Consider the following 107702-nt stretch of genomic DNA (forward strand, 5'->3'; position numbering starts at 1 on the left):
CCTACATATTTACATGCAGGAGTCACTGCGGGTAAACGTTTGGACAGTGATGGGCACGTGATCACACATCACGTGCAGTCACGTGTGGGCGAGACTTTCTGCAGTTTGGACCCGTGCTGGCGATGGTCCCACGTGCGCTAAGCCCCGCCCCAGCCTGCGCACCTGTTTACTCGTGGTGACTGGTGACCGAACGCACTTACTGGACCTACTCCATAAATTTAAAACCACAGGGACACAGAGGAAACTATTCTGTGGAATTAGACCTTTCATACTTAACTTAACCTTAATTACCCAAATGCGTCTACACAAGTGAAAACAGGTAAACTAGTTTGTCAATTTTTTAACAGAAGCATTCGGAAAACTTCACCATATAGAGGACTTTTGGCTCTAACGGGCACCCCCTTGCCCCAATTCAGCCGGTATGTGGAGATTTTGCCGTACAAGTCATTGTGAGCCGCTCACTAGTCTTTAACGAGCCCCAGTGACGGACGCAGCTGGTCGGCACGTGCAGTGGGCTGAGTAGTGTCTCCCCAAGTTCATGTTCCCCTGGAACCTATGAAGGTGACCTTACTTGCAGACGAGAGCTCTGCAGCTGTCATCAAGTTGAGACGAGGCCATACTAGGCCCTGACCCAACGTGACTGCTGTCCTTAGAAAAAGGCGGAACTTTGGACGCAGACATTTGCATCGAGGGAAGGGGGCCAGCGACAGCGTTGGCAGAGGCTGGAGCTGTGCTGCCACGAGCCACGAGCCACGAGCAAACCTCCAAGGGCTGCTGCCAACCACGGGAGCTAGAGGCAAAGAAAGGCTCCTCCACAGGCTCCAGAGGGAGACTGGCCCTGCCGACACCTTGAGTTTGGACTTCTGGCCTCCGGAACCGTGAGACTGCACTTCCGTTGCAAACAGCAGTTTACAGTGTTTTGTTAGAGCAGCCCCCCCGGGAAGCAGATACACTGAGCCAGCACCCACTCCCCCAGCAGACCTGGGCTTCGCTCCGGTAACTACGCCCCCTCCAGTGACCGCTGCCCGAGGAGGCTGACCTTGCCCGGGTGGGACGGCCAACCCCAAGGCAATCCTACCTGAGGCCAGCGATGGCTCTGGAATGAGTGCGTGACCCAGAGCTGGCCGGGAGGAGGGGAGGGGAGGAGTGTGGACGCCTGCCCCCATCACTCATCACTCCTGACACCTGTCCCCTCGGACGCTGCCTGCGGGGCCCGGGGGCAGGTGGAGGGCACCTGGGCTCGCGACTGTGAGCTGCCCAGTCGACCAGCCGGGGCTTCGAGGACGCGGGTTTCGAGCAACGCGAGGTGACCGAGTCAAGCATTGTCCCTCCTCGGTCCACATGGCTTATCGAGCTACAAACCCACTGACAGCTCGCGAGAACCACCGTCCCCGCCTGGATTTTCCAAGTGGTGGTTTACTGTCCCGAGCAACTCCCAGCTGGCCCCGTTTGAATGAAGACAGTGCGTAAAAGCATTTTACTAAACAGTCGGTTACGAAAACGCGTGAACCAAACAGGGCTCCCCGTCCAGCCATCCACACCACAGGGATGCTTCCTTCAGCTCTTGGGAGGCTGGAGCAGGGGTGGTGTCTTAGTCTGCCGGGGCCGAACCGGGGGGCTTACAAACAAGAAACGTTTATTACTCACAGTTCTGGAGGCCGGGAGGTCAGGATCACGGTGCCACGGGACTCGGTGACCGGGGAGGACCTGGTTCCTCACTCAGGTCTTCTCCCCGAGACTTCAGGTGGCCGAAGGGCGGGCGGGGAGCTCTTGGGGTGCCTTCTGTAAGAGCACTAATCCCACTCACCCTACCTCCTAACGCTATCACCTTGTCCAAAGATTTCAACACAGGCATCTGGGGGACACAAACCTTCGGTCCACAGCAGATGAAAATGTTCTTTCTCTACGCGTCAGGTAACCCCACAAAGCGGTTCCCGTTCCAGGCTTCTCCCCCGACCCGGCTTCCCCCATTCCGAGAAGGAAAGGACGCCCTCACAACTCGCCTGGCTCTCAGCCCCGGGCTGCCTGGCTCCGTTGGGTATATAAACGTCGCCGACCCACTCCCCTCCTTTCCCCCCGTGAGCAGCTGGGCCCTCCTCCGGCCGCAATGTGCTCAGCACCCTGCGAGCTCAGGGCTCAGCTGCGGGTCCCCCTCCAGCTCACTGCCTGGCGTGTCCTGCGGGCCCCTCAGGTGTATGTTGCTTCTCTGGGGCCAGGACCGCCGGGGCCTTGCCTTGGAGTGTCCCCCTTGCTCCCCTCTCACCCCCAGGCAGCGTCGCTGGGCATTTCCAGGCTCTTGCCCGTTTCCCGAGGTTGCCTCTTTGCTTGTTACTTTGGTTCCTTGACCCCACACGTGACAGCCAGTGTCGGACTGTCCTTGGCTCCAGGCCGCATCTCATCCTTCCCTCGCTGAGCACAATGCTGGGCTCCTTTCCTGGGCTAACCTTCACCCCTAACCGAAGGCTGTCGACCACCTGCTTTCAGGGAAAGCTGGACGGGAAAGGGGGCGCAGCCTCCGCCTCCTCTCGGGTCCTGAACCTCAGGGCTGAGGCAGAGCTTGGCTCTCTGCTGTGGACGCCACGAGCCTTCTTCCTATTTAGCATTAACTTTAATTTGCATTTTTCTATGAACATACATTCTACTTTGTGCACTTTGAATAAGGTTACTTTTTTGAGATCCGCTGGGTCACCATGAGTATGTATGAGATCATAATACAAATAGAAAGTACGAAAGTAGAGGCTAGGAAACAAAAAAAGCTACAGAGAACAAGGAATGGAAAATCTTCAGAGAGGTGGCCCGCTTAAAATTTTAAAACTCCGTAATAATAAAGTGAGCACAAACAGGGCATTGCACAGTCTTTATTTAATGGAAATTTAATTACCGACAGAACAATGAAAATCTATACGGAAACCAGTCTCATCAAATCCACAACACGAGGAGGCCGAGATCCCTGCAATTTCACCCTCTTTATTAAAAATGTAATTACTGATCTAAACAATAGGACCGCAGCGGGGCTGCACTCGCAGGGGGCCTCCGGAGGCGTGCGCGGAGACTCCGAGAGTCGGGGGTTCTCCGTGACACGGGGCACGCGGCGGTCACCCTGGGTCTCCGAGGGAAACCCACAGGCAGAGGCAGTAAAAACAGTGGGGGGACTAGGGGCCAAAAAATGTAAGAAGTTAAGGGCGGAGGACACGATCAGAAGAGTACAAGGGAAATAAGTGAGCGTTGAAACAGCAGGAGGGCTCACGACCAGCCGGCGGCCGCCCAGCCCCGAGCGCCAGCCGGGCTGGAGGAAGGGGGAGTTTCTCCCAAGAGCTGTCCCCTCAGACGCCTGGCGCTAGCCTGGCTTTTGCGTGACCGTGTGCAAGTCTCTCCCCCAGGGTCAGTGGCGAAAGCCTCGGCGCTGGCCTCGGGCTCAGGTTTTGGCATCTCTGTCGTTACTCAGAGGTGATGAAGTTAACTGGCTTTGAAACTGTCCTTCTGGAGACTGCCCCCGACTGCGGAGACCCGCTAGCAATTTCAGACCAAAAACTCAGCTGGAACGAGGCAAACATCTGCATACGTTTTGGGTCGATGGGGTGAGGAGCGTGTTCAGCCCGAGGAAGCGCAGGACCCCTGCTCTCCTTTCCGCAGGACTGTGGGCTCGGCCTCAACTTTCTGGGGCTGTTTTTTTGTTTTTTGTTTTTTAAAAGGTGTTTTTAGCTTTACGTAGCTAGGATTTAAATTTTCCTTTTGTCCCATCTTAACATCTTTTATTTTTAATAGGTGATTTTAAACTTATACCTGTAACCACTACTACGTGTGGCTATATTTCTACCTTATTTTGTTTTCAACTTTTTCTTTTTCAAAAACAATTTTTTTTTTACATGTGTCTTTATTGTTTTCAGAGAGAGGAAGGGAGAGGGAGAGAGAGAGAAACAGCAATGATGGGTCACTGCTCGGCGGCCTCCTGCGCGCCCCTGATGGGGATCGAGTGGCAACCCGGGCACGTGCCCTGACCAGGAACCGAACCGCGACCTCCTGGATCCTAGGTCGGTGCTCAACCATTGAGACACGCCGGCCGGGCTCAACTTATTCTTAAAAAAACAACAACAAAAAACGACTTTGGAAGTGACTTCTTCCTGTAGCTGCAGCTGCCCCCACAGACGGGGGCGCCAGGCCCCGCAGCCACGGCCCAGGCTTCGGCCACGCGGCGGGGCAGGAGGCCCGGTCGGGAGATGGAAGCCGTCACCCCGACCTGCCCACGCCCCTCTGCGGGAACTCGGGACACAGGCCCTCGGGGTCTCTCCCGACTGCGAATCCCGATCTGAAGGAGTGGCACCAGCTACGTGTTTTCTGACCTCCGCCCTTTCTGTCGTTGGTAAAGCAGTGCGCTTACTTCTGCTTTCCAAGACATGGAGTTGTCTTTTATATTATTTTTTTACATTACTGAACGTGCCTTTTCAAACTCTACAGCCCCCGTCCCTCATTCCCGATGCGGTGCGGACACAGTTCCTCGTGGGGCCCGGACACCTTCCCCTTGAGAGGCACTGAGCCGAGGGAACACGAGTCCTGAAGAACCGCCCGTGACGAAGCCGGTAACCAAGCCCGAGGAGACGGTGCCCCGTTTAACGGAGACACCGCTGGAACGGGCACGGCGGGCGACTCTGACAACACCGGGCGCCTTCTGCTCGCTAAACCACCAGGCAAGCTCCTCGCCCGAGGACGAACGCGGACGCGTCGCCACACACCAGTCGTCGTGACAGAGCCCACGGCTTTATTCTGTGGAAGTGATTCCTCACCGACGGGACCGAGAGTCACACCCTCATCTCCCACCAGTCTCAGTATCTACAGCTACAGCTTCCAGAGTTTCCTAAAGAACATCTTTGTCAGTTTCCACCTACTTCAGCAGCTTGGAACTGAATGTCTGCCTGTTACTAATACTCCAGATGTGGACAGAGGGAAACTTCTGTGTTCCCTGAAGGCAGAATTATACCGAAAGAACTTAAAAACGTTTTCGAGAAGATATGAGTAGACTCCTTCCCAAATTTAAAAATGATTTCCTGAGCCTAAGCTGAGCAGGCCTGAGAGATAAAATAGAAAAGGTCCGCCCAAGATCCACGACCGAGGACCCACATAAATCGCCCCGACGCTGCGGAGGGCTACTCCCCACAGAGGCACGCGAGCTCAGGGTTTCACGCCAGCCGGCGAGCGGCAGCGGGCCCTCCCGCGCGGTCAGTACGCCCCATCGATGTGCTTCGCGATGGTGTTCAGCTGGATGTTTGAGGTGCCTTCGTATATCGTACCTTAAACGAGAGGGAGGGCGAGTGAGGCGTGGACACAGGGCAGCTGTGCAAACATACCCTGCGTTTGCTAGAGATCGTTACTGCCGACGTCACCCAGTGTCCTCTGGACGTGCTACCTGGGGTGGCTGCCTGAGCGATGCCAACTTTCCACTTGGAAATCAGATTCTGACCCAGAATCAGCACTAAACAGGTGGAGGTTTTCGTTCCTGAACTATCAACACAGAGGCCTTGAGTGTGACTCGGGGACGCCCAGCTTTCAGTGCCGCGGATTCTGTCCTCCCGGCTGGTACAGAGCCTCGGGACGCTCAGGCTTGAAGGCACTTAGCCTCTGAATTAGAACTGAAGCTTCAAAGAACAGCACTAAACAAACCCAAAACACTACCTTTTTATTAAAAGAAAAACTAAGACATATTTTTTTAAACCTCGCCCGAGGATGTGTTTTTTTCATTGGTCTTTAGAGAGAGGAAGGGGGAGAGGCAGGGGCATGGAGGTGAAGAACACCGATCTGCCGCCTCCCGCAGGGGCCTCGACCGGGACTGAACCTGCAGCCTTTTGGTGCAAAGGCTCCGTCACCTGAGCCACCCGGCCACGGCAAGGCAGGTTTTGTTGTGGTTTTACTAAAAAGTCTTTTGCGGCATTTAAAAAGGCAATCTGATGTTTTTAAAAATATAAATCCATTTTTTTTGAAGGAAGAGGTGGGAAAAAGCCCAGCCACAGAAAAGGAGCCAAAGCCCATAATACCGAGGAGATGAAAACTGCCCCAGCCTGGGCACCAAGCACATAACACCAACCACACATAGCAGCCTGGACGCCTGCAGAGTCAAACAAAACAAAGCGGAACAAAACGGAGAAATCTACTTACCGATCTTTGCATCTCGGAAGAACTTCTCCACGGGGTAGTCCTTGGTGTAGCCCACACCTCCCATCCACTCGATACACTTGCTGGTCGTCAGTCCTGCCATCTGCCAAAAACAGGCAGCAAATCACCTGCTGAGCCCACAGCTTAAGCGTTACAAACACTCGTGTGCTGCGGTGGGGTGGGTAGATAAAGCTGAAATTGGGTCCAGAAGCCTGGCGCTCAAAGGGGACGCTGAAGCAGATTAATTTTGGGGGTGAAGGAGTTAAATGAATGTGTGAAAAACTAAGGAATGCTCAACCGATGTCCTAAGGGAAAAGGTTAGTAAGTGCACTGGGGGGAAAGGGCTGCACTGTTGCTGGTGTTATTACTACTGCTATTCACCTCCGACGCGTAGTACTTGGCCATGGCAGCTTCTTTTATGAACGGCTTCCCCGCGTCCACGAGCCTGGCCGCGTTGTACGTCAGCAGCCTCGCGGCTTCCAGCTGGGTGGCCACCTGGGCCACTTGGTGCTGCAGCCCCTGTGTCGTTTAGGCTCAGGTTAGAGAATTATGGTTTCTGAAGTGACAGCCCATCCTAGAAGTCCTGCCTGGACGTGGAAAACTAGGAGACTCAGGACATACCCAAGAGGAAATTCACACTCATTTTGTAAAAATATTTAAAATCTGCAATCTAAACTGAAATATGATACTACATGTATTATTTAAGAATTTTTCAAAGTTCATGTAATTCTGTATAACTGTCAAGATTGAAAAAATAAATGATCACAAAGTTAAGTTTAAAAATGTAACATTTAATTATTATTTTCAATGCTCTTTATGATTCAAATTCCCGTTAAACAAAATTCCAGCAAAGGAAAAATTTGAATATATTTTTTATTTGTTTGAATTAACAAAATTTCGGTTCTGCATATAGTCCCTGCCCTCAAGGAGCTTGTAGTCTAGAGGACAGGAGATATGGTCATGAGCAGAGCAGAAAACAAGGCATTCTTGTGAGATTAAAGCAGTTAGAAAAAACCTCTAACTTTACTCAAAGCTTCACAGAGATATATAAAACCAACAATGTTGCTTTTCATGGTCATATTTCTAAGTTTTCTTTCAATCACCCACCCCAGGCATCCCTAGAAATGTCCCGATTATACCTATTAGCACCCCTGGCCCCTGCTCCCCACTCGACGGGCGCCCTGCTTCTGTGCGCTAAGGAGGCCAGAGCCTCCCGACACGGTCGTCACGCTCTGGACCCTGCTGCCGTCTGCGTGGTGCTGGCTTGGAGCAAGTACTCGAGTATAAAAGGTGAAAGCCTGACCAGAAGCCACGACACTGCCCCTGCCCCTGACGCCGTGCCCGCTGCATGAGCTGGGCCCTCAGGCTCCGCGGCAGGACGGGGGCGTGGGCTGCGGCCGGCCCTGGGCGGGCCTGCGTGCTCACGCCTCCCAGGCCCTCAGCTGCCTGTCACGCCCACGGCCTAGCGTCCTGCACACCCGCAGCTGTGGCGCTGGCGCTGCTGAGTCGTTACCATGCCAAGCCGGCGGCGTAGCAGTGTGCCTGGAGCCAGAGCTGCAAAGGGACCCCCTGCTTCCCTCGGTGATCAGCTGCCCCGTCTCCCCCCCAAGACTTGCTGAGGATGGAACGTGGGTGGAGAGGAAGCCCGCGTAGGGCCACCAGCCAACCCCGCCTGCCGGGGAGCTGCGAGAAGCCAGTCACTGGGCCAGGCCAGCGCCACCCAACACCCGGCCGGAGCCGCTCACAGGCACTCTCTCAGCCCCGCGCCTCCTGCAGCGAGCGTCGGGCAGCAGGGCCCTCTGCGGGTTTCTGCGCAGACCTGGCCCGACGGTCCCGGCTACGAACACTGCCAGGCTCGGGCGACGTGCTAGCACTTCACATCTACCTGATGGGAACCACTCTAGAGGACGGGCGGGATCATCTTTATTTTACAGATGAGGCAGGTGCAGCTCAGAGGGGAGGTAACTTGTCCAGGGCCTAAAGCTAGTGAAACAGAGGATTCGAACACCGGATGTCTGAGTGCAGACCCCACGTCCTGGAACCTCCGAAGCTGTGAGGAGACAGCTCTAGAGCTCTCCCAAGGGACCCCGAATCAAGAGCCAGCCGGGCCGCGAGGACTCCGCTCTGCCCTTGGAGAAGGTCAGGCACTCACAAGCACCCCGAGATCCTTCCTCCCCACTCTCTCCCATGAACATCCCGAGGGGACCCCTCTGCCTGTGACACCCCTCCCTCTTCATTACCAGGACGACAGGGAGTCCAGTGCAGTAGAAAATGCTAATAATTACAAACCTGAAAATCAAACAATCTTTTGCCGAACTGCATCCTTTCTTTAATATATGGAACCGTGTAGTCAAAACATCCTTGAGCTACTCCCAGCATCTGTTTAAAAAAAAAGGTCAGAATTTCTTATTTTGTTATAACGATCTTAATTATTCAAGCTACAAATTTCTTTCACAGGCAGACTGAAGACTTGGGGGAAGGAAGAACTAGGGATCCCAAGGTGCTGGGGGGCACGTGAGTGACCGTCACCCCTGAAATGCAGGACCGGACTCAGTGACTTCAAGAAAAAGAGCGATTTCCTACAAAAACACGTGTTTAACTTTCGGCATGGAGGTGAATCTCCCGCACGGCTGTGCTCACACCGCCAGGTTATGTTTTGGGAAACGCCTCCTCCTAGCTCCAATTCTCCAGGCATAACGTGAGCCCCAGAAACTCTGCTCAGAACTGTGTTCAGAGACGGGAGCAGCCCCTGCAGCCCTTCCAGAGGTCAAACGCGGAGGTCACTTAACCTCCTACCTTCACGTCCCGACCGGGATGAGCAAGGCTCCGGTGGAAGGAGCATTAGAACGTGAACCCGCTGCCACCAGGACCACTGGGACCTTCATTAAAAACCCCGACGTGGGGGTCTCACAACTGAGCCCAGGCCTTGGGTGGAGGGGCCAGGGTGGCCCGAGCCCGGGCATTCAGGAAACTCCGCCGGTGACAACGCGGACCTGGGGTGAACGCTCAGGCGCGACGGGGAGCCGTTAGCTCACGCCCTCGAAGAGCAAACCAGGGCGTGTGGCGACGTTAGCTGCCTCCTCTCACTGCCGACCCACCTCCACATCTACTGGACGGCTCACGCTCGGGAGTGGTTCCTAAACCTCAACGTTACGTCGTCATTAAATCACTATCTAATTATGTCAGACTATGGAGGCTTCAGAAAGAGGAAAAGAGAATCGATAGCTAAAGCTTTTGGGGGAAGTGCCCGAAAACATCAATATTTCATTAGCATTCATCACATTTTCCTTAAGCTTTTTATTTTAAACTCTCTGGAGAACAGAATATCATGCGAACAACTAAAGGACACGAACAAACAAATCTCCACAGGAGCCACGTGAAGCGGGGCAGACCCGCCGCGCTCCTGGCTGGGGGCTAAGATGTCGTCTTACCCCTAGAACTAGAGCTATGGTCTGTCAATACCACCCTACTGACGTGAAAACAGGAATGGCCGGATGCCAGTCCAAACGGGCCCTGCCACCTCTGTGAGACGTTTCCACCGTCAGTGCTGGAAACCTACCTGTCCTCGGCTACAGAGGCCGGAGGATGGACGCTCAGTCCGCTGCTACACGCGCCTCTTTCTCTAACAGGCGCCCGCAGTGTAACCAGGAACTAACCACTCCCTGACCTTAACTCTTAACCAGGTTATAAGTTAACTTGGAGAAATCAGGCTCAAGCCCTGCTGGGCATTTTACTACCAGAACATCTGCACTATTTCTGTGTCTGGGAACAAGAGATCCAGGACTGTAGTTTTAATGCCCCATCTGGTGAAGCGCAATCCCAGGAAAACTTTAAAAAGAACAGACGCGCCAGTTCTCTTTAGTAATACAGTATCCAGTTTTGTGCGGAATCCAAGAATATGCTGCTAGCAAATTAACAGCAGCAAAAAAATCTTGAGTAATTTTACATTTAACTAATCGAGCAGCTAACCTATATGTAGCATCTTCAAAATCTAAAAGCGCTTCAGTTTTTAAATTCTGGATACTCACTGATGAAAGTAAATAAATATATTCTACAAAAATGACATAACTTATAATAAAACTGAAGACTTTATTCATTTTCTTAATCTAGAAAATAACTGATATCACTTAATAGAAGCATGTGATATGCATCACACAGGGCAGATGCGGTAAAAAAAAATGGAACAGCGCTCATCTTACGTATCTGCTTAACTGTGGCTATTTTATTTCCAGTGTCACACACACAAAAATCGCCTGAATTTCACATGCAGAACACTAAGAACAAGCATTTCATTATCTATAGATTAGAGACTTTTACAACATAGTACAATATTATTCTTAATTTTAAAATTTCTTCCAGAATGATTTTCATGCTTTGAAAAGTTGATTAAATAAAAAAAATACCACATTTATGATACGTTTTAGAAGTTACGGATCTGGGTATTGGGTAATACTTTCACATCCTCAAAGCAGAAAGACGGTCACCACTAAGTTGCTGTTTGGTTTCCAGGATATTATGTAATTGAACAAAGAGGAATTTTAAGGAAAGCCAGGAGCCCGTCTCCTGGAGGGAGAGGGTGCCACCCTGTGTCCACAGGCTTCCAGCACTCACTAGTTTCACGGCATTTTCCCTCCCTGTATTTTCTTTCTCTGCCCACATCGTCACGGGCCAGCGTGGAAGGTGCACTGTGTGCTAAGCTGTAGGGTCCGACTGACCTGCGCGGCGATTCCTATCCTCCCCTCGTTGAGGCTCCCGATGGCGTACTTATAGCCGTGGCCCAGTTGCCCCAGGATACTGGCTTCTGGAACCTGGAAAAAAATGCAGTTATTTCTCAATTTAATTTGACATAATTCATTTTGATCTTATATTTGTAAATGCACCATCTACTCCAAGGAAGCCGTCGGCCACATCTCTGTGTCTCACAGTAAACACACAGTCCCTACACTGCGCTGGGAGAGGGGGCACCACCGGGGCCCCCAGAGCCCAGCCGGCATTTGCTGAGTGATGGATGAATCTAGAAGAAAGGAGAGAGCTGGGGAAGCATGAAGCTCACATGACATCTGTGAACAGCCCATGAGCACGGTCAGCCGTGAGCACTCAGCCCTGAGGGAAAGGTCGGGTTTTGGCTCACGTGGCAGAGGACCCGTCACAGCTGCTCTGTCTTGGTCAATCTCGGTCAAGTCCTAGAGCCCCAGCATCCAGCAACTGTCTCTTACTCATTTTCAACAGACTCTGCTCAAAACTGGGGTGTTCTCAGCTGCCTGGTGGTGGTCACCTCTCCCTGAGCAACACCCCCATCTTGTGGCCTTCAGTGTACCCAACGCCAGGCTTCCTTCTCTGAAGCCGGCTTGGTTCACATGTATAAACAAGGTTAATTCTCCACATTGGCTCTTGAGGCCGGCAGCTGGGCAACGAGGCTTCCACTTGTGGCCTGAACTCTCGGGAAAGGGCACTTAATCGTGACCGAACCTCAGCACTTGGCCTAGAGTCTCACGGACCCCTCCCTGTGGTGGGGACACCTGTCCTGCACATCAGGGCTCCATGCAGACAGAGTTCACATCAGTCTCAATGCTACTGGACACCCTCAGACACCCACCTTGACGTCCTCGAATGTCAGCGAGCAGGTGGAAGAGGCCCTGATCCCCAGTTTGTCTTCCCTCTTCCCTACATGAAGGCCCTCTGTGTCCCGGTCGACCACGAAGCAGGTGATTCCTCTGTAGCCCTAGGAGATCGACAACGTGATCACTCGGGCTGACAAGATCCGTGTTTCCAAAGAGTTCAAAGGAAACAGAAAACTGAAAATGAACTTTAGCAATAAATACGAAGGGACTCGGACGCAACATTACATTACAAAACGAGGGTTAGAGGGCATTAGGTTGAAACTAAAAAACGTCGCCACTCTCCCTTTTTCAGAAACCACCAGGGCTGTCAAAGAAGTTACTCTACAGTGTTAGAGGATCATGAGAACTCCATGTTTTACATTTAATTTTATTAAACACTTCAAAGGTTTAAAATTTAATTCAACTAAATGTTACATTAGAGAAAAGACAAAGGTTAAAATGCATTTATTTTGCTATATATATGTCTATTTCCCAATTGAATAAAATACCCTTAAAACTGAATGTACTAAATAGGTACTTAAATTTTTCATTATTAAATAGGAAATTTGAAATTCTACACAATTAAAGGGTTATCTGGGTACAATAACTGCACCAAAACTATTTAGGTGGTCAGTGAACAGGAGGGTGACAGGTGTCGGTTGTCTCCCTTCCAGCCTGAGAAGAATGAAGAACCCAAGACAAGTCCTAACGGGACACGGGAGCAGGAGAGAGATAAAGAGAAGGGGGGGATGTTGTTGGGGACTGACCATGGCAGGGTCCACGTTGGCCATCACCAGGAAGATCTCGGCTTCCCTAGCGTTGCTGATCCACATCTTTGACCCATTGATGACGTAATAGTTTCCCTTCTTATCAGCTCTTGTCTTCAAAGCAAATGAATCACTACCTGCTCCAGCCTCTGAGAGGCAGAAACTTCCTACCTGCACGGAAGGAAAAGTCCCTGGTTAATACCTGTATTATCCTGTGTAACCAACACTCATGGAAAACAAACAGCTTTGAGTCAACTGTGCTGCTGCTTTTAAAACTTGTACTTATCAAAACAGTAATGGTATTCTGACAGGAGTATTTCCCCAAATACCCTATTTGTCTAAGACAGGTTTAAGACCTAAGTACACATATTGGATGTTAGGTTTAATTAAATCGGTTCTAATAATTACAGTAGAAAGACATCTCGATGTAAATGAAGCCACCCATGAGGGTGTTACAGAACATAACTGAGCAAAAAATAATCATTCTGTTGTCCCTCGATTATTCTCTAAGTTTCCCAGTGGCGACGGGAGGCAGAGTGTGTTTCTGGCAGCGCTCATTTGCTGAGTGGGACCCTCAGTCAGCGACGCTCCCTGCGGATGCGACAGTCACCTCAGCGCCACGCCTACCTTTCTCCCAAAACACTGAGACCCGCCCCGCCGGCGCCCCACCTTCTCCGTAGCCAGCTGGGTCAGGTAGGTCGCCTTCTGCTCTTCCGTCCCGTGCTTCCTGATCAGCCCGTTGACCACCGTGTTCTGGACGTCACATATCAGGGCCACAGAGGCATCCACCTTGGACAGCTCCTCCACCGCCAGGACGAGGGAAAAGAAGGACGCCCCGGTCCCGCCGTACTTGGTGTCGACGTCCACAGCCATCAACTGCGGGACAAACAAGGAAGCACCGGGCACATTTCTCACAAGAGCAAGTGAAGAGATACATTGTAACCATGTGGGTCCCATTTACTTTGCTTGTACTATGACAGAAACCACACACAGTGAAGAGACACATTGTAACCACGTAAGTTCCATCTTACTTTGCTTGTTCTATGACACAGGAGCCACACACAGTGAAGAGAATGAAACAACCAAATGCTGCAACTACTTGTTTCCATCTGAGGCCTCCGAGGACAACTACGGGGTGGGTGCTGGGAAAGGGGGGGGGGGGGGGACCGGGGAACAGCCCCTGTGAGGGCGTCCCGACCTTCAAGGCTGAGGGCGCTTGCTGCTGCTAAAAACTGCCCCTGGTGTTTTCCCTGGTTTTCAACATGACCCCCTTCTCCTGGGTTCAATGTAATGAGGTTTCTGGCATAATCTTCGAGCAGGTGCTCCCACCTGACTCTTCAACAATCAAATGACCACTCCTTTTGGGCCACTGTAGCAAATCCATCTGGCTAGCAGATGGGACCTGGTGGCGTCCCTAGAACCACAGGGGATGAGGCCCAGGTGCCTGCTCGACACGACCAACCTCGGCCAAGGCTGCCGCGTAACAGCGGCTGCTCAGTAACTGCTCCTAAGTCAGGACCGTGCACAGTCCCCAGCACCCCCTCATTCAGGAAGAAACTGGGTGCATGTAATTCAAGACCCAAAGCTGCTAGCAGATGACAGGATAACACTTCTATTCTCTCCAGGCACCGTGGACTCCTGCATGCTGCCGTCTGGTGGTGGCTCTTAGGCTTTAAGTGGGGGACTCTTAGCTGGTGTGAAGGGACAGCCACACGGGGAGAGGCCCCAGTGGTCAGAGAACTGAAAAGATGTCTGTGAGGAAGGACTGAAGCGCCTGGGGACTGAGGAGAGCAGGGTAACTATCCTATTACACCCCAAATGGCGGTCAGAGACCCTTCTCCACAAAAGTCAGCAGTTCCTCCCACGCTGGAAACACTGTCACATCGCTACCACGGCAAGTGGCCGTGGCAACACGAGACTGAGGACGCGGTGAGGCTGGGGGAGGCTGTGCGGCCGGGCAGACCCTCCCGAGGACGGGGACCCCGTGTCTGGCAAGAGCAGGCGGGGGCGCGCTGCGTGGCGAGGGGAGCTCCCGGGAGGGCGGCGCTGGAGCTGGAGCCCGGCGGCTCAGCGAAGCCGGAGCTCCTCAGCCGGCGAGGGTGCAGCGGGCCTGGAAACGGGCGGAGGGCTCCGTCTCCCCGGGAGTCTCACTGCTGCAAAAGGAGGTTGGAAAAACCACGACTGTTCACGGGATAAAAAGCTCTCTTTAAAACAAGAATAAATAAAACGATTTAGTTAAGTGGAAAAGGCTCTTTTCCAAACAGGGTAACAGACAGAGACTTAGGCCAGGGGCTGTGAGTGGAGCCGAGCTCCGGGACAGTCTGCACGTTCGAGGTACGAACAGGGTCGCCCACAGCTGCTTCTGGCGGCGGCGAGGAGCGCCAGGGCTCTCGAAATGCTCTCCCCACGCCGGCCGCCTCTCCCGCACCCACAGCAGAGGCGCCCTGTCCGGGGCAGCGCGCTCCTCGCGGCGGCTGCGACTCAGGCAGGCGGAGGTCGGCTGCCCGGGTGACGGGAGATCGGACGCAGCCTCCGCCTCCCAGCTCCCCACACACGGCCGGGGAGAACCTCTGCTGCGCTGGGAGGTTTTACCGAGGGAGGCGCCTGAGCCCGGCGTGGCTGAGCGGAATGATTCTGTGGGGGGGGTGCATCCTATGGGGCGCTCGCAGCATCCCTGCCTCCACCCCTGTGTCAGCAGCACCCACTCCCCGTGTGACGACCCAAAATGCCTCCAGACCCCACCAGACGTCTCCTGGGGACGAAGTGGCTCCTGGACAAGGACCAGCCGTCTAGGGGATCCCTCTCCTGCTGCCAATCTGCTTATAAGCCAAGTTTTTCTAATTTGTTTTAGTTCAATTAAAAAATCTTTAGGATCTCCACCTGACAGAGAACACCGACAGTTCTCACTGGGAAATGCAGAGCTCATGATGCTGTTTCCTAAATTTAGAACTGTGCACACATTTTAACCCCGGAAAGCATTTACAGAAGCTTGAAACTGGAGGAATTATGAATCACATACCCCTTGTTGAAACAATCCTTGTATTACTGATTTCTCCATCTTTGCATTTTTATCCATTGTTGAAACCAAAGGAGCAATTTGTTCCTGGGCAAATTTTTTAACTGTAGGGGGGAAAATACTGGTAAGTATTTATCCTATCAGCACGGCATACTTTTTAAAAAAACACTTTTTAAATTAATGTCAAAAACTTCCATTTACGAACACAGACCAACGGATTGGCCAGTCGTGCCATGTGCCACCTATTTCACATCACAGACCCGACCCCTGGCCAGAGGGGCAACGAGATGGGGCTGAGAGGTGGCTCACCTGAGGTCTTTATCAGCATCTCCTCGGCGGTGAGCGTCTGCAGGGGGGCGCAGGGCAGCCCATTGTTTGTTGGACTGAGCAGAGCTTCCGACTGGGAGGACTGTAGGGCACGAGGAGGAGTCTTCCAAGAAGACAGGCAAGTTGGGAAGTTTCTTCTTAGCTGTAAAAACAGTCACCACTGAGCAGGGGGCGAGCACACGCTAAGAGGAGCTAAGAGGAGGGGCAGAACATCAGCTTCTTGGGGAATAACTCTGTAACCCATTCTCACGCAACGCGTCACCACTCAAGGGAGCTTAACCCGGCACACTATTTACTTATTAAGATTTTTTATTGACTTTCAGAGAGAGAGGAAGAGAGAGGGAGAGAAATATCGATGTGAGAGTGAAACATCGACCGGTTCCTCCTGCGCGTCCCCTACCTGGGACGGCGCCTGAGACCCAGGCATGTGTCCCAACCAGGAATTGGCCCGGTAACCTTTCCGTGTGCGGGACACCAACCAACCAAGCCACACCGGCCAGGGCAACCTGGCTCATTTTAAAATTCACTGTCATGGGAGCACAAACAGAAATTGGCTTGCTGACATATAACCCCTCTATCCAGCAACGAGCTGTCCCAAATTAACACACTTCCCAGATGTTAACTTTTACCTTCAAGGAAACAGAACCCTCTAGATAGAACTGACTCCTAAGGCCACAGTTCATTTCGTTTCTTCAGCTTCTCATTAGGAAGACACAGCACAACAAGGGCTAGGAACGTAGGCTCTGGCGTCTGAAAGAACTGGCTTCGAGCACTAGTGTCTGACAGTAAATTACTCTGTTTGTGGACAAGTGATTTTTAACCCCAGTTAGAATCCCTCAGTCTGGTAAAGAGCGGAGAATATCTTCTCGGAGTTTTGTGAGGCTTAACAAGAGAAGCCACATAAAGTAAAAGAAGCCGCCACAAAAGAGCATGTGTCATATGAGTCTATTTACATGAAAACCCAGAACAGAAAAGCAGAGAGACAGCGGGAGAGCGGCCGCCCGAGGCGGGAGAACGGGCACTCTGGGCGGGAGGCGGGCCGTCCGGGCAGGCGAGTGGCTGCGGCCGGGCGGTGCTCTCCGGGCGACAGGAATGTGTCCAGAGTGGCCGACGGTGACGGCTGCACAAGTCTCTACATTTACTGAAAATCATTGTATTAATACCCTTAGAAAGACTGAATTTTATGGCGTGTAAATTATTCCTCAATAAAGCTGTTTAGAAGAAAATCAGTGCTTCCTGTTATCCACCAAGAGAGGCTGCGCGCGGCGTCGGGCACGGGGCGTGCCCACGGGAGGGCGTGTGCAGCTTCCGCGAGAGGCTGAGGATCCGGGTGCGACAGCCAGACACGTGTCAGGAGGGGGCCGCGGGGTGGGGGCTGAACGGCAGATGTCTTAGTCAAAGCCACGTATCTTCTCACGGGTTCTGGTTACACGCAGGAAGTTTATGGAGACTCAGAGAGACAAGGAACAAGTCACCCTGTCTGAAACCACGGGCCGTCTTCCCTCGGCCCCGCCAACCTTTGCAGCTCCGCGCCTGGGAGCACCTGTGCTCTGCTACGGATTTAGCTGGGCCACAGCACGGGCCAGACAGAAGGAAAGCGTCTCAGCTCTTCCGCTCCATTTCGTTCTGTTTTGTTTTGAGAGCTGGGACAGGGACACTCTGGGCTGGAAAGGAGGAGGGTACACGAGGCACACGGGGGAGGAACTAAGATGACGGTGAGTAGAGGGGGAAGAACTGGAAGGTGAGGGGCTCAGGAAAGGGAGGGGTGGCAGGGGGTGCCCCAGGGCAGCAGGCACGGGAGGAGTGGGATTGTGAAGGGAGAGAGCAGGGTGCAGTTTTGCCCAGTGGGCTCTGGGAAGGGCCCTCCGCACGCATTTGAATGAATGAATGAGCCAGCTGTCTTCTCCACAAAACGCTCAGGAAAATGGCCTATAACATTTAAAAACCTGCAATCCACTGCCCACACTTCTTACTTCTAGGGGAGATCTTTACTTCGCTAAACCCACTACAGCTTCTTCGGGCCTCTCAGTCAATGCATCATCTTCCCACCTAAGTTTATCTTTAACAGAAAGTCCACCACTGAGAAACTTAAGAAGCCAGTGGGTCTTAATACCCATTTTTTCTCCTGACACAGCTGTGACCCCCTTAACCTCAATGTTGCTAGTGAGAAAGTATATGGCTGTTTAACACACAGCAATTATTTTAGATTCACAAGAGACAAGAGGCAAATGTGCTTTAAAAAGTATGAAGTGCTATACAAATGTAGGCTGGGTTACTGAGAGTGCTCTCCAGCCCGGCCGGCGTGGCTTGGTGGTTGAGTGTCCATCCCCTGCACCAAGAGGTGGCGGGTTCGATTCTGGTCAGGGCCCAGGCCTGGGTTTCGGGCCCCATCTCCAGTAGGGGGTGTGCAGGAGGCAGCCGGTCGATGTTCTCTCGTGGATGTTTTTCTCTCTCCCTCCCTCTCCCTTTTTCTCTAAAATCAATAAAAACATATTTTTTTTAAAAATGCTCACCAGAAAATATAGTAGCTGTGTGCTGAGTGAATGGAATCCATTTTTAACCAAAGCACTGACCTGTACCTATTCCCTATACTTTTGGGCAGGAAAAAATATTCCCTTTAACACGACAGTCTTTGATCAGGGAAACGTTTCCTTTCCCGCCTCTAACTGAAATATAGCATTTTCTTCCATTATGAATGTAGGCAAGTGACTCTGTCGCCAAAAGGAATGAGGTATTTTAATGTTACGCAACAGTTGACCCGAATACCTTGAAACGCTGTCGGTGCTCTTTACTACTTCGAAACTATAGCAGTTACTCAAACTGCTGCCAGATTGTATTTAAGAAGCACCCATTACTATATTACAGTTAAAAATATTTTGTAACTTTTATCAGTTTATTTCCTTTGTAATCCCAAACTACATTTCTGCATTTTAAAACATTTTGAGAAATGGTCTATAAACTTTCCCGTGTTGCTGTACCTTTCACCCCGGCACAAAAACGGTTAAGGTCCCGGCTGCCGAACGTTCTGGCAAAGCCTCTGCTGAGCTCGTTAAGCTGAGCCCTCACGTGAGCCACGACCTTCCTCCTTGGCATCCGCAGGATGAAATGGGCGCCAAAGACCCTTAAAGTGCTTCAAAGATCGAAGCGTTTCCAGCGTACGGAAGTCCGAGGAAAGGGGTGCTAACCCACAAAGACGGGCCACCTAGACTTTCCAAAGGAAATGTCCCGGTAAGACACGAGGATGCTTCACCTAAAGTCCTGTTTTCATTGCGTCTCACCAAAGGCCCCCCCCTCTTTTTCCCGCAGGCAGGTGTGTGTGGGGGGTGGGGTTGGGGGGTGGGGGGTGTGTGTGGGGGGTGTGCATGAGGGTTTGTGTGGGGTGCGGGGGTGGGAGGGGTTCTGGGGGTGGTGCGTGGGGGGTGTGCACGTGTGTGCACGCCTGACTTTGATGCCACTCCGGCAGCACGGAGCCTGACGGTTTGCTCTGCCCTCCCTCCCTCCCCTCTTCTTACTGGTCACTTAGGACAGTGAGAAACCCAACGCTCTGCAGGATGAATTTCTTACACCCTAGGACATGGTGCTGCTGACACATGCCTGTTCTGTTTACTGTTACTTCATGTCTTTGGCCCGTTTTCCTATTCAGTTTCTTTTTATTTCCAGCTCTATATAAATTAAGGAAATCAGCTCTTTGGTGACAGTAGTTTGTCATGTCTTTTGACCTTGCTTATAGTGCTGTTTGTTTTATAATGCAGAAGTTTTTGATTTTTCTGTTGTCAAGTCAACCCTTAGTGATGGCATCAGCTTTTAATCAGAACGACTCCCCTCACTCTGAGATGATAAAGAGACTTGCACAGGCAAGTTTTTATATTTAATGTGCTTTTTCGTACTGGCTAGAGATAACAGGTGCTCAACAAACCTCATTTTTTCTAAGTCCCTTTTGACTTACTAGTCCACGAAGATCACATGATTCTAAGCTGGGTGATCAGCGCGCTCGCCCTTGGGAAGCACATTTTGACTTTTTCCCTCCTCACCAGAGGATATTTTTTCCACCGCTTTTCAGAGAGTGGAAGGGGGAGAGAGATGGAGAGAAACATCCATGTGAGAGACACATTGATGGGCTGTCTCCTGTAAGTGCCCCAACTGGGGCCGGGGACCGGGCCTGCAGCCCAGGTGCGTGCCCTTGACTGGAATCGAACGCGGGACCCTTCGCTCCATGGGCTGAGGGGCCAACTACTGAGCCACACCGGCCAGGGCTTGATGGTATTTCTAATGCCCTCTTTGGCTGATTCCACTTTAAGGACCAAGGAAAAGTAAAACAATATTATTTTATAATATAATTACATGTGTATAATACATAAAAGGGTCTTTTAACTCAAATAGCCAGGATATCCCATTCTCCAATCTTGCTGGAAGTATCTTAAAAGTAAATTAACAGTGAGGTGTAACTGCACGTGTATCAGCAAGGTGGCTAAAATAAAAAAAATAATGCGGATTCCAACTGCCGGCAAGGCTGAGGAGAAGCTGCAGCCCACACATTGCTGGTAGGGCTGTAACTGGCAGGAGCAGCCTGGAAACCAGTTCAGCGGTTTCTTATACACCGGCAAGCACCACATGACCCAGCAACTTTACTCCTGAGTATTTATCCTAGAGATATGAAAACTTAAATTCAAACAAAACCAACAACAGAAATGTTCACAGCAGCTTTATTCATAATAGTAAAAAACTGGAAGCAACCATGGCGTCTTTCGCCGTGTGAAAGGGTAGGTCCCCAGGACCTCCCGGCTGTGGCGTGGGGACCCACAAGGAACCCAGCGTTGGCATACAGGTTACTTGAAGCTGAACACACGAGATTAAACAGATGCAGAAAGATCTTCTAGGGGCTTCCCTCCCTGATTAAAAGCAGCAACTTCTGGGAAACGAGGCTGCCACAGCTCCCCTCTCGGGCAGTTTTATGGACAGGCCACTCACACCTGCACAAACATTACCACGTACGTGGCAGCTGGAACTGATGTGCTACGTTCATTGCCCCCTGCTTTGCTTTTCTCCAGCATTCACTCAGGAGGCTCTGGCTATCACCTGCAGTGGCCCAATAAAAAAAAAAAAAGGCTTTCAGCTGGGGGAGTTAAACAACCCTGAGAGAAAGGGGAAAGAATCTTATGGCAGCCAGAGGAGGTCTTATGGTTACTTAGTCTTCCAGGAACCAGAAAGAAGGGTGGGAAACAAAAATTTGCATTTGCAAAGAAATGCTGACATTTCTGTACAGAGGAGTAATACGTTATAAATCCTAGTGTCTTGGTAAACAAAGGGCTGCATTTCAGGACTGGGCAACATTCACTCGCTGCTATAGGGACAAGTACAGGCCTAACCCCTTAAAATGACAGTGGGGGCCACCTGAATCAATTCCATCCCCTGAAACCTTACCACACCAGCTCTCCTGGCAAGTTGGTTTCTCCATGCATTCCTCTCTCCACGTTTGCTGACATGTGTCCTTGGCCTGGAATCTCCACCCCACTGCTGACTTACCTAACCCTAAGCACCCCCTTCTTTTGTGGTTCAGCACAAGCCCAGCTCCTCTAAGCACATCTGTCCATACCGTTTATTTAGCAGTGGCAAGTCGCTGTCTCCTACTGTCCTGATACGCATTTCTTAACATACATGCCCCGTCTCCCAAATTAAAACTAATTTCCTGGAGATCAAGGACCCTGCTGTAAACTTAAGATCCTTCAGACTGATCAGAATACTCTGCAGTGAGCAAAGACACCCCAGCCCTGGAGCTAGTGGTGACGGGCTCTGCCTGTATTAACAGCTAGTGTTTACTGCGTATTTACAGTGTGCCAAACCCTGTTCTAAGCACGTAACACCTACCGTCTCACTGAATACTGCTGCTCTCCCCGCTACGGAACAGTACAGAGTGGCGCAGTGACTTGTCTCAAGTCGTCCAGCCAGGAGGTGGCAGAGGCAGAGGGTGCAAACTCGAGCGGCCCGGCGCCAGACTGTGCTGAATCACACACCAACAGATTCTGTTTGGCTACCAAGCTCTGCCAGAGGCCAAATATATATGCAAACGAGTCCTGATGACCTTGCACAGCAGAAAGCTGAGCACGATTTGCACGGTCTGGCAGCAGAGGAACTTTGCCACAAAAATTGCTACAAGGCCTGGGAACCAGGCTTAGGAGGAGGTCAGCTCCCCACACACTGGGCCCTAAACCAACAGCAGGTGAGTGCCGACCTTCAACTGGCGCGTGACACCAGGACACCGAGTGAGCTCCTTCTCTGGAAAACGGTCCGACACCTGCTTCATCGCAGTCAGAGTCAACAGGGCAGTGGATGTAAATTGCTGACGCTAGTCCACAGTAAATGCCCTCAAAATACTGACTCTCCGTTTCTTTGGCCAGGGACCAAAATTAGCCTTGCCTTGCATTTCTCTACCCTCCAAGCCTCTTGCTAGGAGAGCAATTTAACTGTCATAGCTATGATTGGGCATCTCCAAGGCTCAACACCTTCCATGGCTCTCCGCAACCCAAAGGATAAAGTCCAAAATTCCTTAAAATGACCCCATTCCCTTTTCGATTCAGTGTTCTCCCCAATCCTTTCCCTCCTAAAATCTAAGCCCAGTTTCCAAAGAGCCTGCCTCTCTCCCAAAGGTCCAGGTCATCTCTCCTTCCTCCAAACCCACAGGCAGACTGTGGACCTCTTAGGATCTGTACCACATCTAAATGATATGAAGTTGGTTGGATGCAGTTCCAATCTCTCCACTAGGAGATAAACTTAAAGATGTTTAGTCTTTATTGTATCTGCCTTAGCGCCCAATGCTCATGCGTGGCAATAACAAGGGCTAATATTCTAAGGACAGACACCTCTATGCTGGGCACTATTTTAAGTGCCTCCCATGCACATATAAATTCATTAATCTTCACAACAACCCTACGGGCATAGCCACTATTACTTTCATCATTTTACAGATCGGGAAACGAAGACCCAGAGGTTAAGTAATGTGCCCAAGACTATACCATGAGGAAGTGACAGCTGGGTTGAAACCCAAGCAGTCAGGAGCAGTCAACAGGGCAGTGGATGTCAACTGCTGGCCCTGGTGCTACAACCAAGGCCCCGTCAGCTGTGTCGCCTAACCTGTCAGAGTGCTGATGGAGGAGATAAGCCACCACAAAACCAACACGGGGAATGAAACCAGTGTGTGTTCTCTAAGGAAGGGGGGAGCCATTCTTGCCAGAAGGTTAAGTTCAGAATCAGACCTGGTTCGTTGACTTTGAGCAAGTTACTTAATGTCACTCAGCTTCAGGCTTGGCATCTGAAAAATTAAACTACTTTTGAGAATGGTTGTGAGAATTAAATGATGCCGGTAGAGCACCAAAAAAAAAAAAAAAAAAAAGCGTGCCAAACAGGATATACTCAATACATGCTGGCTCTGGAACAAACAGAGTCCAACGGTCAGACCAGGCAATTTTGCTGAACTATTAAACGACAATTATAAAAGAGTATTAAATAGTAACCATAAAAACGTATTTCTTTCTTTGTGACAATATGCTAACATTACCTGACTAATTTCCTTAATACCCCTAAATACCAAATAACTGTAATTATCCCTAATGCTACAGAATCCTGCCTCCGGGCAGAGTTGAAGAAGAGCTTTTAACTCATCAAAGCAAATAAAAAGAACCACAGAAAGTAAACCGCCAGCAGCGAGGAAGGTCCCAATGAGTGTACCGGCCAAAGGGAATGGACCCCAGGTGTGGGGTTCGGGGCAGCAGGCCGTGGGGGGGGGGGGGCGCGAATGTCTAATATAAAAGGAGCCAGGCCCTGGCCGGTTCGGCTCCGCGGCTGAGCTCCGGCCGGTCCCGGTTCCGCGCGGTCAGGGGCACGCGCCCCGGCTGCAGGCTGCACGGGCCGGGCTCCCGCGGGGCGACCAGTCCCGTGGCGCGCCGACGGTTCTCCCCCCTCGGGAAGGCAGCGGGAACATCCTCGGCTGAGGACCGAGAATCAGAGAGACCGCGGCGGGGCGGCCCGGGCAGGCTGTCCCGCGGGCGGGCGCGGGTTCAGGCCCCGCGGCGGGAAGCGGGGCGAGGGGAGCCCCCCACGCAGGGGGCGGGGTCAGGCCCGGGGACAGGGCCGGCGGGCGTTCGTCCCCAAACGCGGTCCCTCCCGGTCCTGGAGCGGGGCTGCGCGGGGAGGCCGTGCCCGCCATTTAACGGCCTCGGCCGGGAGGAGCAGAGCCCTTGTGGGGGGCATCGGGGGCCCCCCCTGCACGGGGTCTCCAAAGGCCGAGGCTCGGAGGCCGCGGGCCGGCAGCCCGCACGCACCCCGCGCAGCCCACCCCACGCGAGGCGCCCGCTGCGCCCCGCAGCCCCTAGGCGAGCCCAGCCCCGCCGCCCGGCCGCCACCCCGACCCGCCCGGCAGCAGCGGGGCCCGCGGGCCCAGGCCTGGGGCGAGGGCGGCCCCGTTAGAAGACTCCGCCGCCCGGGCCAAGGTCGCCCCGACTCCCAGCGCGCGCCCCCCGCCGCCGCACTCACCAGCCCGCCGCCGCGCAGCAGCCGCACCGCCGCGACCTCCATGGGCCCCGCAGGCTGGTGGCGTCGCACGGCCGCGGAAACACTCCCGGTCCCTGGCCCCGCGCCGGCGCCCGAGGCGGGAGGCGCCAGGCCCCGCCCCTCCGCAGGCCGCCCCGCCCCCTCCGCAGGCCAGCTCCGCCCCCTCCGCACGGCCCGTCACGCCCCCTCCGCACGGCCAGCCCCGCCCCTCAGTGCTCACACACCCCCTAGACCACACCCCCTCCTGCCTACGGAACCCCGGGAGGGACATAAGCCTCCTTTCCGCTTTTGCGCCGCTTCCTGATCGCGCGAGACTCGAGGAAGGCGGCGGGGCGGGAAGGTGGCGGAGACGCAGCAAACATGGCGGCGGCGGCGATGGGGACGGCGGCGGCGGCGGCGGCAGCGGCGACGGCAGCGGCGTTGTACCGGGCGGCGGGGGTGCCTCGGGGCAGCTGTCAGGCGGTGAGTGGCCGGCTGCGGTCCGAGGCGGCGGTCACGCGACCGAGCAGGACGGCTCGGGAGAGGCGGCGGGACGGGAGAGCCGGGCTCGCGGCTGACCCGCGGACCCCACCCGGGACTCGGCCCCGCGGAGGGCGGGTCGGGCGTGGCCGCTGGGTCGGCGGGGTGGCGACCCGGGGCCTCCCTCGGCCCGGGGCGGAGGCGCGGCGCCCGCGGTCCCGGCGGCCCCGAGGGAGCGGCCGTCGGCGGGGCTGAGCCCCGGGCGGGGCGCCCGCGCGGGTCGGGGGCCCGGCGTCCGGCGGGACAGGCCCCAGGGGTCTGGTGTCGGGGGGACGGCGCCCCGACGCCGGCCCCGGCGACTGTCGGGAAGGACTTTAAGGCTCCCGCCGGCCGGGGTCCCTGCGGGCGCCTGGCCGGGGAGACGGGGGCTCGCGGCGGCCGAGCCCTGGGCGGGCCGGGGCCTGGGCGGCTAAGCCGCGGGGACGCGGGGGCCGGGCCAGCCCGTGAGCGCGTGGACGGCGCCGCCCGGCCGGTGTCCCCGCGCCGTCTGCGGGCTCAGGGCCCCGGCGGCCGGCGGGGGCGAGACGCTGGGACAGCCCGGGGGGGGCAGCTGGGGCCGGCTTCCGGCGCGCCCGGGCCGCGGCTTTCACATCCCGCTTGGCTCTGTACGTCGTGCCATCGCCCCGGCTACGGGCCGTACAGGGTGTCCCCCCAAGTGTATGCAACACACGCTTTGAATGCGGTGCTTATTGAAATCGCCTCGTTCTCAAGATGCAGTAGAGGCTGCAGCAGTCAGCTGTTAAAGTGTGTGTGCATTTTTTTGGGGGGGACACCCTGTATATTCTTGGGAATTGATTGCGGCGGTGTTTTCTGCCCCTGGGGGAGCCCGAGTGTTCCCCTGAAACCCTAAGTGTCTTGGTTGCCGTGGAGAGGTGGGAACCAGATGTGCCCTTGTTGGCCTTGCCTGGTCGGTTTTTTGTGTGTTTTTTCTAAAACCCCTTTCCCACTAATGTTTCCCCCAGCGCGGTGCTGTTTTTAATGCAACTCTAGGTGGTCCGCTGGGACTAAGCCTGGCCCTTTTAGACGTGTCCTGTGAACAGGTGAAATTGGTAACTTGAATTTAGGAAGATGTGAAAAGTTTTGCCAAAAATGAAACCCACCAGTTGCAACAAACAAAAAACAGCAGTCCCTGTGCGGCCTGCTGTTCTTTGGTGATGCTTTGGAGCTTTCGTTGAAGTGAGTCTGCTGCTTTGTTTTTTTGTTGATCTGTTAGCCTAGTCTTCTTTTTCTGGTAGTGGTAGAATTGGCACAAGTTGTTCTGTGAGCTTAGTAAACTTGCAGATGCTAATGAAACTTTTATCGTAAAGGTTTTGATTTGTGGTGTGTTTTTCTTTGCAGAACTCTGTGTGGCTTTTCAATTTTAGTTGAAATTCCCTGCATGGCCTTTTGGAGTCCTTTGGTGTGTCTCCAGAGTAAATTTCGATTACTCTACATTTCATCAATGTTGAAGTGGCAAGAAAAAGGAGGAACTGATTTGGGGTGAGAAGGTTAGATTGTGTAACTCTGCTTTTGGATTTCTTCTAACTTGTATTCATTTATGTTTTATGTTTTCTGACCTCCTAAAGCCTCATAATGTCCCCTTTTGCCTTCAAGAATTTGTGTATTTTTTGACAGTTCTGTAATCAGAGAAAACATATTCTAATTCTCTTTGAAGGTCCATGCTATCCCCTCCACAAACCAAACCTAATTTGTCAGGCTCCTCCGTTGATATGTGTTCTATGGCAGAGTAAATCTTTCAGTGACCATAATTATTTGTCTGAAAGTAAGCATGTCAATTGAACTGCAGTCATTTTACGTATGTAGTCCTACCTAACCCCCACATTAAGTTACTGTATAAGTCAGTTGCTAAGTATTCTATTTTATGATTTTAGCCCTTCTCAGAAATGTCAGATGAATAAAACAGATTCTGCTATTCCCTAATCATGTGTTCTCAAAATTCTCCTATAGCTTAGAAAAGAGACTTGGAAGGAAGGTGGTTAAAGAGCGTCTTCTGGTTCTTATATTACCTCTGTTTCATGGTGGTTGTCTTCTAATTTGCATCATGCCCACCCTGTATTGCCAGCTACTGGTTAAGGGGGGTGTGTGTGTGTGTGTGTGTGTGTGTGTGTGTGTGTGTGTGTTGATCAAAAACTTCCCGTTTGTAATACAAGACTGAAGAAGAAAGATCAGAGGATATCATGCAAATAAATCCTTCATCAGAAACCAAAGAAAGGTCAGAATAGTTAGTTACCTGCTTAAGGAAAAGAGGTCTTCTTCATGTTCTTGGGATATCAAAGCTTATTTCAGAAATGTCTTTTTTTTTCACTGGCGTGAGTGTCCTCTGATTGTTTTGAGAGAACCTTATTTTTGAGCCTTGAATGGAAAATTTGGGAGAAGCTATTGACATAAAAATAATTGAATTTTATTCTAGTCAGTTTCTATGTACATATATACCTACACACCACGGAGTACCCGATTTAACTTTAATCAGAGTAACCACAGAGAAAACTCAGAAATTTTGCTGTATCGTAAGGAATGTTATCATAAAGTATAGGGGAAATTCTTCCCTTTGGTTGATATAATTAGATATCAGTTACAGAAAGAGTAGATAAGGCTTGGAATATATCACCCAAATCTATCCTATACGTGGAGAACTCTTAACTATGCTGCTTTTTCTGATGGCATAATTTTACACATTGAAATGTATAATTTTTTTGGCTAACAAGCTCCAAGGTGTTGAATTCATGGCTTGTAGGAAAGATACTTTCAATAAAAACATTATCGTTTGCTGATTTCCAAAGCAGTTTTTTATGTTATTTTGCACAGGTTTTAAAATTCATCAGTGTTTTAGAGGCATTTCCAGATATCAGTTAATTATGGATTTCTTAGATTAAACTCTCAGTGCTGAGACTGTTGAGTACTTTATTGAAGACAGATGGTTTGGGTATAAAGTCTGTATTTTCTTTCAATGTCAAGAAGCTTTCTATTGCTTCAGAATTAGTGTTTGTTTTCTATTTATCGTGCTTGGATATACTGACTTGAGCTGGAGAAACCTGGGTCTTGAACCAAAGACTCCATTCACATTTCGGCATCTTTCATTCACAGCCTCCAGGGACTAGAGCTGTGCAAGGGCCTGTCATATTGTGCACGTGCGTGTGTGTATGTCTGTGTCTGCGTATGTTTGTTACAAAGAGAGAGGTCTGAGGTTATAAACCATATCAATATATTTAAAACTCTAAAAATTGTTTTCCTTCACGTTTACAATGTTATTTTCCTTTTTTCCCATTGGCATCCCTGGGTCTCGGATTTGTTTTTTTTTAAGTCCACCATGCATTATGATTGAAAATTAGCACGCAATTATGGCAGGGAAAACAGTGAAATTTATAATGTGACAGTGTGATAATAGCCAAGACTGTCAAAATGAGCCAGTTACCCTCTGTGATTAGGTTCATTTATGTTCTTAAAACTTGAGATGCATGTGTAAAATTACCATTTTCTTCTGCGTGCCTGCTGGCAGTCTCCTGCATTTTCTGTCTTGTCACTCGTATCCGAGCAGTGTTACGCTTTTTATTCAGGATTTGGTAAGGCTTATCTTGCTTATTGAAGCCGGCCAAAGCACATTTAGATATTTTCCAGTGGAAACATCAGTTTTGTTGTAAACTGATTGGCTAGGAGTGATGCTAAGTTGCAAGGTAAATACCAGGATTTCTTCATTATAACTTACAAGTAGAACACAGACAAGCTATAGGACCTTACAGCTTTTACAGTTTATAAGACAATTTCCCAGATTAACATCATCATCGTGGTTTTTAATCTCCCAATCCTCATACCTTGTCTTTCTTTCTTTCTCCTTGATTTCTTTCTTCCCTTTTTTTTATTGTGGGGGCCTCTGCCTCCAGTACTATGTTAAATAGCAGCAGCCCAGTACAATATACAGGTGATGTATATAGAATTGTATCCCTGAAACCTACATAATTTTATTAACCAGTCACCCCAATAAATTCAATTAAAAAAATAGCAATAGCAAGTATTCTTGTCTTTTTTTTTTTTAAATATGTTTTTATTGATTTTAGAGAGAGGAAGGGAGAGGGGGAGAGAGAGAGAGAGAAACATCAATGATGAGAGGATCATTGATCGGCTGCCTCCTGCATGCCCCGTACCGGGGATCAACCCTGCAGCCCGGGCATGTGCCCTGACAGGATGTGAACCATGATCTCCTGGTTCATAGGTCGATGCTCAATGACTGAGCCACGCTGACCCGACTCTTGTCTTGTTCTTGATTCTAAAGGCAATGTGTCTGAATTTTCTCCATTGATTGTGACAGAGTTTTGGAAGACATCCTTTATCAACTTGAAGCTAAAACGTTCTAAATTTGAATAAATGGTTTTGCTGCTGTTGTCTTTCCCCTAAGGTTGCAGTTGGTGCCCCGTGTCAGGCTGACTTTTTCTTAGGTGGGTGGACTATCTTTTCTCTCTAGACAGTGTTGTGTAATCTGTGTTTCTGAGGTCTTCACATTTCACAGTAATGTGTCTGTCGTCATATGTCCTGTTTTATACTTCAGGTCCCATTCCTTCTGAGAGAGATCTCTAATTCTGGAAATTTATTGATCATTATATTTTATTTATTTATTTGTTTGTTTTTTAATATATTTTTATTGATTTCAGAGAGAGGAAGGGAGAGGGGGAGCGAGAGATAGAAACATCAACGATGAGAGAGAGTCATTGATCGGCTGCCTCCTCACGTCCCTGACTGGGCATGGAGCCCGCAACCCGGGCCTGCGCCCTGACCGGGAATCGAACCCAATCTCCTGGATCCTTGGCCGACGCTCAGCTGCTCAGCCCTGCTTGTCCGGGCATGATCATTATTTTTTAAAAACCATTTCTCTTGTTTAGTTTTCTCTTTCTGGAACTCATTCGACACTTCTGTCTGCTAGATTTCTTCGCCTTTTCATGCATATTTTCACAGTTCTCCCCACTGCCCTGTGTTTTGAGTTGTGTCCCCCTCAGTTTTACTGAGATATAACATGATTACCTGTTGTTCTTGGTTTCATTCTTAATGATCTTTTTCACTGGAGTGGACTGGCTCACATTTTTTTTCTTTAACCAAGGGGCAAATTTTAAAGGACAAATAATCAGTAGAATCAACTGTAGTCACAAAACAAATAGTAATACAGTGATACAGTGATGAGGAAACAGAACCAGTTCAAGGAAACATGGGAAGATGGGAAAAAGCGACTGAAACAGACCTGGTGGTTCTTCCCTGGTTCCCAAGGCCAGCGCTGCACGATGTAGTCCACTGATCTATAGCAGTAACGTGATCAAGTTAACCAATTAAAACAGGAGTTTTGGTTCTTAAAATGTCGGTCAAGCTTTTGCGAATTGGAAAATACTTGAATGGAACCCTCTCATTTCACAACGTTTTGCTTTTGCATAAAAATATTTTTATTGGAAGAAAAGACTTTTTGCCTTTTAGGTGCTGGACTTCCTAATTTTGTTCTTTCTAGAAAACTGTTTGGAGATTTGATTTGTGAATTTGGCCATAAACCGATGTGAAGACCCGTTTAGTTTGTGATTACAAAATCCGACATGGGACTTGTCCACTCTGTCAGCATCAGGGATTTTTTCTTTTCTTTCTTAATTTCCTCCCACTCTCATAGTGAGCAGGGGGTGAGTGGTGGTGCAGGTGGTTCTGGATTTCTAGGGCAGGGGTGGGGAATGTGGCCTGTAGGCCAAACCGGCTCAGTGCTTGTTTTTATAGTTTTATTGAAACATGGGCCTACTCATTCATTCACATACTGTGTGTGGCTGCTTTTAGCGACAGTGACAAAATTGAGTAGTTTTGACAGAGACTGCGTGACCTGCAAAGCCTAAAATATTTACTGTTTGGCCTCTTACAGAAAGGTCTGCCACCCCCTGTTCTAGATCACCGATTTCTGGGGCACTCATTCACGTGAACCCTGTGAACTTAGGGCCTTTGCTGTCCATAATGATATTCCTTAGCCATGTGGAGCTATTTCAGTGTTGTTGTTTTTTTAATAGATTTGAGAGAGAGGAGGGGGAGGGGGGAAACATTGATGTGAAACTTCAGTCGGTTGCCTCCCCGATGTGCCCTGACTGGGGACTGAACCTGCAACTGGGTATGTGCCCTGACTGGGAATCGAACCCGCCACCTTTTTGTGTATGAGACGATGCTCCAACCAACTGAGCAGGGCCAGCAACTTAAATTTAATTAAATAAAATTTAAAACTCACATCATCTGCAGTAGCCACATTTGAAGTGCTCAGTAGCTATATGCAGCTGGCAGCAACTGTATTGGCTAATGTGGATGGGCCACATGCCATCATCCAGCAGCTGCTGACACCCCTGGTGGGCCACTTGGTTTCCTTACTCGCTGTTGATAATCCCGGCTGACGTGCCTGTTTCTTTCACCTGGGCTTATTTTCTCCTTACCCTAGAGTCTTTGTAATTTCCTTCCAGCCTCTAAGACTTAAGTTCGAATCCCAGTTAATTTCATTGTTAAATACATTAATTTTTCACCATTTTGTGTGTCTTCTCTGGTTCTGCAGGAAGATTATACAGTATTTAAAGCAGGGACTGTGTTCTCTGTTGCTCCGCATGGCGCCTTGCGGTGGTGCTTTGTCGCTGTTGTTGTTTTAATAGGTACTGGATCTCCCCAAGTAGTGTAACATTCTTTCGGTTGTTTCCCCCAGGTATAACGAACTGTAAACTTAAAAAGAAAAAAAAAGGCAAAGATGGGTGAGAAGAAGCCAGAGCCTCTGGACTTCGTAAAGGATTTCCAGGAGTACCTGACACAGCAGACGCACCATGTGAACATGATCTCCGGGTCCGTGAGTGGGGACAAGGAAGCAGAGGCTCTTCAGGGAGGTAGACTCATCTTAATACTATTGATAACTCACTTTTATAAACCTAGGAGTGTTTGTGTGCAGCTGTCCATACTATGAAACCGTTATTCCCTGATGGGAACCGCTCCATTTCCCCTAAAAAGATACAGGGCAAATTTTTCTTTTTTTGGACATGTCAGATTTTTGCTTAGGGAGAGGGAGACCCCCAGGGCTTCACTCATGGCCGAGAACTGCTTTATGGTCTTGTTGGAAGAGCAGGGGTTCTGGTAACAAGAGACACAGGTACCCAAAGGGGTCGAGCATCAGCTTAGCACACAAAGGGCACATTAGGAAATCTGGGTTAGACCTGAGACAAATGGGGGTTTCCTTTTCTTCTCTCTTAAAATGAAGAAAGGGCAGGCCATGTTTACCCGTCTAGGAGGAGAAACGGTTGGAGAAAGCCAAGATCCACTGCAGGTAGACTGTGTCTGTCTAGTCTGCTTTCCACGCCCAATGGCATTTGAGTCTGACCCTCACCCAGGGGTCCGTGCACTGTAGCCATGAGCCCCCTCAGCACCGCTAACCATCTCTTTGTCACCTGCAGGCTAAGTGGTTTCTATATTTAAAGATAGTTGGGAAAAAATCTGAAAAATAATGTCATAACGTGAAAATTATATGAAACTCATACTTCAGCACCCATAAGTAAAGGTTTATTGAAATCTAGGCACACGTGCTTATTTACCTGTTTTCTGTAGCTGTTTTTGTACTACAGCTGCAGAGTTGAGTAGCTGTGATAGAGACCATGTGGCCCCCACAGCCTGAAGTATGTGCTGTCTGACCCTTGCAGGAAAAGTTGCCTGGCCCTTGACCTAGATGGTCTGTGGACTTGTAGTTCAGAGACCAGCCAGCTTGTTAGACATCTAAACCGTAAGGCCCCACCTCAAGTCCACTGAATCAGAGTCTGCATCTTAGTGAGCTGTCCAGGTGATTCATACACACTTAGGTGTTGAGTGTCTTGGGCTTGGGCAGCAGCGGGAGGGAGGGGCACTGAGCCTCATGCGTCCAGTGCAGTGGCGTTGCAGCGGCTGGAGGTGCACCAGCCAGCAAGCTTGTGTCTCCCCCGGGAGGGTGCCGCCTGAATTCTTCACGCCAGCGCTGCTGCCTCCGGGGAGTGCAATAGAAGTGCTTTTCCCTCAAAGCTGCAGGCGTGAAAATTTCCCTGTAGACACTAGTGTTCAGATTGCCGGATGGGGAGTCAGGAGACCACAGTCATCCCCACTGTTTGCTCTTTCCCCATCGTGAGCACTGGCCCCTTCAGGCCCTTCTACAAAGAAGCAGTCGGATTAGGTAAAGAGCAGAGCGCTCTCAAATTCTTAACAGTTCTAACATTTGAAGGAATCAAATGCAGTCTTTTCCTTTATGTGCTTAATTAGAATTTTAAGATTCTAAATGCAACCCAGACTCTAGGACACATACAAATGAGTGGAACGGAGCAAAACTCCACATTAATTGGTTTAGGCTATAAAGTAAGTAGAGTTAGGATTTTGGGAGACTTTCATTACTTCCAGTTATATTTATAGAAGAGGGTAGAGCCTTACACGTGTGTTTAGCTGCCACCACTGGTCACTCCTGTTTCCTCACCTGTCTCAAGGGCAGTGCCCTCTTCTCTTCTGCAAAAGCATGTAGAAACTGATAAAAATTTGTAAGTAAGCTAAGTAAACTACCATTTTATAAAAGATTTTCTGCCAGTTAAGACTAAAATGCTATATTGAGTTGATTCTGAGATGCGTAATTTCTTTTGCTATGCTTTGTTTATAGCTGGAACAGACGGTGATCAGAATGGACTTGATCACCCTTCTGTTGAAGTTTCCCTGGATGAAAACTCAGGAATGTTAGTAGATGGGTTCGAAAGGACCTTTGATGGGAAGCTCAAGTGTCGGTATTGCAATTATGCCAGCAAAGGGACGGCCCGGCTGATTGAGCACATCAGAATCCACACAGGTAAGGAGAGGGCTGGGAGGGGCCAGGAGGGCAGGCTGATCGTCATATAAGTAGTTCTAGTGGTTTAAAGGTGAAGGTTGGCAGAAGATTTGAATAAATGGGGAAGTTGCTCCATTTTTACAAAGCAATAGCATGACATACAGACGGGAAGTGAGGCCCTCGCAGAGCTTCCCCCTTCTTGAGTCACCTTTCTCCTTGATCCACACAGTCTCTCAACACCTGCCTGCTTCTCAGGCCAGACACGTTCATGCTGAAGGCAACAGGAAGTGATAATCACATTTCTATCTTTATCTTCACTAAGGATGTTTCTGTTCAGACCAGGGAGAGGGTCTCTTTATGGTTGCAGACTACACTGTTCATCCTCATGTCTCACCTTAGCTCTCCCTTCTGCTGTGCAACCTTCCTGACTACACCTTGTCCTGGCCCAGACCCGGTCAGGGGGTCCCTCTGTGCCCCAGTGGCTCCCCACGCCGTGTGGTGGCCTGAAAACCTTGATGACAGGGACTGTGTCATCGCCATCTTTGGGCCCCCAGAGCCCAGCAGAGCACCTGACACATAGTAGGTACTCTGTGCTTGTTGTTAAATGAATGACCCCAAATCTCATATTTCAGATATTTATTTTACATGTTTGGTCATCTTCAACTAACAGCACTAACTAAAATGTCCCTTCTGGCCACGGAAGTGGCGGGGGAAGGTAGAGGTGAGGCTGGCAGTTTCGAAGAGACACTTTGCATAGCTCACACTTGGACTAGCGAACCTGTTTCAGTTTTCAACTTTCCATTTGATAAGAGGACATTTATGTAGCTCTGGCCGGTTTGGCTCAGTGGTTAGAGCGTTGGCCCGTGGACCAAAGGGTCTGGAGTTCGAGTCTGGTCGAGGGCACATACCTCGGTTGCAGGCTCAATCCCCGGCCCTGTGTTTGGGGTGAATGGCGGAGGCAACCAATTGATGTGTGTGTCTCTCTCTTTCTCTCCCTTCCACTCTCTGTAAAGCAATGGAAAAAATATCCTCAGTGAGGATTAAAAAAAAAAAAGGTTTATGTATTTTTTTCCTGAGGAAGGGGTATTTGTGTGTGTGTGTAAATATGTGTGAATAGGGGTCATGTATACATGAACATGTAACTCTGGGGCATCCTTTTGGTAAAGTTGTCATCATGTGGGAAATGTTATGGTCAGTTGTGCTATTTCTTCTTTCCTCAAATGCCAGTGGAAGCTGTAAAATGTTCACACTATATTGCCTAATAGAACATACCTGTGTATCTCAAATTGTTGCTGATGAGTCCTGAAGCTTTGTTTGCAGGTTTCTTTACAAATTCTAATGACATATTGTGCAAATGTGAATTTCTGAAAAGCATTTTTTTTAAAAAAACATTTTATATTCACCCTAGGAGTGAGAATATTTTTTCCATTGATTTTCAGAGAGAGTGGAAGGGGGAGAGAGAGAAACATCGGCGTGATAGAGACACATCAATTGGTTTCCTCCTGCACGCGCCCCATCCGGGGGTGGGGATCAGACCTGCAACTCAGGTACGTGCCCTTGACTGGAATCGAATCCGAGACCCTTCGGTGCACAGGCTGACACTCTAACCACTGAGCCACGCCAGCCAGGGCAAGCATTTTATTTTTGATCAATTTCAAATCTAATGAATGGACAAAACATGAAACTAGACATAAATGAGCTCCTCTTGCAATGTCTCCTCCACTTTTCTTTTTCAACAGGTGAAAAACCTCATAGATGTCACTTATGTCCATTTGCATCTGCTTATGAGCGTCATCTGGAAGCCCATATGCGTTCCCATACAGGAGAAAAACCATACAAATGTGAATTATGTTCCTTCCGCTGCAGTGATCGAAGTAACCTGTCCCATCATCGAAGGCGCAAGCATAAAATGGTACCAATTAAAGGTGCTAGGTCTTCCTTAAGCAGCAAGAAAATGTGGGGGGTTTTACAGAAGAAAACAAGCAATCTGGGCTATAGCCGAAGAGCACTCATCAACTTAAGCCCACCCTCCATGGTGGTTCAGAAGCCAGACTACCTTAACGACTTCACCCACGAAATCCCCAGCATCCAGACTGACTCCTATGAAAGTATGGCGAAGACCACATCTGCTGGAGGCTTACCAAGGGACCCCCAAGAACTCCTGGTCGACAACCCTTTAAATCAGCTCTCCACTCTCGCAGGACAGCTGTCCAGTTTGCCACCTGAAAACCCGAACCCCGCGTCCCCCGATGTAGTGCCCTGCCCGGATGAGAAGCCTTTCCTGATGCAGCAGCCCTCCGCCCAGGCGGTGGTCGCGGCTGTGTCCGTGAGCCTCCCTCAGAGTACCTCCCCCACCAGCCCTGAGCCTCGGCCGTCACAGAGCCAGAGGAACTACAGTCCCGTGGCTGGGCCGAGCAGCGAGCCGAGTGCGCACACGAGCACACCCAGCCTGGGAAACAGCCAGCCGAGCACGCCTGCTCCAGCTCTGCCGGCCCAGGACCCGCAGCTCCTGCACCACTGCCAGCACTGTGACATGTACTTTGCTGACAACATCCTTTACACCATTCACATGGGGTGCCACGGGTATGAAAACCCTTTCCAGTGTAACATCTGTGGGTGCAAGTGTAAGAACAAGTACGATTTTGCCTGTCATTTTGCAAGAGGGCAACACAACCAACACTGATGGGAAACTCCCGTTACTCTTTACTTGGTTTTGACTTTTTGTGTTTTGTAGTTTTATCGTTGTTTTTTTTTGGCGGGGGGGGGGGGGGGAGGGCCCATCCCTAATAAGGTGTATGCTAATTTAAAGTTTATACATTATATTTATAGAAAAAAATTTGACAGTGGAAAGAGATGTTTTCCCTTTTTTTCATAAAAGCCTGGTCAGGGTCGTTTATATATTAGAACAATTAGACACATCGGTGTCTGTTTTCCCCTTTCGTTTAGACATTTGAGGATTGAAGTGCAATCTTAATCTCCCAGGTGTGCATTTAAATTTCCCACATTTATGGTCCAGATAAACTTCAAAGCTTGATACTAGATGTTTCAACATACACGTTGCAGCTATATGTCATTTCTGCCATGTTTCAGAATGGTAGAATAAATTACTTTCTCACAAAATTTGTTAAAACTTATTTCAATGTTTAGCAGAGAAATTGCCTTTAAAATTGCTCTTAGTTGGAATACTATTTAGTTCACATAGTTTAAGTTGAATTAGTAGCTTAGACTGGTAGTAAAGCTATTTCAGAGTATAGTAAACCTTTCTTTTTTCAAACATAAGGGAAAATATAAAACAGTTCATTCTTTTTATAAAAATTTGGGAGAAATGTTCTGAAAAGAAATGCAGCTTAAGGCTTTACATTGAAAATGGAGTTTAATTTTTAAAAACCTGTTTGTTCAATTTCTGGTTTAAAAACACATTTTTTTTATTGGACTTTTTATTACACTTCTACTTTATTTTAAAAACCACATATAAATACATGAGGACGCTGGAAATATCAGAGGATTGATGATCCATGAGATGCCTTTTTTCTTTTAGTTTGAACCTTACATTTAAATCCTTCCTTCTGACGTGTTACTGTTGGGTGAGACTAATACTAAGAATCTGTTCTTCCCCTGTTCCTTTGATGACCAAAGAGGTGAGTGGAGGTCCCATCTGGTTCCAGGAAATAATCCTTAACAAAATCTCTGAACTTCCTTTTTCCTGCCTTGTATCCATTTGTTGTCCATAATTTCCCAAAAAAGGTGTGTATAGGAACACCCGGGAAAATGTGATGGTGAAGTAGTATTTTTTAAAAAGAACACACATCTCAAATGAACTCTGGTCTCCTCTTCAGAACTGGCCGTCTAAAACATCTGTGTGAATTCAAGCTGGAGTGCTTCCCTGCGGTGTGCCATCCTCCCTGTGCAGGGACAAACTGGAAACTGATTCAGCCGTCACCTTAGTGGGAAAAGACTTAAAAATGTGAAAATAGATATAAAATGCATTTAAACATATTTGTTTACAGAAATAAGACTTGCTAAATAAATCTAGAGTAATTTTGAATGGGAGGCTGTTGCTTATATATTGTGTAATAACTAGCTTACCCTGAACAGAGCTTGGTCAAACAATAAACTATATTGTTACTAACTGTTGGTTTCTGTGTAATTTGCAAAAATTTTATTTTTAATTTGGTTCAAAGCTTCAAAGTGTTACTAAGTGGCTTTGTAAAGAGAATGTCCTAACGATGGAGCATTTATTAACCCAAAAGGACCACTGTTTTTGTTGGAGTAAATGAAAGGGAAACACTGATGGTATATTTATGTCCACAAAACTCCTGACTGCCATTAGCGGATCTTCTGCCCTCCCAAGTGCTGGAAAGCCTTTAAAGTGGGTGCTCGTGGTCTAATGTCCAACCTGAACTAGTCTCAGTCGCACTGTTCAAAGCGGCAGCATCTCAGTTTCTCCACCCAACCACACCCCTCTTCCCTGTCCAAGCTGAGGCTTCTGCATCTAAATTCTCCAGCCTCTTGCGCTGTTGCTCAGGCTGCTGGCCACTCAGATCAGTGTCAGTGCAGCCATTTCCAAATGTTACTTGGCCCCAGGATTTATTCCCAGAAAGAAACAGGTTGCTGTTGTTTGGAAGCTTTTATTTTTTTCCCTTTTATTTTATTCTTCAAATAAAAGCAATATGCAAAATAGAAAATGCAAGTTTTCATTAAACAAAAGGAAGAACCCTCTTGTTAAACCAGTTTATTATTCTGGGCCAGGTAGTGACAAATACATGCTTTTCTTACAACTAAAGAGATGTTTTGAATGTATGTTTTAATTTAAACTTAGAAATTTTGTTCATAATTACAAACTAGAATATATAATTCTAATTTTCCTATGACTTAAAGAGCACAGTTGGTATTCCAAAGGTGTTGATGCTTGAAAGCTACGATTACTTCTAAATGCACTAAGGTTTTTGAAGCAAATCTACCTTAGACACTTTTTTAGTATTGTATTTTTAAAAAGATTTAGGATTTTACTTAAATCTCTTGTGAGTTCAATGTATTTTCCATTAAATATTGAATATATTTATCCCATTTATTTTTAATCAACTATTTTATAGAGGTGAGTTGTCAGGAAATGTTTAATGTGCACTATTTATAGTACTTTGCTGTAAGAGGCAATGTTCTGAAACTAAATTTATTTTTATTCAGTGAACGTAAGTTTAGATTTTTAAAGTTGGTAGATAATTTATCTCCACTAATATTTTTTTAAGCAACTGTGAAGAAATGAATGGGGAGTGGCTGTTGCAGGTTTTACTAATGTCGTGTGTAGCTACAGCTTCCTACAGTTCTAGTCAAGGCTCGACTTTTATTTGGAACAATTCCTTTGGCCCTTTCCAGTGCTGTTTCACTTTAGAAGTAAGAATTGTTTGACAAAGGGAATATTGCTAAAAAAATGTTAAGAGATAAACCTCATTTTAAATTCTACAAAAATATTTATCAAATGGACGTGTTACTTTTTAAAAATTCCCTGCTAAGGACTTTTTTTGGTTAATTAGTCTTAGAGGGTATATGATTTCTAGAGCTTGTTTTTGTTAATGTGGACTGTGATGTAAAGGACATATTTTGTATGCAAAACATAAAATAAGTATGGCTGCAAAAACTGTATTGTTTAGGGGCCCCAGAAAGAGATTTCATGCAACCATGCCCAGTATGTCGTTCACGCGGTCACAGCTTTGCTTTTGTAATACATGAATAAAAAATAACACTTTCTAATGCTTTCGATTTTTCTTTTTTGAGAATTAGGGTCCAATTAGTTTTGTAGTCATTTTCCAGCATGTAAAATGTTAATCGAAATAAAAAGGGTTTATGGCTACATTAGTTTGACTTTGTAGAGTGCCTAACCCAGGAGTAGATGTCACCTGAGTTAAAAACAAAAACAGCTCCACACAACCACCTGTTGTCTCCGCTGCCCCCCAGCCCCGAGGGTTCTGGCATGTAAATGAAGGCTGCCTCTGAGGCTCAGTTATCCGTGTCACACCTGACAAGCGAATGACTGCAGTAATTCTGTTATGACAAATGGATCTTTCAGAATGACTGATTTTTGTGAAAAATGAGTCTGGCAATTCACGTCATTGGCCTAGAAAGCACCCAGTGATACAAAACTGTTGTGATTGGTTTGCAAAATCTTAACCAAAATCAGACATTCGACTGGAAATTCAGAAGCTTTAATCCTGCTTTGAAAAATACTTCTGCACAATGCTGTCTTTTTCGTAATGAAAAAAAGAAGCCACATCTGCTATGTCCGGGGTCTGTTGGAAGCACAGGTATTTTTTGTTTCCTTGTCTTAGGTCTTCCAGAAACTCGGCTTTGAGCTTGTTAAGGTCTCCGGCCAGAAGCTTCAGGTCGTGAGGCGGCAGTTGCTCATCTGCAATCAAGACAGTCTCAGGTTATCTGTCAATTCAATGAAGCTGGGCTGTCTGGTCACATCAGGAAATTAGTTTACTTCAGACAAACCAACAGCTTCTTCTGTAAACAATCACAACTGAGTTGGTATAATATTTGGACAAAAGGCCACATCAATGTGACACAACAATCATTTAAATAAGTCGGTATGAAACTGCCAAGCAAAAAAGACAAGCCTGGGTTTTTTTTGTTGTTTGAGACCTGACTTCACGTATGTCTTGAACTAACAGGTAGACAGACACAAAAGCAGAGCTAGAAAATGACAATCTGGTTTTGAACCTGGTGTTACCACAGCCGTCCTGTAACTTTCTACAGTGACGGAAATGTTCTGTGTCTGCCCCATTCAGCCCAGCGGCCACCAGCCGAATGGGTAGTGTGACTGGAACTGGATTTTTTGTTAGTTTTACTGAGAGATAATTCACATACCATACAATTTATCCACTTAACTACAGTTCAGTGGTTTTAGTCTTCAGACATGTGCACCCATCACGGTTTTAGACTATTCCATCATCTTCTGCTGTGGCCTTCCTACTCCATCCCCCCCCCCCCCCCCCAAGCCCTAGGCAACCACTAATGCAGTGGCTGTCTGTCTAGATTTCCCCATTCTGACATTTCACAGGACTGGACCCATCATATGTGGCCGTTCTGATGGGCCGCTTTGATTCTGCACACTCTTTCAAGGCTCACCATGTTGTAACAGGTACCTGTGCTTTGTTCCTTTCTATGGCTGAACAGTCCATTTTGTGTGTGTGCCACATTTTGTTGAATCATTGTCAGCTGATGGGCGTCTGGGTTGCTTCCACCTTTTGGCTATTATGAATAATGCTGCTATAAACGTGTACACATTTTTGTATGAACATGTTTCACTTCTCTTGAGCATGTTCCTAGAGGGGCACTGCCGGGTCTCATGGTAATGCTACACCGATGGGCTGTCGGCCGGAGCAGCTGCACCGTCTCCATTCCCAGCAGCAGTGACGGGCTCGGCCTCGCCACATCCTCAGCAGCACTTACACTAGGTGTCCTGATGGGCGGCAGCGGCATCTCGTTGTGGTTCTGACTTGCACTCCCCTGATGACTCATGATACCAAGCGTGTTTTCACAGAATGAAACCACCCAACATACCTTTTGCCTCCTTCATGGTCTGAGAGACGATTCTTCGCAGGGTCTGATCCACCTGATGAAGGACGTTAGTTGAACAAATAATTCTGTCTGTTTCCTAGTAACACAGACAAGGTTATTAGAGCGGTTACGTAGTTAATCAAAGACATGGCTAGAGTGGAGGAGCATTATGCGAAAAGGTTATTAGAACAGTTACACAGTTGTAAACTGGGCTCTATCTGGGTGGTGGGTGCTGGTAAATATCCAGTAAGGGGCTCTCCAAAAAACAAGACCTGTCTGCAGTGTCTGTCAGTCTCTGGTATACACAGCCCCTTCCCTGCCCTCAGCTACCAGCACACAGGCTCAGCATTTCTGGAAATGTAACAGCTGAGCAGCCAGTGGGCCGCCACCAGGGCACCACTGCATCTGGCGGCCAGAGCCCAGTGCTGGCCTGATGGGCGGCGGTGCCCGAGCATCTTCCACGTGGCGCTCATGCTTTACGCTCAGCTCAAAAAACCTTCCAACAAAAAGTGCTTCCTTCTCACACTGAACCTGAACTGGAGACTTACCTTCTGTTCCACATTGTCCTCAACATATTTCACTGGATTTTCCAGAGCAGTAAGCAATAGATCCGTCAACTCCAGCCTGTGAGAGAAGGTGGGATAAAATTATTAGAGCAAACATCTGTTTTTAAGGAACTTGTGTTGCTGAACACCAAGCTGAATTCTGAAGGAACAGAGGAGCTACAATCCAAACTCCTAAACAAACGGGGAAACGAGAAATGATTTAAAAGCTACCGTCCACTTGAAGAATCCAAATGTAGAAGTTTAAATCATGAGCAAAAAAACCCCCCTCATTTAAAAAAAATACTGATTTCTAAAGCTTATCAGTAAGCTCTGGAAGGACATTCTCTCTTTTCCCTCACTGACCACCGAGCTTCCGGCCACCAGGACTCAATCTTACCCCTAAGGAAACGCTCAGTCTTCACTTCCTGGCTCCTGCTCACTTGCAGGATGTGGGTCGTCAATGCTCCTCACTTACCCGGGGCCATGGAAGGCTGAGGTATAGTTCATTCATTCAACAAGTATGTATTGAGCACGTTATATGAAGAACACTGTACAACCAAGTGCGTGAAACTGTGCTAAGCTGGGGGTAAAGCAAGATCCCTACCCTCTCCAAGGGGTAATGTAATGGAGAGAGGCAATAAATTAAGCAAAATAATGATTTCAGACAGTGACAAGTGGTGAGGTAAGATACACGCAGCGGTGACAGTGACTGGGTCATCTAACCGACATTCTTCATGGTTGGTTAGGATGGTCAGGGAAGCCAGTTAAGCATAAATATGTGGAAGGGCAGATTGAACAGCAAGTACAAAGGCCCTGAGGCAAGAACAAACTTGTGTTTGTGTAGAAAAGGCTGGTTTGGTTGAAAAGTAGCAAAGGGAGAGGCAGGATACGAGGTTGGGGAGTTCACCAGGGTTAGATTACGTTAAGTTACGGTAAGGAGTTTGGGTTTGACTGGGAGCACAAAGGGTAGCACTGAAAAAATTCAAAGCAGTGAATTCGCTGAGTTAAATCTTAATCTCAAGATGATTTTTCTCATTGAAAAGAACCTAGGCTCTAGAGGGAGTGAGGCACTGGATCCAACCTTGGCTCTGCCACTTACTACATGGTTGCTGGCTTGATCCCCAGTAGGCGGCGTGCAGGAGGCAGCCGACGTTTCTCTCTCTCTACTCCTCTCACATATCAAATATATATATATATATATGGCCTGTGTGAGGCCCCTGCAAGGATTAACCAAGTGGATACAAGTAAAGCGGTTAGCACAGTGCCCGCCTCCGGGAGACACGGGAACGGAGAGCTTGGGCAGGATACCTGGCCTCAGAGGAGCACGCAGAGCTCTGAATCCTGAGGCTGTTGCGTTCCCACGCATTTTTCTCAGGGTTGGGCTCTTCCATCTTTCTCCCCATCCTGTGGATGGTCTCAGGAGGCAGTGGCCGTGGTCTCTGGCTGTTCCTCTGTAAACAGGTCTCGAGAGAACAATCTAAAAAGAGCTGGCAAAAGCCTAATGAATCTGAAAACAATTTGAAACCACACAATTACTGGTATATTATTTTCCAAAATGTGAAATAAACATATGAGACAAATTATCCCAGCTGCAGCAGGAAAACCGTTTGCAATACTGAGCGTGTAGTTTTGAAAATTAAGTCAATTCACAGAAGCCTCCTAATCAATTAAATTCTCCCCAGAGACAGGGATGATTTTGATATGCAAATAAATGTGTGAGTAAGAAAACGTTTTAATTACATTTCCGGGCCAGTTGGTAGACTTCGTATCTCATACTTTGGTAATAAAAGTTGTCATCTAAAATCAAAATCAAAGGTCTGGAAACGGCAGCCTTGGTCAGGAGACAGGGAGCCTGGCCCCCCAGCGCCGCGGCAGACAGCAGGTCCTGACCCCTCAGGCAGGTGACGAAACCGTCCCACAGGGCGGGGGTCCGGCCGGGCGGCGGGGACACCTGACTCCCGCCGGTGACGGCCAGCAGGAAGCACTCCAGGTACTTGAGCAGCTCCTGCCGCAGCGACTTCCACTGCGACGCCTGCAAAACACGAAGAATTGCGATTTCTGTTGGGCGCCGGCGCGGTCACCGTATTTACTGCGCTCTCTGCGCTCGGCACGCGAGCCCCGGCACTGCAGCAGAGGGTCCGCGGGGCGCCCCCCGCGCCCGGCGACCGGAGCGCTCCGAAGACGAGGCGGCCCCTGCGCGCCCGCCGCGCCCCCTCCCGGCGCCCGGCCGAGGACGGCCAACCTCTCCCCGGGCGCCGCTCCCTCGCCGCCCGCCTTCTCCCCCTTAGAGCCGCTCCCGGCCCCGCGGAGCCGGCTCGGGCCCCGGCCGGGTGTGAAGCCGGCTGCGCTGGGGCTTTTGAGCGAGCCCTTCCCGGGGGCCCCGGCTCCGGCGGCGGGGACGCCCCCCGCACCCCGCGCGCGGCCCGGGGAGACGCGCTGGGGAGACGCGTGGGGAGAAGGCGCAGCGCATCGAGGGCGCCGAGCACGGACGCTCCAGGGGCCCAGCTCCGCGGGAGCCGCGCCGGTGCCCGCCCCCGGCCCCGCCTCCCCGCCGGAGTCCCGCCCCGCCCCCCGCGAGGCTCCCGCTCCACCGCCCCCTGCGCCCCGCCCCCCTCCCTGACTGACCAATGGCAGCGCGCGCACCGGCTCCACGGCCGCGTCCGGCATGACGTCATCGTAGGCGACGACGCCCACGGCCCAGCCCCGCTCCCGCCGCAGCGTCCGGCTGAGCGCCCGCGCGAGGCTCGACTTGCCCGCGGCGGGCAGGCCGCACAGCACGCAGAGCGCCAGCCCCCGCGGGCCCTCGCCGCTCGCTGCTCCGGCGCCCGCGCCGGTCTCCATGCCGCCCGGGGACGCCCTGCCCCGCGCCTGCGCAGTCTCCCGCCGCGCTCCTGCGCCCCCTGGTGCCGCGGGGAGGAAGCGGCGCGTCAGGAGCCGGGGGACCCGGGTGCTCGCCGTGTCCGTGGAGTCCCCGCGGCCACCTGCGGCGCTGGCGCGAGCGCTTTAGGCGACGCGGCCCCCCGCTGCAGGACGCCGCCTGGGGGGTCAGGCTCATCCTCCCTGCGGGGCACCCGCAGGCGTCAGGCCCGGGGCCTCGGCTCTCACGCTGACGCCCCTCCCCGGGACACCGCAGGAGACTCGGAGCCTCTCCCCAGAGCTCCTCGGAGGCCCAGGGACTGGGAATCACGGCACAGGAGGGGAGGCTGGCCGCGCACGCCCCGGGCTCGGCCGCCGCTCACTGGGGGGCTTCGCGGGTGGCCGGGCGCCGTGACTGTCAGGGGCGCCCTCACGCGGGGCGCGGCCGCCGGAACGCGCATGCGCCGCCGCGGCGCTGGAGCCTCACGCGGCCCGAGCCGGAAGCAGCTGCTGCTGGGTGTGAAGCCGGACGAGCCGGAACTTGCTCGGTTGCACGCCCACTTCCTCGGTACCCGGGCGGAAACTCAACCTCCGGAAGAGAGGTTCCGGGCTGGCGCGGTCTGCAGGCGGCCGAATGGAGACCGAGACTGAGGACGCGCGTTGGGGCCGCCGCCCGACGCTGGCTTCTTCCTGGGATGCGGCGTGCGGGGCCCTGGACCGGAGCCTCCGCGTCCTCGGAGACGGTGTCGGCGCCCGGGACTCCGACTGGGACGAGCTGCTGGCACCGCCTCCCCCGGGGTGCGCTTGGCCGGCGGGGACGGGCTGCTGCTCGGTGACAGCCGGCTCCGGGCGGGTTGCGAGGGGACTCGGGGGCCGCGAGGGGACGGGTCTGGGCCCGGCAGCCGGGGGCGGAGCCCGGACCGGCCTGCGCGGGGAGCCCGGCGCGGGGGGCGGGGCGGGGCGGGTGACCTGGACGCGGGGCGCCCCGGCTCCCGCCTCCTGCCCTCGGGTCGGCCCCGAAGGCCCCGGTCAGAACCGGGCCCGCCGCTGTCCCGGTGGACAGACGCGTGTCCGCCACGAGGCGTGAAGGCCCAGCCGCGGGGACCGTCCTGTCCCCTCGGGCGGAGGGCGCGCTCTTTCCCCGCCGGTGGCGGGCCCGGGGCCCCGAGCCTCACCCGGCCGAGACGGTCCCGGGGCCGAGGCGCCCATTCCCGGGTCAGTTTTTTTTTTTTTTAATTTTTTAAAAATATTTTTATTGATTTCAGAGAGAGGAAGGGAGAAGGAGAGAGAGAGAAACATCAATGATGAGAGTCACTGATCGGCTGCCTCCTGCGCGCCCCCGACTGGGGACCGAGCCCGCAGCCCGGGCCTGTGCCCCGACCGGGAATCGAGCCCCGATCGCCGGGGTCCCAGGTCCACGCGCAGCCGCCGAGCCGCCCGGCCGGGCTGGGGCCGTTTCTGTGGCCGCGCGTGGACCGGAGGCAGACGGCAGGGAATCGGCAGCAAGGCCGCGCTCCGCGGGCGGTCAGAGGAGCGTGTGGTCTGACACCCGTGCCTCTCCCCTCAGCCAGGACCTGGTGACTCTGAGGAGGAGCCCGCGGGGCCAGGACGACAGCCCCTGCTTCCTGCACCTGCGCTGCGACCCCCGCGGCGGGGCAGAGATGGTCTCCGTGGGCCTGCTGAGCTCGGCCAGGAACATGGAGGTCTACCTGCGCGGGGAGTACTGCGGCACCGGGAGGGGCCGCGCGGGCGGCGAGCGCGGCGGGTGCGTGCCCCGCCCCCCCCCCCCCCCCCCCCCCCCGCCGGATCGGTCCCTGGCGTCGGTGTCGGGGGAGGAGCGAGATCCCCCGGGGCCGCCCCGTCGGCCTGGTTGGTAGGAGGGTGGAAACTGAGCCACCAGAGGCAGGGAAGCTGGGAGAAGCGCAGCCCGTCGGTGCAGGTTTCTTCTGTTTCCTGCAACTCCCGGGGGTCTGTTTTCCAGAAAGTAATTTGTCCCTCAGGCTGGAACTTTGAACATAGCTTCCCCTGGGAGGCCCTTTGCAGACAGCGCAGGAGCCCAGCGCTGGGCTGTACCAGCCTGTGAACCCGTCAGTACACTTTTTGGGGTGGTTTTTTTTTCTGATTTTTTACAAAGGTTCTGTCCTAATCTTTCTCTTGTACCATGCATGTTGGAAATAGTAAATACGTTTATTGAGCTTTAAAGTATGCTCTGTGCTCCATGATTCTACCTTTGTTATCAAATTTAATTCTTTCATGTACTAGTAAGTGGCAGATGTAGGCTCAGTGCAGTGTAGTAGGAGGCCAGCACCTTCATGCCTCCCCGGACAAGCTGAATCTCAGGGAAGGTGTTGTCCTGGAAACCTTTATTTTTAAATGTGTCTATTAAAACTGATAATGTCTGAAAGTAAAAAAGTCAATTTTTATTTTTTATTTTTAGTGAACATGAAAAGATTATTTTGTACAAAAAATACCTAAAATTGGAGTCCTCCACACAAGCTTGTAAAATAAAGGTAAGTCATCACTAAATCTGAACTAACTTGAGACTGCAGTTGTTCTTGTATGATGCATATGTACTTTATGTTGGGTTAGTAATGCAGCTAGGCCAACTTAGTCTCTGGTTTTAGTTCAGAAATACTTAGTAAACATTAAAAGAAAGTTATTTTCTAAAAACGTTTTTCAACGTTCTCCTTTTAAAATTTGACCATTTACTAGCTGTCGCAATATCATGCCATGTACCATTGTTAATACAGTTAATACTTTTATACTCTTAAGCCTTGGAAAACTAAGTTAAAAAAATATTTTTATATAAAACTTAGGTGCCAAGAAAGCCACAAGCAGATTTGGTCCCAAAATACTGAGAAAAAACACAATTAGAGACGTTTCAGACAAGGGCACCACATGATGATTGTGTTTAATATCATTATTTATTTAACTGAACTTTTGTTTTATAATAGTTGCTCTCCTTTGGTGAAAAGCAGTGTGTGTTCATCAGTAAAGTTGTGGTGCACATGAGGCCTGTTTCAGCAAATTCTTCAGCAAGCTCTCCTGCGCTGGGATCAAGGGTGGACCTCGAGAGGGTCCAAACCATTGTGGAGGCCATTGGGTCCACGCTCTCCCCTGGGGCTCAGCAGCTGATGAATATGGTTAGGTTCCAGCAGCAGGTACGTAGAAAGCGATTTCTTTCCAGATACCATTAAAGTGCCTTAAATGATGGCTTTTTATTAAGGACATGTAGTGACTTAATTGTTTTCATTGAACTTTTATTGTTGCTTTGTATAAGATAGCATTTTGTATATCTGCCCTCTTGCAAAAGAATGTTTTTGTTACAGAGTTCACAATTTTCCATGAATTCACTCAAGCATGTAGCTTTGATGAATGAGTGTTTATTGAGCAAATTCTCAGTGAAGAAGCCACTGTTTGGGTCACTGTAGGAGGTTCAGAGATCGGTTCTCTGTAGCCTATCTTCAGGGGTCTTCACAGTCTCATTAGGGCAGTTAGGACGCCTGAGTGAGAGATGACGAGGGTGGTCAGGATGGTTTGCCGAGGCCTTCGAGGAGGAGGCTCGGAGTCCGCAGGTGCATTTGGAGGGATGCACTTTCATGGGTAGAAGTGTGGGTTAGATCTTCAAAGAGAGAAGGGGCAGGATATAGCTAGGAATGGATAGTAGGGTTTTTTGGTCATGTTTTTAAGGTTTGGGGTTTTTTTGGTTTAATTCCAAATACCTTATGGCTTCTCTGCCATGAATTTCTGTCAGTTCAGAAGGGCAGTAAGTAAGTGTTCTAATTCTTTCCTCATGGGCACTCTATTCCCCACCTTGATGTGATTCCTTCTGGAGTTTTCTTTCCTGGTAGAAACACACACAAGTCCCCCCACCCAACACATGGGCGGTAACCTGCTTTCCCCACACACCTGAGAAATCATTACCTATGGGGACACTTGGGGAGCCCTCCGGGGGGAAAAAGACAGTGGTCCCGTTAAATCTTCTTTTAAATATGCTAATGAAAGACTTCCTGCAGGTGGGCAGGCCGTGCTTATGGAGTGACTCTGCCGGACACGCCTGGTCCTCTAGGATTGCTTAGTGTTACCAACCAGCAGGCTGTGGACAGTCTCCCTGGACAGTGTCGTGTAGGCCGTGTGACTCTTTATTGAGAATAAAGTAGGGTGTTGCATGACCCAGACTCCTGCCTCTGCGGAAGTGGTGTCGCCACACACACTGTTCAAACCTGCACCTGTTAACTTGGGCAGGGCCTGTCGTGAGGGACCTGGGAGCCGGGTTAGAAGTCCTAGACCTCTCCTGGCACTGCCTGTGCCTGGGAGCACTTGGGTTTTTGAAAGTCTTATTAATTTCTTGTACTTGAAGTTCAAATTTGTAGGCTTTGTCTTTGCTTCAGCAGTTCCGGATAATTGGAGGGGAATCTGTATCAAAGTGCCTGGCATGTAGCTGTCTCTCGGTGTAACTGTGAGAGGATGTATCCCATTTTCTCAAAGAAAATATATTCAGTTGAGTTGAGGCCCTAAAACATAATTTGTTATCCTACAAATTACTATTATTATATATTTTTTTAAAACAGGTTTTTGGGGTTTTTTTAGTCTTTACCCAAGGATATTTCCCCCCCGCATTGCTTTTCAGAGAGAGTGGAAGGGGGAAAGACAAAAACATCGATGTGAAAGATCCTACAAATTATTAAAGCAGACATAGCCCTAAGGTAGCTCGTGTTAGTCATTGAGGACATCACGCTCTAACTACGTAACTCTCTGGTGCATCTTCCAGGAGAGCAGTTGCTAAAGATGTCCGTAGGTGGGCTTCCCAGATGTGCAGGTTCACAGGTACTATTTAATTCTCTGAAAATTACCAATTCCTGTGACTCAGTTGAGAGCACTGCATTGTATTACCATAAATGAAGAAGGCCACTGTAGTGGAAATGATTAAAATCTCAGACTCGAGTTTGGTGGCCTGGTTGATGTCCTGGCTCTGCCTCTTACTAGCCGTGTGACCTTGGCCAAGTTACCTTAACCTTGGTCTCCTCAACTTCACACTGGACAGCAGTGGTAGCTTCATAGGGAGGCTGTGAGGGTCCAGTGAAAGAATGCACGTTGCCTGATTCTAAGTTGCTCCGAAGTTAGCTGTCATTGTCATTAATGTTTACCTGTTTGCCTTGCTTAGAATTGTATTCCCATTGGAGAGCAGCTGCAGTCGATTTTGGGAAACGCAGCCTACAAGCGAATGATTGGCCTGCAGTCATCTCCTGCCTCAGGAGCCCTTGACGGGTCGCCCTCCACACCTGTTTCTTTTAGAACCCGACTGACTTCGGGAAACGGGACTGAGGACTTGAAAGCTTACATTGAAAAAAGTTCACAGCCGTCCGGTGGAGGAAATATTTCACACCTGGGAGAATGTAAAGTTGTGCCACAGAACCATTCTCTTCTCGAGAGTGACCTTAAGCATGCAGTGTCTTCCTTCCTACCAAAGAGGGCAAGTGACAGCTCAGGCACAGCTCACTCCGAGCTGCTGCCCTTTCTCCAGAGCCTGTGTGGGCAGGTGAACCGCCTCCGAGGGGGACAGAACACCGAGTGGCCGGGACATACCCCCAGACCCAGCGAAGGGGTCGTCGGTGTTGGGTGAGTATTTAAATAACTGCTGGCTGAAAGTGTTTCCACAGATCGTTTCAGGAGCTTTTACACTTTCCCACTAACACACTTACAGGAAATAAATATTCTGAGCAGAGTGGATCGTTTTCAAAGAAGTGCCTGAACCTGGAGGTGTTGAGGCTTCTCAGGTGTAAGGGAGGGGGGAGGGTGCAGGCGCCAGGGAGGGGTTGGAGTAGAGAGCTGCCTGTTGAGTGGAGAGGAGCTGTGGGAACCGTACTGGACATGTTTTGCCTCTTTGCTGAACCATGGTTACAGGCTATTTTTTCTGTATCATGTTAACCTAAGTTAATTTTGGAACCATCAAATCATTTCTAAGCTTATAATTACTTACAGCGCCCAGGCTCTCATCCCCTGATCTCATGCTTCCAGTTTTTGGCAGCCCTGGTTTGATGGAGGTGGCTCTTCAGTGTGGGCCTGTCCTTTACAGAATTGCAGTGTGTCCCAATATTGCCCTGGACTCAGTTCTGCGCCCCAGTCACAGTCCTGGCTTAACTGTTTTGCTTTAACTGTTTCAATCTTTTGGCTTAGATTTTTCACATATAAAATGAGGTAGTTATATTGTTTGAAATTTTCCTAAGGTCTTCAATAGTGTTGAACTTTGAGGAGTTACTTTAAAAACGTGGTTCTTAGTAAGGGTAGAGAAAGATAACATTAGTCTTTAATTGTTGATAGTCTAGGACGGTAACTGGCCAGCATGTGATATGGCAAAAATAAAACCCCCAAAAAACAGAAATGCAAAGAAACAAACAAAAAACTGAACAGATTTCGAAGCTGCTTCTGGCCCAGCTGAGATGGGATGCCCCCCTTGCCCTCAGAGCCTCCCCTCGCAGACAGACACCCTGCGTGTCATACAGCAAACATCCAAAGGCTAGAAGGTGGAACGGGCGGACTGCGTGGGGACTGTGAGGCAGCACCCCTTCATTTTCAGTTACCTGAGCGTTTGCTTTGCCAGAGATTGTGCTGCATTTTGTCAGATATTTTGTGGGGTCAATTGACATGATCATATGAATTCCCTACAGTCTGTTGATGTGGGGAATTACTAACTTTGAAAAACTGAGCCAGCCTTGCACACCTAAGGTAAGTCATGGCACGGCAGGGGTGTAATTCTTTTTTACACGTTGCTGGATTTGATTTGCTGATATTTTGTTGAGTAGTCTTGAATCTAGCTCAGGAGAGATACTGGTCCGTATTTTTCTTTATACAGCTTGGTCTTTGTCTGGCTTTATATCAGGGGAACACTGGCCTCATAAAACCAGTTCTGTGTTTTAGAAGAAATTGCATAAAATTAGTGTTATCTCTTCTTAAAATGTTCAGTAGAATTCTCCAGTGAAACCAGGCGGCCTGGATATTTCTTTCTTGGAAACTTTTCAATTATAAATTCAGTTTCTAAGGCAGGTAAAGTTATCAGTTCTCCCCATTAATGTAGAGGTTAATGAACATCATGTGTATTAAAACCCCACTACGATGTTCTGTGGACATAGACATGATTCTTTTTAAAATTAAGAGACTGCAGAAGAGGTAGCAACTAAAACAACTTTGAAAGGTGTTAAATTGGGAGGGGTCACTCTTCCTAATGTCGTCTCACATGGTGAGAGTGTTGAGACTGGAGTAAGTCCTGCCAGAGGGGGAGGAGCACAGGTCAGTGGAACGTTCGAGGGCCCAGAAATAGACCCACACAAATATGCTTGACCGATTTTGACACGGGGGCCTCAGCAATTCAATGGGGCAAGAATAGTCTTTTTAACATAGGGTCCAGGAGCCGTTGGCTCTCCAGGTGGCAAAGTGAGCCCTGACCCAATCCTCACACCTTGTACAAAAATGACTCTGGGTGGATGATGGACTTTCATGTAAAACAAAGCTGTCTGCCGGCTGCTTGTTGTAGAGTTGGGTGGTTTTGTTACCACATTAGAGATAATGTTACTGTTTTTAAATTTGTGTTTAGGATGGGAGAGCAACCTGTTTGCTCCTACCTGGAAAAGATTCTTTCTAAAAAGATGGAACTGATGGAGAAGAAGCTGATGGACCACATCGATCAGCGCATCTGTCAGCTCCAGGAGCACATCGACGGCAAGATCGCTGTGTTGGTGGACTTGCTGCAAAGTCCCAGCTCCCCGCCCGCTGGGCTGCGTCTCACACACGACGACTCCGGGGAAGGGCTTTCAAATGGGGAAAGATGAGGGCTCCACGCGCAATGAACTGCAGATATTTATTACCTATTTATTTCAAAGCAAACCCCAAAGAGTCCCGAGCAGGCGTGTTAGTGTCGTTTGGGAATTGTCATCTTCCTCGCACAGGGTGACCTCGGCCTTCGTTCAGCTGTGCCTGAGGTGGGACCCGTCCTGCACCCGAGAGGGAGCGCGGTCGGTCAGGGGCCGTGTTTGCAGTGCTGTGCGCGCTGCGGAAGTTTACACGCACTTCTGTGCTTAAGTGTCTAAAACGTTTAAGGGTTTCCGGTGCAGCTCCTTAGTGTGATGTGTATGTGTTTGAGCTGCGTATTTTTTAGTTTATACACAGACTATGTTTTAGGGACATGGGAAAAGTGCTCAGAGTATTTGATTGATTTCTTCTCATTGTCCTTGGAAAACCAGGTACTTGGGACACGCAGCCTTTGATTTCAGGTCACCAGGTCACATTCTGTATTGTTTATCTCCGATAACAAGGTGCGGCGTTGGCACCTCGGTATCGCGACTGTTACTGGTGTGGTGTTCGTGCCAGTCGCGTGCTGCAGTAACTGGGACAGGAAGTCAGAACAGCTCCTTCCCTGCTGGCGTAATTACTGTTGATTTAGTGTATTGGACCTGAGCCCTTTCCTGGGTGTGGGTGTGGGACGTGCCGAGGCTGCGGGGGGGAGTAAGGCAGTGACAAGGAGACGGCAGTTCTCGGGGACGGGCTTGATTTTCAGAAACTTTAACTCTTGTCTGTGTGCTGAAGGGTGATGCATTTGCATCTAAGAAATAAGAGTGTTCGTTTTGGACAGGCCTTGTCTTAAGTAAATAGAAACGCTTCCTTGCCAGTGAGTCTCTGCTCATTCATAGTGTGTTCACTCCTACACTGCTCAGGTGACAGTGTGTGGGCCTCACTGCGGCCACAGCCACGGAGAACCTGCGTGTCACTGTTCTGGTCTCTAATTTATGAGGCGTTCACAGCGCGTGTAGCTATAAGGTAGCCTTTCCTTTCCACTCATGAGAACTCGGCCTCACCTCAAGGGGAACCCTCAGTTCAGGTTACAGCTTCTGGTGCTTGTAGTCTCTTCACTGATTTACAAAAATGCCGCCATGTGGTTGTAGCCACAGTCACTACCCTCAGAGCCAGGACCGTGGATAAAAACAGGTGGAAGGGGTTGAAAAACTGATGATAGAGTCTCCTGCATGTATATGATGAGAAAATATAATTGGGGAGCAATATCACGATCATTTTAAAAAATAATGTTTGTCAATGTGAAATTTCATGTGTGAATGGTTTCCCTGCCTGTTCGTGAACTTGACGCACGTTGTGACTTTGGTAAGTGGAGCACGGGGGCCGGCAGTGTCCCGGTTTAACGGGACCGGGCGAGAGAGGAAGCAGCGTCTCTCCCACGGGCCTGGCTGGGTGCAGGCAGAGGGGCGGGGCCTGCGCGGCTCTTCCTGGGCCCTCACCCGGCCACCTCCACACCCAGTACATGGCTGGCGCTGTGTTCGCCGTGCAATCAAATTGGCATCCTTGCTTTTCCCTACTGCTTGCTAAGATTATAGACGAGTTGGCGTCATTGAATATTTAAACCCTCTCTGCTGTTCCCCAAGAATGCAAAATCTAGAGATGAAAAGACCGGCCTGGATGAAAGTGGACAGCACGGCGCCGTCGGGAACACACGGGAGAAGGTGAAGCCTGGCCCGTCCTGCTGGCAGACATGCAGCCGCCCACTTCCAGAGCCACACGGTTATGACTTACACACACGGGGAGGGAGATGAGCCAGAGGTGCCAGAAGCTTGTCCCACACCCCAGAAGGGATGATGCCAGAACAGAAGGGGCCGGGTGACTGCAGAGCACATTGTGGGGTGTTTTGATGCTGAGAAGGAAGTTCTAGTCTGAAGCCAAGTGGTTTCCTATTCTGAGGTTCTGCCAGGGCGGGGGGTGCAGGCAGAAAGCCTCAGACCTCATCAGAACCAGGGGCGATAAGAAGCTGTTTCATGATAGTCCCCCAGAGGAGAGAGGGAGGCAAGCGCGAGCTCTCTCTGAAGCAGTTTGTTATAAGCCTCTCACCCTCTCTTGACCCAAGAGGATCACAGAAAAAATTGCACCCCCCCAGCAGAGAGTGAACGGAGAGCCTGGACTTCCGCGCTCACTGGGCTGTAGAGAGGTGTCCCAGGGTCGTGTCCCAGGAGGCCGAATGGGGAACTGAGGCTTATCTCCGAGTTGTAACACCCCTGCCCATCCATTGTGGTGTCGGGGAGACCTTGGGAGTCGACCTCCTCACTGACCCAGTGGCACTGAGGCACCATTCCACCTACCTCCTGGGGTGGCATCAGAGGAGGCCTTGTTGAGATCCAGGACTTTCTCCTGCACCCGGGGGTAACAAGGCCACTTCTGTGGTGCCAGTGGAGAAAGCATGAGGTTTTTTCCTGCAGTATTAACCGTAAGGACTTCATTGAGCTCCTAGAGGTAAAACTCATGAAAGCGTGCCCTCCTCCGGCTCCCCCCCCCCCAAAAAAAAACCTGGGTCCACAGTTTTTTTAAACTCTCAAGCTGATCCTCATTCGGCCTCTGGCAATTCATTAATTATCGTTTACTTGCTCCCTCCAGCTGCTGCTTGAGCAGTGGCCTGCTCCTGCTAAGCTGATTCTCTTCTCTGCAGTCAGTTGTCTCTTCACTTTTTGGGGTGGCTCTTTGCCCTGTGACTCCAATTCTCTGGTTGGCCTAAGAAGACTGGTTGACTTTCAGTTTAGTTTTTTCAGCTTTTTTCTTGTTTTGAGAATGACAACTCACAAGCTCTTTACATGGTGCAGTGAAAACTGGAAGTTCTGTGTTCATTTCTATTCACTTTGTTATTTCTGTTCTTAGACTAGATAATCTTGGCTGACCTATCCTCAAGCTCACTGGCTCTTTCTTCTGCTCACTAAAGTCAGATGTTAAGCTTCTAGTGAGTTTTTTTCAGTTATTTTACTTTCCAACTCCAGAATTTCCATTTGGTTCTTTTTTAAAAAATGACTTTCTATCTCTTTGTTGATGTTCTATATTAGAGACATCACTATCATACTTTGCTCTTTTAGACATGGTTCCTTTGAACGTATTTAAAATAGATGATTTAAAGTCTTTGTCTAGTAAGGCCAATGTCTGGGGTTCTTTGGACCAGCAATTAATTTTATTAATTGCTTCCCTCCGCCTATTTTTATGGGCCGTACTTTCTTGTTTCTTTGCAAGTCCTATAGTCTGTTGTTGAAAACTGGACATTTAAAATAATATAACATGGCAACTCTGAAAATAAGCTTCTCCCCACTCTCCAAGGATTTTTATTGTTACTGCTTGTTATAGTTGTTACAATAAACCCTCGATTTTGGGGACCTTGATTTAACAGACTTCAGATTTAATGGATACAATTTCCAGTCCATGTCATGTGAAAATTAACACCCTGTTAATTTTAAAATGCTTTTAACCAAGATTTACTTATAATTAACAGGTTATTTTTTTGTCACTAATTCACTATTATTTTTAACAAATTTTCGTGATTAGGCCATATATTGGAAAAAACACTGTAGTAATTTCGTCGACATAAATAAGTATCTACAGCTATAGTCTACATATTTAAATCCAAGAGTCACCGCCCATAAACAATATTTGGTGAATGATTAGCACGTGATCACACTGCGTCAAGCACAGTAATTGGCTCTGTTGTCACTGGCTGACTTTCTGCAGCACTTTTAACTCAAGCAGGCTGATGTTCTCAGGCACTAAGCCCCGCTCCAGCCTGTGCATCTGTTTACTCATGGTGACTGGTGACTGGATGCATTTACTAGACCTACTCAGTATAAATTTAAAATTACAGTGATACATACAGAAAACTTTTTTGTGAAATAAACTTTTCATACTTAATTACACAAGTGTGTCCACATAAGTAAAAACAGGTCAACTAATTTGTCAAATTTTTGACATACGCATTTGGAAAACCTACTTTATTATATAACGGACTTTTGGCCTTAACGGACACTCCCTCACCTAGATTAGCTCGTTATATTGAGGTTTTACTGGGTGGTTTTTTTAGCGACTTTTCTTAACAAATTCGGTAAAGTCTGTATTCCTTGCTGTGTGTGGACGCTGAAGCCTCTCTTGATTACTTAGTGGTCAGCTCCTGGGTTGCACAGAGATTATCTTAAATGTCTGGAGCAGTATGTTTAGATATTGGTCCCTCCACATTACATTTTATTTTGTTACAAACCCAAATTTGCTAAGAGTCAAACTTTAAAAGGTTCTCTGAGGGACACAAAGCCTCAAAAGGTGAGACTGAGATCAAATGATTTAAAATAGTATTCGGGCAACCAGATTTCCATTGGGGCTGAAATGTGTCTGAATGCAGCGGAACTCGGAACTTCGAGAAGGAGAGGGGGTGTCCACAGTGCTGATGTCACACAGCCTGCGGCCTGGTGAGCACAGAAGGTGGAGCCGGCCGGGTGCCGTCCATTCTGCTGGCTCTGGTGCAGACTGTGCCCCTAACAGCGAGCTCTTCAAGCTTATATCTTAACTGCTCGGAACGAGGACAGCTAGGATCTTCTTTCTCACGTTAAGATGTACTGTCCCCTAAAGCTTGTTTTCATTGTATTTTTTCTTTACTGTCGGCACTCGTCCAGCCTTAATGTCTTAGACAGTAAGTATGCTTGGGCGGAGGGTCGTTTATTCTTTCCTGGCTCACCGTTCCCTGGTTTCAGGAAGTCAGATTCAGCAAATTGCTCGTTCGAGACAAATTGGACTTCCTGGGAGGGTTTAGGATTCAGGAGGGGAAAAGGCAGTTGTGAGTGGGAGAATGGAAACCCTGTTTCCTAGAACAAGGACCCCAGACGGATTTGTGTCTTCTCAGTATGTTTGATCATGACATTTTGAAAAAGCTATTCTCACAGTCGTTCCCATAGGGGATTTTTAAGCCTGATGTACAGTGAGGGGTTAGTTCTTACTCTGAAAGTGAACATATTTTAGGGGCCCAGGTGCTTGGGAGTAAAACCACTTGCTCACTGCAGGCCTGTTTGTTACGTGGCTGCACATTACTGCCTGTGACAGGGAGAGGGAGGTTCTCCCCTCCCCCCCGCTTCCTCCGGATTTTCATTTCAGTCCATCTCATTCATAAATAAGCCATCATCGCTTGGCCAGGTTAGTCTCCTAGGCCTCCCTGGGAAGACTCGTTTGTGTTTGTTTTTTTAAATGCTTTTATTGATTTCAGAGAGAGGAAGGGAGAGGGCGGGAGAGAGAGAAACATCAATGATGAGAGAACCATTGATCAGCTGCCTCCTGCTCGCCCCCCACTGAGGGTCGAGCTGGCAGCCTGCAAATGTGCCCTGACTGGGAATCGATCCTGGTTCTTAGGCTGATGCTCAGCCGCTGAGCCACGCGGGTGGGTAGGCTGGTTTGTGTTTTACACGCACAAGACTTTGTGCTTTGGGCTCCTTCTCCCTTCCCCGGAAGAAGCCTATAGAGCTTGCTGCCTGGCTGTGTGGGGAGGGGAGCCATGTTCATTGCCCACCCACCCTCCTCTGCCAGATGAAACGTCTTCTAAGATCAACTCGATAATCTCCTTCAGCATCGGTGGCGGTATCCTGGCAGCTATGCTCCTGCTGATAGGTATCGTCACCTGTATTTACTTCAAAGTGGCCAAGGCACTGAAGTAAGTCACGTAAGAGTGGATGACACCCCTCACGTGGGACACCCGGGCTCTGCTTGAGCAGGGCCCCTCCTTGCCTGGGGGTGACACCCTGGGTGAGGCCGGATCAGCGGGCAGGTGTGAAAAGGCAAAGGCAGGTGAGGGTAGAATCCTGGCTTCCCCCCTCTGGCTGGGGTTGTGAGCTCATAGTGCGTGTTCTCAGCCAGGCGCTGTGTGTCAGCTCCGTCTGCTGTCCTGAGGCCTCCTGGAGTTGACCTCAGCTGGCAGGCGCGGGGCACTGGCCGGGCCCTCCCTGTGTCCCAGGCCCTGCACACTGGAGACTGGGGCTGGCCGTGTGAATGAGCCTCTGCCTCAGTTCACCCAGAGGCCGGGCTGAGGTGACCTCCCGGTGCCTGAGCGGGGAGCTCTCAGGATGTTCTCTCGTTCACCGTCCATGGCCTTGGGGACAGGGAGGCGGCCTGTAGCCTGCAGGGGTGTGGGGAAGCCGAGCTGTGCATGGAGGAGTGTAGCTCAGACAGGTAATTACATTTGGGGGCGAGGACCCTTCAAATATGGGAGATTGATTGTCAGGAGCCGTGCTGTTCCCACACTAGGAAGGGAGCCCGTGAACCTGAAGGTAACTGCAGAACCTGGGGCGGCCGGTCGTGGCGCCTCCCCCCCCCGCCCCGTGCTCTGCATTTAGGGGCCCACAGCGATCAGCTGGGCCATCCACACGCACAGTCCCCTCCCCCTTACGGGCTGTAACCTGACTGTGCGTCTCTAGTGATCAGGAGACGAAGGAGTTGGACGAGCGGGGGCCGGGGCAGGAAGCGCCCACCTGAGGCCGGTGTCCCGTGTTTGGCTCCAGCCCTCAGCTTCCCAGAAACCCCTGACGGTTGTGACCAGTGGACTAAGAAGGAAGTTCTCATCCCACATGTGTGTCTGTCTTTTCTTAAGCTCTCCAAATCCACCTACTTGTTTGGCTGTAAAAAATCATCCTTCCATGGTCACCCAGGACAAGATCACGGCGGCCACAGCCATAACCGCTGGCTACTACCCCAACCTCCGGTACTGTGACGATTGCCAGTTTTATGCTGACTTTGATTCCCTGCCTCCATGCTTCTGTGATGTAAACGAGGGTCTCTGACTCGGGCGGGCATAAACATCTTCACGAGCAGTATTTCTTTCTTAGCAGAGTGTTTTATATTCAAGGCAAGTTTTATAGTGTTTGTAGTGTGTGCTGTGTAACGTGTTTGTGTACTTTTGAATAAACGCAGTATTGAAAACAACCCTCGCCGCCTCGCGTATGTTTGTTGTTAGTTACAGATGTTCTTAAATTGGTGTATTGCCCGCGCTGGGACTTGGCAACCAGCCTGTGATGTCCTCTTGCAGTCTAAGGAGAGTGAGGTAGGAAATAAAACCTCTCCAGCCCCCGAAGGATTCACACTGATCTTAGGGCGTTTCCTGTCTCGGCCCCAGCTAATCTTCCGAAGCTGGCGGCCTTCGTTCAGGCTCCTCTCCTTCCCGGGAGTCATCCGCTCCCTTCCAGCTACTCCACGGCGGACGGTCCTGCTTGACTGTCCCGAAGGTGAACCCCGTAAACCTGCCCCAGGTCAGCGTAGGCCTGCGCCCTCTGCAACCCCAACACTCCAGAGCCCAGCGAGGGGTCTGGGCGTCAGGATTCCTTCCTCTCACCTGTAAAACAGTGTCTGAGGGTTTTAATTCACCTGCCTCAGGCTCTCTGGACATAACCAGCTAGAAGTTCCCAGAACTGAACCTGGCCCTGGCCCAGACTTCTTCCACCCTGTGTCTCCTGCCTCACTGCCAGCAGCCTGGCAACATCAGAGTGACCACCTCCCAGGGGCCACCTCCCAGCTTGATTCTTTGGACCCCACAGGCTTCAGTGTTTAGAGAAGGGCAGTGATGTTCTCCCCTCAGTGATCTGAACATGTCACAGGCAAAGGCCCGATTCCTATCCGTGCCAGGAGGAATTCCTCAGTGCCCACCCCGTGCCAGGTGTTGGAGGCTCCCCATGAATAGCTTTAGCTGGGGTTACCCACGGGGCCTCCGGGAACCAGGGGAGGGGAGCAAACACTCCGTGGAGGATGCCGATAGTGAGCGGGTCACAAATCTACCCCTTAGGTGCTCACACGGACACGCTGCCCTGAAGGTCACTGGGAGGCCTGTGGAACCAGGCAGGTGAAACGGGGTGTAAAAGCCACTGGCCCTCAGGCTTCCCTCCCCTTGCAAGGATGGAAGCCACAGGCAGGCTCATCCCTTTGGCCTTTTTAATGCCGTCAAGTCAGAAGGTAAGGCAATCAAAATAGGGGAGACCTTGTGAGAGGCCTCCGCCCAAACTTTTTAAACGTCTAATGCCTTTTGTTAGCCCTAATACAGAGAATATTTACACATAGGCTCTTTTTTACACATAGGATATTTTTCCATTGATTTTTAGAGGAGGCAGACGGGAGGAAGAGAGGGGGAGAGAGAGAAACATCGATGTGAGAGACACATCTATCGATTGCCTCTTGCATGCACCCCAGTCAGGGCCGGGGATTGAACCTGCACCTGAAGTGCATGCCCTTGACCGGAAATCAAACCCGAGACCATTTGGTGCTCAGGCCAACACTCCAACCACTGAGCCACACTGCGTGGTCCACTACGCCTGATTCTCACGGTCACGTGTCGGGTTCCTGGGAAACACCTCGGACTCAGAGGTTTGTGTGCAGAGGATCCCTGGGGCCTGTGCTCGGGATCAGCCCCAGGAGGGGGGGAGGACTGGGCCGGGCAGGGGTGGACTCCCTTCAGCCACGGTGCTCAGGCCTCTATGACCCATAGCTGGTCGAAGGCTGTGAGCTTGGACGCGGCAGCTGCCTTGAGCTGCGGGAAGGTCCTGAGAGCCGTGGAGCTGGGCCACCGGCACGCTGCTCGGAGTGAACAGTGAGTGACTCATCCGAGGGGGCCTGGGTGTCACCAGAGTGGGCACAACATCCCTCCTTAAAGGACAGGATCTTCAGACCTTCTCACAAAGTCAAGCCTGGCTCTGCTGTATTCAAGAGACAAGCTTGACAAAGTGTCTCGGGAAGGCTGGGAGAAAGGACCGGCGACCGGTGAGTAGCAGCAGGTGCAAACGGGAAGCGGAGGCCGTCTCCTCACCACCAGCAGCGAGGAGCCAGGCTGCCCACGTGCCTTGCTGCCCCCTCCTGTCAGCAAGGTGGGGTACCCATGGGTGGGGCAGGGAGTCCTGGCTCTCTTCTGGGCCTCTGCCAGCACCCCAGAGCTGTCTCAAAGGGGTGCCTCGTACCTGCTGGGTGGGCTGCAAGCCCAGGCTCCCTGCCTGGTCTCCACCTGACGTAGGGGATGCAGGGGAGGCCCTGGTTACTGCCCGGAGGTGATAAAAGTTGAAGCTCCCCACCCTGCCCCTCCGACACCACCCTGGGGGGAGAGGTGAGGGGCGCTGGGGGCAAGCCGAAGCCTCGGCTCCCCACTTCCCCTTTGCGGGCTGGGATGGGGGCAGGAGTGGTTCTGGTGATTTGTTTCAGAATCTAACTTGCAAATGATAACCAGAACCGAACAAAGCTGGGGGCCAATTTGTTCCCTTTGAAATAAACTGACGAAGCTTGTTTTGAGTCAATGATGAAGAATAAAGGATGTGTTTGATTCGACAGACCAGTTATTAGAGTTTCTTAAAAGAGAGCAGGGCCTTCCCCACAGACAGTTTATTTTTTTTAAGACTCTTGGCCAGATCTGAAAATAAATTCTCACAGTACCAGAGGGATGGAAACGAAAAGATCCACCCACCAGCGCATCTCAACATTAAGGAGCCAATAAAAAATAAATAAAAAACCTTCCCCGCCCAGTGTGGCTCAGTGGTTGAGCTTTGACCTATGAACCTGGAGGTCACTGCTTGATTCCCGGTCAGGGCACAGGCCCGGGTTGTGGGCTCGATCCCCAGTTGGGGGCGAGCAGGAGGCCGCCGATCCATGACTCTCGTCATTGATGTTTCTCTCTCTCTCCCTCTCCCTTCCTCGCTCTGAAATTGATAAAAACATAATAAATAAGAAACCCTTCAGGTTGGCAACATGTTATAGAGAGAACTGTTCTTTGTGACACTTTGCTCAGTTTGAGACACTGATCGAGTCCTGATAGTAAGGAAGCAACACAGCCCTTCCCGTCACGGAGAGCGACTGCCGAGAAGTTCAGTCATCAGAAAACATTTATTTAGCAACACACCTCGGACGGAACCTCCGTAGCCGTTTCCTGACCCGTCTCCATGCGGACAACCCCTGATTGACCAGACCGATTACTTTATTGAAGAGAAAGAAACGTTGCTTCTAATTTCTAACAGATTCGTGGGGAAGTGGAGAAATCACCCAACGTTCTTGCTCTGATCAGTTCTCCTGTGGATCTCCAGCGGCCCCACCACCTGCAGGTGCTGGGCCTGCTCTTCCGCGGCGCCCGCACCCCTCCAGCCCCGCCCTGCGCAGCCCCGGGAGCAGCGGGAGGAGGGGTCCCCCGCTTTGCACACGGTGACCTCGCACTGCAGGTAGATCACGCTGTAGCTGCTGAGGAAGCCGAAGGCGTTGAACCTGAACTGGGCCGTGCTGTCCCGGGGCGGGTGCAGGTTGACGAAGGTGTCGTCTTTGATGCACCTGGAGGAAGAAGAACCCAGAGCAGGAGGAGTAACTGGCAGCACAGCAGAATCACCGACCCCAACGTCAGGCCTGGGCCCAGGCCTCTGAACTCCAGGTGGAGTTGTCCCCACTACCACTCTTTGTTTTACATAAAAAAATTTATAACACTGCCTGTTGGGGGGCAAGGGAGCTATAAGGTGAAATGACACCCGAGTTCTAACTTGACAAGTCCTTTGTTTAACTGGAGGAGCCGGAATAAACGGTGCTGAGCCTGGGCTAACCCGCCACAGCCCGGTGCCCCGAGGGGTGGGGAGTGTAAACAGTCATAAAACTCAGAGAGAAGGGAGTGGGCACGAGGGGGGGATGGGACAGCAAGGGCTCTGCCAGGACTCGGAAAGTCAAGGGAAGTGGTCCACATGTCCCGTAACTACTTGCCCCTGCTGGGGTCAGAGGTCAGGTGAGGGCCTTGACACTGCCTCTGCGGCAGGATGGGGACCCGTTCGCACAATCTCATGATTTAGGACCAGTTGAGAAGCCAAAGGTTCCCCCAAAGGAATGCCACGGGATGCCACAGTCCACCCAGGAGGGCCGTCCCCTCCCTTACCCTCGCCGGATCAAGTCGTACTTGACAGTCGTAAAATCACGGGGGTCTGGAGAAGCCACGCAGGTGTCCACAGAGACCTTCAGGCTGCGATCGGGGCTGTGGACTGTGACCTGGAGGACAACCTCCTCTCTCTGGCTGGCGTAGTGGGGCCCCAGGCTCCCCACCGGCGAGGCCAGGGGCAGCTCGAGGAACGATATGGACACGTCGTAGCGGGCGCCCGGCCTCTGGACGTCTGCCCCAGGAACAATTTCAATTGCTGACGGGCCACTCATGGTGCAGGTGAACTTCAGCTGGGGCACCCGGTGCCGCACGACCACTTGGCCGGGGTGGCCCCACACCCGGCCTCGGATGGAGTTGGAGTAGCTGAGGAAGCCGAGGCTTTCCTGGGGGACGAGAGGAGAGTCGGTGGCCAGCGCTCCTGGCTCCAGACAGGCACCTTCCTCCGTGAGCAGGGACCTCTGCTGCTCGGGGCCAGCTTGCTGACGGGCGTCCCGGGAGGCCTCGGGCCTGAGCTCTGTGCCACCTAAGGCCCTGACCGGTGACCTTGCTCCTGGGAGCTCAGGGTGTGTGCAGGGTGCCTCCGGTGGGTGAGCCTGACTCCCTCCTCCCTCCTGCGAGGGCCGGGCTGTGGTGGTGTGAGAGGGGGCCGTGGGTCCACTACGCTGGCTACTCAGTTCCCACCTTCCGCCCCCGGTGCTCAGACAAGCACAGCCCCCCCCCCCAACATCGGGGCTCTAACCCTTTGCTCTGGTTCCTCCCTGTTCTCGAGCCCAGACCAGTCCTGGCCCATGAGCTGTGACCTGCAGGCTGGCCCTGCCGGCCTTTGACCTCCGACCTTCGCTCTCAGCCCTGCTCCTTGCCCTCCAGCCGGACTCCAAGGGGCCGAGAGGGGGGACGGAGGCTGACGCCCTGGGGCAGCCTCCTTCCCACTGCCCTGGGTCTCACGGGGGTGCAGCCTGCACAGGGACATCCGTCCAAGGGGTCCTGGGGTCCTGTGACGTTCTGCCCTGGAGCCCTCGGGGCTGCTCAGACCAGTCTCTCACCTGCTGCCTTTCTGGGACTTTTCTTTCCCGCCCCCCCTCCCCCCGTTACGAAATGTTAGTACAAGACATTGTGTATATTCTGAATGTGTACCTGCTTTACCCACAAGGGAGGGTGTTTTTTTTCTTTTTTTGCCCTTAAGAACCAAGCTCTCTCCTCCCCCTTGAGGGTGGCATCGCATTGCGAACGCAGTTTAAAAGGAAAGTGAACCCCCAGGCCCCCAGGCCCCGCCCTTCCCAACCTGACCCCTGACCCGGGGCCTTCCAGTGCTCCCGGGCCTCCGGAGCCCTCCCAGCCCTCCCAGCTCGCTGGGTCGGGGGACCTCCAGCTGCTGTGCCCGGGGCCGTCCCGCTCGCCTGGCTCCATCTTCTCAACCAGGTCCCGGCCCTCGGCCACCCCATTCAACGCGACCCGCCCTCCACCCCGAGCCACTTTCCCTTCCCTTCCTGTTTCATCAGCCACTGTTTTAAAATATATATATATTTTTAATCCTCACTTGAGGATATTTTCCCATTGCTTTCAGAGAGAGTGGGTGGGGGGGAGAAACATCGATGTGAGAGAGACATCGATGGGTTGGCTCGAGCCTGCAGCCGTGATACGTGCCCTTGGCCGAAATCGAACCCGGGGCCCTTCAGCCCACAGGCCAACGCTCCAGCCACTGAGCGTCCGGCAGGGCTGTCTGTTCCTCTCAACCCTTTTCAGTGTAAAGGACGCCCGTCGGTGCGTTGGTTCCGTGCCCGTCTCCCTCTCTCGAGCGTGTAGGAGCCGGGGCGCCGGCCCCGCCGGTCTGGTTGGCCCTGTGTCCTCAGCGCCCGGAGGGCTCTTCATTGGCTGACTCTGACGTCAGACGGGCATTTCCCTGTGGGTAGCCTGGGACTGGCCACCACCCCGGGGGTTCCCGACCTGCGGTGTCCTCTGGTCCCCGCACTGTGGCCGGCACACAAGGTTTGCTGGGGAAGCTGGGCCAGCCAGGGCCAGGGAGGACAGCTGGTGGCCCTCCGAGGCCCGGGAGTTCCTGGGGCTGCCCTCCTCCCAGACACTGGGGCTTCACCGCTCCTGGGGCAGAAACTTCTGGGGCGAAAACTGGAGTTTCCAGAGCACAAAGGGTAAGAATGACCGTGTTCTGCCCAACCAGAGACAAGATGTCAAGTGTGGAATTAATGCAATGATTTGGCACTGTGCAGACCATCAGAATGGATGTGACTCCAACAACACCGTGTTTTCCATGTGTGTGTGTGAGTGTGTGCACGTGAGTGTGCGTGCGAGTGTGCGTGAGTGTGTGCAAGTGTGTGTGCATGTGTGTGCGAGTGTGTGCGAGCATGTGTGTGTGTGCGAGTGTGTGTGTGAATGTGTGCAAGTGTGAACACAGGTGCAGAAGGATGGAGGGAGCACACGGGGATCTCGCTTTGGAACATGTTACACTGCTGTGTGTACTGAGGAAAACCGTTCTGTGATTACACACTCTCCCTGCCTTTGGTGGTCTTGTCTCCTTGACTCCAGTGACGCTGTTTTGTGAAATAAGCGGGTGGTTAAGGAACATGAAATAAGCATGCATTTCTTTACACAGAAATGTCCTGGATATTTAGTTCCTGGACTGGGAGACACAGCTGGCGCCCTGGTCAGACACACAGCCGTCAGACGGACCCTCTGTCCTACCCCACACCCAGCGCCACGCTTCACGTGGCAGGTGTGCACTGATGCTGACGAAGCCTGTTGTGAAATGTGGCTTTGGAGCTAAGGGAATAGCTCCCACCCATCCACCGTCCACCCCCATCCACCCCACCCCTCCCTCCATCAGCACTCAGCGCTGTTACTGTGTGTTCTAAACTCAGCACATTCCCAAATGGGAGGAAAGTTTCAGACAAACTGGGGGGCTGTTCCAGGCCTCCCTGAACTCAGAAATAAAGTCACGGCTTGTGTCTCTCCCCAAGGTTTTTAAATAGGTGGCTGGCTTTTCCAAGCCTCTCTCCTGGGCCTCCATCCACAGAAGGGCACCACCACCTTGACAGTTTCTCACCTGCTGGACGGTGCCACAGTGGCCGTAAGGAACGTTGAAGACCAGGTAGCGCCCCATGACCTGGGGGCGACACAGCTCATCGTTTAAGTGGACGTCCCAGGAGGAGTAACCCAGCCTCCAGAGGTAGCCCCGGTCAATGGTGACTTGGAAGAAGTGAGGCAGGCAGGTCAGCTGGGCTGCGGGAAGACAGGGGGACACTCACACGAGAACCTGATCCACTGGGCGTGTGGGTCAGGGGGTGGGCTGTGGGTGTTTGTTTACTTTATAGAAGTACCGACTGCCCTGGGTGGGGGGCTCAGCTCTCATCGCCCCCCACTTTCGACTTCACTTTCACTGACTTAATTTATAACCCCCTTTTCCAAAAGTCACACAGCAGCCTCGGGGAACCCTACCCACCACGTGCACCCCACGGGCCCGGGGTCAGAGCCTCATCTAAGGAGGTAAAGGACAGCTCATTTCACATGCTGTCCGGTTGGAAAAAGAGTGGGAGCAAAGGGGGGTTCAAAGGGGTTTCTTCCCCAACCTCCAGAAGCCCAGTGAGTGGATGGAGATGTCTCCTCCCCAGACAACGGCTCTCCCAGCTCCCCCTCTGCAGCCTCAGACCCCAGGAGAGCAGACCTTACCGTGGTCCTTGGGCACGACAGGGTCGGCTCCATCTGGGGGGGGGGAGAAGGGGGGGAGCAATGTCAGCTGTGCAGAGACACCGGAGGAGGTGTAGCCAGCAGTAGATGAAATGTAGGGACGCCGCTCACTTGGTTTAGCTACAAAGCTAGCACTAGGGCAGGAGAGTGCTCCAGGGCAACGCAAAGGAAAGGAGAGCCCCACGCCCCTGATGGAGCCACAGGGAGGGATGCTGAGCGTGTGGAGTAGTGTTGAGAACACGGTGTCGTCTACAGGAAGGTTTGTGGAAGCAAGAGACCAGCAAACACAGGGCTGTGCAGGTTACAAACGCTGTCACATCTCTGAACGCTGGCTGGTGCCCCTTCCCAGGCACCTGGCACACCTGGAAACTCGGGCTGGAAACAGGAAGCCTGTGGCTAGCAAAGGCCTCCCCAGCCCAGACGCAAGCGGGACAGTGACCTAGGGCCAGGGCCCAGGCCAGGGCGTGTGGCTGGCCGGACTCGCTCAGCCCCCTCAGGCACTGTCGGCCCCAGACTGTGAACAGACACAATAAAAGTGAGGATCTGGAGGACAGAGACCCCACGGCCTCAGGCAAACTGAGACGCTCAGGCTCCCTCGGGATTCACGTTTGTCTCAAGGGATCTCTGAACCCTTTTCTATTTGGGCCCCATTTCTGTGCAAAACAAAGGCAATTCCTACATCAAGGTAAAACGAATGGCAGAGATTCCTTTACCTTGTTTACCTATAAAAAACCAAGAATGGGGCAGACAAGGTGAGCGCAGACGTGGTCACCAAATCTAAGAATCCCACTTACGTGGGTAAGCCTAGGAGAGCTAAAGGAAGTACCACTCCCCACGGGGGGGGGGGGTCAACTGTGGAGGTCAGGGTGACAACTGTGGCGGTCAGGGTGACAACTGTGGAGGTCAGGGTGACAAGACAGATACTGGGAGATGATCAGAGTACTTAAGGAAAGGTATGGGCCAAGTCTTGGATGAAAGGGGCACAAGGGGAGCTCAGAACATTGTGGGGTCTGACTTCTGAGGGCCAGGGCAAGATGAAGAAGGGCCTCAGCCCAGGATGTGTCCTCGATGACCTTGAGACTGAGAAAGGCACTTGGATACATTGTAACTCCTATGACCTCAATCACTTATGACACTGTCGCTTCTTCCCTTGGCCTCATGATCTTGCAGCTATATTTCGGAACAAACATTGCTCTGAATTGTAATTGGACAAAACTGATTCATAAAATCACGGAAACATTTACCAAAATGGTTGGGTAACAGACATGCTCTGGTTACCCTAGACCCTGCCGCCTTGGCCGCCTGACAGCCCTCGGGGGCCGAGCTCTGACCTCGGGGATGCTCGGGGAGGGGAGAAGGGGCAGCGCCCCGGGGGGCCCCGCGCCCCTGGTACCTGCGCAGACCACGCCCGCGTCCTCGCGGTGCCGGCAGTCGTGCCGGGCCCAGCCTCGGTGCGCGCAGCGCTCCAGCGCGTCCTCGGTGCCCGCGCAGCGCACCCGGTCCAGCAGGATGGGCCCCTCGCCCGGGCCGAAGCGCGAGCGCCCCGGGGCGCCGAGCGCGCGGCCGCAGCGCAGGGCGCGGCACACGACGCGGGCGTTCCTGAGGCTCCACAGGTCGTCGCACACGGTGCCCCACTGGCCCCGGTGCCAGACCTCCACCCGGCCCTCGCAGCGGCTGCGCCCGCCGGCCAGGCGCAGGGGCGGGGCTGCGGGCAGAGAGCCAGTCAGGGCGGGGACCTGGGGCCCCTCGTCCTTCAAGACGGAAACAAGTAGCACGGGGCGCGTTCCGCCTGTTGTATTGTTTCATTGTTTCTCTCTCTCTCTCTCTCTTTGTCTCTGTCTCTCTGTTTCTCTCCGTGTGTCTCTCTGTCTCTGTCTCTTTCTGTCTCTCTCTGTCTCTGTGTCTCTGTCTCTCTGTCCCTCTCTCTCTCTCTCTTTGTCTCTGTCTCTTTGTTTCTCTCCGCGTGTCTCTCTGTCTCTGTCTCTCTGTCTCTCTCTGTCTCTCTGTGTCTCTGTCTCTGTCTCTCTGTCTCTCTCTCTGTGTCTCTGTCTCTCTCTGTCTCTCTGTCTCTGTCTCTGTCTCTCTCTGTCTCTGTCTCTCTCTGTGTCTCTGTCTCTCTCTGTCTCTCTCGCCCTCACCAGACATCGATCCTCCTTTCACCTTGACCTTGGACTCCTAGTCTTCAGAACGAGAGAGCATCAATTCCTGCCCTGTACGCCCTGCGGTTTGTGGTTCTCAGTCGCAGCAGCCCTGGCTGACTAAGACAGTGGCCTCAGGCAAATCTCTTCCTCCTTTGGGCCTCACTTCCCTTCTGAACAGGGTGGCTGCTCAGCATCCTAACTCCCCCAGCGGGCGCCACCTGGCAGCCTGTGAGGACTGTAGAGCCCAGGCTCCACCTGGAGCCCCTGGATCCGAACCTGCATCTTAACAAGTCTCCAGGCCGCTCCCGTGCACATTGATGCTTTACACTTGCTGTGTAGCTCATCTCCGAGTCTCCTCCAGGGCTGACACCTGACGTTACTTTAGCCTATGCACCCTGCCCCCCAATCTGCTTTACTCAGAATAGTAACCAGTGGTGGGGTGTGGCCTGGAACCTGCCCCACCTCCCCTCCCCTCTGACCCCTCCCGGGAAACAGGAAGGGTTTGCTCTGGGGTGTGAACTTGCGGGGCTGGGGTTTCTCAGACAGTCACCCACCGGGGCCACTGTGGGGGCGCAGAGGGTGTACCTGGTGAGGAAGGCTCTTTGCTTGGAGTGGGAGTTGTATCTGCAAACAAACAAGAGCCAAACTCAACTGTCAGTTTAAAAAAAAAAGGAATTTTTTTTTTAACAACAGTTGGTAGAAAACAGAAGAGCGATGGGTAGAATCAATGCTGTCACAACACAGTTCTCTGGTGTGTGTGTTTGGGTGGGCTGGATGGGTCAAGCATCGCCCGGCAAGCAGGTGGAGGTGTGGAGCCCCCGCCCTCCCCGCCTCCCTGGGCACGTCTGGTCAAGACCAGTGCAGCAAGCGGAAGGCGGTCCCTGGTGCAGGGACCAGTCCCGTGTCTCTGGACGAGTAGGGAGAACACTGAGCTTATTTTCCGTGGAAAGGATGCTGGGACTTCAGCTCACATTGGGATTTATACTGTAGACAAAATATTCGGTACATATGGCCACTTGTTAACCAGAAAGAGGGAGAGTTGATCATGTTTAACTTAAGAGAAGTGACCACAGGAAACATTACCAGGCGGGGCGTCCACTTCTGCCGAGGTGGAAGACACACCTGTGTGTTAAAAACGAGAGAAAGGACATTTCTGTGTCTTTTCACTGAGGTTGGCTTTGTGGTGAAAAATGGTCATTAAGCGGCTCATTTTCTAACTAGAACATGACAAGTTTGAAGCTGGTCTCGCTGATTTAAACATCACAGTGAGCGAGCCCTTACCCCACGGTCCTGCCGAGCTTGAAGAGGTATCTGTGGAAAAAGAAGAGAGAACTTACACACCGTTGCAGAGGGGGCCGGGTTTCTGTTTTTACTGAGTCCGTGCTGGGGACAGTGCTTCCATGAAGAGCCCGGTCTGATAAGCGGGGCTCCAAGGAGAGGCACTTAAGGGACAGGAGACAGTGTTTTACCTGGCGCGGAGGTCGGAGCCATTGAGATCGAAGCTGTAAATGAACAAAAACAACAAGACAGCAATAAGAGAACAGGAAGGACGCTCCCTCCGCTGTGTGCTGATCTGAGAGACCTGCTGCTGCAGGAGGCGGGAGGGGGCGGACCGGACACACTGCGTCCTGCGCACGAAAGGTGCACAGTCGCTACCGGCCCACCTTCCCGTTTCATTCAGTGAATATACGAGCACCTTGTGCTAGTCTGATATGAGCTTGATACTTAGTTTCATATAAACTCCAACCCAAACCATATGCCATTTGGAAAAGCAAGCAAGAAAACAAAGTTACCCGCTGAGGCGGTGGTTACCGTGGCTGATGCTGAAACTGTGAAACAAAACAAACTAAAGACAAGCTCCAAACAAAAATCCCACCCACCAACAGGAAAGTTAGAAGATACTTTTTATTTTAAAAAAAAATGTATACCTCAGAGATACAAAAATTAGATAAATATGACTTCTGAATGTGAAATTAAAGATAAGAAAGGGCCTGGCCGGCGTGGCCCCGTGGTTGAGCCCCTTGCGCTGAGAGGTCGCCAGGTTGATTCCCGGCCAAAGCGCATGCCAGCAGGGGGCGTGCAGGAGGCAGCCCATCGATGTCTCTGTCTCATCAGTGATGTTTCTCTCTCTCCCTCTCTTCCTCTCTCTCTCAAATCAATAAAAACATATATATATATTTTTTTTTTTTTAAAAAAAAAGACGTCTTGGGTGAGACTGCAGTAGAGCTAAGGATGCAGGGAGTAACTGAACCTCCCTGGCAGACTCAGGAGGGACCAGGAGTGGGTACCTGAGCAGACGACCCCGGCGTCCTCGTGGTGGCCGCAGTTGTGGACGGACAGGCCCAGGTGCTGGCACTGGCCCAGGGTGGCCTCGTCGCCCCGACACTGCACGTTGTCCAGGAGGATGGTCCCCGTGCCCTCCCCAAAGTGGCCGTTCCCCGGGGCCCCGGTGCCGGTCCCGCAGCCCAGCTGCCGGCACACCACGTGGGCAGCGCCGATGCCCCAGAGGTCGTCGCACACCGTCCCCCACGCTCCGGCGTGGTAGAGCTCCACGCGCCCTTCGCAGCGGCTCCGCCCGCCCACCAGCCTGACGATGGGCAAGTCTGGGGGACCCAGGGATGTTACTGGGATGGGATCGGCAGCCGGGCCGGGAATTCCTAGTGGGGCTTTTCTTTGACTCTAACAGCCGCCCCTGGCCTCGGGCCCTGTGGAGTCTCTCCCTTCCTTTCTCTAGGCCCCACAGGAATAAGCGAAACACGTGCTCGCAAACGCAGCCCCTGGCTTCTCCAGGCTATTCCTTATTTCATGCATTTTGTCCCATCCTAGAGACAGTTTCACTAGGTTGCTAACCAAAAGCCTCCGAATATATCGTTATTTCCTTTAGGTCAAACTTGTCTGTTGGCCCAGATTCGATGTTAAAAAATTTGGGGAGCACCGGAGACTAGACAGGCCGCTACGCGTGGTGGTCACGCCGCGGGCACACCGGCCCTGCGTGTTCTCGGTGCTGGGGGCCGGGAATCCAGGCGGGCACTGGCCACGCTGGCTACGCCCCCAGGGAGCCCACTAGAAGGGCTCAGCAACCAGGGGGCGGGGACGAGACGGTGAGAGGGTTACCAGCTGTGGGGGCTGTTGATCCCGATTCTGTTGAATCCGGGGTGACTTTGGGAGCTGGAAGAGAAAGCCCAAGGCACCCACGTTAGCGATTTACAGAACACTCGCGGGCAGGAGCAGAGTGGGCACAGGACCCACGCTTGTGCCAGGGTGGCTCTCAGGACGTTCTGGCCAAGGAGGCACCATCCTGGGCCGGTCGGCATTTCTGAAGCCCGAGTCCAAGCCGGGGGCCGTCTCTGAACCACCTTCCCTCACCTGGGTGGGACCCTGGGTTTTGGACATGAATGGGAAGCACCTGAGCTTTTTTCAGGGCCATGCCCCTCAGGAGACCTGAGGCTACAAAATAAACAGCTGGGCGCTCGGTGCCATTTTAACTCTTGAGTTTCCATCAGGAGACACCAGGGCCTGTTTGAAACACTCGCTCTTCCGGTTTAAAAAACTACAGAGCAATAAAGTGCGAGAGAAAGACCCCTGCCCTTGACTTTGCTGTCATCCAGTCAGAGCCCCACCTCCACCTGCCTCGAGGGGGAGGGCGGCCTGGCTGCGGAGAGTCACAGATGCAGGCGTTATTCAGTAAGAAAAGGACAACACCTCGACCTGCGAACACCCAGAGCAGAAGGAGCAGGGCCCCCGGAGAATCGGAAACAACGCTGGGTCTTCACCGTCTGGAAGGGTGGACGTGCTCCAGAGGACATGTGTAACCTTATGCTAACCAGCAACCAACAAACTAAACTCGATCGAGCGACATGTAATGAACAACGCTCCTTCGTCTAAAAAAAGTTCACTATTTTCCTTTTTGTCCCTGCTGTTCTAGCTCACTGCCTCGCCCCCCTTAGAAAGTCCATGAGTGCCGTTAACATGACCCCGACGGGCCGCGGAGAGACAGGCTCCCACTGGGAGGCGCTGTAACCTGCTCAGAGTTTGAAGACTTTGAAAGGCTCTGAAAAGATGGACTTTGCTCACCCTGGGGTGCTAGAGCCCAAAGCTGCCAATGGTTTTGAACGGCCCTGAGAAGCTTGGGTAGGGTCAACGGGTCCGTTCGCCGTTGGCCCAGCCTCTGCCCGCGGAGCGGGTAGGAACGCGGGCACGAGACGGAAAGGACGCCTGGTAACGACGGGCGCATCCCGGGCCTTACCTGGTCTCGCTGTCACCGCTTCGGGCGTCGCTGTTGGGGTGGCTGTGGGTACAAGAAAACCTTCTTAGATAAAAGGGAGAACTTGGACCAGAGGAGACGGCAGAGTCCCCGCTCAGCGGGTGGCAGGTCCCTTCTCCTGCCAACTATCAGATGTGACCTCTGAAGTCAGGCTTTCTCTGCGTGGGTCTCGATGGATCCAATGGAAACAGCGCCCCCTCTCTGCCGGTGGCCGGAGGGGCGGCAGTCGGACCGCGCCCCTCTGCGTGGAAACGCGCTCGTGGCTGGGCCTTTCGGGGAGCAGCCTGTCCTCTGCGGGCTCCCGCTTCATTTCGTTGTTGTCGACCTTCCCCGAACGTGGCCTATTGCGTGCGTGTCATTGTTTTTGACAGGAAATCAAATCGACAGGGATCCATGCACAGTGGCCCGGTTGTTGACATGGGTAACGTTCCACTGTGAGCGACCATCGTCCTTGTGCGAAAGTGTGCGGACAGACTCCCCCAGCTAAGGTGGGCACCTGGGAACCGCGTATGGGACAGCAAACATGGCCGGAAAGGCCCTGGGGTGGGGACAGAGGGAGGCTCGGGACCTGGGAATGGAGGTTAAGGCACAACCGTCCGTGTGACTTACCGATCAGATGCGGCGTCGGGGTGACCGGCTCTGCAAATACAAGGAAACCGCGGTCAGTGACTGCCTAACGTCGCCCTGGCCGGGTAGCTCGGTTGGTTAGGGTGCTGTCCCAATACCACGAGGTTGCGGGTTCGATCCCCGGTTGGGGCACATACGAGAATCGACCGATGATGCACAGATGAGTGGAACAGCAAGTCGGCGTTTCTCTCTCTCTCTCAAAAAATCAGTCAACCAACAACTGTTTAATGTCAATGACGGCGACGTCCCTGATCCACTGTGTGACGCGGGGCCTCTGCTGGGTCTACAGCGCGTCTCCCACGCCCGCTCAGCGAGTCGCCCTGGCGCTTGCTCAAGGGAGGCTGTTCCGAACAGCGTGTGGGCCGAGGTGGGAGCTCGAAGAGCCGCCTGTGTGCGCAGCCCCTCGGAGGCAAGTGGGGCAGGACCCACCGCTGGGCGACCCCGGGATAAAGGCTGCGCCCCTCAAGCCTCAGTTTCCTCGTCTGTAGAAGGGGAGGAACCGTGGGTTTGGTGAAGATGAAAGGAGGCTGCACATGTAAGGTGCTTAAAATGTTGCCCGGCTCAAAATAGTTATGTCGACCGCTCCGTTGTCATGGCCTAACCCCAGCACGCGGCCCCTCCCGGAACCCTCGGCCCAGCTCCTGCGCGCCTCCTCGCCGCACGCCTTTTCCACCCCATCTGCGCTCTCACGGCTCTCACCTGCTGTGCCCCCGCCTGCCTCTCTGCTCACGGCCAGTCAGGTTTGGAGACGGATCTGAGGCTGGGTCCTCTATTTTCCTTAACACTTTTCTGTAGCCTACATTAGCCTCTCTCTCTTTTTCCTAATGTCTTGCTGAGATGCAGGCGCACATTAATTTACTATATTCTGTTTGTCCTTTATGAGTCACCTGACTCGGTCCTGAACCCCCTCTGCATGTGCACAGCCCCTCCTAGGCTGGGACCACACCTTCCTCTGCAGGTCCCAACACACCCGCCCGGAGCTAATTCAGAGTAACTTCAGAAAAGGCTTCCTACTGAGCCGACTGTAAGGAGGTGCTTGTGTGAAGCTAAATAGCCCATGCCCGGCCGGCGTGGCTTAGGGGTTGAGTGTCGACCCCTGGTCACAGTTCGATTCCCGGTCAGGGCACAGGCCCAGGTGGCTCGATCCCCGGGGGGAGCGTGCAGGAGGCAGCCGACCAACGTTTCTCTCATCACTGATGTTTCTCTCTCTACCCATCTCCCTTCCTCTCTCTGAAATCAGTAAAAACGTATTTTAAAAACAAAAAACTAAATAGCCCACGATGCAGCTGCCAACTACCGAGCACCTGTGATGTCCCATAATAAGTGCTCTCCTGGTGCCTTCAGTCGCCCACGCGGCAGACCTGGGACTCGGGTGATCACGTCCTTCCCGCCCTACCGGGAAGGGGCTGAGGCGCGGAGAGGTCAAGTCTCTTGCCCGAGGTCCCAGGGTAGCGATGGGACTGTAACTGGCCCCCAGGCAGGCCGCCCAGCTCCAGGCTCTGGCTCTGAGCCCCCATTCTTACCTTTGGCTTCAGAATAGTAATAAGCGATGAAGATCTTCCCTATGCTGTTGAATCTCCGGAAGTACTTGAGGGTCATGGAGCTGGAGGAAGACTCGTAGGTGAGGTGGAAGCCAGAGCAGACCTTCCCCAGGGACTTGGCCAGTGACGGAGGCCCGTCCAGGATTTCGAAATATTCGTTGGTGCAGTCCAGGCTGGGGGAGACAGACGGTGCCTCTCAGTGCCTCACCGGCAGACCTCAGAGACGTGCTGCGGGCCAGCCCTGTGTGCGTGACTACAAAGAGGCGGCACCCGGGTGAAGGGCTTGTCAGTCATTCAGACGGAGGGTGGATTCCTTTGATTTCACTTTCTCTCCAAGAAGAAGTGGAATTTTAACTGGAACAGGCAAGGGGAGGCTGAAGTTCTAGGTGGACCCCTGCTGAGACCCGAGGCCGCAGGGTACCTCAAAGCCTAGGCCAAGGGCAGGGCCCGCGTAGGACTCGGCTACCGGTTCCCACCAGGCCATTTGTAAGCTTTTCGCGGCCGACCTGCCCAGAGGGAAGTTCGATTCCACGTGCGCCCCACTGGCCTTGTGGAAGCCACCCGGTTAGTTAGCTGTTTTCTCCATTGTCAGGTTCTGTCCAGATGCCACTAGTGCTCCAATCAGAAACCCATTTCCAGGCCTCGGCCCCACGGGCCCTCTGTTCCCAGTCAGATTTTAATTAAGCAAAGTTCAAGAGTAATAAATAATTTAAGTTGTTCCTGGGGGGTAGTTTCCATAAGACATTTATCTATAAGGATGTCAACCTTGACTACGGCATTAAAATCTAACATGTTCTGATTTGTTAGGTCTGGGCTTCCCCGGAATCTGTACCTTTAATCAGCAGGCTGAGCTACAGACACACACTGCGCGTTGACCCCGTCCCTGTCACACACACACGTACATGTGGAAAATGGTGGAAACTGCCCAGCCGGTGTGGCTCAGTGACTTGAGCACTGACTCCTGCACCAAGAGGTCGCTGGTTCGATTCCCGGTCAGGGCACATGCCCGGGGTGCGGGCTCGATCCCCAGGAGGGGGCGTGCAGGAGGCGGCCGATAAATGTTTCTCTCGCATCGATGTTTCTCTCTCTCTCTCTCTCCTTTCCTCTCTCTGAAATCAATAAAAACATATTTTTTAAAAAATGGTGACAACTGAATAAGAGGCCTGTAGTCGCGCTCACAGTATTGTACTAATGTCAAGTTCCTGCTTTCGATGTTGTTCTACGGTTATATTAAGATGCCACCAATGGGGGGGGGCAGGAGGAAGGGTACGTGGGACTCTTATTATTTTTGTAGCTTCTTGCAGGTTTATAATTATTTCAAGATAAAACTGAAAGACACGAAGGACTCTGTTAGTTGTGAGAACCAACCAAGGAAATAAAGGCCTGGAATTTTAAACGACACCGTGTGCTTAGGTAACGTCCTCACGACCTACCGGAGATACGGAAAGGCCAGCAGCACGTGGTGGGAGGCGCTGGCCCTGATCTCCCAGACGCAGGCCGTGTTGTTGTGCATTTCCCTCTGCGGGGGGCTCCGAATGGCTCCGGACACGTTCGTAATTATGCCGCCGCATGGAGCTCTCACTGAAGGCAGAAAGGTATTTTAGAATTTCCATTTTTTCATCACTCAGTTCACTAATTTTGTAGTTGACACATTGTTTCTTTTATTTTTTCAAAATCCAGACAGTTTGCCCTGTCCGTGTGGCTCAGCGGTTGAGCGTCGACCCAGGAACCAAGAGGTCGCTGGTTCGGTTCCTGGTCAGGGCGCGTGCCCAGGTTGCGGGCTCGATGCCCAGCAGGGGGCATGCAGGAGGCAGCCGATCGACGATGTTTCTCTCTCGTCAGTGTTTCTATCTCTCTCTCCATCTCCCTTCCTCTCCCTAAAAAAACACACACACACAAAAATTCAGACACTTTCAGTCTCACCTTCGGTGACCGTCCCTGCCGTGGCAGCCAGAGGGTGACCTGTTAGACATACAAAGGACACCGAATTGTCAGCTGGCACTGAGGCCCACAGCCCTGTTGGCACGTGAGACCTGAGGGGCACGTGTGCTGTCTGGGCCCCGCCCAGAACTACGGAGCCAGCCTCGGGATGAGCCAGGGTGTGGAGGGATGTCACGATGTGCGACTGGCAAGAGGCACCGATTTGCTGCCTCCTTCGACCTGCTGCCCAGGGTGGTGGGTAGGACCTAAGGATGCTCTGCGGTCCTCCTTCATGCCCCAACATCTCTCCGACCAGTGGCAGCTGGCCCTGGACTTCCCATGGGAGATTCTCTCCCAGGACCAATCCATCCCCACCTGCTAGAGCTGACAACCCAGGAGGGGGGGTGACTGAAGAGCCACTAGACCCAGTCCCCTCGGCCTGATTCACGACTCCCTCTCTGGCCCAGAGCTGGCTAAAGGCAGGGCGTCGGGGACCTGGGGGGTTGAGGAAAGAGAGATGGCACTTGGCATGAAAACACCTGGGCGTGGGCGTTGAGGGCACACGGGAAAACCAACCGCAAGGGCAGCTCTGTGGGGCCAGGGCTGTGTCAAGAACAAGGCAGAGGCAAGGAGAGGGTGGGAATGGAACTGGGTCACCTTGACGTTGGCCAGGTCTGGCCCACCAGCCACCTGCCCCTGGCCAGGAAGTGTCCTTAGCTGCCTCTCGGATCTTAACCGGCCCCTGCCCGTATCTCATTGCCACCCCCTCGCAACCCTCGGAAGCGAGGAGCTGAAAGTGCTGCACAGAATCCGAGGCGTTTAGAGCCTGTGTGCTGTGTGTAGAATGCACAGTGGAGAGGAGGAGAGAGGCAGGAGGTGAGTCAGGACGGGGCGGCTTCTGGGGTACCTGCCACCCCTCCACGGGGCCATCGGGGGATTCCACGGCCCTGCCCACCGGCCAGAGAACAAGGAACACCTGAGTCCCGGCAGGACCCCTTCCCCCAGTTCTGAGTAGCCGCCCCTGCAGGCGGCGCCTCCCCTACCTGGTGACGTGCCCGCCGGGTCTGCAGCATCTGCAAGTGAGAGACGAAAGCGTCTGCTGTGAGCTCCATTGTCCACCGTTATTTTCACGCCGTCTTTTGAAAAGCACTGTCTTGGGCGAGCCAGGGCCGGCCCCCACCCGGGAAGGGGGCCAGTTTACCTGAGCAGATCACACTGGCGTCCTCCCCGTGCCCGCAGTTGTGGGAGAACCAGCCCGAGTGGGGGCACTCCTCCAGGTGCCTCTCGTCGCCCCTGCAGCGCAGGTCGTCCAGCATGATCTTTCCGGAGCCCGTCCCAAAGTGGGCCTCGGCCGGCGCTGAAACGGCCCAGCCACACCCCAGCTGCCTGCAAACGACGCTGGCGTCCCGCAGGTCCCAGAGGTCATCACACACGGTGCCCCAGGTCCCCTGGTGGAAAAGTTCCACGCGGCCTGCGCAGCTCCTCTGGCTCCCCGCCAGCCTCATGGGGGCCCCGTCTCCTGGGAACAGTAGGGGACACGGGGTGAGAGCAGCGTCCCGCCCGCTGAGGGCTGGACTGGCTTCTACCCAGCCTGGCTCCCCTTGCTTCCCCTTGGCTGTGCTGCTCACACCCTCCCGCTGCCATGGAGGTCCCATGCCAGTCCCCAGATGTGCCCCCAGATGTGTGTGTTCCGAGGGGCCTCTAACGCCCTCCTCTTTCACACCCTATTTTAAAGCAGTTGCCTGTGGCCGGCTGTTCACATGAACGGCCCAAGTTTGTCTCCTCCCTGTGGCCTGCTCCCCACAGTGGGGCATTGCAGCCCCCTCTCAGGAGGCCGGGCTCACTTCCCTCCGCCTTCATTCTGGGCTGGTGGCCTGTGACTCGCTTTGGCCAATAGAATGTAGCAGAAATAATGGTGCATATAACCTGTCCCACCCAGAGCCATGTGGAGCCGAGGCCCCGGAGAGGTGTGGCAGGCTCCCGTGTGCTCCATGGACACTCTGGGACAATCATGTGAATAAACTTCAGCTAGGGGGCTGGGTGATGAAGGACCTGTCACCTCTGTCACCTCAGATAACAGCTATGGAAATGTAAGGCATGTGAGGGAGGCTGCCCTAGGCCAGGCAGTCTTCAACTGACCTTAATGCACAAGGAAGCCCAGCAGAGACCAGCCAAGACCAGGCGAGACCAGCCAAGACCAGGCGAGACCAGCCAAGCCTGCCTCAGATCTGCAGGGCTGCCCTGCTGACCCACAGACTCCCGGGCAATTCTAATGGTGGTTGTTCTAAGCCACTGTGTTTGGGGTGGTTTTACACAGCAATAGATAACTCGTACATGTCTTCTTCACCCATGCCCCCTTCCTAGATGACCTGTCCTACCCGGAGCCAGGCGGGGGCATGAGGCCGATGCCAATGTACCCATGACTGAGGCTGCCCAGTCCGATTGAGGATACGTCTGACTGCAGGGGAACCGAGCCCTAAGCGGAATTGGGCCAAATTCTCTGCCGGCGATTTGCAATTCGAAGAGGAACAATGGTCATGGGGACCCAGGAACTGCTTTCCGTACCTGCAGGTGGCGGTGTCCGGGCCTCAGGGGCTGAGAAGCCATGTGCTAGAAGGAACAACAAAGCGAGGTCACCGTCAGTCAGCAGTGGGGAAAGAATAACATAGACATTACCCATATCCAGGATACGTGAAGAACTGCCTCACATATCCCACTTTTTAAAAAAGGAGACAAGCCCAGCCAGCATGGCTCAGTGGTTGAGCATCAGCCTAGGATCCAGGGTATCGGGGTTCGATTCCCAGTCAGAGAGCACAGGCCCCGGCTGTGGGCTCGATCCCTAGTCGGGGGCCTGCAGGAGGCAGCCTGTCAGTGACTGTCTCTCATCATTGATGTTTCTCTCTCTCTCCCTCTCCCTTCTTCTCTCTGAAATCAGTAATATATATATATATATATATCAATAAAACCACACAGAGATATCACCATCTCGTTGTAGTAGAGAGGCTATCATGGCTAAACAAAAACCCAGAAAATCCAAATTGTGGGTACCGATGTAGAGCAACTCTAACTCTCATCTTTTGCTGGTGGGAACGCAAAATGGTACAGCCACCTTGGAAAATAGTCTCACTTGTATGTGAGTGTTTTTAGCAGCTTTATTCATAATAGTCAAAATCGAAAATAAGCTGAATGTCCATCCAGTAGTGAGTGGATAAATGAGTTTTGGTACATCCACACACTGAATACCATTCAGATTAAAAAAAAGAGTATCTGATACATGGAACTGCATGGAAGAGTCTCAAAAGCATTATGCTAAGTAAAGAAGCTCAACACAAAATGCTGCATATTGTCTGATTATGTTATATATTCTGGAAAAGGCAAACCTACAGGGACAGAAATCATATTGGTGGTTGCCATGATCTGGGGGATTAGGAGAGGGAATTGACCATAAAGGGGCACAAAGAACTTTTTAAGATAATGGAAATGTTCTATATCAGGATAGTGGTGGTTACACAACTGTAATCATTTATCAAAATTCTTTAAACTACACAGTGATTTTTACTGAAGGTAAATTATATCTCAATTAAACCTGACTTTAAACAAGGTAACTCTGAGTGCATGCAAACAATGGATTACAATGTCCGGAGCTGTAGGCAGGGAAGTCAATTAGGAAAAGCCTGTGGTTGTCCAGGCAGGAGGAAGTGATGAGGATTTGGATCAGGATAAAAGCTGTCAGATGAAGAGAAGGCCATGAATACCACCTCAGCCTCTTAGCTGTAAATGGAAAATTAATTCATCCACAAAGACCTGTCTGTTTGCATAATACCAGATATCTTAATAATTTACTAAATATTCTTGCTTGAATGCTTAGCTCTCTATATACATAACCATAAAAACACACAAACTAAAAAGAGCCAGGGTAGTGATTCAGAAATACAAAGTTGAACTTACCAGGTAGACTCTTTTCTGCTAATAATGGTGTTGCTTCTGGTAACAATAATGCTGATAATGATGGCACTGATGATGATGACAATGGTGATGTTGATGATGGTGATGATGATGAAGATGACAATGTTGATACCGATGACAATGATGATGGTGTTGATGATGACAATGGTGATGGTGATGAAGATGACAGTGGTGATGATGACAATGATGATGAAGATGACAATGAAGATGATGATGATAGTGGTGGTGATGATGATGATGGTGATGATGATGACAATGGTGATGACGATGACAATGAAGATGATGATGATAGTGGTGGTGATGATGATAATGGTGATGATGATGAAGATGAAAGTGGTGATGATGGTGATGATAATAATGGTGATGATGACATTAATGACCATGGTGATACTGATGATGATAATGCTGCTGCTGATGACAATGGTGATGATGATAATGGTGATGATGATGACAGTGGTGATGATGATGATGACAGTGGTGATGATGATGAAGGCAACAATGGTGATGATGAAGATGACAGTGGTGGTGATGATGATAATGATGATGATGAAGATGACAGTGGTGATGGTGATGATAATAATGGTGATGATGATAATAATGATGATGACAATAGTGATGATGATAATGATGACAATGGTGGTGATGATGATGATGAAGATGACAATGATGATGAAGATGATGATGACAGTGGTGGTGGTGATGATGATGATAATGATGATGAAGATGACAATGGTGATGATGAAGATGACAGTGGTGGTGATGATGATGACAATGGTGTTGATGATGATGACAGTGGTGATGACAGTGATGATAATAATGGTGATGATGATAATGATATTAATGACCATGGTGCTACTGATGATGACAATGGTGATGATGATGGTGACAATGGTGATGATGAAGATGACAGTGGCGATGAAGATGACAGTGGTGATGATGATAATGATGATGATGAAGATGACAATGATGAAGATGATGATGACAGTGGTGGTGATGATGAAGATGACAATGGTGATGATGATGAAGATGACAGTGGTGATGATGGTGATGATAATAATGGTGATGATGATAATAATGATGATGGTATTAATGACCATGGTGATACTGATGATGATAATGCTGATGATGATGACAAAGGTGATGATGATGAAGGTGACAATGGTGATGATGAAGATGACAGTGGTGATGATGATGATAATGATGATGATGATGACAGTGGTGGTGATGATGATGACAATGGTGATGATGAAGATGACAGTGGTAATGATGATGATGATGACAGTGGTGATAATAATGTTGCTGATGATAATAATGATGATGGCATTAATGACCGTGGTGATACTGATGATGATAATGCTGATGATGACAATAGTGATGATGATGATGATGACAGTGGTGATGATGATGACACTGGTGATGATGATGATAATAATGATGGTGAAGATGACAATGATGATGATGAAGATGATGACAGTGGTGATGATGGTGATGATGACATTGATGATGATGATGATAATGATGATGGTGAAGATGACAATGATGATGATGAAGATGATGACAGTGGTGATGATGGTGATGATGACAATGGTGATGATGATGAAGATGACAATGGTGATGATGATGACATTGGTGATGATGATGACAGTGGTGGTGATGATGACAATGGTGATGATGATGATGACGGTGGTGGTGATGATGATGACAGTGGTGGTGATGATGACAGTGATGATGATGAAGATGACAGTGGTGATGATGAAGATGACAATGGTGATGATGATGAAGATGACAATGGTGATGATGATGACATTGGTGATGATGATGACATTGGTGATGATGAAGATGACAGTGGTGATGATGAAGATGACAATGGTGATGATGACGACAATGGTGATGATGAAGATGACAGTGGTGATGATGATGACAATGGTGATGATGAAGATGACAATGATGATGAAGATGATGACAGTGGTGGTGATAATGATGGTGACAATGGTGATGAAGATGACAATGGTGATGATGATGACACTGGTGATGATGATGATGACAATGGTGATGATGATAATAATGATGAAGATGACATTAATGACTGTGGTGATACTGATGATAATAATGCTGCTGCTGATGACAGTCGTGATGATGACGACGATGATGACAACAATGGTGATGATGATGATGGTGGTGATGATGATGACGGTGGTGGTAATGATGATGATGACAGTGGTGTTGATGATGACAATGGTGATGATGGTGGTGATGATGGTGATGATGATGACAGTGGTGGTGATGATGACAATGGTGATGATGGTGGTGATGATGGTGATGATGATGACAGTGGCAGTGATGATGACAATGGTGATGAAGATGATGGTGACAATGATGAGGATGATAATGATGATGAAGACGATGATAATTCTGTTTCTGCTTATTAGGATAAAAATCAAAAGATTTCTTCTTTAAGGCAGCAGTTCTCAAAGTGTGGTCCCCTACCACTGTGTAAGCATCCTGGACTTGCAGAAAATGCAAATTCTTACACCGCACTCTAGGCCTACTGAATCAGAAACTCTGGGTGGGGCCCAGCAGTATGTGTTTTTAATAAATCCTCAGGGGTAATTCTGATGAAAAGTAACGTCTAAAACCACTGCTTTAGGATAAAAAAAGAAAGGATTGAAATAGCCCCATGGGTTTTTCTAGTGACAAAGTTACTTTAATATCACATAACTATAATTTTTCAACTGATGTCATTTCATTGCCTGTTAAAAATAATCAGGCTGCACAGACTCCAGACAGATCATTTTCTGACCTAATCTCTCTGGAAAGTGAATGGCAATTTTCTCTCAAATAAGTGATTTGTGATGATTGATGGGCATAGTCATGAAACACTCTATCCTAAAGTCCATGACTATCAATTACAGTCCTTCAGTGGCCCCAAAAGAGTCCAGAAGTTGCCTGGAGCTGCCGTGTAATTTGGTTCTGATTTGGGAAGGTTCCTGCACTTGGATGTTGTGTACTGTTAGCTAATTTCCAAAGTCTCTTTTGCTGATGTTACTCTTCAACGTTGACCTGTCCTCTAAGACATACCCTAAGGGGTGCCTGTGCTCTACCCTCGGGCACCTGCCCAGAAGAGGGGCCATTCAGGCCAGGATTAGCAGGTTTCTTGGAGCAGGAAAGCCTGAGTGCAAGAGACCAAGGTCAACACCAGACCTGAGTTCTGAGCTCTATCTGTTATGGTTGGTTGGCATACAGACTGGGAAAGACTTTCAGGTTTCAAGTGAAATGGACCAATCAAACCAGGCTCTGTAAACTGCTTAAAGCTCGATTTAACAAGGTCATTTTCATTCCATGTCTACCACAGAAAATGAATATTAGCCAGACAGAAGTAAGTAGAATGGGACATAGAAACTGCCCAAATCAGTCTTACCTGGAGGGGAGTAGGCAGCCACTAGAGAACCTGCGAGTGTGGAGAGAGAAAACCATCAGTCCTCACTGGAGGAGGCCCCTGGCTCACTTCCCATTTTCTGTAATAGCCCCTTCTGTCCATGAGGTACTTAGAGTGCAAAAGTCCCCTCACCTGAGCAGATGGCTCCGGTGTCCTCTTCGTGGCCACAGCTGTGAGTGAACCAGGTGTCGTGGGCACACAGGGCCAGGTGGCTCTCCTCACCGCTGCAGTGCACGTTGTCCAGGAGGATTTTCCCAAAGCCGGGGCCGAAGTGGGAACCCAGTGGGGCAGACACCGCCCAGCCACACCCAAGTTGCCTGCATACCACCTGCGCCTCCTCCAGACCCCAGCCGTCACCACACACCGATCCCCAGGTGCCCTGGTAGAAAACTTCCACCCGTCCAGAGCACCTTCCGGTCCCGTTCACGAGCCTCATCGTGGGCCAGTCTTCTGTTTAAATGAAAATAAAGGGACGTTTTTGACACTCAGTTATGCATGCATCTTATTGGCCCAGCTCACAAATTAGGGGGGATCTTTTCATTACTCCACATCCATAAGCGCATCCTAGAAAAACACTGTTGGGTAGCTCCACCACTGCGTGAGGCGGCCCCTGTTAGTCACTCGATAGATCAGGTCAGATGATGGAACACGTGTCTCTCGTGTGCTGGTGAGTCAGGACCTGACATCAGCCAGGTGGACATGAAACATTAAGGAAATGTATTTCCACCAGTGGGGGAACGCGTAAATTAAGGGATTCATTAAAAAATTCAACACTTCCCTGCCAGTTTGGCTCAGTGGTTAGAGTGTTGGCCCTCGGACTGAAGGGTCCCGGGTTCAATTCCAGCCAAGGGCATGTACCTTGGTTGCAGGCTCTGCCCCAGTTGGGCCATGTGTAGGAGACAGCTAATCGATGTCTCTCTCACATCGATGTTTCTCTCTCTCTCTCTCCCTCCCACCCTTCCACTCTCTCTGAAAAACAATGGAAAAAATATCTTCGGGTGAAGATTTAAAAAAAAAAAATTCAACACTATAGTCATTAAGAGCAGTAAAAATCTATCTGTCTCTATATGTATCAACATGGATAAATCTCAAAAATGTGACATTGAGTAAAGAATAAAAAGTACTGAATGATATACAGGGACTGATACCATTTGCGTGAACAAAAACCACAAAATAACATACATGGAGCTGGTATAATTCATATTTGTAAAAATATTAAAAATGAACTCTAAAGATATACACAAAATTCAAGAGAGCTTTTGTCTCTGAGGGAGGAGGAGAGACCAGCGAGTGGGGGTGGGAATTGGGGGAACTTCACCTGTGTCTATAATGTTCTATTTCTTGATAAGACTGGAAAACCAATATAACAAAATGTGAGCCGCAATCCTTGCAGGCAAAGGGGACAGGATCATTTTCTTTCTTATTCTCTGTATTGTCTGAACTTTAAAATGCGTCTGTGCCTGGCCGGGCGTGGCTCAGCGGTTGAGCGTCGACCTAGGATCCAGGCGATCGGGGTTCAATTCCCGGTCAGGGCACATGCCCGGGTTGCGGGCTCGATCCCCAGCCGGGGGCGTGCAGGAGGCAGCCGATCAATGACTCTCATCATTGATGTTTCTATCTCTCTCTCCCTCTCCTTTCCTCTCTCTGAAATCAATAAAGATATATTTAAAAATAATAAAATAAAATAAAATATAAAATAAAATAAAATAAAATGCATGCGTGGAATAGCAGGAAAGTGGGATGTTCAGGTGCCAGCGGCGTGGGTGGCCCAGGTGCTCGGCCGCGTCCTGGGGGCCGTGGTCCTCTCACTACGGTCCCCGTGCACCACCGAGGCCTCTGGCTGTGCCGCCCCCAGGTTCCTTCCCCGGCTGTGATGATCTCCCCTGGGGCCCGCGAGCGTAGTGCTGTGTCCTGGCAGGAGCTGGCTCACCTGACGGGCCGGGCCAAGGAACATCGGCTCTACGGCTCAGCGGTGGCGAGTCAGCCACAGGTAGCACTAGAACGGCACGAAAAAGGTGGTTAGGGCTGAAACCTCTCGTCCTGAGCCAGACAAGACCACGTTAGAGAAAGACTCAGCCGGGAGCGGCCGAGGAGCTACCTGCCGCGCCGCACGTTACCAAAACCTCGGGACCGGCCACCGGCTCGTAAAGAACAACCGCTTTCTAACGAGGTCGGAGCCGAGTCCAGGCGGCTGGTAGAAAGCTCCTAAGTGTCACCCTGCTGCCCCCAGATGCCCGCCCCCTTCACCCGCACGAACTCCAGGTTCTGCCAGGGGTGCTCAGCAGGAGCAGAACAAGCCCTTGACGAGCTGGGCAATAGTTTTAAAAATCATCATATTCGCAATGCCGGCTATTGAGGATTATTCAGGATGCTGACTACCTCTGACGGCCCCCCAGACGACACGTGTGACCGAGGGCCACAGTCCCTCTGCTTGCGCCCCCCCGGGTGGCGAGCCATGAGCCTGCAGACCCAGCGGTGGAAGCGCCGTCCTACCTGGTGGGATGGTTGGTATCATTTCAGTATCTGCTGAGGCTGAAAAATAAAAATGTTTGTTGGAGGGACCGGCTGCGCTAGTTTGCTCACCGGGGTGCTTCTGCTTCTTTCCGAGCGGGGAGATTAGGGCACAGGGGGAGGGGGAGGGGGACGGTGCGTTTCCCAGAGCAATGCCCGCGCCTCTGAGCAGAGGTTCAGCCCTCACTGTGCGCCGCCCAGCGGGCCTGCCCTTCGCCAGGACCGAAGTGACCCACACGCACCCCCCCGCACGCCCATCTACTTTGATGGGGTGCCGAGCCCGTGCCACCTACTGGTGCTGGCCCTCCGGGTGCTGGAGGTGCCCTGACGAGCAAGGCACAGAAACCCCCCTCCCCGTGGAGCTTAAGCTCGGCGCTGAAGGCGACGCCGGGCACCAGCTGTCCCCAGAGCCCTGGTCGGGGATGTTCCCCGGCCCTGAGCTTCTGCGCATCCTCACTATGGGCTTCAAAGGCTGGAAGCGGCACGAACAACGCGTCACGTCCCTTTTGCTGCTGTTTTAACCCATCGCTGGCTGACCCACCTGACGACGGCGTTGGGTGGCCCGTGTCCCCCGGGGCGGAGGAAGCCGAGAGCGCGGCTGGGAAAAGACAATTCAAGGAAAATGACCCCCGACGTTTACTCCTGAACGAAAGGGAGGGCTTTTCACCCGCCTCAGGTTCCCAGGAGGACCGGCACCGTGATGAGAGGCAGGGCCCGCGTGGGTGCCCCTGCCCGCCACGGCCGGGGAGCCGCGTCCCGTCTGCGGGACACCGACAGGGGACTACGGTGACGTCCTCCCAGCCGGACACTCCCAGAGGCCAGGCCGCTGCTCTCACTGATGTCCTAAGTTCAAGGCTGCCAGGTGGCCCTCACGGCCCCTCTCTCCTGACGCCCGCGCCCGCCTCCCCGTCCCGTTTCTCCCTGCGACAGGGCCAGACGAGGAGCCTCCTGCCACCAGGCTCTCTGACGCTAAAACCACAGCCGGTCAAACATCAAGTGGAGCCGGACGGCGTGAATCCGGACACCCGGGGTCCCCCTGTCCGTTCCTCCTCCGGTCGCGCGACCTCACGTGGGACGTTCGCGTCCCCGAGCGACGGGCAGAACCACGGGCTGTGGGGCAGGGGCTCAGCAGCCGCCAGGCGCGGTCAGGGCGGGCGGGGCCTACCTGGGGAGGCCGGGGGCTGCGCCGTCACCGTCACGGGAGGGAGCCGGGCTGCGAGGGCGGCCGGCAGCACTGAAACGGAGAGACACTCGCTGACGCCGAGCGACGTGAGCCGGGCGCAGCCAGCAGGCGTCACCCCATCTCAGCCTTGCGTGGAATCTAACGAGCAAAATACACCGACGAACAAAAGCGGCCCAAAGACGAGGGAGCATGGAGCAGACGGAGGGGTCTGGGGGGGGCTGGAAGAGACTGACCAGGGACCCCGTGTGGGTGGACGCAGGACGCCGGGCACAGACAATGGGGCGGCGATGCCTGCGGAGGGGCTGGCAGGGGCGGTCAGTGGGGGCAAGGGAGGCATCTGTAGTACCTCCGACAATAAATTAAAAACCACTCGTGAACAGCGGTGCTCGCAGTGATTACGAGGGGTGTGGCCGCCAGGGCTCCCCATGATTCACAAGAGGCCGTTTTGCCTCCGCTCTGAAGTGACCACTGCGCAGGTGGCGGCCGTGCTGACTGGCCTCAGCCGCGGACGCTGGGTCCGTCCAGCTCCCTCACCCCCCCTCGCTCCCGGACGCTGTGTCCTGCTGAGCGCAGGTGCTGGGTGTTCGGATGAGGGCGACGTGTTCGGGGCCTTCATTTGCCCCCTAATGGTTGATGGTCTGGACCGTCGGGCCCCTGGTGCTTTTACTCACTTCTGCTCTTTTCATTCCTCAGCTGAGTAACTGCCGACGTGCATCTGTGTCGTAGGTGTTGCCCCGCGTGAAACCGCCCCGTGATCCCTAACGCCCCACGTCCCTCCTGTCTCCAGACCCGACCCCACGCCACACCTGACCATGGGAATTATTTAAAATATCCTTAAGCCTGGCCGGTGTGGCTCAGGGGTACGTCAGCCTGCACCCTGAAGGGCCCGGGGTTCGATTCCCGGTCAAGGGCACGTATCTAGGTGGCAGGTTCGATCCCGGCGTGGTTGGGGTCCGTGCGGGAGGCAACCGATCCGTGTGTCTCTCTCACATCGATGTTTCTCTCTCTCTCTCCCCCCCTTTCTCCTTCCCTCCCTTCCACTCTCTAAAAAGCCATGGAAAAACTATCCTCGGTGAGAATTAAAAAGTAAAATATCCATGAGGAACCCTGGCCGAAGGAAGGACAGCCGGCCGGCGGCCTCTGTTGATCTCCGTTGGCCTGGGGGATGCTGCGGTCCCCAGGCCCCTCCTCTCTGCTCGCTGCTGAGTCACCATAGCTCAGCCTCCGTCCTGAGTGCCACCCTCCTGACGAATAAGAGTGGGAGGCAGGACACTGCCCCCCACGGTGACCCAACCCAACCCCTAGAACCTGCGAATGTGTTAGTCACCCGGCAAAGGGAATTAAGGCCGCAGGTGGGGTTAAGGCTGCCGATCGGCTGGTTGATTAGCCTGGATTATCCAGGTGGGCCCGGTGTGGTCACACGCGGTCTCAGGTGGCCGTGGAAGGCAGGAGAAGAGTCAGAGGGAGATTCGAAGACACCACGCGGTCGGCTTTGAAGACGGGGAAGGAGGCCATGAGCCAAGGCCGGAGGCAGAGCCCTGGGCCAAAAGGATGCAGAGACACCCAGGAAACCACCAAGGGGCAAAGGGTCTCCAGTATTTATCAGAACAGCGGCAGTGTCATTTTTTTTTTTTAAGAATTTAGAGACGCTATTGGGGGCCACACCCTGAAAATAGGCTCCACACAAACTCAACCATCAGGAGCAGGTTAGGAGTCACTGAGGAAAACACCTCAACGGCGACTGTCTTATTTACGGCTTTTCTGTCCTTGATGGGCCGCTGGAAACAGCCCGGGGGAAACAGCAAAAACGTTCTCTTACCTGATAATATGGTGGCGGAGCTCCCGTCATCTGTGGGGACGAGAGGATTAGTTCAGAGCCTCGCAGGGAAAGGCGTGACCCAGCGCCTGGAGCATCACTGGCGCGCAGCGGAAGCCGCCTCCTGTGATTTCGTGCCCGTGATCTCATTTAACCGGGCGGAGCTCTGTGAGCTGCGGGGCGGCGCTTCCAGCCCCTCCTCAGAAAACGGCGCCCGCGGCCCGGCCCAGGTCCCGCTGGGTGAGCGGTGGAGACAGGCCTGAGGCTCGGGCCTCCCGCTGCCAGCCCCTTGGTCTCTCCTTTGCCTCCCAGCCGCCCTGGGCCTGGGCACGCGCCCGTCTCGAACACACGCCCGGGGGGCTCGCCAGCTGCGGGACTCGCCAGGCTCCCAGGCCACGGATAAATGAACAGCTCACGGAGGATACACGTGGAAGGCTCTCCCCTCCCCGCGTGGCTCCCCAAGGCCAACAGGAAAAGTTGTGGTTTTAAACTCAAGGGAAAATGTTGTCCAAAAACGGGCGAATTCAACAGGAAAAATTCAGCGTGGAGACCCCTCCCGCCTGGGCCTTCCCTTCGGCGGAGGGGGCGAGGCTCCCGTGGCTGCCGGGGTGGGAGAGTTTGCACTCCCTTCGCCGGCCACACCGGGCCACCCGGCGGGAAAGCACGTGCGTGGAACAGCTGCAGGAGCTGCGCAAATAGTTTACGGAGACTTTTCCTTGGCACGGTGGTGGGAATAGCGCTCGTAACAGCTATTCCACCAGAAAAATGAAAATACCGGTACTAGAGAGTAACTTTACACCCTCGTGACTGACGGTCAGGGGAGCTCTTGCGGAAGGAAGCGGCCCAGCAGCACCTCCCCCGGCGTCGGGCGCGTCCTAACGCCCAGGAACGTGGGAATGGCAAGCGGTGGTGGAAACAGGGCCACCGGGGCCTCCAGGGCCTAGTCCATGTCTCGCTTTACGACCTGCCTGTGGCCTGCCCAGGTGGCTCGGAGAACGGAAAATGTCAGGCGGGTAAAACGAAAGCAGGGACTTACCCAGCGCCGGCTGCGAAGGCTCGGTCTCCGCTGACATGTGGGAAAGAAAAGCTGGCTTTAGGGAAGGGCCGTTGTTTTCCCGGGAAAACGTCCGTTCAAATGCGTCTTAACACGAAGCACTGTGACGCCCGGGCATGAACGTGCCGCCCCTCCTGCCCTCGTTCAGGGGACTGTTAATTAACCGCCAGGCTTAAATGTTTATCGCTGCGGCGTGTCTGGCGACGCGAGCGCCCTTCATTCCGCGGTGGCCGCGCCCGCTCACCCCGCGGGCCCCGTGACACCCCAACCGGGAGGCCACGCTCGCTGCACACACGGGCGGGGCAGCCCAGGCCGAGCGGCTGCTTTCACAGGGCCCTGAACCCCAACCCCCGGCACAAAGCCAGACCAGAGGGGAAAAGAGAAAAGAAACTGCGTGTGAACAAACCAACGCACAGAACCCGCCCCCCCAGTATTTGAGCCGTTCGATTGACTTTTAAAACTTATTAATTATATCAGTGTCTCTCTGGTGCTTTCAACGGGAATTTTGAGCACGTGCCGAGTTCGCTGCTCAGCACTAAACCGTTTCCGTCATTTCCCGTCACTTCCTCGTGGGGAGTGTGTGGAATATTCATCACGTGTTTGGTGGTGGAGATTCATTTGTGTATCTAGACCAGGGATTCTCAATAGGGGTCAGTTTGCCCCCCATCCCTCCCCCACCCGAGGACATTTGACGATGTCAGGAGACATTTTTGGTCACTAAGCAGTGGCTGGAGGTCAGGATAATGCTGAACAGCCTACAACGCGCGGGACGGCCCCGCCGCAAAGAGTTCCGGGGCCTCGGACGTCAACAGCGCTGAGGCTGCGACACCCGGGCCCACAGTGACCGTGGTGATTGCTAACGGGTCAAAGGCTTGTGATTACGACTCGTGGCCTGGACTCGCAATCAACAGGACAAGAAAAGGTCAGGGCTGTTTCAGTTTATCAAGCCCCGTTCCTCCTCTGTCAGTGGGGAAGCGGCACCTCTGAGCTCCCCGGTGTCCTTAAGGGCCCTGGATCGCCCTCCGAGCGCCACTAACACCAGCGTTGGTTTCTGCTGTGAAACCTCGTCCTCATGGCGGCTCCGCCAGTCTCTCCCGCTGTTTTTCTCTGTACAAAATCCATTTCAACAGCTTGCGGCTGGAAAATCCCTGAGCTCGCCCGGGCCAGTGTGGCTCAGCACTTAGAGCACCGGCCTGAGCACCGAAGGGTCGCAGGGTCCATTCCCGGCTGAGGGCACATATGCAGGTTGTGGGTTCGCTCCCTGCCCATGGTGGGGCGTGTGGGGGAAGCAACCCGTGGATGTGCCTCTCACATCGATGTCTCTCTCTCTCCCCCTTCCGCTCTCTCCGAAAAGCAATAGGAAAAATATCCTCGGGTGAAGATCAACGAAAAAACAAAAGAGAGGAAAATAAAAGTTCCCGAGCTCACGTCGAAGCTCTCAAGTGACCAGTGCCTCAGGACCCGGGCTCACCAGGGTGGCCAGAGGTGGTCTGTGATGACGCAGGTGCAGGGCCCGCTAATGAGAGCGGTCGAGACGCCGCTGGGGAGTGAGACGCGCACCCGGCGGGAGAGGCGGCCGTTACCTGAGCAGATGACGCTGGCGTCTCCTCCAGGATCACAGCGGTGGGCGGCCCAGCCCGCGTGAAGACAGTGTCCCAGGAAGCTCTCTCGTCCTGTACAGTCCACACCGCTGGCCAGAAAGTCGCCCCGGCCTCCATCGAACTGGGCCCTGACGGAGGCGGCAAGGGCTCGCCCGCAGCCCAGCAGCCAGCAGACCAGGTGGGCGTCGTCCGTGTCCCACTGGTCACTGCAGACCCTGGCCCACCGGCCGCCGTAGAGCACCTCCACGTGGCCGGAACACCTGCTCGGCCCGCTCGCCAGCTGCAGTTGTGGCCATTCTACCAAAGAAACAAAACACTGCATGTCAGGAGGGGGGCCCCCTGGGCTTGGCCGTCAGGGTCTGGGGTCTCGTTTAAGGAAACTGGAGGAGACAGTCACATTAACCCAAAACCAAGTTTAAATTTACAGCTACGCTAAGGAGCAAAGGGGGCGATGTTCTTAATGGCTTCGGGTGCATCAAGGGGGGGTGGGGGCCCAGGATACCTCTTCTAAGAAGCGACGATGGACCCGGGACCCGAGACTTAGAAGAGCAGGAAGAAGTTAAGCAGACGGGGGGTGGGGGGTGGACGGGGGGAGCAGAGGGGTAGGAGTGAGGTCAGCGCGTAGGGGCCCCAGGTGAGACAGCCTGCTTGCTGGTATTTGCAGGGTTGGAGACCTGCCTGCATTTAGAAGCAAAACATTTTTGTTTTTATAATAGATTTTTTCCTTTGGGAGGTTGGTTCTGAGTGTATGTGTGTGTGTGTGTGTGTGTGTGCATATGTGTGTACATGCATGTGCACATGTGTGTGCGCGAGGGGGAGATTGGCCCTCAGGGCTGTGAGCCGTGCAAGCTGCATGGGATGGTGTGACACCTGAACGCCTGAGGAGAGGCGAATGCGGGCAGGCGGCCGTGTGGGCCCAGCTGAGGCCGGACACCATGGACTCTCATCCCGCCCAAGGCGCCAGGGGCGGGAGCCCGGGCTGAGCACACCGGGCAGGTCTGTGGGCGTGAGGGGTGGACCGGGGGCTGTGGTCAGAGTGCAGGACTTGGAGGCCGAGCAGGTGCAGGACCACAGCCCGACAGATTATAACTTGATCGCACTGTGGTTTTTAGGGGCTATTTTAACTGTTTAACTTGGATTGTGTTGATCAGATAATCCGACACCCGGGAACAACCACATTTCCAGAAATAGCCCTCCCTTTTCCGGTAGTCAACAAGCGGCCCTTTGTCCTTACATTTTCTATGTGGGCCACACTAATGTCAGCAGAGCCGCAGTGGTCTGCAGGGCCCCAAATCCCTCTGGCATGGACGAGACCTGCACTGAGCCGGGGTCATGTTTCTGGCGGTTGTTCCCGGCAGGTCTCACTGGCCCCATTGTCCGTGAGACACGTGCAGCCAGCGTGAGGAGCTACCCGCGCCTATCAGGCCGTATCGCCTCACTAATCCCCAGGCTCCCCCAGGCTCGAGAACATGTCTGTAAACCCCAGACAGGAGTGCACACCTCGGGGAGACGGGAGGGAGAGCGGGGGTGTGGACAGAAGCAGTGTAGAGGGAGCAAAGATAAAGGAGGAGCCTGGCCAGTGTGGCTCAGCCGTTGAGCATTGACCTAGGATCCAGGAGATGGTGGTTCGATGCCCGGTCAGGGCACATGCCCGGGTTGCGGGCTCGATCCCCAGTTGGGGGCGTGCAGGGGGCCGCCGATCAATGACTCTCATCACTGACGTTTCTCTCTCTCCCTTTCCCTTCCTCTCTCTGAAATCAATAAAATATATTTAAAATAAATAAATAAGGGAGCCAGGCTGTCCTCAAGCAAACAGCCCCAGTGACAGCTGATACTCGCCTATAGTGTCTGGACAATAAGACCTACTGTGCCTCTCAAATACCCTGAGATTTAAGCAACTCGGGGGAAACAGCCCCGTAATCCTGATGTGTTTATTTTGGGGGATCCGGGAAGCGGACCCCCGCGGAGGGAGCACCTTGGTCATTGTTTTTCATTCATTTATTCAGACCACGAATGGAGAGGCTCTGCTGCGCCCACAACTGTGCAGGAAATGGGCCCACAGTGTGCCAGCGGGAGCCCGCCCGCGGCGTGGCCAGGACTGGTGGTGCGTCTGCAAGTTTCAAGGAGATCAGGACAAGGCAGAGGAGGGAGGGGGCTGAACGCTGGTGTGAACTGCCCGCCTCGGGTGGTAAACAGCCCTCATTTGGGCTGATTTTGCCACTGGGACTTGGTTTCCCAGTGCGATGGGAGGAGGGGAGGGGACAAGAAATGAGGCCAAACTTGTTCCCAGGGGTCTACTCTGCTGTTTCCAACACATTATCGAGTCCTTAAGAGAGTCACTGAATTTTACGCTGGCTTTTCCTACAGTTCCCAGAAATCATTAAACTCACTTGTCCCAAACTGGGAGGGGCTGTCTCTCCACCCCTTTCCCCATCTCTCCTAAATCCCTTGGACACCTGACTCCATACAGATTAAACCACAGTCCAAGTCTACTTTCCCAGAGCAGCAATGTTCTTCCAACAAGGCCGGGGGGCAGAGCTCATTGAGGGTCATTCAGATTCTCCAGGGGTCACCACCCACCACGCCCGTCCCTACATCCCCAAAGCCCGGCCTTTGCTGCGCTCAGCCGACCGAGTCAGCACCATCTTTGCCACGTTGGAACCAACACGATGAACTTGGATTTTGAATGATCTCAGAAACTTGAAACCTGTTATGCTTCAGAACGCCCCGTCCGCTTCCCGCGGACACTTGCATAACCCTCTGGGGTCCCCACCTGCTGGGAAAACACTCCCTTCTGCTACGTGTGCTCACAGGAGAAAGTCTGCTGCTTGAGACTTGAGACTGAGAAACTGAAAGAGGAAAGTGCCACGGTTTCCTGGGGCCTGGGCGCGTCGTGAGGAAATGTTCTAATCCGAATCTGCTCATCTGCATTTTCCTCTCTTCTCCGTTTAAAATACACAGTTTAGAATTTATAGCATCTGTAATCACAGTTCACACTGATTTAGCATTTTCTAGGCCTGAGGCACTCTTCCAAGTAATTTACAAACATTATTCCATTAAATCTCCCCCAAAGTCCAATGAATTATCCCCTTTATATGTGAGAGAAAACAGCAGCGTGGAGAGATTTAAAAAAAAACACAAAAAAAACTTGTGCAAATTCCCACAGGCAGAAAAATGTGGATTTAGGGCCTGAATTGTGTAGACCTTTCTGGCCCTTAGACCATGTTCCCAAATTCCTACATCATCGGACGTATCAATGAAAAACAGCCTCGAATCCCGAAGGACTCAGTAAATTGCTTAAATTCTTCTCAACACCTTCGTATGTTCTAGCAGGTGCGTTTGAGAAGCTGACAAGCACAGCTATTCAATCACTTACAGAGTAAAAAAAAGAGTCTGGGTATGAACTTGACAATGAAACATTATTCTGTGGGTGGTGATTAGGTTCCTTTATAATGAATAAAAATTATATTCAAGCTATTTGCTATTCAAGAATATTTCCAGATTTTTATGTGTTTATATAAGTAGGAGCGCTAAGTAACAAAGGACGTTAGTATTTCCCCCTAAAGCCGCAAAATAATGATAAAAATAATTGAAATTAAGTGGACGGTTTAAATTAGCTTAGTTCCAAATTAAATGAAAATTTCCTTAAGAGGAACAGGTGTGACGTACAGATTAAGACGAAGATTATCCGATGGGTAATGTTTTACAAATTAAAAAACATCGATTTTCAGATTAGAAAACTTGACGAATCAAGTCCAGATAATTTTACGTCACGTCAAATACTCCAGGCTAAGATATTCTTTTATGGTACATTTTTCAAGCCCTTTTAGCAACAAGAAAGAAATCGTGGCAGTAATTCAATACCTCTACCGCTAAATACCAATATGTGAGCCAAAGAGCATTTCCAAACCCTAATTACCCCACAGCCAGCGCTCCTTCTTTATCTATCTCTCCCCAGAATCCTAACATCGTAGCCACACTTTTAAAGAGAAGTGCATTGGCCAGTGCCCCGCTCACAAAAAATAAATCCTGCAGAAAACCCCTGACCCGGGCTCCCCGAATCCATCAGGCTCGGCACTCGGGGGCCATCACAGCATCTCAGCCCGCGGTCGGATCGCATTAAACACGGAAAAGCTCTGCCCGTCTGGGTTTCACGGTGGGCTTCCCAGCACCGGGCGGGTGGGCTGCGTGGAAATTCCACGCTGTCCCCGTCAAGCGTGGAACAGGCGGGAGCGGAAGGGCCCTGGGGCACCCAAGGCTGTACCTGCTTCGTGTAGATGAACCACAGGGAGGAGCAGCAGCCACAGGAGGGCCAGGCAGCCCATGTCGGGAAGGCGTCAGCTGCCGGGGGACCTGGCCGGTCGGCTTTATATGCTCCCAGGCTCTCCTGCGGGGCAGGCCTGCAACCTGATGCTCTGGCCAGGTTGGGGTTGGCCGGCTTTCAGAGCAGGGACAGCTCGTCCGCTTGACATTTTGTGTGCATCTGCTGGGGGGGAGCTGGTTCTACCTGCTAGAGGAAGCCCACGGACCAGTTGGAGGTGCCACCGGAGGGCAGACGAGGCGAATGCTGGCACCCGGCCGGCCAGGGGGCACCCTGCAGTTCCAGGGGCCCTCAGTTTTGCTGAGGGCATCATTGCCTGTGGCACGTGGCAGTTCCCGGAGGAAGGAGCGGCTGAGATCCACTCTCCTTTCACTGCCCACACCTGCGTCTCCCCCCGCTTGGCGTTTTCCCTCATTCCCCAGCTACATCCCCTAATCCCCATAGCGCCCGCTTGGTGCCTCTCCGACATCCCCCAACGCATCCCGCCTTAATTGTAGCAACAGTGTTTTAGCTGTATTTCCCCCAGTAGCTTGTAAAGTTTTTGAGGAAAGGACTTCCCTTTGCACAAATTCTAGCCCTACTTATAATATTGCCAACTTAGCACGACGCCTTGTGCTTAAATATTTGCAGAATTGAACTTTGAAGTACCCGTGGATGCCCGACTGTTGCGTCCCTAGCAGGTAGTTTATCTCCGCGTAGATAACTGGCTTCTGGTAACACAATATCCCGTCGCCTCGGAGATTTCTCCTCTGCTTTGGACACCTGAGGTCAGCCGGGTCTGCATCTGCTCACGACGGACAAACAGGGTCACGGGCAGGAGGGCTGGCAGCTGAGCCTTCCGGTCGGAGGGCCTGGGCCCTGTTCCCTCCGCCGTGGTTGCGGGTAATGACCTCGGCGTCCCCGAGCCTTAGTTCCCTGCTCCCAAAGGTGGGATACGCGACCTGCCCTGCTTGTTCAGGGGGTCATTGGGAGGCGTCAGGAAGATTAGGCGTCCGTAAGGGGTTTGTAAATTTCACAAGCAGGATTATTCTTTCTCAGGAGATGCCCCTGTAACAGAGGTTTTGGATTTTTCCGTCTCATCACCATTAATCGTAAATTCAGCCCAGTTCGGCCAAGGCAGGAACACGGTCCACATAGGGGAGAGGGAGCATTACAGAGGAGACAGGAACCAAAGCTGGATCGCCCGTCACAGGCCAAAAGCGAATCTTTTTGCTTTTCTATGACTCAGACTCTCTTTGGAACCCCCATTCCGCCTGGGGCAGACTCTACAGTTTAGTTAAAATAAGTCTAAAGAAGTGGAATAAAGTAAAATAATAGTCATGTAACCCCTGGCAGTTGCCTAGTGCTTAATTATCACGGAGTGTTTCGCATCCATTATTCCATCTTGATTCTTTCAATCGTTCCGCGGGTTAGCAGAACGTGTCTCACCCCCGTCTCACACGCGGGGACCTGAGGCGCGGAGAAACGGACTCTCGTGCCTCTCCCCTGGGTCTTTGAGGCTTGCTGGCCATCTCGGCTGTTCCTTGACCCGTCAAAGGCCAACCCCACTCTGACTTCGTACTTCTGAGGTGTTTTCGCTGTGTGCGGTCTGTCTCCAGGTCCCCCCTTTCCACCAGTCACATTGGACGGGCACTCGCCCTAGTGACCTCATTTTAGCTTGATGGCCTCTATAAGGACCCTATACCCACACCTGGCGGGTGCGGCCCAGTTGGTGGGGCATCGCCCCTACGCTGAGGGGTTGCATGCCCGGGCCTGGGCTCCATCCTAGCTGGGGGTGCGGGAGGCAGCCAATAGATGTTTCCCTCTCACAATGATGTTTCTCTCTCTCCCTCTCTCTTCTTCTCTAAAAAAAAAAAAAAAAAAAAAAAAAAATCTTAAAAATAAAAGACTCTAGCCTGCCAGGCGTGGCTCAGCGGTTGAGCATCCACCTAGGATCCAGGCGATCGGGGTTCGATTCCGGGTCAGGGCACAGGCCCAGGTTGTGGGCTCAATCCCCAGTTGGGGGCGTGCAGGAGGCAGCTGACCAATGACCCTCATCATTGATGTTTCTCTCTCTCCCTCTCCTTTCCTTTCTCTGAATTCAATAAAGATACATTAAAAAAAAATTAAAAAAAAAAAAAGACTCTCTCAACACCTCTCACCCTTTATGTCCACAGCTGTTGGGCCTCCCTGGCTGAATGTGTCCACTCCCTGGACCCCGCACTGGACACACTGGAAGAGTGCCTGGGCCCCCAAGTGCCCAGCATCAGAGGCTGTAGCTGGGATTCAGGACGGCACAGGCGGACAACGGCGGCCGCTGCTGCGGGGACTGGGAAGGTGGGCTGCAGCTGCTGGGGGCCAGGCTGACCGGGGAGCTGCAGCCGAGGCTGGGGGTGGAAGCGGTTACACGGGGGTGACGATGGGTGGCACAGCCACGGAATCGCAGCCCGGCCCGTGCCCGAGAGGAGGGGGTACAGGGGGAGCAGCCGGCGAACCCAGCCCCCCCCCCCCCCCCCGAAGGCTTCACGGCCGCGCATTTTGTTAACAATTGATTCGTTGCTTCAGACTCAGCGGGCCTTGGACCAAGCGCGGCACAGCCCGGCACGCTCGGTGCCCTTCGGAGGGCCTGGGCCCGGGCGGGCGGCTCGGGTCTCTTCCCTGGACTCTGATCCAAGGACACAGTTGAAGGATCGCAGAGATGCACCCCCCCTGGGGTTAGATCCCGAACAGGTTACAGGGCGACTCCCCCCCCCCACCTCACGCTAGTTCCGGGATCTTTAGGAGACGCTTTGCCAAGAAGGGATTTAAGATAAGACGGCTTCCTGTTTGTACACAACTCGTAACTCGCACGACCTTTTTATCCAAACCCGACTGAAGGCTTCCCAAGGGACGGACTCCTCCGGGAGAGTCTCAAGTGAGGCAGGGGGTCGACAGGGCGAGTCCGGACAGAGGCCGCCGGGACACCACCCGCTCATGACATGCAGAGAATCTCAGGCCCTTAAAGCACTAACTCTCAGGCTCCACCTCAATCTGTGGGAAAGACCAGGGTTTCACGCAGACGTTTGGAACCCCAGGGGAAGCAAGCGGGGTGCTTCCGATGGAGGGCACGTCAGAGAGGTGATGGCGGGAGGGTGCCTCCTGCATTTCATGAAGCGTGTGGAAGACTCCACCCCCAAGATAATGGGGAGGCCTGGCGAAGTTTCCTGGATTGAGGGGTGCCCACGGGGCTGGTATTCAGCCAGCACAGACCACGGTATTTGTGCCATTGTAAACAGATCGCAGATCTTCCTCACTGGTGGGTCATGAGCCCCCAAGTGCCCCCTGCAACCACTTGGAACCTCAACCCCTTTCCTGTGCCCAGACCCCACCCCCAACATAAAAGGTAAACACAGCAACAGTCTGGTCGGCCTCTCGACATGCCCTGGACCAGGCGTCAACATTTCAAATGTCATCCAGCTTATCTCGGCAGGTGACCCAGCTGCGAATCGGGCTCATTTTGGAAGCAGATGCCCCCAGGGACATGTATGTCATGTTAAATACATGCATATTTAAATGAGTGAAGGTGATTATAGCTCCCAGACCGGTGCCCACTCGGAATAAATGCTTGATCCGTGTTAGCTACTATGACGGTTGATCTCGGTGGCCGTCCTCACTGCAGACCAAACCTGTCATTTGAAGGTGGCGACAGCGGGCACCGCTGACCTCTCCTCTTCGGGTTTTCCTGCTCACGTTTCTGCAGTTTAGGTTCCATTTTAATCTCCTTATCAGGCCGGTTTACAGCATCCGGGCGCCACGCCGTTTCCTGGAGCATCTAAGCTCAGATTATATTGAGCTGGGTGGTTTTTTGTTTTGTTTTGCTCTAATTTTTAATGGCACGACCTTGGGCAAATCATTGAAACTTGCCCGAGTGCATCCACATGCCGGTGAGATGCCCGTCTCATCCTTTCACAATAGCCCAGCACTTAAAATGTGCCAGGTCGTGGCCTCTGCTATCTGGTGGCTCCACGTGGCTCTGGGGACCAGATCTGCTGCCAGATGACACGGCCTTGAGTGGTTCCCCTTTCTCTTGAATTCTCCACGGTTGGAACGAGCCCTTTATGGGGTGAGCCTGGTGCAACGTACCTCCCAGAGAAGCCGGCTCCTTTCTTCCCTCCCTCGTTCTCATTTTAGTAATCGACTTTCTCAGGCGGGGCACGTAGCCACCCACCTAGGGGACAAAGCTGAACCAGATGCCCTTGGGGTAAGGGACACGACAGACAAGAATGAAGCCTGGACCCTGCCTAACCCTTCCTGCTGCCGTCACGGGAGCGGAGTAGCCACTGACCCTACAGTCTTGACTTGGTCTGGCACCGGGGAAGGGTCTTTACTCCTATTTTATCTCTGCCCAGATTTCACGAGGACTGGCGGGCAGGCAGGAGATTCCGAATACAGGGAGGTGGCCCATGGCTTGCTCCTGCCCTCCCCGGGTGTGGTGGGACCGGCAGGGTCGTGGCTGGGTTTGCCTGGCACCATCCTCCCGCCAGACTAATGCAGGATGTTATGTAACGATAAGAGCAACCGCAGGCGACACCTCCCTCCGTAATCGGATGGAGCCTCAGGCCTGCCGGTCATTCCTGCGTCAGGTGACGGACGGAGGGTGAAGCGGGGGGCCGGCTCTCCAGGGGAGCTGGCCAGCCGGGGGGCGCAGGCGTCACCCCAGCCGCCGGCTCGGGCAGGGACTGGCAGGAGACGGGGGTTTCTCAGCCGTCAGGGAGGGACAACAAAACCCCCGCCTGCCCCCGAGCAGAGCCAAGGGCGAGAGGGTGATTCGGCTGGAAGGGGGGGGGGGGCCTCTTGCTGAAGGCGCTCGAGGCAGCTCCGTAGAGACGGGAGCCAGCAGACGGGTCGTTGTCAGCAGATTAACGGTAAACAGGCGTAAGCGGTCTTTCGGGCGTCATGGAAATGCTCCAAAACTGAATATTGGAGATAGTTGCACAATTTAGTAAGTTTACTAAAGATGATTGGATGGAATGTCTAAAATAGGTACATTTTGTGGGAACCTCAAAGTTTTCAAAAATTAAGCTGCTGAGGCTGCCACTTTGCTCAAAGAGTCTCACTACATGCCGGCCTCGCGCTCCCTCCAGTGTGGCCCCGGCTGCCCCGTCTCCGCAGGCCCCTTCCCCGGCTCTGCCCCCGGCGCGCCCCACACTCGGTCCTCCTGCAACCCCAAGCCGCCCCCAGTTCCCCAGACACGCCAGGCTCTGCGGGCTCCCCGCTCTGCTGACTCCTGTGTGGAGCACCCACACCTCCTGCCACCTGGCTCGTCCTTCAGGGGCTGGGGGAGACATTCCTCCTCTACAGGCGATGGACCGATTCAAGCCCAGACCGTCCACGGAGGGCAGGGAAGGACTCACCGGGCACAAGGAGCGGGGCCTGTTGGACCTCCTCCATCAGGTCCTGTCTTCTGGGGCTCACCTTCCCCTCGGGGTGTCTCACTAAGTGCTGCGGACCCCGGGGTCCTGGCCCGGGGAGGCACCATCCACTCTCCCCCCCCGGCCTTCCCTTCAGCCCACATGTAACCTTACGGTCGAGGCCAGACTGGAGCCGTCAGAGCTCAGGCTCGCTGCTCGGGGAGGTGGACAGCCGGGAGAAGCACGGAAGCTCGAGCCACAAGATGAGTTACCACAAAACAAGCAGCACGGAGCCTCCGTGTGCGACAGGCCCCCCTCCCCTCGCCGCCGGGACCACCTGCACAGATAGCTGGGCCCTTCGAGGTCCAGGTGAGGAGAGTGAGGCCGGAGAGCGGCAGCCACTCCCTCCTGCCCGTTTGAACCCTTCCTCCAGGTGTTATTTTCCTGCCCGGGGACGGCCTTGTCCCCGATGCCTTCGGGGAGACGCTCCTACCGCAACCTAAATGGTTCAGCCAGAGCAGAGACCGAGCTCAGAGGCCCAGCTGTCATGCGGAGGGTAGTTTGAGCTCAATTCCCGGCTCCCTCCCCTGACCCCCTCCCAGCGGAGGTGAATCTGGCCGCCCATGGCCCAGAGCTCTTGGTTCCCTTTTTTTTTACAGGGCCAGCTTAGCTAAGTATTTTTTTTCATTCCTCAAATGTTTACTGAGTGTCTTCTCTGTGTCAGGGACCATGCTGCAGGCTGGGAAAATAGCAATAAATGAGATAAATGAAATTCCTGGGTCCCTGGAGCTCCCATTCTAATGGAAAGAGAGAGACCATAATACGCAAGATAAATACAGATCACTACAAGGCAGTGAGTCTTAGCCCAGCGCCTGGTAGGACCACCCGGATGACATCCAACCTGGACGGCGTCCAGGGAACCGGGACAACTGTTTATCGAGTCCCCAGCTGAACAGCCAGAGTGCAATGGATAAGATGCGGCCGGAACCTGCTTCTGAGCAGAGGGGCAGCAGACTTGTCGCACAACCGGGTCACTGGGTGGCAAAGCACCACGGCTCCGCGCAGGGGGTGTTGCGAGAACACAGACGCGGGCATGAGCCCTTCTGCCGGGAAACCCTCAGAGGAGGTGCCAGTTGAGCTGGGTTCTGAAAGGCAAGCAAGTGGCCGAGGTGGCGAGAGGCCTTTGAGACTTGGGGGGAGGAAGAACAGCAGCCGAGAAGGTCAAGAACCGTGGACTGTGGCACCGACGGGACTGAGGAGCTGAGCCTGGAGAGGCGAGCGAATTCCACAGAGACGTCAGCTGACTGAGCCTTGATCTCGAGAGAACCGAGGGGTATCCGTGGGCTTGTCAGCAGCAGCGACGCGGTGGAGCATCTCCCGCCGCACATAGCACAACCCCAAGGCCACCTGGTGCCTGAGCTCAGACCTCACAATAGCTCTCAGTGGGCCAGTTGTGATGCAAGAATAGTTGGTGACTTGTCCCTTGGGTTCCCATGAAACTGTCTTAGAAAGATTAACCCCAGGCACTGACACCTTCCGTCCTGGCCTATTCCCAGAGTATGATCAGAGAATGGGAGCAGGGCTGCCAGAAGACCGGAAAACAGAGGCCCAAAGATCCCAGGGCCCAAGAGCAGAAGACTGCGGAGGGAAAGTCCAGCAAGAATGAAGGGCCAGCCAGAGGACCAAACGCAGGCGAGTCTTTTAAGAGTAATAACTCCCTGTGCTGCCAAGGGGATCAGTGCTCTGCTCCACCTTTGGGGTGAGTGTAGCTGTGTTTCCTGCCCATTCCTTCCCCTCCATCTCAGACCAAGGCCAAGTGGAGGAGCCCCGCCTGTGCCTGTAGGAACCGGGGTCAGGGTAGCCCTAGGCTGGCTAACGTAGAATACCCCTTGTGAGGTTTCCCGCTCCCAAAGGGAGAGCTAGGGAGACGCTCCCCGGAGCTCTAATGCACCCGTCCCTCCGCCTTCCAGGTTATGGACCAAATTCTACACACTGGACCCACGCATCGCCCCTGGGAAATACTCCCCGTTGGAGAAAGAGATCCTAGTAAGTGCCCTGAAGTTTAGGCCCAGGGAGGCCCTCCTGAGGGTGGGCAGCTACCCCAGGGGGAGCCAGAGGTTCCCAAACAGCCGGCAGTAGAGACAGAAGTCTCCCCAAAGGGACTCACATTGGCCGAGTCTGCTAGCGGCTCCCACGCTTCCGTAGCAAAACTCTCGAACTTGAAAGCCCCGATTAGGAGTATAACTGCCAGTGTAGCTCAGGAGGAAGCCGCTGCTCCTGAGCCCTTCCCTGTGGGTCAACACCAGTCTCTCAGATTCACGGGAGGTGAGAAGGAGAGTTGGGATTTGAACCCAGGCGTGTCTGACCCCAAAGATCCACCCTCTTGCCCAGCACACGGGGGCTCAGACACACGCAGCAGGGACGGGAGACGGACCCCCCGCTCCCGTCCCGGGGTATTTACCGATCCCCATCTCGCCGTCAGCGTCTGGGTGGCGTTCACACCGCAGCGTCCAGAAGGTTCCTGACTTACAAGCAAGAGGAGGAGCGGAAAATGCTCAGGGAACTGCAGCTGCGGTCCTCAGACTTCAAACAGGTGATGAAATATAAAAAACAGCACCCCTCGACCCATCCCACCTGCGGGCCCCGGGAGAAAATCTGGACGGCCAAGGTGACGGTGTCCCCCGAGGAGTTCCGGATGCCGCGGCGGGAGCGGCTCACTGTGGGCCAGCACGTGGAGCGCATGCAGTTCGCGCGCGCCCTGAGGAACCACCAGCTGCTCCCCAGAGAAAGGTTCCGGGACCCCCGGGGCTCGTCCGGACGGGGCCTGGGCCCAGCGGCAGGAGGCCGGGGGGAGGACAGAGGGGACTACGGCGACACCACGCGAGAGGAGACAGAGGGCAGGGGCACGAAAAGACAGGAAATAAAAATGAACGTAACGTTCAAGTCCAAGGAACCCAGAAAGCGTTTAACCAACCAGCCCAATGACCTGAAGCCACCCTTCTCCGCGAAGAAGGCCGAGCGGTCCATCGCCGGCTTAACCAACCGCAGCCTTTTCCACTTGGCCGAGTTCCCGGGGGACCTGATGCTGATGAACCAGGACTTGATCTCTCGCGGCGTCTGCCCCAGGGATGTGACAGAGGCCGGCCGCCTGGGGGAGGGGGGCGTCTGGAAAGAGCACTCGGGCAAACCTGCCTCCCACCATTATTAAAGTTTTATTTATTCCCCGTGAGCTGAGCATCCTGGCCCTTTTTACTCTTGCAGCTCCGCCTGCCAGGTGCTCCCCTCCCCCGGCCTCTTCTTTTGGGACCCATCTCTCCGGGGTCCTCAAGGGGAGACCTACCTGCTAAGGTTTCCTGGTTCCAGGCAGCCCCTGGCTCTCGGCTCCCACCTACTTCCCAGGATGCAGGCCCCTCCTCCTCAGCTGCGCCCATGGGGCCTGTATCCGTTGAAACGAGTCGCTCTGAAACCTACTGGCTTAGAACACCGACCATTAATTCAGCTCGTCACCCTGTGGGTCAGCAATCTAGACGGGGCTCAGCTGGCCGGTTCTCCTGGGCTCAGCTGGGCTCCTCACGTGCCTGCGGTCAACTGCGTCCAGCGAGGTGGCTCTCCTGCTGGGCTTGATAATGGCAGTGACTGGGCCAGGTGTCCTCCCTCCGGCAGGTTAGCCCAGGTGTGCTCGCAGGCCCATTGCAGGATCCAAGGGAGTAAGTGGAAGTTTGCAAGGACCCTTGAAGTCAAGGCTCAGAACTGGCACATCACACGGTGCCTGCCACATTCTGTTGGTCAAAACAAGATACAAGGCCAGTCTAGATGCAAGGGTGGCTAAGTGGACTTCATCTCTCTCTAAGTATATTGACTTGAGAGAGAGAGAGAGAGAGAGGAAGGGAGAGAGAAAGGGGGAGAGGGAGGGAGAGGGAGGGAGAGACACCAATCCATTGCTCCACCCATTTGTGCAGTTATTGGTTGATTCTTGCACGTGCCCTGACCAGGGATCGAACCTGAAACCCTCATGTATCAGGAGAACGCTCCAACCAGCTGAACTGCCCAGCCAGGGTGGACTTCATCTCTTCATGGGAGAAATTGCAAAGTCACACTGCAAAGGGAATGGACACAGGGAGGCAGGTACTGTGGGGGCGGTGACTGCAGTCAATCCAGAGTGTCCGGAGCTGGAACCAGCCTTCAGCCCAGAGGGGGCCCTTCTTATTGGAAATCACTGAGAACTCAAGCTGCCTTGTCTTGAGACCTGCAAGCTAAAGCTGGGCAACTTGATCTAAACTTTAGAGAAATGGCTCCTATTTGTACCTATCGCTCTATGGGCCACCCAGAGAGGTCGCCAGAACACCTGGCGATATTCCCAGAGACACTCAAACTGCAAACCAGGAAAACCTGCCAGGTTGCCTGCTGGCCCCTGACCACACTCCATCTGAAGATACTTGGAGCCTAACGTCTGACCATCCTCTGGACTCAAAAACTTAGTTTATAGTTTGTTCTAACCATTCACCTTTGTGGGGGTTTTTTTGTTTGTTTCATAGATGTTTCCAGGGATCCTGAGAAGATCACAGAAAACGTTTGCTTCCCTACAATGTTCATGTCAGCTACTACATTTAGTGCATCACCCAAACCTCCAAAGGCCAGTCAAAGCTGCCTGAGCCCAGCCGCTGCGGCTCAGAGGGTGAGCACCCACCTACGAACCAGGAGGTCACGGTTTGATTCCTGGTCAGGGCACAGGCCCGGGTTTCGGGGGTCAGTCCCCAGCAGGGGGTGTGCAGGAGGCAGCCGATCAATGACTCTCATCATTGATGTTTCTCTCTCTCTCTCCCCCTCTCCCTTCCTCTCTCTGAAATCAATAAAAAAAACTTTTTTTTTAAA

The 107702-nt window shown here is 52.4% G+C and overlaps 8 protein-coding genes across 13 annotated transcripts; 4 read left to right on the plus strand and 4 right to left on the minus strand.

Moving 5' to 3' along the window:
* Positions 1–2840: 2840 nt before the first annotated feature.
* ACADSB (acyl-CoA dehydrogenase short/branched chain) lies at positions 2841–24468 on the minus strand. Of its 2 annotated transcripts, none has more exons than XM_087824048.1 (11): positions 24381–24468; positions 15837–15996; positions 15531–15631; positions 13181–13387; positions 12512–12682; positions 11741–11866; positions 10860–10952; positions 8434–8523; positions 6526–6663; positions 6148–6247; positions 2841–5285 (listed from the first exon to the last, which is right to left on the minus strand). In XM_087824048.1, exons 1-11 carry the CDS (start codon positions 24420–24422, stop codon positions 5215–5217), a joined length of 1299 nt encoding a protein of 432 aa, XP_087680174.1. In that variant the 5' UTR covers positions 24423–24468; the 3' UTR covers positions 2841–5214. The 2 variants fall into 2 exon arrangements, with proteins under 2 accessions (XP_087680174.1, XP_016062610.2); XM_016207124.2 differs by lacking the exon at positions 24381–24468 and adding an exon at positions 16484–16861.
* Positions 24469–24798: 330 nt separating this feature from the next.
* On the plus strand, positions 24799–39465 carry IKZF5 (IKAROS family zinc finger 5). 4 transcript variants are annotated; one of them, XM_087824049.1, is made up of 5 exons: positions 24799–24860; positions 26256–26396; positions 31606–31780; positions 33556–33738; positions 35457–39465. In XM_087824049.1, exons 3-5 carry the CDS (start codon positions 31648–31650, stop codon positions 36398–36400), a joined length of 1260 nt encoding a protein of 419 aa, XP_087680175.1. In that variant the 5' UTR covers positions 24799–24860; positions 26256–26396; positions 31606–31647; the 3' UTR covers positions 36401–39465. The 4 variants fall into 4 exon arrangements, with proteins under 4 accessions (XP_087680175.1, XP_087680176.1, XP_016062612.1 ...); XM_087824050.1 differs by lacking the exon at positions 26256–26396 and having other exon boundaries at positions 24805–24860; XM_016207126.2 differs by lacking the exon at positions 24799–24860 and having other exon boundaries at positions 25698–26404.
* On the minus strand, positions 38348–44660 carry PSTK (phosphoseryl-tRNA kinase). 2 transcript variants are annotated; one of them, XM_087824052.1, is made up of 6 exons: positions 44463–44660; positions 43560–43851; positions 43128–43326; positions 41823–41898; positions 41278–41371; positions 38348–40117 (listed from the first exon to the last, which is right to left on the minus strand). In XM_087824052.1, the coding sequence occupies exons 1-6, from the start codon at positions 44658–44660 to the stop codon at positions 39918–39920; spliced, it is 1059 nt and encodes a 352-aa protein (XP_087680178.1). In that variant the 3' UTR covers positions 38348–39917. The 2 variants fall into 2 exon arrangements, with proteins under 2 accessions (XP_087680178.1, XP_087680177.1); XM_087824051.1 differs by having other exon boundaries at positions 44445–44660.
* Positions 44661–45191: 531 nt separating this feature from the next.
* Positions 45192–55003, plus strand: C14H10orf88 (chromosome 14 C10orf88 homolog). The gene is made up of 6 exons (XM_087824053.1): positions 45192–45473; positions 46243–46440; positions 47113–47185; positions 47630–47836; positions 49840–50294; positions 52267–55003. Exons 1-6 carry the CDS (start codon positions 45310–45312, stop codon positions 52499–52501), a joined length of 1332 nt encoding a protein of 443 aa, XP_087680179.1. The 5' UTR covers positions 45192–45309; the 3' UTR covers positions 52502–55003.
* Positions 55004–58820: 3817 nt separating this feature from the next.
* Positions 58821–59432, plus strand: FAM24A (family with sequence similarity 24 member A). Its single transcript, XM_016207131.2, has one exon. The coding sequence runs from the start codon at positions 59078–59080 to the stop codon at positions 59288–59290; it is 213 nt and encodes a 70-aa protein (XP_016062617.2). The 5' UTR covers positions 58821–59077; the 3' UTR covers positions 59291–59432.
* A 3080-nt stretch (positions 59433–62512) lies between these two features.
* On the minus strand, positions 62513–69225 carry LOC148091586 (scavenger receptor cysteine-rich domain-containing protein DMBT1). Its single transcript, XM_087824093.1, has 6 exons — positions 69219–69225; positions 68474–68785; positions 67063–67095; positions 66440–66615; positions 63382–63764; positions 62513–62795 (listed from the first exon to the last, which is right to left on the minus strand). Exons 1-6 carry the CDS (start codon positions 69223–69225, stop codon positions 62513–62515), a joined length of 1194 nt encoding a protein of 397 aa, XP_087680219.1.
* A 2222-nt stretch (positions 69226–71447) lies between these two features.
* Positions 71448–85411, minus strand: SPADH (spermadhesin family member). Its single transcript, XM_087824094.1, has 9 exons — positions 85108–85411; positions 84958–84987; positions 80139–80183; positions 78775–79092; positions 77577–77615; positions 77087–77234; positions 75636–75826; positions 72336–72389; positions 71448–71824 (listed from the first exon to the last, which is right to left on the minus strand). Exons 1-9 carry the CDS (start codon positions 85409–85411, stop codon positions 71448–71450), a joined length of 1506 nt encoding a protein of 501 aa, XP_087680220.1.
* Positions 85412–103923: 18512 nt separating this feature from the next.
* Positions 103924–106038, plus strand: C14H10orf120 (chromosome 14 C10orf120 homolog). The gene is made up of 3 exons (XM_016207109.2): positions 103924–103982; positions 104801–104876; positions 105313–106038. Exons 1-3 carry the CDS (start codon positions 103924–103926, stop codon positions 106036–106038), a joined length of 861 nt encoding a protein of 286 aa, XP_016062595.2.
* The last annotated feature ends 1664 nt before the right edge of the window (positions 106039–107702 follow it).

This window comes from Miniopterus natalensis, chromosome 14 (assembly GCF_054644295.1).
Source record: "Miniopterus natalensis isolate mMinNat1 chromosome 14, mMinNat1.hap1, whole genome shotgun sequence".
NCBI lineage: Eukaryota > Metazoa > Chordata > Mammalia > Chiroptera > Miniopteridae > Miniopterus > Miniopterus natalensis.

Coding starts and splice junctions, on each gene's coding strand:
- C14H10orf88 (XM_087824053.1), top strand. CDS start 45,310: ATGGAGACCGAGACTGAGGACGCGCGTTGGGGCCGCCGCCCGACGCTG. Junction 47,186..47,629: donor CACAAGCTTGTAAAATAAAG/GTAAGTCATCAC, acceptor GTTTTATAATAG/TTGCTCTCCTTTGGTGAAAA. Junction 47,837..49,839: donor TGGTTAGGTTCCAGCAGCAG/GTACGTAGAAAG, acceptor TGCCTTGCTTAG/AATTGTATTCCCATTGGAGA.
- IKZF5 (XM_087824049.1), top strand. CDS start 31,648: ATGGGTGAGAAGAAGCCAGAGCCTCTGGACTTCGTAAAGGATTTCCAG. Junction 31,781..33,555: donor AGCAGAGGCTCTTCAGGGAG/GTAGACTCATCT, acceptor CTTTGTTTATAG/CTGGAACAGACGGTGATCAG. Junction 33,739..35,456: donor GCACATCAGAATCCACACAG/GTAAGGAGAGGG, acceptor CTTTTTCAACAG/GTGAAAAACCTCATAGATGT.
- LOC148091586 (XM_087824093.1), bottom strand. Junction 66,616..67,062: donor TGTCGTGCCCAAGGACCACG/GTAAGGTCTGCT, acceptor GTCTTCCCGCAG/CCCAGCTGACCTGCCTGCCT. Junction 63,765..66,439: donor ACTGTGGCACCGTCCAGCAG/GTGAGAAACTGT, acceptor CTCGTCCCCCAG/GAAAGCCTCGGCTTCCTCAG.
- C14H10orf120 (XM_016207109.2), top strand. CDS start 103,924: ATGAGCCCTTCTGCCGGGAAACCCTCAGAGGAGGTGCCAGTTGAGCTG. Junction 103,983..104,800: donor GTTGAGCTGGGTTCTGAAAG/GCAAGCAAGTGG, acceptor TCCGCCTTCCAG/GTTATGGACCAAATTCTACA. Junction 104,877..105,312: donor CGTTGGAGAAAGAGATCCTA/GTAAGTGCCCTG, acceptor TCTCGCCGTCAG/CGTCTGGGTGGCGTTCACAC.
- PSTK (XM_087824051.1), bottom strand. CDS start 44,660: ATGGAGACCGGCGCGGGCGCCGGAGCAGCGAGCGGCGAGGGCCCGCGG. Junction 43,327..43,559: donor CTACCAACTGGCCCGGAAAT/GTAATTAAAACG, acceptor AATTGTTTTCAG/ATTCATTAGGCTTTTGCCAG. Junction 40,118..41,277: donor GACCATGAAGGAGGCAAAAG/GTATGTTGGGTG, acceptor TCTTGATTGCAG/ATGAGCAACTGCCGCCTCAC.
- FAM24A (XM_016207131.2), top strand. CDS start 59,078: ATGTGTGTCTGTCTTTTCTTAAGCTCTCCAAATCCACCTACTTGTTTG.
- ACADSB (XM_016207124.2), bottom strand. CDS start 16,537: ATGAACTGTGGCCTTAGGAGTCAGTTCTATCTAGAGGGTTCTGTTTCC. Junction 13,388..15,530: donor AAGGATTGTTTCAACAAGGG/GTATGTGATTCA, acceptor TTTGTCCCGCAG/TTGATGGCTGTGGACGTCGA. Junction 6,248..6,525: donor CCAAGTACTACGCGTCGGAG/GTGAATAGCAGT, acceptor TGTTTTTGGCAG/ATGGCAGGACTGACGACCAG.
- SPADH (XM_087824094.1), bottom strand. CDS start 85,411: ATGAGGCTCGTGAACGGGACCGGAAGGTGCTCTGGACGGGTGGAAGTT. Junction 79,093..80,138: donor CCGGACACCGCCACCTGCAG/GTACGGAAAGCA, acceptor TACTGTTCCCAG/GAGACGGGGCCCCCATGAGG. Junction 77,235..77,576: donor GGCAGGGACGGTCACCGAAG/GTGAGACTGAAA, acceptor TTCTGCCTTCAG/TGAGAGCTCCATGCGGCGGC.